Source organism: Meriones unguiculatus, chromosome X (genome assembly GCF_030254825.1).
Source record: "Meriones unguiculatus strain TT.TT164.6M chromosome X, Bangor_MerUng_6.1, whole genome shotgun sequence".
In the NCBI taxonomy this organism is placed as follows: Eukaryota; Metazoa; Chordata; class Mammalia; order Rodentia; family Muridae; genus Meriones; species Meriones unguiculatus.
The window spans coordinates 128,671,183-128,815,361 of NC_083369.1; the positions used below are offsets into that span (position 1 = coordinate 128,671,183).

The following is a 144,179-nucleotide window of genomic DNA, read 5'->3' on the forward strand; positions in this document are numbered from 1 at the left end:
AACTTTAACAATATCTACACATCATGGAGATAACCTAGAACCCCTGCACAGATGTAGCCCAGGGCAGTTCAGAGTCCAATTGGGTTACATAGTAATGTGAAGAGGGACTACCTCTGACATAATCTGATTGGCCTGCTTTTTGATCACCTCCCTCTGGGGGGGGGGGAGCAGCCTTACCAGGCCACAGTAGAGGACAATACAGCCACTTTTGATGTGAACTGTTCATGACAGAGAGCACTCACCATCGGGAAGGTGGAAGGCGGAAACCAGCTCCATCTTTAAGGCATAGCATTCCGCAGCTCTCTACAGTTCCCCCTTTTTGTTTTAGACGCATCAGGCAAGAGTAGAGGTCTGATCTCTGATATTAGAAATAAATTGGGACTTTCTACCGATGTTCATTTAGGTGTCATCCACCCAAAGAGCATCAGACCCGTCCGATACCTTTTTCTCAGAGGCGGGACCTGGGGCATCAACCCGCATGCAATCAGACATGCTCTTCTCTGGGTCCAAAGCGGCTGACCCTGAGTGCAGTGCTTAGCCTCGCATCCTGAGCGTATCATTTTAGCTTTTTATGGTATCCAACCATGCTTGGGGAGAATGTCCTGCTTCAATGGCTGTAAAGGCCTGAATGATCATGGCTGCATCACACTGTTGTGAGACTCTAATCTTGCATATATACCACAGGCAAACCAAGGAGACCAACACCAGAAGGCCTGCTAACGCTCCCATGCCCGCCCATTCCTTCAGATGATTCATGACTGCAGCAATCCATGTTGATAATCCTGTGGCTAGTCCTGCGTCCACTCTGGTAGAATTTACTGTGACAATGGCCACTCTCAGCTGCTCCATCGTAGTATCGAATTCTCCAGTCCAATTACCTAAAATATAGCTCGACAATTGTTTAGACAGATTTGCAGCACAGGAAAAATTCTCATGTTGTATGCTAGTGACTCAAAGTCCAGCATACTTTCATTGACAGCCAGGTTGAGCGATTTGCCATAGGGTATCAATTTGCTCCTGCAAGAGGTCAATCCTCTGATTGAACACCATCAAGCTTCCTTTTAGTTGAGCATTAATTCCTTTATGTACAACTAAGGCATGAGCTACATTGGCTAAATGATTATTCAGGGTCTGAGCAGTCTGCCCAGTATGACTCATGGCTAATGCCCTGGTGGTAGCTCCAACAGCCGCCAATGAGATGGTAGTAACAATGGTGGCTGTAGTTCCAAGATCCCTTTTCTGTCTGAAGAGAGTCATAGCGTGAGGGGCATCAATGGGCACAGGCACCCAGTGAGGCATGCGAGTAACCAGGGCATACCTAAATTCACTAGCATTCCAGCATTGGGCAAAAAAGCAAGTATCATTACCACAACTACTTGGCTCTATCTGGCTAATAATGAATAAAAATGGGGGATATAGACAAACAGGTGTGGGCTTATAGGAAATATTGTGAGAAGCCTTAACCCCTCGTTGGAACATCCTGCGTCAGTTCTAGAACTAGCAGTGGTGGTGTCCGAGGTCTGAGTAGGTTCAGGAGACCATTGTCCCCAGGGGCAAGACGTGCTCCATGCCAATTGACTAACTCCATGTTTTCCTCCACTTTTGAAAGTCATTTAAGGTGCTTAAATTATTTTTTCCCTTTTTTTTAAAAAATTTTCATCAATTACACTTTATTCATTCTGCATCCCCCCATAAGCCCCTCCCTCCTCCCCTCCCAATACCACCCTCCCTCCTCCCTCTGCTTGCATGCCACTCCCCAAGTCCACTAATAGGTGAGGTTCTCCTCTGCCTCTGACATAATCTGATTGGTCTGCTCTTTGATCACCTCCCTCTGGGGGGGAGCAGCCTTACCAGGCCATAGTAGAGGACAATACAGCCACTTTTGATGTGAACTCACAGTTAGGTCTTTTATGCATTTGAAATTGGGTTTTGGGCAAGGTGATAGATATGGAACTATGTTCATCCTTGTACATGTGGTCATTAAGTTTTCCCAGCACCAGTGGAGATACTTTCTGTTCTCCATCTTATGTTTCTGACAGATTTGTCAAATAAAATTATCAGGGTCACATATACTTATGTTTGAGTCTTTTATTTTGTTCCATTCATCTGCATATTTTTTGTGTCAGTAGCATATTCTTTTTATTACCATGGCTCTAAAAAGTAGTCTTAAAATCTGGACTGGTAACCTGCCTACACCATTATTTTTTTGCTCAGGATTGCTTGGCTATGTAGAATGTTTTGTGGTTCAATATGAGCGTTAATATAGTTTTTTAATGTAGTTCTTGCCTTTATTAACATGATTTTAACATTTCTTTTTCATTTTTTTAACTTATTACAATTTATTCACTTTGTATCACAGCTGTAGCCCTCCTCCCTAAATGTCTCCCAATTGTACCCTCTCTCCTTCATTTCTATCCGTGCCCTTTCCCCAGTCCACTGATCGGGGAATTCCTCCTCCCATCCTATGAGACCCTAACCTATCAGGTCTCATAAGAATTGGCTGCATTTTCTTCCTCTGTGGCCTGAGAAGACTGCTCCCACCACAGGGGGAGATCAAAGAGCCAGCCATTGAATTCATTTCAGAGACAGTCTCTGTTCCCCTTACTAAGTAACCTATGTGGATATCTAGCTGCCATGGGCTACATCTATGCATGAGTTTTAGGTTATCTTTCATCCATGGTCCTTGGTTGGAGTACCACTCTCAGAAAGGACCTGAGCCCAGATATTTTGGTTTTGTTGCTTTCTTTGTGAAACTCCTGTCTCCTCCAAGTCTTTCATTCTCATCTTTCTTTCATAAGATTTCCTGCACTGTGCCCAAAGTTTGGCTCTGAGTCTCATCACCTGCTTTGATACCCTGCTGGGTAGAGTCTTTCAGAGGCCCTCTGTGGTAGGCTCATATCCTGTTCCCTCTTTTCTCCCTCTTTCAGTGTCTGGAGTATTTGCCTTCCTGAATGAGAACTGATCATCTTACCCAAGGTCCTCCTCCTTGATTAGTTTCTTTAGGTGTACAGATTCTAGTATGTTTAACCTGTACTACATGTCTAATATACACTTATAAATGAGTACATACCATGTGTGTCTTTCTGCCTCTGGAATACCTCACTCAGGATGATCTTTTCTAGTTTCCACTATTTGCTTGCAAATTTCATGATTTCCTTGTTTATATTTATTTGCTGAGAGGTATTCCATTGTGTAAATGTACCACAATTTCTTTATCCATTAGTCCTTTCAGGGACATCTGGGTGTTTCCAGATTCTGGCTATTATGAATAAAGCTGCTAGGAACATGGTTGAGTACATGTCCTTGCTGTATACTTAAGCATACTTTGTATATATGCCTATTACTGGATTTTGAGGTATCACTATTCCTAATTGTCTAGGAAAACACCAGATGATTTCCAAAGTACTAGTTGACATCCCCACCAGAAATGGAGGAGGGTTCCCCTTTCTTCAAATTCTCTCCAGTATGCATCATCCCTTGAGTTTTTTATCATAGGCATTCTAATGGGTATGAGGTGAAATCTCAGGCTCGTATTGACTCGCATTTCATTGATGACTAAGGATTTTGAGCATCTTTTAGTGTTTCTCTTCCATTCAGTATTCCTCTATTGGGAATTCTCTGTTTAGTTCTTTACTCCATTTTTTTAATTGGATTACTTGATTTGTTACTATTTAACTTCTTGAGTTCTTTATATATTCTGGATATTAGCCCTCTGTCAGATATAGGTTTAGTAAAGATCCTTTCCCAATCTGTAGGCTCTCATTTGTTTTGATGACAGTGTCTTTTGCTTTACATAAGCTTTTCAGTTTTATGAGGTCCCATTTATTGATTGTTGATCTTAAAGCCTGTACTGTTGGTGTTCTGTTCAGGAAGTTGTTTCCTGTGCAAATGAGTTCTAGGCTCTTCCCCACTTTCACTTCTAAAAGATTTAGTGTGTCTGGTTTTATGTTGAGGTCTTTGATCCACTTGCAACTTTAGTTTGGTGCAGGGTGATAAATATGGATCTATTTGTATTTTTCCACATGTAGACATCCAGTTAGATGAGTACCATGTGTTGAAGATGCTGTCTTTTTTCCATTGTACACTTTTGGCTTCTTTGTCAAAAATCAAGTATTGGTAAGTGTGTGGGTTTATTTCTGAGTCTTCTATTCAGTTTCATTGATCCATCATTCTGGTTTTATGTCATTACCATGCATTTTTTACTACTATTGCTCTGTAGTACAGCTTGAGATTTGGGATTGAGATCCCTCCTGATGATCTGTTGTTGTACAGGATTGTTTTAGTAATTCTGAGGTTTTTGTTTTTCCATAAGAAATTGAGAATAGTTCTTTCATGGTCTATTAAAAAATGTGTTGTTATTTTGATGGGAATTTCATTAAATCTGTAGATTGCTCTTGTCAGGATAGCCATTTTCATTATATTAATCCTAACGATCTATCGGCATGGAGATCTTTCCATCTTCTGATATCATCCTCAATTTCTTTCTTCAGAGTCTTGAAGTTTTTTTCAAAAAAGTCTTTCACTGGCTTGGTTAGAATCATACCAAGGTACTTTATGTCATTAGTGGCTATTGTGAAGGGTATACTTTCACTAATTTCTTCCTCAGCCCTTTTATATTTTGTATACAGGATGGCTATTGATTTTTTTTTAGTTAATTTTGTATCCATCCAGTTTACTGAAGGTATTTATCAGCTTAAGGAGTTCTCTGGTTGAATTTCTGGGATCATTCATGTATACTATCATATCATCTGCACATAGTGATACTTTGACTGCTTCCTTTCCTATTTATATCTCCTTTAGTTGTCTTATTGCTCTAGTTAGGATTTCAAGAACTATGTTGAAGAGATATGGAGAGAGTGGGTAGCCTTGCCTTGTCCCTGATTTCAGTAGGATTGATTTAAGTTTCTCTCTGCTTAGGTTGATGTTGACTATAGGCTTGCTGTATATTGTCTTTATTATGTTCAGGTATGTGCCTTGTATCCCTGATTTCTCCAAGATTTAAAACATGAATGGTTGTTGGATTTTGTCAGGTGCTTTTGGGTATCTAAGAGATGATCATGGGGATTTTCTCCTTTTGTTTGTTTATATGGTGGAATACATTGTTGGAGTTCCTTATATTGAACCACCCCTGCATGCCTGGGATGAAGCCTACTTGGTCATGGTGGATGATATCTTTTATGTGTTCCTGGATCCAGTTTGTAAGTATTTTATTGAGTATGTTTGCATCAATGTTCATAAGATAGATATGTCTGAAGTTCTCTTTTTTGTTGGTCTTTGTGTGGTGTAGGTATCAATGTGACTGTGGCTTCCCAGAATGAGTTTGGTAAAGTTTCTTCTGTTTCTATTTTGTGGAATAGTTTGAAGAAAATTAGAGTTAGGTCTTCTTTGAAGGTCTGGTAGAATTCTGCACTGAAACCATCTGACCCTGGGCTTTTTTTTGAAAAGGACCCTGGATCTTGCGTGCACTCACTTGCTAGCCAGTCTAATTGGAAAGCACAAGGTTTCCCCCTGTTCTCTATTCTCAGATGTGGGTCCACAGAGCAAATGAGAGTACAGGTGATCAGTCAGCTCAGTGGTGTCCACTGTATGTCTACTGGGCACGGAGACACTTACTTGGAATATCCACTTCAGTTGTCTCAGTCCCAGGACATGGAGGTTCTTATTAGGGCTGCTTGCCACCCTGCCACCATGCTGCTGTCACCACAGACCTGGGAGGCTTGTACAGCCACCTGCTAGGAGGCCCTGGAGGTTGATGCAGGTGTCCACCACTGCTGCAGACCTGAGAAGCTAGTACAGTCGCATGCTCAGAAGCCCTGGGAAGTCTGTATAGCTGCCTACACACCTGGGAGGTCCTTATAGCCTCCCGCCATCGTGAACTGGGAGGCCTGCCTCTGCTGTCTTAGTTACTGAGGAGGGAGGTCTATGTTTGGAGCAGAGGTCACTGAGGGCCACCTCTGCCAAGGAAGGAGGCCCGTCAAGAGGAAGTGCAGGGGTGTTGAATATTTGCCACTCTCAGTCCCCAAAGACGTCCATGGGTGACCTGGATCGAAATGATGTCAGATTATAGGTTGTCCCCTTTCACCTGGGAAGCCTCAATGTCAATGTTCTGGCTTCAACTACTTCTACACACACCAATTTCAGAGTTTCAGATCCTGTGCCCCTCAGATATGGTGCTCATTGGTCTCTGCCATCTTGAACCCCTCTTTCTACCTTTAAAGACCCAGATTAAAAGTGGATCTGCCCATTTGACATTTATCAAAAATCTCTCACAGGTGTGACCCTTCTTTTTGGGGTTTTAGTTAATTCCAAGTGTAACCAATAATAGCTACCACAAAGGGTTATGTGGTAGGGTTTGGAAGGTAGAAAGGGAAGAGGAAATGATGTAATTATACTATAATCTCAAAAGTAAAATAATTAATTGTATTTAAATTGTGGGTTTTTTATAATGCCTAACAGCTTGCTCATTGGGGCTTGTTTCAAGATCTCAGCCTCACTGCCTACAGCAAAGTCATGAACTTTTCCAATTTCAACCAGCTTTTTGCCTTGCTAAATCTGACTTAAAAAACAATCTAGCTCCAGTTGCAAACCCTAAGTCCTTCCTTAGTTCTCCATCATAAGACACCACGCATAGTGGTGCACTTCTGTAGTCTTAGAATTTGGGAGATGGAGACAGGAGAACTGGAAATTCTAGGTCATTGTGAGCTACATATCATTTTGATGGCCAGACTTCATTGCAGTAGGCCGCATACCCTTTTAAACTCTGCAAACCCCCTGAGGAAAAAGAAAAAGAAAAAGAAAAAGAAAAAGAAAAAAAAAAAAAAAAAAGAAGACAATGAGGAGGAGTGGGAGGAGCAGGAAGGGGAGTAGGAAAAAAAAGCTACCACACACATTAAATCCTGTTGATTTAAGGCCCCACCCCACCCTCACAGCCTGTTGCTGTGTGTCTGGTGAACTTTGATTTAATGGCTGTGCCCCTTTTCTAACCTTTCTTGGCAGTGAACACCGAGAAGGGCCTAATATGTGCTCTTGTTTGGTGCTCTGCCACATAAAAAGAGGCCTACTAGGTCCATCTGAAAGCACAGTTTTCAGGCATGTGCTGATGAAAATAATTCAGTCACTGGCATTAGTGTATAAACATTTCTTTCTGCTAGCTTATTAAAGGTCCAAAATTAGAGGCCAGTTTTATACTTATGGAAGGTAGACTATGCTGTATCTCAGGGTGCCAGATTCCAGCCATATTTTTAAATGTAAAAGACAAACCTGGAAATTCTTAAAATCAGGTGTGTGTGTAGTGTGTGTGTGCAAGTCTGTGCATGTGACTGTGCGTATGTATGCATGAATGTAGAAGACAGTTGAGCTAGGTATGGATGATAGCAGTGCAGAACCCATAAAGTTTGAAATCATTACAGGTTTTAAGTGTTTTTCCATGTTACTATACCTGGAATAGCAAGAACTTGAGGCGAAGCCAATGCTGACATATGACGTTTTGTTTTCACTATCAAGGCCCATGTGGCAAGTTGAATAATGGTCCTACTAAAGATGTTCAGATTCTAGTACTAGCGCCGAAGAATCTGTCCTCTTTTACCACAAGCAGACTTTTCAGATGTGATTAAGGATCTTAAAATAGAGAGACTATCCTGGTAACACCAGTGTAATCACAAAGATTCTTCTAAGACAGAAACAGGAGGAACATTGGGATAAAGGAACCACAGACCAAGGAATGTGGGTAGCCTTGGCAAGAAGATTCTCCCCCTGGAGCTTCCAGAAGGAACTATTACTGCCAGGATCTCAATTTAACTCTGTAAGACTCATTTTGAATTTGTGAGATGGAGAACTGTAAGATAAAAACTTGTATCATGTTAAGCTACCAAGTGTGTGTCCATTTCTTACAGGGACAATAGACCACTTGATGAAGCACATAAAGTTAAGTGGATGTCACAACAAAGATGGTCAGACTTTTTGTAAGAAAAACTGTGCTGTTCTCTTTAACTCCCCATGGCCTGTGTGAATTTTCCTCATCTCTGGATGACCTTACCTTACATATATACAAACTCAGCATTTCTCAACATAGTCTAGATACTGAGCCCATCCACTGCTAGCTTCCTATTGAACCCACTAAGAAGCTGCACTTCTGCCTAGCCCATTGTTTGCAGGTTCATTTTGTTATAAAGGTATATGATAGACAGAAGAAAATCTACATTGGGCAAACTGAGCACCTCTACTCAGCTATAAATATAAACCAAGATCACTGATAGAAATATTTAGTTTCGGTCTGGAGAAGGATACAGTTTAACAGCCTGGATGTTGATCTTATTGAGGGTCCTTTCTGTTCAGTTCCATTTAGGTTCCTTAAGTGAAGCCTCTGGGGACATGCGTTCTACTTTAGATGCCAAATACTATTTACTTCATGTTTCCTGGATTTTCACAGCACAGAACAATCTAGTGTACCTTAAAGATATCTTAAATGGTCTCAGGATGATAAAGTGTAGAAAATAATAACAATTCTCTGTCTCTATCACATACCCCTCACCAAACTTCCATACCCAATTTTCAATAGCTCTAGACTAAGGCAGCTTTTGAAGAATTTTTCTCCCTTGCCCTTTCTGTTTATTTACTCTTATTTGCCCATGAATTTTCCTTCTTGTCTATTATTCAGACAGACATAACAGAGTCAGAGGAACAAGCAGTTCTAACAGAAAAAGAATTCCTTAAAGAATAGGGCAGAGAAAATACTGTGTATACTAGATATAAACACTGAAATTCATGCTGCCACTAAAAAGAAAAGCCATCTTGTTTTTTTTTTTTTTTTCAATGCAGTTTATTCAGGAACCTTGAACAATCCTCGGACCCTGGGGAAAGCCAGCCCACAGCTTAAATAGCCTCTGGGTAGCCAACCCAGCGTGCCACGTGGGCAATGCAGATAGGTCCACATACATGGAAGCAAGCCAGATCCTCAGCCTTAGCCAAATGTGGAGTTGTTCGTGACAGAGAGCACTCACCATCGGGAAGGTGGAAGGCAGAAACCAGCTCCATCTTTAAGGCATAGCATTCCGCAGCTCTCTACAGTTCCCCCTTTTTGTTTTAGACGCATCAGGCAAGAGTAGAGGTCTGATCTCTGATATTAGAAATAAATTGGGACTTTGTACCGATGTTCGTTGCATGCGGGTTGATGCCCCAGGTCCCGCCTCTGAGAAAAAGGTATTGGACGGGTCTGATGCTCTTTGGGTGGATGACACCTAAACGAACATCGGTACAAAGCCATCTTGTTTTTTGTCAAGAACAATGGTCTTAAACCCTTCAGAATTTGCTCAGAAATGAACAATATTTGGCCAGTAGATGGCGATCTCTTAAAACAAATTTACTCAGCTCCCTAGCACACTGCTGCTGATGAAGATGAGTTTTTTTTTTAAAGAATTTCTCTACCATTTCATATTTCTCTGTTGAGAATTCTCTGTTTATCTCTGTACCCCATTTTTAAATTGGATTACTTGCTTTGTTGGTGTTTAACTTCTTGAGTTCTCTATAATTCTGGATAGTAACTCTCTGTCAGATGTAAGACTGGATAAGATCTTTCCCTATTCTGTAGGCTGTCGTTTTGTTCTGTTGACAATGTCCTTGCTTTTCAGTTTCATGAAGTCCTATTTATTTATTGTTGATCTTAGAGCTGGTGCTATTAGTGTAATGTTCAGGAAGTTGTCTCCTGTGCCAATGAGATCAAGGCTAGCTCCCAATTTTCTTCTAACAGATTTAGCGTGTCTGATTTTATGTTGAGATCTTTGATCCGCTTGGAGTTTACTTTAGTCCAGGGTGCTAAATATGGGTCTATTTGCATTTTTTCTACATGTCGACATCCAGTTAAATCAGCACCATTTGTTAGTTATCTGGGAAAAGCAAATCAAATCGACCCTTAGATTCCACCTCACAGCCATCAGAATGACTAAGATCAAAACCTCAAGGAATTAATGACTCATTCTGGAGAGGTTGTGGAGAAAGAGGAACTCTCCTTCATTGCTGGTGGGAATGTAACCTTGTACAACCCCTTTGGAAATCAATCTGGTGCTTTATCAGAAAATTAGTAATATTATTAGCTTAAGATCCAGCTATACCATTCCTGGGCATATATCCAAAAGATGTTCAACCATACAACAAGGATATTTGCTCAACTATGTCCATAGCAATTTTATTCATAAGAGCCAAACTTTGGGAAAAAAAACTAGATGTCCTTCAACTGAAGAATGGGTACAGAAATTGTGGTACATTTACACGATGGAATACTACCCAGCAATAAAAAACAAAGAAATCATGAAATTTTCAGGTGTATGGTGGGAACTAGAAAAGATCACCCTGAGTGAAGTAACTAACCCAGAAGCAGAAAGACACATATAGTATATACTCACTTATAAGTGGATATTAGCCATATAATATAGGAAAACATACTAAAATCTACAATCCTAAAGAAGCTAAACCACAAGGAGAACCCTAAGGAAGAAACTGAAACCTCATTCAGAAGGGCAACCATGATAAAAATCAGAAGTACGAGAAGACAGGAAACAGGACAGGAGCCTTCCACAGGGAGCCTCTGAAAGATTCTACCCATCAGGGTGTTGAAGGAGTTGCTGAGACTCATAGCCAAACTTTGGGCAGAGTTCAGGGAACCTTATGGAAGAAGGCATAGAAAAACCTAGAGGGGACAGGAGCTCCACAAGGAGACCTACAACCAAAAAACATGGGCCCAGAGAAGCCTGCAGAGACAAATATTCCAACCATATTTGGAGAGGACCTAGACGCCCTGCTCTGATGAAGCCTATTGCTTGCTCAATTCCTTAGTAAGGGGATCAGGAGCTGTCTATGACAGAAACTCAGTGGCAGGCTGTTTTATCACTTCTCTGGGGGGTGCAGCATTGCCAGGCCACAAAGGAAGATAATGCAGCCAGCCTTGATGGGACCTGATAGCTTAAGGTCAGATAGCAGGGAAGGAAGTCCTCCCCTATTTGTGGACTAGGCAGGTGCATAAGGGAAGAAGAGGGAGTGTGGGACTGGAAGGAGATGGTGTTAGGCTATAGCTGTATACAAATTGAATAAATTATAATAAATAAATTAATTAATTTTAAAAAAGAAGTGGAGGAGGAGGAAAATAAGAATAAGGAGAAGAAAAGAAAAGAGAATATGAAGTTAGACAGTTTGCAAGGATCAAAATATCTTATATGAAATTCTCAAAGATATTCAAAGGCAGAAAGGGGTTGTGCAGAGATTGAATGTGGGTCAACAAGACAAATGGAATGTAGCATTTGACACTTCTTAATGATGCTTCTTGTGATGAGACATGTCATCTCTTTTTTATTCTCTTTCTGTTTTTTGCAGGCAGTTCACTGGCTTGTTGTGTATGATGATGCTTTAAGAGCCTTGAGACTACATCCTATTATCTCTCCTTAAAATCTCCCTTACCCTCCATGAGTAATACCCTGTTCCTTTCAATAATAACACTGAACAGAGCCCCAGTTAATGGATTACTTGGTATTTCTAATTACATGAGGCAGACCACATTTGCCTGACCCACTACTAAATCCCATGGTGGCCAACCTAGCAAACAGGTTGAGTGATTTTTTAAAAACCCAAGGTCATGAATTCTCACAACTTAAGAAGCACTGTCTGTTTCCATTCTAAAAGGTTGGTGGACAATTTCTCTGCTAATTCTTCGCCTGCATTATTTCACCTTTACAGCGAACCCTGCAAAGTAAGCTTTCTGAGTGTCTGTCTAGGAGAATTATATTAACAAATGAATCCAAATTGTTGTTATACACATGTTAGGGTTCTCACTAGTGTGCTGTATTGTGGACCTTTAAACATCCTTCCCGTTATCCTTTCATCCTCAAACACTCCCTTTCTCCAATGTACAACCATGCCATACCACTCAAGTTATTCATGGATTTCAGTGGTTCGTGGAAAATATATGAGTTTCATTACTAGGAAAAACTGGCTTACACAGAAAAGGTGTGACTATAAAGGAATTTAAGTCAGTGGACAGAATGATTACACATGAAAAAAGAGAGTTCGAGAAGTATTCTGTAGCCAAAGTTTTTACATGAGACCTCCAATGCTACCTTCGGAAACTTGACTCCAGTTTAAATCAATCACTTTGATTCAAGCCAAAAGACAACAGTTAACACTTTAAGGCCAACCTTATCTTTAGACTAGAAAGAGAATGGCCTTGTGAAAAAGGATAAAAGCCCCAAGCTAGAGGGAAGAAGCTGTCACACTTCCATTGTTTACATCCTCCTTTCAAGGTCTCACCAGGTTCTTCTTTTTAGAGACTGTTGATGGATTCTTCTGTCTACTGTGAACAGCATTAGTATTAAATTTAACCCATTTCACATTGTTGTTTTGTTTATTAGAATTGTATTAGCACAGATGAAAGGCTGACAAAAGATGGTAGTTTCTACAGAATAGTGAGAGTTCCGCTCCACCTCTGCCCACAGGGTATCTGGCACTTGGCACGGCTCTTGTCAATCATGACATGAATATATGGATATGCTTATGTGGACAGGACATATGAACAAGTGAGGTTGCTAGGGATGGCACTAAAGAGTGCTTTTGCAGTGTTTTCTGTCTTATTGCCCTTCTTTTACACATTACTAGCAATTTTACTCAATGATTGCTGGTATTGTGTGATCCCTTCTTTAGAGGATGAAAGGCATCCAAAAACAATTTGGCATTCAAGTGATATAAAACTGATTTTTTTTTTTAAATCAGGAACTTGATGACAATTCGGTCATGCAAACCAAACCTTTGGAAAAACTTTCAATTGGCCTGTAGTCATTGAAAGGAATTTGTACCTTTCAGAAGAATACACAACTCCTAGGTCATCTAGTCTTTACTTCTCTATAAGGTCTTGTGGGACCCTCCTATTAAGGTCCAAGTGTAGCATTTCTAGAGAGCCTCTGAGCTTAGTATAATATGACAGGCTCCCTTTCTCATCTGGGTCCCCTCTCCACCTGATCTGGGGAACCCTACATGTTCTAAGGAGCATCCTATAGCCCTCAGAGAGATTACAAGCCCAACCCTTTCTTCATGGGAAAACAACCAGTTCAGCAAGCACCTTAGGATTCCTGGAAACATTCACCTTATGTTACTGAGATGTCTTGGTGTCTTGGCTTGCAACCAATGACCTTTAACTGTAACTGGAGTTCTTCCACTACCCATAGATAATTAAGTACTTCTTACAATAGGAATGTACTCACTACATGTAAATAAAGTATTCCTGGCTCCCAGAGCCTCAGAAAATCAAACACATTTTCCTTCAAAACCCCACCCACTGCCCAAGGTGTCTAAGTCCCTGTTTCACACAAAATAAAGGGGCCAGCATCATATATTGCACCATGATCAGCTGAGTTTCGTCATTTACTCTTGGGAAGGTCAAGCTTCTCTTCTCCCCAAAGTTGCTGGACTCCAGGGGCTTGACTGTTGGTCAGGCAGCAATATGCTGCTGGTCACCTCAAGCTGCCACTCCGCACCCCTGGATTGTCATCATGGATCGCTGCAGTCATATAGTGACACTCTGCCCACCACAGCACCCATCTGTGGGAGTAACAGGCTGGCTGTTCCTAAAGCAGCCATTTTTGTCCTCCAAAACAAAACCGTGCTCCTGCCTCTGCCTCTTTTTGTTTTGGAGCTCAGAGCTCTGTTATCAGCTGATCTCTAAGCAGGCAAGTCAGGACAGGCCCTGTTGCCACCTGGCTCAGGTTTCAGATCTCTGAGTTCCTTTGACCCAGGTGCTTTACTCTTTCCACTGGAACATGCACTTCTAGTTTCATGCTCAACAGGGCTCTGACCTTCCCAGGAGAGTACTCACCTTACAGAGCCCAAGGGTGAAGAATTACAGCTCTCATGCTTGCTATTCATTTTTATGAAACTTTTGAAGACAACTATTTGTAAGCATATATTTTGCTCTTAGATTTTTGTTAGTAATGTGCAGGTAGGGTTTTCCTTTAATTCATTTTCAGAGTTCCTTCCAAACTCGTTTTTCCTTTATAAAGAATAATATAGAAATGAAGCCTTCTGTTCAATAAGGACAAGTTCAGAGAGAGAGAATGGTAGCAAAGTTCAAGTCCATAATGGTTTATACATGTCAAGGCAATCTTATATGTTCTGCAGAACTAGAAACTGTCCTGCTTTCTAGATTCCCCAGCTGCCAGGATGCAGGCTGATTCTCATTTATTATTAGGACTTGAGAATCACAGATAAGTTTCTTATTAAGAATTGTTCCTGGACTTGACTTATCTTTGATCATGCTTCATTCCAGAGAGTATCTGTTGGAAAGACAAAGAGCCTGCATCTTGCCTTAATGTGGCCAACTCTCAACAACCTTCCCAGCTTCCATCAGAATGTCTTGAGCCTTCAATTGCAATTTCTTTGCTAGCTGACTCTGTCCCCTGCACAAACTTGCCTTCCTCAACCTCTTGGAATGCTATCTTAGAAAGCTTTCTCTCCTGACCCAGCATCTCTGTCTGTTCCTACGAAACCCAAAAAGTGATGAGAAATAGTGCTAGCAATAGAATGCATTAATCACATAATATAATGAAGAGACTGCCAAGAAACCATCAAGCACAAAATCATCTTTCCACAGATGGGAAAATTGAGACAGAGAACCCAAGTCATCTGCTAAAGGCATCATAAGTTAATTAGGTGAGAAACCTTGCCATTGAATCCACACCTGTAGCACAGTCAGATCTCTAGTACCTATAGTAAAGCATTTGATCTACTCCCAGGCAACCTTCATTATATGAAGATCAAACCCACTATTAAGAATTTAGAGCCTCAATATCAAGTGCTTTTTAAAAGTCTGTCCTCTGTAGACTTCTGGCTATAAGAAACAATTTGGACCTTCTGATAAACTATTAGCCAAGCAGAGAAGTCTATCTGAATGAAGACTAGCATCACATTTTATTAATAACAACAACAAAACCCAGTACCATACAGACAGAATCTTAATTCAGTGGCAAATCTTGTACATATGGATACATGTAGCTCTGGGGCCAATTTTGAACGTGGAACATTAGGTATCATGTTCACAACCATCAAACAAAACATAATTCACAGTCCTTTGATAAAGCTTACATTTTTTTTCAGTGTAACACGAGATCATATTTAACATCTGTGACAAAAAGGTGTACTTTTAAATCTAATTCTCATCCTAACTATGGAGAAAGGCCACCTTCAGGACTAGGAAGGGGATTATGAACCTCTTAAAATGACTTTTACTTCTCTGTTTCAAAAAAGAGACCTATGTTGTATTTGTGGTACACAATCTCACATATGGTGTTTCTCAACTCCCATTACTGTCTAAGCACATCTGTACTGGAAATCACTTTAATACACAAACTGTAACTTAAAAGGGTTGATATCATCAGGATAGATTAACAGGTTTTTTTTTTTTTTTTTTCAGAAGTAGAAGGGGGTAAACTGCCAGCTCAGGAGGTTTTCAACATTCAATAGTTCAATGTTAACAATCTGAATATTGTTAGAACTCTTGCCAATTCTGCTATTTAAATAATTTTAGGGTATGTCAGGACTGAGTTAGTAAGTTAACACACACAAGTGTAGCATATCAGTGCTGAGAATCCTCACTATAGTTTTATTTGAATCAAGGCAACTCCTTATGTACTGGAGAATATCCAAGATATCCCTGAAACTTTTTAAGTTAAAAATGTTTCTGAATTACAAGATAAAGCAGGGCAGAAAAATCTAGATTGCAAGCTCTCACATCAGCACCCAGAGGTCTGCATTTAGGATACAGCCAGTATAATAAACTCGGGTTGGCTGGCATGTGCTGGCAATCTTTTAATTCTTCTTAAATAATAAAAAAAATTACATTTTTTAAAAAAGAAAGTGCTTTGTGGTTGAAACCTTCGGAATTTTTTTTCTTTTGAATATTGACAGTTTCTCAAATGGGAAAGAGAAGAGATAGGCACCATTCTGGACCAACAAAACACCTAAGATGGAAAACTGAGTCTGAATATATATAATCATTCAATTTAATATCTGTTATAAAACCTAATATTAAAACAAGTGATATTTTCACATAGAGCCCTAATTTCATTTTTGTATTTGACTGTATCAATAAATGACAATAGAGAAAATTTAATGTGTCCTTTGGTACTTGGAAGAAAATGGCATGCTAATATTTAAACACGTTGAAGACACAGGTAAGCTTGGAGACATAATTCTTTGATCAGACAGCCATAATCCACATTAAAAAAAAAAAGGGTACATTCCTCAAATCAGAACAGAATGTTACTGACAAGGATCTGTTCATGTCTAGATACAGTCCAGAAAATACAGTGTCTATTGTAGTTTGTCTCACATGGAACTAGTCAGTGAGGATATCTAGGATATATTTTAGCCACTATTTTACTCTACATGTCTGTGGAATGACAAAAAAAAGACACGATATCAAGTGGTTTATTTCTGAAACGATTAACCATTTTGCATTAAAAGCAAGAAAAACAGAACCCAGAGATTATTCCTCATAAACATTTCACCTTTTTAAAATAGGCACACACAAGGTTTATTCTATCAACTAACATGAATTAGTCTAACAAACAGGATGCAACTTGATCTCATTGAAATTAACTAGGTGATTCTTTGGATTGTTATCACTTTACAAAGACTGATATTAAACTGAGGAGGGTTAAATCAAGTGCACTTAAATGGCCTAAGACACAGGCTATCATTCATCCACATTTTCATTTTGATGGTGATGATGCTACGAATGATCAAGCAGGAAGCCTGAGGATGAAAATCTTCAAGATCGTGGCAGCAGTTTAAACTTGTGCAACACGAAGTAGAGAAGAGCCACAGAAGTGGAAAACCCAGTGATCTTTAGCAGACCAGGCACAGAAGGCAGGTTCCTCTCCAGAAAAGTGTGGGTAATTTCAAATGCTGGAACATCCTAGATGGATGAACATAGATCATTAATAGAAACTCTGGTTGTCGCTAGAAGAAACAAAATCTATTTGCAATAGTGTGCATTTCATCTCCTAAGACATTTCCATCTACAGTAAAAGCAGAGGCTGAATGAAGGACAGTGCAATTTTTATGTGCTATGTAGTTGGTTTATAAAAATGGAGTAGCCAAACTTACCGTGGACACAGGCTCTTGAACCCATATGTCTTTCTTAGCCACTTTTCCTAGAGCATTCAAGACCTGAAAGAAAAGTGACTGTCATATTACAACGTGACATTAAGTAATTTTGATAGATTCAAAGTCCTGTTAAAGGCAGATGAACCCATAGGTGGGTAGCAGAGAAATGAAAACATAGGCTAGCAGTGTCAAGAAATAGATGAATGGATAAAGAAAATCTGTTATTCCCGTACAATACAACACTATTCAGCTTTAAATGGAAATTAAATCCTGTCAATATGACAACATGGGTAAGCTTAGAGGACAATACAGATATAAATGAAATCTGCCATGCCTAGAAAGACAAATAGCATATGCCATAAAATAATATATGTTGTCCTTTATAGGCAGATGCCAAATAAGTGAATCCTGTAAGACTACAGAAAATAACAGAGGCTATCAGAAGCTAAGAAAGGTACCATAGAGTAAGGCTACTGAGACTGAATAATAGGTACTAAAATATAATTCAATGAGAGGCATAAATCCTAGCATTATATAGCAATATACATATTTAAAAATACATATTTAAAATCACAATTTACTATATACTTCCAAAGAACTGGAAGAAAAGATTCTGAATGTTTAAAAAAAAATAAGTACATGTCTGCTGTGAAGGAGATGCAAATTATCTTGATTTGATCATTGTATATTACACACAGGAAACAAAATGTCTGTGTACTCCATAAGTGTGCCTAGTTGTCTTAATAAAATAGTCCAAATATCTAGTTTCTTGCTGTATATTCATATAAAGATAAAACAAAGAACTGGAAAGATCAGATGACAGCAATATTGTCACTGGTATAGCCCATGTCCCTCACGCATGACACTTTCATTTCAATTCTCAGTACTGCTTCCCAGATGTAATTACAATGAAAAAGGAGTACACCTTAGATTTTTCCTTACTTCTCGAGCTGCTCGTTCTCCAGCTTGGACTGCTCCTTCCATGTAGCCACTCCACTCTGTTGCTGTCTCCGTGCCTGCAAAGTAAATCCTGCCTGCTGGCTGGCGAATTACCCTTCAAGGAAAAATAGGAGGTCACACAGATTTACAAGGGAAGGTGTTGAGGGGAAATGAGTCAATCACTCATTGCCTTCATCTAGTTCACAAAAGAAGAGCAACCAATCAAGGAAGAAACACTTGTGTGTTTCATCCCAAAGTAAAAAGCTGTTCTTTGTTTTCTGGGTCTGTGTGCAAAGATCTAAACCTGGGAAAAGCAGACTGTAAGATTATTAATCAATTAGAGGTGATGATGACCTTCTTCTGGCCAACTAGTCAGCTTGTGAGAACATGAATTTATTCCTTTAGTAACATTTTATACTCATGTTTCCTGATTGTTGGCCATTTATCTCATTATACTATCTTCTGTGGGGTACAGTTTTACTCAAGATTATACACCAGCCACAGAATGAACCCATGAAACAACTTTTAGGACATCAAGATACTGTGATAGCATGGGGGAAAGTACAAGCACCCTCATTTCTGGTAGAAGAGATGCCGCAAGTATTCTGAGTATTTCTCTTAAAATAACATCATCTGTAAGTTTGTCAAAACATTTATGGGGACTAGCTAAGGGTGAGGAAATAGATTCTTCCTAGAAGAAAGTTCTGATAAACAGGACCAAGGAAAGGATAGGTTCAATGGGGAACTATCTAACACAACCTTCTTTGTTTTATTTTTGCTTGAACATTTATATGAACTCCTCCAAACTGTATATCCCCCCCACTCAGCCAAAAGCCTCTTCTCAACCCTCTAATTGAGCCTCAAGCCTCAATTGGAGAAAGGCACTCCTTTCTCCAATTCAAGAAGCCTATGCCTCATTTCCTCTTGATTCTATTTCTGCTATTTATATCTCTTTTGAGACTCCATAACTAGATCTGTTTAACAGTCTTGCTTTAATAACAATAGTTTTTTGAATTTAAGAAAAAAAAAAGATAAAGAAAATGCTCTTGAAAGCAAAGGTAAATAAGGTCTGCTTTGTTGTCCATGGATAGATGTAACCTGTAACCCAATGCTAACATTCTACAATTGGTTCTCCAGAAACTCGATGAAAGTGTGATATGACTAGATAACAAATCATTTGCTGAAGAACCCCCAACACACACACACACACGCACACACACACACACACACACACAGAGAGAGAGAGAGAGAGAGAGAGAGAGAGAGAGAGAGAGAGAGAGAGAGAGAGAGACGGTGATAATCACAACCAGACAGGAAAAATTGTGAAGAAATTATGAATGCCTCATAGAAGGCTATCACTTTATGCTTCCTTCTGTGTGGTATGTCTTGAAACTGAACAAGTGATTCTGGATCATATGCCTATAAGGCAAATAATAATAATATATGTGAAACAAGGTGTTTCTAAATAAAGGTATACTCCCAGCCATGTAGATCTCATCTCCTCCCATCTCAGCTGTATACACTGAGCACTCTTTATTCTGGAGAGGAATATTTGAAACTTCTCTGTTAATAAGATAGATGTATTTGGCAAATGCAGCCATTGTCCTTCTGTGTACAACAGTGCCACGGAGTATATAGTAACCCTGTGAGAGTAAATGCTGAGGAGAGCTCAAAAGGCTTTCCCAAAGACAATGTGGCTGTCTTCATTTTACAAGTGCTGCATTTGCAGTCCTGCCTAGTACTCTGCAACAGCTCTATGTACTGATGTGCATTTCTCTAGGGACATCCACCGAGTTACAAGTTGACTATCTGGAATTTACAAAGAAGAAAATCCCCCGTTACATAATTCTTATTGAACAAGGCTTGCCTGAATGCATGCCAGCCTTATATGAGTTGATGTAGTGGTGGGATATTACCTTCCATATTGGGTCATGATGCCAGGAGGGAAGTAGGCTGTGTAGCAGCCCCCGGAGTACTGCTCCTCACACCAGTTCTTCTCTTCATAATGGACCGGCTATAGTTCAATGGGGAGAAAAATTCCAAAAGAAAAAATCAATTGAACTGTTACCTGTAAACAGTGAAGGCTTTTATATATTTTACATTAATGGAAAGTTTGTATTTAAAGCATAAACTGGGGAAGGAACTCACCAGTGTGTGCCAGACCCTGAGACTGAACCGCAGTGCTATGAAAATAAATAAGGGCTGGGGGGGAGGAGGGGGTCGTTCCAAGATGGTGGCGACCAGCACACACCATATCTGAGGGGCACAGGATCCAAAATTCTGAAATTGGTGAGTGGAGGGGCATATGAAGCCAGAACATTGACACTGAGGCTTCCCAGGAGAGAAGGGACAACCCATGAGCTGAGACCATTTGAATCCAGGTCACCTGTGGATGTCTCCAGGGACTGAGAGTGGTAAATATTCTCACCCCTGCACTTCCCCTTAATAGGCCTCCCTCCTTCGCAGAGGTGGCTTGAAGTGCCTGCTGTTCCAAGCATGGACCTCCCTGCTCGGTAACTAAGACAGCAGAGGTGGACCTTCCAGTTCTGTAGGTGCAGGCAGCTGTACAGGCTTCCGAAGGGCCTCCCAGAGAGCTTCTGTACTGGCCTCCCAGTTTTGCAGCTGTGGCTTGACTCCCAGCAGGCCACAGGATGGGCATCCCCGGTATGTGGAAGGTTATCCAGGTTTCTCAGCATCTCCCAGGTCTGTGGGCAGCTGTATAGGCTTCCAGGGCCTCCCAGTGGGTAGATGTATCAGCCTACCAGGTCTGCAGTGGTGGTAGCGGGGTGGCTGCTAGCCCTAACAGGAGCCTCCATGCTCCGTGACTGAAATAACAGAAGTGGCAATCTCAAGTAAGGGTCCCCGTGCCCAGCAGACAAACAGTGGACACAGCTGAGCTGACTGGACTCCTACATTCTCATTTGCCCCTGCAGGTCCAAATCTGAGAGTACAGAACAGGGGGAACATCTGTGCTTTCTGATTAGGCCTACTAATGCATGAGTGCACTTTCAAGTGAGTGCATGCAGAGCCCAAGATCCAGAGTCCTTCCCTCTATGCTAGCAGCCAGACAATGGATCCCTCTAACCCTCTCACCCACTGTGGGTAACATAGGGATTCTTGGGACAGCAGTATCAACATTGAAGCCCCTGTTCTGTGGGTCTACCAGTGGAGTCCAGACAATAATTTCCTGGAGCCTAGACAGATCTGCATACCAGGTGGACAGTACTACAGGCCTGTAGGCCACCGAAGTATTCAGGGAAACGTGCACATACACATTGCACCCATGAACAGAGCCAGCACCTGCATCCCCTCCTACACTTAAGCCCCACATTCCAGGTATCTACACTCTAGGACCCTGTCTTGCAAGGCATACATCTATGCATACTCCTGCACTTGCTCACCCGTACTTGTGCAACTGTGCCTGTGAACTTCATCCTTTAGTTACAGCTGAAACACCAACACACAATCTCAAATCATGAATCTCTCTCATATTCCCTGAAGAATACTCCAGACACCAGAGAAAGGCAGACCCAGGCTGAAGTACAGACTCCAGGAACAAACAACAAAGGTAATGGATAAGTAGATAGCTTGAGGTGGTTATAAGAACACATCAAACAAAAATCAGGACATCATAGCTTCAACAGCAACCCCCCAAATCAATGGATATTTCATTTCTTCAGAAACCCTGGAAAATTATTTTAAAGCTGTGTTTATCCAATTATTAGAGACACATAAAGAAGAGAGGAACGAATTTCTCAAAGGAATATCCAGACAAATGGAGGCAAATAAGGAAGAAATGAAAAAAAGCTCTCAAAGATATAGAAGCAACTACAGTCAAACAAATAGAGACACGAGAAGAAGCACAATTAGTGGCATATGGAGACGAAACAAACAAAAAATAGAGGCCATCATGGAAAGATAGGAATCCACATTCAAACAGAAGAGGGAAATGGTGCAAGACATGAAAACAGAGTTAGAATCAATAAAAAAAAAAATCACAAACAGAAAATCCTGGAGCTGGAGAACTTAGAGAAAAGATCAGGAAACACAAAGGTAAGCATCACTAACAGAAGACAAGAGATAGAAGAGAGAATCTCAGGTGCTAAAGATAAACTTGCAGAAACTGATACATCTCTCAGAGTAAAAGTAAAATGGTAAAAGAGCCAAACATAATGCATCCAAGAAATAAAAGACACCATGAAAAGATGAAATTTAAGAATAATTGGAATAGAAGAACAAGAAGATTCCAGGCTCCAAAGTCCAGAAAATATTTTGAAGAAAATCATAGAAGAAAATTTTCCCAATATAAAGAAAGAGATATCCATAAACATAGAAGAGGCCGATAGAACAGCAAATAGGCAGGACCAGAAAAGAAACTCCTCAAATCACATAATAGTCAAAACACTAAATGTACAGAACAAAGAAAAATATTAAAAGCAGCAAGGGAAAAAGGCCAAGTATAATATAAAAGTAGACCTATCAGAATCACACCAGACTTCTCAAAAGAATCTATGAAAGCCAGAAGGGTCTGGACAGATGTCATGCAGACTCTAAGGGACCACAGGTGCCAACACATACTACTATACCCAGCAAAGCTTTCAATCACCATAGATGGAGAAAACAAAATATTCTGTGAGAAAACTAAATTTAAACAGTATGTACACAGGAACACAGCCCTATAAACTATACTAGAAGGAAAATTCCAACCCAACGAAAACAACTACATCTAAGAAAACATAGGACATAGATACATACACAAAAAATCAAAAGAATACAAGCAACAAAACACGGTAACACCACCAACCCCACATCAAAGAAAGTAAAAAAAAAAAAAGAAGAAAAAGAAAAGCATTGGTCACTATTATCTCTCAACATCAATGGACTCAACTCTCCAATAAAAAGACACAGACTAACAGAATGGTTGCAGAAAAAACATTCTGCTGCATCCAAGAAACACACCTATGCAACAAAGATAAACATTACCTCAAAGTAAAGGGCTGGAAAAATTATTTTCAAGCAAAGGGACCCAGAAAACAAGCTGCAATAGCTGCCCTAATATCTAGTAAAATAGACTTTCAACCAAAATTAATCAAAAAAAAAAAAAAATGAGAAGGACCACTTCCTTCTCATCAAAAGAAAAATCCACCAGGAGAACATCAAAATTCTGAACATCTATGCCCCAAATACAAGAGCACCTAAAAAGCAGCAAATCAAGTAATCCAATTAAAAAATGAGGTACAGAGCTAAACAGAGAATTCTCTGTAGAGGGATATTGAATGGCAGAGGAACACTCAAAGAAATGGTCAACATCCTTAGTCATCGAGGAAATGCAAATCAAAATGACCCTGAGATTTCACCTTACAGCCATCAGAATGGCTAAGGTCACAAACTCAAGTTACAGTACAGGTTGGAGAGGATCTAGAGAAAGGAGAACCATTGCTGGTGGGAATGTAAACTTGTACAACCACTTTGGAAATCAATCTGGAGCTTTCTCAGACAATTAGGAATAGTGCTTCATCCATTGCCAGCTATACAACTGCTAGGCATATATCCAACATGTGCTCAAGTACACAAGGATGTTTGTTCAATTTTGTTCATAGTAGCTTTATTCGTAATAGCAAGAACCTGGAAACAACCCAGGTGTCTATCAACAGAGGAGTAGATACAGAAATTGTGGTACTTTTGCACAATGCAATACTACTCAGCAATTAAAAACAAGGAAAGCCTGAAATTTGCAGGCAAATGGTAGGATATAGAAAAGATCATCCTGAGTGAGGTATCCCAGAAGCAGAAAGACACACATGGTATATATTCACTTGTAAGTGAATATTAGACATATAATATAGGATAAACATACTAAAAATCTGTACACCTAAAGAAGCTAAGCAAGAAAGAAGGAGGACTTTGGGTAATATGAACAATCTTCACTCATAAAGGCAAACAGGATGGAAATAGGAAGAGGTAGAAAACAGGAAACAAGACAGGAGCTTACCACAGAGGGCCTCTGGAAGACTATTCCCAGAAGTGTATCAAAGCAGATACTGAGCCTCATTACAAAACTTTGGGCAGAGTGCAAGGAAACTTATGATAGGAGGAGATAGAAAGACCTGGAGGGGACAGGAATTCCACAAGGAAAGCAACGGAACCAAAAAATCTGGGCCCAGTGGTCTTTTCTGAGACTGATACTCCAATCTAGGACCATGCATGGAGATAACCCAGAACCCCTGCACAGATGTGACAGCTCAGTGTCCAAGTGGGTTCTCTAGTAAGGGAAACAGGGGCTGTCTCTGACATGAACTCACTGGCTAGCTCTTTGATCACCACCCCTTGATGGGGGAGCAGTCTTGCCAGGCCACAGCGGAAGACAATGTAGCCAGTCCTGATGAGACCAGATAGGCTAGCGTCAGATGGAAAGGGAGGCGGACCGCCCCTATCAGTGGACTTGAAGAGGAGCATGGGAGGAAATGAGGGAGGGAGGATGGGATTGGGAGAGAATGAGGGAGGGGGCTACAGGTGGGATACAAAGTGAATAAACTGTAAGTAATATAAAAACAAAAAAATTAAAAAAAAACTTTGAAAAGAAAATACTCACTCATATAGACATATAACATAGGACAAACCAAGTAAAATTTGTGCATCTAAAGAAACTAATCAAGAGAGAGGACCCTGACTAAAATGCTCAATCCCCATCCTGAAAGGCAAAGAGGATGGACATCAAAAGAAGGAAACAACCTAGGAACCTGCCACAAAGGGCCTCTGAAAGACTCTGCCCTGCAGACTATCAAAGCAGACGCTGAGACTTATGACCAACTGTTGGGCAGAGTGCATGGAATCTTATGTAAGAAATGGGAAATAGTAAGATCTGGAGAGGACAGGAACTCCACAAGGAGAGCAACAGAACCAGAAAATTTGAACACAGGGGTCTTTCCAGAGTCTCATACTTCAACCAAGTACCAGGCATGGAGATAATATAGAACCCCTGCACAGATGTAGCACTTGGCAGCTCAGTATCCAAGTGGATTCCATAGTAATGGGAAAAGGGACTGCTCTGACATAATCTGATTGGCCTGCTCTTTGATCACCTCCCCCTGAGGGGGGAGCAGCCTTACCAGGCCACAGAAGATGACAATGCAGCCACTCCTGATGAGAACTGATAGACTAAGATCAGAAAGAAGGAGAGGAGGACCTCCCCTATCAGTGGACTTGGGGAGGGGCATGTGTGAAAAGGAAGGAAGGAGGGTGGGATTGGGAGGGGAGGAGGGTGGGGCTTATGGGGGGATACAAAGTGAATAAAGTGTAATTAATAAAAAATAAAAATAAAAAAGTAAAAAAAAAGAAAATAAATAAGAAAGAAAAGGAAAATGGAGAGAAGTAAGATTAAGGGGGGGGGGGGAACAGCCTGGAGATGAAGCTGAGCATTATAGCTCTTTCTTAATATGCCAAGGTCCCATGTTTCATCCCCGGTATTGGAAGAAAATACGTTTGTATAATAAAGACATTGATCTTCTCAACCTCTTGCATAAGGGAGTCAAGAAGACACTCTCATTCACACAGATTCTAAATATTAGTGCTAAGTCTTTGGAAAATCTTACTAACAATCATTTTTTGGAAAGGTGTTCTCCAAACTCTGAAATATCCAAGACAAGGGATCTAGACAGGTGTTGCTAACAAGAGAAATGTGGGAGGGAGCAAGTAGGGACAAACACAAAGCATTTTTTTTTTCAGAATCCCTTCCCTAAGCTGGAAAAGTACATGATAAAAATAGTGCTCAAAGAAAACAATTAAGATTTAAGTGCTTCCTGGGGAACATGAGAGAGCCTTCCATAATTTCCTTGTCACAATCTAGATGTTTATTATTTGCATAGTTCAATCAATAATCCACAGGAAAAGTCTTCAGCTATTGGTGGGCTCTTCAGAAACTATTTTCTTCCCACTGCTTTCAGAAGCAGTATGAAAATCCTAGAGTGCCAATGAGGTATGAATTGAGTCTCCATGTGGCAAATGAATTAGTATGCCTTTGATCTGCCCAAAGATTAAGTCTGGTCTGTCAAATACACATCATGATGCCTTCAGCAACACTTAATGACATATCTAGGGTTTTTTTGTTTTTGTTTTCAGCAAGCACTTGACAATGACAGAAGCACAGGATCTGTGTTCTGCAGACCAATCTCAGTAATTGGTGATATAATGGTTATAGCTCCAAGTCTCCTACTACAATTGAAGGCCTGTTGTCCAGTGAGCATTGAAAAAGCCCAAAGTACCTGACACTAGTTTTAAATGTTTTTGGATTGCTGAAATTAGTCCTCTAAATTAAGCACACCTCTTTCTATTCTCTACTTAAGATTTCTAGGAAACCAGAATTTGCTTTAATTTACCACTTTGAGCCAACAGAGCAAAACCTGCTAAAGACTAGGGGTTCTTACATATAAAGCTTCTTGGCATCCCAGAACTTTGGCATACAGCTCACAGATTTTCTTCTTCCTATAGAGAAGAGTAAAAACATGTTAAATAAGTCAAAACTAATGAGCATAAAATAAAGACACTAAGTTCTAGGGTACTTAATAGTGACTTCCTTGAAGAAAAATGAATTTAATAGCCTTCTGTAGCTATAAAACAAATAGTAAATTAATCCCTGCACTCAGTTTATATGTCTCAATGGATTTCTGTATGCTGATTAACATCCTATGCCTCAACATGGTAATTTGAGGAATCAACAGAATTTTCCTTTTTTTTAAAAAAAAAAAAGACAAGGTCTCACTATGGGTAGACTGGAATTTCTTGTCCTTCCACTTGTCAACTGTATTTTTACAACAAGATTTGTAACATCTGCATTTTACTTCATAACAAAAATCAAGTTTTTTTAAAATTTGTTCCATTTGCATTAACATCAGGTGATAGTCAATTTCTGTGCCACAATTGGGCTGTCTTTTCTCTAGATCCAATGTCTCTTTGAAAGGGACATATTCACACACTTTCACTATTTGTTTCAAAATGAGCAAAGATGTTGTTTCAGAAGCAGAGAAACTAAGACCAAGAAAAAAGGATCTATGGAACTACACATCGGTAACTCCTAACAAATCTTAGGCTACGACAAATGACACGAGATGCATTAGGAGAAAGGAAGGTTAAATTTTTCAGGAACACAGGTTTACATCAAACTTGGGTTTTGAATTACTCTTTAAAAGTATTAGACTGTGAGCTAGACATTGAATAAAAGGCCCATTATATCAAGAATGTGATCTGAAAGCATGTATATCTTTCTCCTACAGGAGGATACAATGAAACTAGATCAAAACCAAACTACAGGAAAGCATACCCCAATGCTAAAAATGACAGCAGAATTTTGAACACATATGTACATTCTATCATGCCTGGCTAATCTCTCTTCGAAAGAAGATACAATTTAAACTCACAACTATGCCTGGTGAATTTTTTTGAAGATCCAATTTACTAAACTTGCCATTTTCTAAATTAATGGATCTATCTCAAGTACTGAATATATACTATTTATATTAATTCTTTCAAGTTTTTATATTGTTTAAACATGTGAAAATGTCTCTAAAATATTTGTTAAAGGCTAATGAGAAACAAAAATAATTTTTATGAAAATGAGAAAAAGATGTAATTCAAATCCACAAAACAAGCATTAAGACCAGATGAGATAAACAGTTAAAAATATGCACAGTGTCAGTGCATATGTAGATGCAAGAGTCAAGGTTGGTAGTAATAAAAAACAATATAAAAATATACAAATTATATTGCCAATTGCATTAGAAACTATCTTAAAAACATAAACCCAATTAATCTAAATAGTATGGAACAAAATGTAAGTTTATCACTCTTGATATCATTATTACACTACTAATATAACTCTTCGAACTCCTATCACATAAGTACAAAAAGTTAAGAATGGAAGAAAAGGTGGAATTATAAATATTAATTATTGCTATACCATTTCTATGCCAGGCTTTGGAGGAGACAACTGTCACTTATGAATGCTGTCACATAATATAAGGTGGATAATAATTCTAGGACAGTTAGGAAATGGTTGATTAAAAGTCCTAACACACAGGAAGAAATCTTAAGCTTTTTTTGCTTTCTCTGTCTAATATAAATTCTTCATTGAAAAGATGAAGTCAAAGCTCAGTGAGATGCAGGTTCATTCGGTTAAGTAATGAGAAAGAAAACTTTTACTGTTTGGGGCATTTTGCCCATAGTAGGTGCTCAACATTTGTTGAGTCAAATTTTATGCTCAGTCCAGTATGGCATCCTCTCTTCTATGTCTGAAAAAGATGGAAGCTTCTCATTTTATGAGTGATTATAAGCAGGAATTCAGATGTTCAGAGTCAATTAAGAATATTGCCAAGTCAAGTAAGAATATTGCTATATTGGCTAGTTTTGTGTGTCAACGTGGACCAACCTAGAGTCATCAGAGAGGAAGGACTATCAGTTGAGAAAATGTCTCCATGCAATGCAGCTATAAGTTATATTCTCAATTAGTAATTGATGGTGGAGGGTTTAGCCCCTGGTGGGTGGTGCCATCCCTGGGCTGGTGGTCCTGGGCAAGCTTAGTAAAGCAATGCAGTAAGCAGCTCCCATTCATGGCCTCTGCATCAGTTCCTGCCTCGCGGGTTTCTGCTTTGTTTGAGTTTTTATCATGACTTCCTTCAGTGATGAACAGAAATATGGAAGTATAAGCTGAATCAGTTTCTTTCCAACTTACTTTTTCATCATGGTATTTCATTGCAGCAATAGAAATTCCAACAAACACAATCGCCAACCAGTATTCAAAAGTGCTTAATGTTTTTACTTTATTTTCTGGACATATAATAAAATCTTTACTGAAGTAGAGCTAAACGTAAAAATCAACATTCATTGTAATTCCCTTTTAATCATAAATAATAAACTGTCATTTACTGCACTTCATATTATTAAATAAGCTAAAAACAAGTTTATACAATACACCAAAAATTACCTTTCCTTTCCCTTTTCCTCATTAAAATTAAAACTTTTTTAAAAAACTTATGGAAGGTAATTATTTGTTTTTGGATGTGTGACAGGGATTGAACACTGGGCTTCTCACACATAAAATATGAGTTTTAACTAAGCTACATTCTCTACCCAGAGAAAGACATTTCGATTAGTTTGGCTCAAAATATAATAGAATATATTATAATTATAATCAAAAGAGGTCACCATCCAAATCATCTTGTAGTTGTATGTATCACTAGCTTATTAATAAGTGTATTCATCATAATCATTTGAGAAGGTGATTAAAAAACACAAATTCTCAGTTTCTACTTCAGACCTACTGAATCACATTCTATAAGCCTTAAGAAAACAGACTTTCCAAATAACATTTGGGAGAGCTAGACAGTCAGTTTTGAAAACTACTGCTCTCATCACTGATAAATCACATCACAGTAAAGGTTTTGTCTTACAAGAACCTTAGAGTTCAGTCAATACATGAAATCATAATGAAATGCCTACCTCTAGTCTGGTATTTATCTTACTATTAATAGAAAGGAAATCCAGGAAATCCAAAAGAAAATGTCAAGCTTAGTGTGGTATAATGAAAAAAAAAAAAAAAAAGATGGATCTGCTACTCTTTACTTTGTCACATGTCAATGGCTATGATTTGAATGTATGTATCCTTCCAAAATTCCCATGTTAAGGTTAGGAGGATGGTTCAATAGGTAAAGGTGCTTGGTATATAGTCCTGATGACCTGAGTTCAATCCCTGGAACCCATTGCAACTTAGAAGAGAACTGATATCACAAAATGGTTCTCTGTTCTCCACCCATGTGTTATATTATGCATGAGCCTACACACACACACACACACACACTCACACACACACACACACACACACACAAACACACACACACACATCAAGTATTTCCCTGGTTAGAACTTTATCATCTTGGCAAACTCGTATTGGTGAAGTAAATATTCAGAGGCTGGAGATGGCACTTAAGAAAAGTGATTAAGCCATAAGGGCTCTATTCAGTTAAGTATTCTGGGAAAACTGTACCTCTTAAGCACATAAAATGATCACAAATGTGTAAAATTAAATTAATATATGTACGTAGAAATTAACTTGGACAAAGAAAACGTAGAAAAGTATTTTTTTTAAGTTTCTTTGTTCTGGTTGAGAATATTTGTAAAATATTGTCCTTTTCTTGCTGCTATTTGACTATTGTTGGTGCAACAAACAGACTATAAAGGCAACCATTATTGATTTTCAGGTATAAATTGTTTACCTCATTTCTTTTTGTAGCTTAGCAAGTCGATCTGCTTTCCGGGCAAGTATGAAGCTGGAAAAGAAAGCCACATTTGAATAGTCAGTTATACTTATGATAAATGTACATTATCACCTACTCAGCATTAATGAACTCTTGCATCTCTCCCCTTCTCCTAGAACAAATGCTATCCTGTCTTAAGGCTTCCTATGTATCCAGAACTCTGTAGCTTGTGAGTTTGTAAGTAACAGGCAACCTTGTGCTCAACATTTTACATCTAAAATTCAAACTATTTTTGATATTATAGCAAATTACAATGTTATTATACATATTAAGATTACATTAGATTATTATCCCGGCAATGACACTCAAGAAAAGCTGGAAAATTATTAATACAAGCCATAGATGCCATGGTTTACCCCTTATTCACTGCCTAAATGCTCTTTAAAACCAGTAATTGGTGCCCTTATCTCACAGATAAAACCTTTCCCAGTAATTATACTCAGCAGCAGATAAATACCTTGGTCAATATCCTTTCCCTCCTAAGAGACAACTGACACCCAGTGATTGAGTTGGCCCATTCCCTTGTCTCAGGTTAGAAAAACTGTGTAGGGCTATTCCAGCTTCTAGACTTTCATGGGCTGGCTGAGACCTTGCATTTGACAACACTAATATCCAGCTCTCCCCCTAGTTGGACCTGATTCCTTCCCTCCCACAAAAGCAGTAAGTCCTAAAGTTTGTCCCAATAAGCCTCCTGTACCCATGTCTCTATCTCTAAGTCAGCTTCTTTGGGAACTGATTAAATGCAGCTTCCCAATAAAATAACTCAGTGAAACCCAACAATAATCTATCTGTCTCCTTTACTAAAAAAATTTATTTATTACGTTAATAATACTAAATGCACATACATTTTAAAGATTTGAATTGTAAGACGAATCCTTACTTACACTATTAACAGAAACAAAAATCTTACAAAATTTCAAGGGAGGGGTGGTAACATAACCCAGTGGTAAAGTACTTGATTAGTATGCAGAAAGCTCTGGATTTATTCTCCAGTACCCACCCACAATCTAAATAAACTGAAGTATGAGAAACTACTTCTTTATTAAAATGGTTAAAATTGTATTTATTTTGTTTTAGAGATATCCAATAAGCAAATAGATCATGGCTGAAATTGGGTATTTCTTCCTTTCATCACCCCTGAATTAAAGTGTTCCTCAATTTGACTTGAAACTCCTTTAGGACTGCTAATAGAGAATGTTCTAAAAAGCAAAGACGCAAAGTGTGTTAACACAGGATGGAGTTTCACAGGTAGTTGCATATTATTTAAGTAAAGAGACTCACTGGAGGAGTGGTAGAGGATGAGAATGAACAGTGGAAGAGGAACACTGTTAAACACAAAGTATGGATGAAATGCCACAATGAAATCCATCATTAGAGTCTTAGGATTTAAAAACGAATGAGTTGAAAATTGATATTTGATCTAGTCAGCCTTATGGGATACAATCATAATTTTGCTTGAGGTAGCACTTTCAGTATTGACTCAAAATTAATAGTTTTTGCAACAATCAGTAAGTTTAGACTTGTATACTAAAATGACTAAGATCTGATGAAAAATTAAGTTATTAATCAGTTAATTTTATATGGCTTTGACCTCAAAGATACTGTTGTTTATATCTGTCAAATATCAAGTTAGCCATACAATACTCCCTTTAACTATGGACTTCTATTGTTCAATTTTCTTTAGCCATTTACTGAGGAAATAAAAAAAGCTGGGGTTGTGTTGGAGATATTTAATAGTTCTAAAGTACAGTTTCTAAAAGGTTATGGTTATTCCAAATACAGTGCTGCTTAAATATCACCTCTGTTTTTGAGGGTCTTAGAGCCAAATGCAAAGACCAACCTGGAGGTGATATATCTTTATGGTTCTCATTATCAAGACCAAAGTACAAAGTCACATACAGTGGTATATTCCTGCAATCCCAGCATTTAGGAGGTGGAGACCAGAGGATCAGGAGTTAAAGGCTAGCTCATCTATATAACAAGTAGGACTCCAGTCTGACTACATGAGAACCTGCCTCAAGAAAGAAAGGATAAAAGAAGGGAGGGAGAGAGAGAAGAAAGGGAGAAAGGGAAGGAGGGAGGGAAAGCAGCAGAGCTCGCCCTGGCAGTACAGTGCTACAAATACAGACTCAAGAGACTGAAGCAGGAATGTTTAAAAGCAGTTTTTCTACTGAGTAATTTAGTGAATCTTTATATCAAAATAAATTGTACAAAAAGGCAGAAGATATTTCCTTAGCATGTACCAGGCCCTAGGTTCAATACCTAGTATTGTACCCACAAAAAAGAGGATGGTAAAGACTGTTGCCCTAATAATACAAGACTAGCTGGTCACCAACTAGCTAGCAACTTGTGTCAGTAATAAAAGACAAAGTATTTCTACTTAACCCCAACCCTCAAAACTCATATAGTTGCAATAATAACAACAAAAGAGATTTTTTAAAAAAAGAAATTTGCAGTGCTTGTCCTTTGGGAGACACAATGGTAAAAAGTAACCCAGGCTTATTTCCATATCAAGAACAGCTGGTTTCCGCCTTCCACCTTCCCGATGGTGAGTGCTCTCTGTCACGAACAATTCCACATTTGGCTAAGGCTGTGGATCTGGCTTGCTTCCATGCATGTGGACCTATCTGCATTGCCCACGTGGCACCCTGGGGTTGGCTACCCAGAGGCTATTTAAGCTGTGGGCTGGCTTTCCCCAGGGTCAGATGTTTGTTCAAGGTTTCTGAATAAACTGAATTGAAAAAAAAAAAAAAAAAAGAAGAAGAAGATACTCACATGGCAAATAAACCAAAAAAAAAAAAAAAAAAAAGAACAGCACATTATAGAAAAAAAGGAAAGCAATTTTGTGCTTATGAAGATGGGAAACCATGAGAAGGCAAATGTGTAGGAAGTAACTTTTTGAGGTCAGCTCACAGATTCCTCTAGCTCTCAATCTAAGCTAATAAAATGATATTTCTAGCAAAGGAGAACTTACTTCCTAACATAAGAGAGATGCAAGACAGAACAGAAAGACCTCTGCCTTTTTAAATCTCTGCCCTGCTTTTAGATTAACAGAAGGCAGGAAGAGAGTTCTCTGGCATCACAACTGTTTTTAGTGATTCTTCATATTTGGAAGAGATATAGTCTGGCCTCCCATAAATATAAAGTAACAGTTAAACTTAAAAAATAAGTTCTGTTAATCTGCAGTAGAGTAGAATGACCATAGATAATATTAATTTATTGTATAGTTAAAAATAGATAAACAAGATTTTCAATGTTCTTATCACAAGAAAACACCATGTGAGGTAAAGGATATGCTAGTGAACTTGATTTGATCATTCCACAAGGTATAAATGTACTGAAACATTTTTCACCCTGATTTACATTTTTTACCAATAAAATAAAACTACTAAATATATCTTCTTCTAGGAACTTCCTAACGAAGTCCAACAATACCTGTCAAAGAGTGGCAACACATAGGTCCCTGTTATAAAGCTAAAACAACTTCAGTGGGTCATAAGGCAAGAGCATCAATGTTTTTTCATCTATAACTGACATTATTATTATTATTATTGTCACTGACATTATGAAACTTGCATTGTGATTTTTATTTTGCTGACCTATAGAATGTCAAGCTGGCTAAACTACCTGAATCTCGCCTTACTCAGTGGGACTTAAGATGAAGAGCATGTGTTGTTCTTATGGTCATTATATTGTTAACTCATATCCGCCTTGGAAATTTAGTGTTATTTCTTACTTTATAGCCAGAGAAGTGGTTCTAAAACATTTTACCAGCAACCCAAGGCAGAAGCAGCTTCATAACTTCCTTGGAACATGGCCCTGTCCCTTTACTCTGTAACTTTCAAAAAATGGCATGTTGTGATGTTTTATTGAGCTCACCTATCTCTTCAGGAAGGAGGCCCACATTTCACAGAAAACAAAAGCAGAAATCATTCATCCCTAAAAGTCACTTGACCGTTATGAACATGTGGGTTTTTTTTTAATTGTGCAGCACAATAAAAGACTTTTTATGGATTATAGGATTTTTTAAAAAAGGACAAAGGTAGGTGACTAGGAAGGTGAGTCCCTGCTTAACATTTCCTTTGTGAGGGCCCATTTTCTTCTCTGGAGCACTAGCTCTCAGTAGACTGTTGGTACTATCTGTGTACATCTAAAAATAAAAGAAGCAATGCTGGTTAATGATAACTACAGTCCATTCACTAGTAGTCTGCATCATCTTTAATTGATACTATTAGGTAGTATGCAACAAGAGTTTGGGAAGAAGATCAAGTCTAGATACATTGAATTTACAAGGTTTTACACAGTAAAGTGGCTCTCTTCCCAGAATGACTGTGGATAGTCTATCTCTAGGCAATATTGACTGTTATACTGTCTAGCTGCCTATTCCACTCTACCCTCAGCATATAACTTTTATGAAGAAAGAAATACATAGGTGGACACAAATGAAACATGGTGTCAGTTTAGTAGCTTTCCAGGATTTTTGTGTCACACACAAAAACACTGCTATATTTTAATACACTGATATTTTAATACATGTAAACATGATATCATTTATATTTTCCATAACTTGTGCCAATTAAAAGCAATATCCTTTGCCAGCACCTATACTAACACAAATTGGAAACTGCATCCAGTTTCAACCTACCCCATGATGGCAGGAAATGATCCATCTGGTTTGGTATCATCCAAAGTGATTGAAATTGGAGCTTCCTCATCTTCAATCATCATGCAGCCACAATAGTCTTAACCAGGAGAAAATCAATTAAGAGATTAAAACTACCATTAGAAATACACACATAAATAGAATGTATATAAACTATATTACTGAGGAGGAGGGAAAATCTTAAACTACAAGTCTTTGCTCCACGTCTCTAACCTTTTATTTTAAAGACACACATGACTATAGAAGGATGTCTATTCCTTATGTAGAAAATGGCCTGTCTCTATCATTTTTTCATAAAGGGCTACATTCAGCCTGGAAAAATAGTAAGATGGGGAAAAGTGGTAAAATGGTCCTGTGTGCAGGAACACACAGAGAAAGATATGGGATGTGCTAGAAGGAATCACTTCTATTAACCCTAGAAGTTGTAAAAAGGAATTCTGTTGAATATGAGCAGGAACCATATCTGTAAAGCTCCTTATATCAAAATCCTGTCTCATCCAATATTCATAGCATTTATCACAATTTTTCGTCATTTTATGCTTAGAGACCAGTACTAATAAGTAGGTAAAGTCCAGGAATAGCTTACTTCAGAGCAGCACTATTTCCACCAAATACTTACTCCTTGGTCTCATTCTGTTCATGAAGATTAAGCAGTAAGGTAAATGCCAAGAGTTTGACAGTGGTGGCTCCATTATTGATATTCCCATTGCATACCTAACTTTTTTCTCGCATTGTCGACAATCACTCTTGAGGTCATTTTGTAAAATTTAGAGACAAATTTATAATTTCTGTTCAAATTTGAAGACATTTATCTTTTTGCATTCAGCATATTTTATTCAATATTTCTAAAATGTAGTTTCTTTACTTAATAGTTTAAACACAGATAAAAGCAACCTACCCTTTTTCTTCCAGAAAGCTTCCTTGTAATACACCATGCACTTTATTACAGCACCCATTGGTAGACGCTGAATTAACTGGTTTCTCTCAGATGGAAGCTCTGGTTTAAAGTGGATCTTGGCAGTCAAAGCTGGTGGGATGGCACTAATTACGTATTTGCACTGAAATGCAATATATAAAATATCACCTAAAATATGAGATTCAGCCTTTGCAGAAGTTATGAAGCACCATTTAGGGGGAAAAAACATACCAAATCAAGCCACTGTGAAACAACAAAATAGAATAAGGTAGGTGGGGTAGTGAGTTTTATCAACGTGACACAAAATAGAGTTAGCTTGGAAAAGGAGGCCACAACTGAGGAACTGTTTCCATCAGACTTGACTGTGTTCATGTTTGTATGACATTTTCTTGATTAATGATTAATAAGGGATAGCTCAGCCCACTGTGGATGGTATCAACCTTGTGCAGGTGGTCCTGAGCAGTATAAGAAAGCAAGCCATTTAGCAGCACTCTTTTATGATTCTTGCCTCTTCTCCTGTTTGAATTTCTACAACGACTTCATTCCATGATGGACTGTGATAGGGAACTATAAGTCAAGTAAACCTATTTTTCCCAAAGTGGCTTTTGGTTATGGTGTTTATCACAGAAACAGAGAAACAAACTAGGACAGTAAGTAAACCATGCCTGTCAATATGGAAGACTTGAGGTATATATATGCTAGAGTTGATTATATGACTGATTAGATTATATATAAGACGTTGAAAAGGCATAAAACCTATCTACTATAAACTGCTTTGCTATAATGGATTACCTCATAGTGGTCATGATTCAGTGTCTCTACAATGATGTTGTCATCTGTTTGGTCTATATAAGTAACAGGAGAGTTCAATTTCACTTTATCCCCAAGGAGGTCCATTATCTGTTCACTTATTTGGCCAGATCCACCCAAAAATTTCCGTTCCTATGGAAAAAGGTAAACAAAAAAAAAAAAAAAAAAAAAGAAAGTTATAAGAGCAGAATGTTACAACACTTGCCACTAATTGGTAAATCTTTAAGAATGACAATGCCAGACCTCTGTCCTTGAAACAGTCAATTGTGGGAACAATCATTAGGACAGAAAAACAGTAAGCCAAGGTACCTCAGCTATCATCCTCAGCATAGCTTCTAGCAAGGAAAAGCCAATACTAGCATATAAAATCAGAGACCAGGAAAAAAAATGTTCTCTATGTCAATGGTGCTCTGATCGAATGCAAATAAAATGCATAGAAAATTTCAAATATTCATGAGTATGGTATTTGTAAGTAGTCCTGGGAAGGTAAGGTAACCTTGCTGATTGATCCTAGGGGCTTGGTTTCTATCTCCCCATGGAGTTACTTGACTGAGCAGGCAAGGACATAGAAAATATTATATTACACATAATGTGAATATAAGAAAACAGGTTCAGGTTGCTATTAGGGTTAGCACACCCTATCAGAAATAGCCAAATCAGGTCTTGGAAACCTGAATTTTGGCTTTTGAATATCATCTCAAAACTAAATGTAAGTTTCACTGTCAAGGAAGAATATTGATAGCTAAGCATCTGTTTATTCCTTTAAACATTAAGTTTTTCTCTTGAGCAACACTATAGGATCAGAAGTGTTCTGTTGTCTTTAACCAGCTATTCTCAGCATGGATATTGTTCATATATAATCCAAAAGGATAAGTTCTTTTTATGTGTGCATGATGAATCATTATTTGTTTAGGATTTAAATTCTTAGACATTTCATACATATATGAACATGGATATGAACCATGTTACTATTTTTCAATGTTTCTTTTATTTTTAATTATATGTTTGTTCTTGCATTTGTATCTGTGTGAGAGGAGGGAGGGTGGAACTGGGTGGAGTTGAGGGAGGAGCCTTCAATCAGGATATATAGTGAATAAATTGTGGAGAAAAAAATTAAAAATAAAAAACCAAACAAATAAATCATGGAATATCATTCAAAAATTGGATCTTTTTATAACATATGTATATATGTGTACACATGTACACATGTCCTCACAGATATAAATGCAAGGATAAGTTCTTCATATAGTACACTTGATTAAAATATAGGGAATATTCTTAGCCTGCTGCAAGATTCTTTGAGGGATTAGAAATGAACATCAGTAAATGAGGGACAGGCCACAATTGCCAATTATGATACCTCACTTATGAGTAGCCATGCAATAACTTTTGCAATTGTTCTTTAGTGAGATCAACAGTGTTCTCTATAAAAATAATCAAAGAGTAGTTTAGACTTAATTCATGATGTAGCCTTTCTGATGAATTCACAGCCATTTAATACTGTTTCCAGGTGTTCCAAATTCTAGTATAATAGAAAAATCATGAACTAATTCTGTCCACTCTTCTGTACTTAGAATTTTAAAAATTTAATTATCAAAGTTTAAATGTTAAGGTATTTTAAAAGATATTGTGATAATAGCTTGAGATTCAAAATCTGAACTCTACTTTCCAAAATGCCATATAGGTTTGTCTAGAAGTATTTTGTCCCCTACAAATGAAGGATATAGATAACCCTTGATTTTACCTCAGAAGGTAAAATATGAGTTAAAAAAGTAATATTGACTTTCTGTTTACAATCATACATTTTAAAAGTTCAAAAGTTCTATATTTGCCAAAACCAGGGTCTATCACAATAATAATCCAGGGACTTTGGAGATCTCTGGAGAAGAACAATAGTTTACTTTGAAGATAAAGTCTGCATTCATAATATGCACTCAAAATTCTGGGATTCAAGTAACACAGCATAAATTAGAATTAAACTGCAACTAATTAATTAACCTTATTCCACTTAGACATAACATTCATAGATAAGAGACATCCTCTTTGTATAAGAGAGATGTTTGCAATGAATGTCAGAGTCTAAGGAATTGGGGTTTTAGAATTCTGGATTTGCTGCTAGTTTATTATATATTGAATTCAATGTCTTTACTTACTAGTAATTGAAGTAAAGGAAGGCCAAAAACAAATGCAAGATGACTGCTAAATTCTAAAATCCAAACTACAGAACTTACTATTGAAAGAGTAGACACAAATCACTTGTGTAAATTAGAAGAGTAATTTTCATTCTACAGAAGTTAATATGAAAGAATACCTGTGAGAAACAGGTGGGATAAAGAAGCCTATGAAAAGAACAGAGACGGTTTTAAGTATACTAATTTTATAAGCACTAAAATTTTCTTGGAAATTGACTTATTTTTAGTAGTTTAGCTACTTCTATATAAATAGCTTCACTTCCCTTCATTTCAAGGAAAGGAACTTAATTCTTAAGGTGTAATTAATTCAAAAGAAAATATTCTTTACCAATGAACTATTTAGGACAAAATAAAAATTTCAGACATATTTTAGATCATTTTTATACTACAATAAATGAATATTAAAAATGAAGAACTTATCAAGAATTGTTCTGGGGAAGTTAGTTTTAGAATAGACAAGGTATACCTGGCCACCATTGGTGACTGAGAATATCCGAGTGGTGCCACCACACTGCCTCACATACCACAAGAACCACAGCGCAGATACCTCATAAGGCTCAGAAGTCACGTTAATGTTCACAAATGTATAAGCAAATTCCCGAGCAGTTCTGTTCACAGAATAAGAGTGAAAATCATATGTCAATCCATACAGGAGGAAAGAGATAATAAAGTCCTAAAAGTTATCTTCTGACAGCCACATATGTTATACATACATGCTGTGAAATGTATACAGCTGCCACACACACATACATAATTAAAAATACATACAGAAGCCAGAGGATTGTACCTTTACAAAATATAATGTAGCAGGAAGAGAAAGTGTTTCTACTATTTTGGAAAACAGACAGACACACACACACACACACACACACACACAATCAAAAGCCTCATGGTCTCAGCTTCCACAGGAAAGCATTTGTTAACTTTAGAGTAAAAAGAAAAAAAATTTCTCCTGTTATTAAGAAATATGGTTTAGCTACAAGTATGGTCTATCTAAAGACTCAATGACCCTGATCATTAGGCATACTTCTCACCTATTTTAAAGACTGTCCTCACATTTCCATCTCTTCTGAAAAACTCTGGTCCATCCTACTGTACATTCTCTTACATAGACAGAGAAAGTGGTAACCTTTCTATTTCTACCCTACATCACCTCTTATATTCCCTGCCATGCTAAACACAATGAGGATTTTAAAAACACTCCAGTAAGCTGAGTGTAGTGGCACATGCCTTTAATCCCAGCACTCAAGAGGCAGAGGCAGATGGATCTCTGTGAGTTCAAAGCCAGCCTGGTTTACAAAGTGAGTCCTGGACAGCCAGCAGTATTACACAGAGAAACCCTGTCTTGAATAACCAACCAACCAAACAAATAAACAAAAACCTCCAACACTTCAGTGATAAGTTGAGCATGGTAACAGGGCCTATAATCTCAGCATGAAGTAGGCAGATGAAAGAAGATAGCAAGTTAGAGACCATTCTGGCCTACATAATGAAACTATATTTCATAAAAACAAATGTAACAAAAGAAAGCAAAACTAAAGACAGAAAAGTTCAAAAACAAAGATATCTTCAATGGCATAAAATGGAGAAATGTCTTAAACCTTGAATGTAGACAATATGAAATGAACTACAGTCTGCTTAAACCATGACTTCAATTACCCTCCACACTGCTCTATGCTCCAGTTATACTAACCATTAACTTGTTAAAATGTGCCATTTTCCTTCCTTTCTTAGGCCATTTCCAAAAGCTACTTTTTCCTTTCTCTGTCTAGGAGATACTGTTCCCTTACATTACTCATAGGTCTGAATCTGTCCCCTTCCATCTTGATCATTCATGAAAGACACAATTCCTTAACATCAACTTCTCCATTCTTTTCTCTGTAGGATTCCCAACTATAACGGCTACTTTTTGCTCTCTCCTAACTTAACAATATGCTATTCCTGAAAGATTTTGTTCTAGAAAAATCCATCCATCCTGTTTCCCTATGCTTCTTTGATCATTCTTATAAGGTACCATATTTCTTAAGTCATAGAAAATTCCATATTGCTACTTTATCTATTTTTGTATCCCCAGTCTTGGCCCCATGAATTACTCTGGAAGTTAGCATCTAACCCTATGTGTGTGTGTGTGTGTGTGTGTGTGTGTGTGTGCGTGTGTGTGTGTGTGTGTGTTTACTCTCAACTGTTGCTATGGCTTATTCTTGGAAGATATTTCTATTACCATATTAGTGAACGACAAGCTTACCCTAACCTTAGCCTATGCCTAGAAGACCCCAACTCACCCCTTTTGGCCATCACATGTTTTCCCACCAAAATTATACTCCCTTCTTTCCCATTCACCACTATGGTGCATTGTTTGTTGTTGTTTTGGCATGTATGTGTGTGGTGTGCATGCATGTATATGTTTTTACATATGTTTTCACACAGGGGGTGGGGGACAGAGGTCAAACCCAAGTGTCTTCTTGAATTTCTCTGCACTTCATTTATTGAGACAGTATCTCTCAACTGAACTGGGAGCTTGCCAATTTGGCTAGTCTAGCTACTCATCTTAACATATGCTGTACCAAATAAATGATTTTTCTGTCCTTATAGAAACTAAGATTCCCTTTGTTAGGTACTATGCTAACACTGTATAATTATGTGTTCAACATGTATCTTGCCTGCTAAAAGAATATGCAATGCATGAGGGCAGGAGCTAAATACTAACAAATTTACCACTATCTGATAGTGTTTTCATATTTATTCAAAAGAATAAATATATGCTAACAAGTATGCAAGTTCTATATGTGCCAATTCAAATACAGGCAAAATAAACATGAGCATGTGCCAACATAACATTTTGAGCAGAGTGGTTCCACAAGATTATACAGCCTACTATTCATCTTAGTTCATATACACTCTGGAATATTTACCCATGAAATATTGACTAAGACCATATTTCTAAGAAAGTATACTTATCATTAAGATATGACTTTAGTCGTCAACTATAAGTTACTAAATTAATAATAAATCCAAATTAAAATAATTATGTGTTTATATTTTCATTCATCCAAGCTAATTTCACATCTACGTCTATAAGGAAATTATTTTTAAATCTGTTTTATTTCCATTTTTGAATATGGAGAGATTATATACCCTGTATGTCTTTCTGCTTCTGGGATACCTCACTCATGATGATCTTTACTAGTTCCCACCCTTTGCCTGAAGATTTCATGATTTCTTTGTTTTTAATTGCTGAGTAGTATTCTATTATGTAAATGCACCATAATTTCTATATCTATTACTCAACTAAGGGGCATCTGGGTTGTTTTCGGCTTCTGGCTATTACAAATAAAGCTGCTACAAACATGGTTAAGCAAATGTACTTTTTTTATACTTGAGTATCTTTTGGATATATGCCTAGGAATGGTATAGCTGGATCTTGGATATTAGATATATAATATAAGAAAAACATACTAAGATCCAAACACATAAAGAAGCTAAGCAAGGAGGAGGACTCTGGGTAAGATGATCAATTCTCATTCAGAAAGGCAAAGGGGATAGACATCATAAGAAGGAGAAAACAGGAAACAGGACAGGAGCCTACCACAGAGGGCATCTGAAAGACTCTACCCTGCAGGGTTTCAAAGCACATGCTGAGAATCATAGTCAAACTTTGGGCAGAGTACAGGCAATCTTATGAAAGAGGAGACAGAAATACATGGTGGGGACAGGAGCTCCACAAGAAGAGCAACAAAACCAAAATATCTGGCCACAAGGGCATTTCTTGATACTGATACTCCAATCAAGGACCATTCATGAAGATAACTTAGAACACTTGCACAGATGGATCCCATGGCAGCTCAGTGTCCAAGCGGGTTCTCTAGTAAAGGTAACAGGGACTATCTCTGACATGAACTCAGTGGCCTGCTCTTTGATCACCTCACCCAGAGGTGGGGCAGCCTTACCAGGCCACAGAGGAAAACAATGAAGCCAGTCCTGATGAGACCTGATAGGCTAGGATCAGAGGGAAGGGGAGGAGGACCTCCACTATCAGTGGGCTGGAGGAGGGACATGGGTGGAGAAGAGGGAAAGAGGGTGGGATTGGGAGGGGAAGAGGGAAGGAGCTACAGATGGGATACAAAGTAAATAAACCATAATTAATAAAAAAATATATCTTTAAAAAAGTATATGGGGAGAGAAGTGTGAATACCTGCCACATTTGTTGGGCGTCCTATGTAGAGCAAAATAGAGGGTCAAATTCCATAGTGCTGGAGTTATAGGCAATTGTTAGCCACCCAAAATGGGTGCTGGGATCTGAATTCAGAGCCTCTTGATAAGTAACACCTAGTACTCTTAAGCACTGAGCCATCTCTCTAGCCTCTGGGATTGATTTAAAAAAATTTTTTTCACAAACTCCTTTTGTAGGCAACCTCTATATAAAATAAAAACATAGTTACTATTATTTATTGAGGACATGGCCCTTTTGTCCAAAGATGTTCTACTCTGTGCATTAACTGTGTTAAGTTTTTTTATTTATTTTTTGCTCAAATCTATTATGACTAATAAGGTTATTATATTTCTTATCTTTCCCTATAAGTTGCTAAGAACAGCACTACTACTAAAGACAGGATACAGATCATAAGAGGGAAAATAAGATCCTAAGCAGTCAAATATACTTTGTCCAGCAGATTTTATCAATGAGATCTTTCATGGTCATCTTGTCCCATTCCTCAGCATGTCGTGCTTGCCATGGTGCATCAACAGGGATCTGCAATGAAACAGTCATGAGTGAAGTAAACTGCCACCACTGTGCTACCTAGTTCTCCTCAGAGAATCCATCATGTGAACCTCTAAAAATTTGTTTCTTGGTTTCTATAATTAGTTTGGAAGTCCATAGAGAAGTGAGATATATCTGGAATTCATGCCTTTAATGCTACTGTCAAATAATACTAATAACAGTGATCATAATTACAGTATGTATCAATGTAGTTGTAACTGAAATGGTGAAGATCATTATCAATATCAATTTATTATTAGAAGATCACACCCATTTTGGCCCCAAACTGATATTTGCGAGAGTAATTTTACGGAGCCTGAGAATAGATTTAATCTGAAGCACAAAGTCCTTCCTTCATTTACAACTTAAAGTGGCATTGTAGATACATAACTCTAAGTAGATATTTGGCAGAAATATGTCATATATATGCTTGGAGGCATAGAGATGGTGGCATACAGGCAGTACTATAGTCGAAGGTGCTTTTGAATTCTGTTTCCCTGACTTCGTGGTTGTGAATAAATTATACAATCATTTGGTATTCATTTTCTCCATCTGTCAAGTGGAAACCCTTCTAGATTTTGCACAGTTGCTGAGTACACTGGAAAGAGCGTGCATCAGTGCAAATCGGCAATGTAGATTGCAAAAAATATTAATCAGCTTCATTCTTCAGCAGTATGTTATGCATAAGTCTAACACACATTTTACCTCTTGTCCCATTTCATCCAATGTCCTCCACAGGTTGTTGTAATCCAAATATGCCAAGGGATTCCACACAGGTGGAAATGCACCACGAAATGGGTAAGTCTTCCCCTAAAACATAAAAATAAAAGGAATCAATTCCAAGTAGATAATACTTAAGTTACATCACATTCTAAAACCACAGGAACCAGCTGTGATGCAGGTCTATAATACCATGAGCTCAGGAAGTTGAGGAAGAAAAATTCCAAATGCAAGGACAGTCTGAGCAACTCAGTGAGCTTCTATGTTAAAAATAAAAAGGAAACTCATTAATTGTAGATCTTAGAGCCTGAGATGTTGGTGTTCTGTTGAGGAAGTTTATCTCCTGTGCCAATGAGTTGGAGGCTCTTCCCCACCTTTTCTTCCAACATAGTTAGTGTGTTTGGTTTTATGGTGAGATCTTTGATCCACTAGGACTTTAATTTTCTTCAGGGTGATAGATATGAGTCTATTTGCATTTTTCTACATGTGGACATCCAGTGAGACCAGATGATGCTCCAATCATTATAGAGAGTTTTGGGTGACTGTTTAGGTAACAAATTGTCTCTGTCAATTTTCTATGTTTTGGAAGCTGCTAACATGTACTTTTTATTTACTCAAATAACTAATTTTATTCTTTCTCAAATCTCTGGTGGGGTTGAAGAACAAATAATTATACTTCCACTATTAAACTTAAGTTTTTTAGAATTTAAGAAAATGTTTTTATACAGGTAGGACAAATAAGGATAAATATTAAATTAGGTATAGAACTTTAAACTTGTCAAGATAGGATAGATAATCAAATACTTTCTCCTAAGTTGCCAAATGCACATGGACTGGACATTGCACATGTAAATCCTAACTAATAGCTTTCATAACTGTTTTATAATTATTATTGGATTGAAAGAAAAGAAGCCATTGGACTTAAAGGGGGAAATGTTGGTATAATGTTCTTTTGGAATGTATACAATTTACCCTTGTTCATTCAAATGCTGATTTCTTTACCCCACTATCTGGTTTCAATCTGGACATTGTATTGTGATGTGCATTACCTGTCTCAAGTTTGTGTAAACATGCTACCATTTGTTCTCTGTATTGACAATAAAAACCACCAGCCAATGCTTAGCAATGGAGAGAAAAGGGTGGGACATTCTAGTCTGGAGGGACAGAGGAAGAAGAGAGTATGAGGAGAGATTCAAGAGGAAAGGTCTGGGAAACATCAGGAGAAGAAACATTAGGAGAAATGAACTATACCTCATATATGACTAAAAAGTAAGTACAATGTGGGAAATCTGGAAGAGAGGAAGCAAGGCGGGCTTGGAGTAATTATTGCCCAGCATTGTGTTCTGGATTAATAAAATTAAAAAAAAAAAAAAGAAAAAAGGGGGCTGGGGATGTTATTCAATGGTATAATGTTTATTTAACATATTCCAGGCTTTGTGTTCCACCTCCAAGACTACAAAAAATAAGTTAAAAAATTAAAATTTTAAAGCAGTTAATATGTCATTTTTGTGCATATGTGTGTGATAAGTCATTTTTGTGTGTATGTGTGTGTGAAAGAAAGACAGACAGAGACAGTGGGGAAAGGAAGGGAGGGAAGGAAAACACATAAATTATGGTTTGTGTACCTACAAGTGTGTTCAGGCAGGCTTGGCTGCACATACATACATGGAGGTCAGGTCAACTTTGGATATCGTCTGTAATTGCTCTCCACCTTATTTCCATGAGACAGGGTCTGTTCTTGAATGTGGAGATCACTGGTTTGCCCAGATTGTGTGGCCATCAGGCCTTTAGGATCTTTGCCCCTTGCCTGAAATCATATTCATATACTACTGTGTCTGGCTTTTTACAAGAGTGCTGTGGGTCTGATTTCAGGTCATCATGCCTGTACAGAAATCGCTATACCTGCCTAGCCATCTTCCACCCTAACCTAAGCCATTTTCAAAGCAACAGGGTCCTTTACTACATTAAAGACATTCCCTTTGAGAAAATTAAATATATTTTACCTAAACATCTCTAATTTTAATAAGATTACTAAAATTTCTCCTAATATTTTGTTATCTGTTTTTAATTTGTAAGAAATTATAGATTTTGACCTGTTTTTACTTACTTGGACAATTAAGTTTATAAAGATAAAACTCATTTTAGTGTAAATGATGAAGCCATAATTTCTTATTGAATGTCTCTGGAAAGGTGATCATATATGAGTGACAGCATGATTAAATGGAAGATCATCTTTAGATACATACAAGTCAGATCTCAAACCAAGTTTTCAAGGTTTTCACAGGCTAATTAAAGACTGGCTTGACTATTATATTTGGTGTAAAGAATAAGACTATTAGCAGGGTGGAACATGGGCATTTACCAGTTTGGTCTGTTCTACATCCATTTTTCTTTTCTAGAGGTACTCTGGTTTCCTTTGGGGAAATTGCCACCTCTCCTCTTTGTAGCTATTATGTAAGATGGTCCCAACTGCCATTAAAATAAGTATAGGTCAGATTCCTCCCAACTCCTGATCTAGCCCAGCTAGAAGCTTGTGATCTGAACTTAGTTAATCATATACTCTTAGAAGATTTGACCCAATAGTTCATTATAACCCAAGTACAGAAGAGAGTGGGTTCAAGAGAGTGGGATGAGAGTTCTCTTCCCTAAGGCAGTATGTCAACAGATGCTATGATTCTTGTCTTTAACTTGTCATATTTCTGATTTCTGTCAATTCTGAAGTGTGATGTCCCAGCCTCATAAGTTACCTTTATTAGCTCAAGTTGGTTTGTGTAGCTTATTACTAAGGTTTCTAATGTCAATGCAGGTTGATATTTTGAAACCATGTATTTTACTTTATTGTGTGACACAAATAAGCAAAATCAAGGGTAAATAGAAGGTGGGGTCTTAGAGAAAAGTGAAAGACTAGGATATTTACAAAGTACTATCTGCAAATTTAATTACTTTAGTGGTTCTTCAGTTTCTTCATCTTCAGATTCAACCAACTGCAGATAGAAAGCATTAAAAAAGTATCTATACTTAACATGTAGAGACCTCTTTGTTGCTATTATTCTTTCAATAAAAAATTATAGCTATTATTTTTATATCATTTACATATACTAGATATTATAAGTAATCTAGAGATGATTTAAAGTACACAGAATATGAATAAGGCATATGCAAATAACACTTCATTTAAGCACTTTGGCATCCCCAGATCTTCATTTTCACAGGAAGTCCTGAAACCAATCTTCTACAGATACCAAAGGACAATTATGGTTAAAAATAAATGATTTCTCAATATTCATAAAGCCCAAATATTTTCTGCTAGTACAATTTCTCATGAAAATTTTATGTTTTGATTAATAATTATCTGTAGAAAGTCAACTTTATGTACTGCAAAATATTAAAAGTTGTGCCAGACTTTTAAAAAGGTTCAAGAAAAAATCCTATCACAGTAGAGGCACAAGGTATGGCAGTATGTGCATAGTTTCCCCACCCTGACAATTGAGTAAGAATACATGGCATCCATTAAATGACAAAGAAGTAAATTTCCTTTCCACTAACAAATTCAAATAATCTTGGCTGATTATATAATCTGATTTCTTATCAGAAAATGCTATGGTGAAATGCTACAATACAACTTTCTGAGACTCCAATCCCTTTATTACTGTTATGAGCATCATCTATTGAGCTTTCTCTGTGCCTGCCACTGGCTGAAACTATTCATATGCATTGTCTCATGTAATGTTCCCATCAGCTCTGTGCAGACAAGGACTACTGATATTTCTATTTTATAAATAAGGAAACTAAAATCTTAGTGATAGTAGCTAGAAAATATTATCATATAATATATTTACCTCACTCCTATATGGTTGATGGAACTTTCCCAACAAAATAAAGAGAACTCTCACATGTGAAATTTACAAATCTTTTCCATGTATCTTTTTTGTTTCTAAAGATTTAAAATACAAAGAAAGAAGCACCAGGCATATGATTGCCAAGGAAACATGGCCTTCTTTGGGGAAGGCCAACACATTTTGTGAAAGAAATGGACAGAAACATTTTACAGAAGAAAAAAAACAGCTCTAGATAGGAGAGAGTGTGGGCTTAATAGCTTGGGAAGATTTCAAAACAACTAGTTCTTGTTACAATTCTTCCCTAGCTTGAAATCCCAAAAACAAAATCTATATTTCATCTATGAAATAATTTGTACTCAAAGATCAGTCATATATAAAACTCATCTCTGCTTTGAAAAAATGTTTTTGATATAGGCTTTTACTCTACAGCCTTGGCTATCCTGGAGCTTGATACATAGACCAGGTTGGTCTTGAACTAAGAGCTATCCACCTATCTTGGCTTCCCAAGTGCTGGAATTAAAGGTGTGGAATACCACATGTGGCAAGTATTTTTTAAATGCTTTAAAAAATATTCTTATTAAGCGTTAAGTAATGTATTGTATGTGTCATATTCCTAAGGAAATCCTCATCACAGAACAATATCAACTGGAACATCCTTACATAAAGTCTTAAGGCCCCTCAATCCAAGCCTTCGTAAACACACACAACACAGAAAGGGCAAATAACAGAATGAGAGGAGAATACAGCCTGGCAGTCTCCTAAATAACGGAAGACATAAATAGTCTGAAAGATGTAAACTTTTCTCCTGCTGACAAAGGCATCAAGCAGATAAGTAATTTATTAGTTTCATCTTTATCAGTTTCTGGCTAACATTTTCCAGAAAAAAAAAATGGCTACAAAAATGCACATATTCTGCAAGTAACTGACAACTTTTGGGCGATATCTTTCTCTTTTCTGACACCTATAAAAGGACTTATATCTCAATGGTTACTTCTAGATTCCACAACTGGAGACTATTTTGACATGGGTGGATCTTTAAAATAACACAATGTAAGAGGACCTGAGAATGTCTTTGGCTGAGAAAAACACGTCTGATAGCAAAGACCGTCTTGTTGTTCTAAAGAAGATTCCATAGTTTTTTCAGAATGGTGTCAAACAGTTTCTGAATACAAAATGAGTTCTCATCAAGAACTGCCTTCATGACTTGAGAACAAGGCAGGGATTTGAAAATGGCTCTTTGATCAACTCCCCCTGATGAGGAAGCAGCTTTACCAGGCCACAGAAGAAGACAATGCAGCCACTCTTCATGAGACCTGATAGATTAGGGTCAGAGGAAAGGAAAGGAGGACCTCCTTATCAGTGGACTTGTGGAGGGGTATGGGAGGAGAGGAGGGAGGAAGGGGGATTGGGAGTGGATGAGGGATGGGGCAACAACAGGGCTACAAAGTGAATAAACTGTAATTTATAAAAATATAAATAAAATTTAAAAAGTGGGGAAAAAAAGAAATACGTTCATGACCTGAGAGCTAGGCAGGGAATTTAAAATAGTACTTCCAAGTGACTATTACTTTTTAAAAATAAACGAAAACAGGTTTAGTATGTCTGATTTTATGTTGAGGTCTTTGATCCACTTGGACATTAGTTTGTGCAGGGTGATAGATAAGTATGGATCTATTTGCATTTTTCTACGTGTAGATATCCAGTTTGACCAGCACCATTTATTGAAGATGGTATCTTTTTCCATTGTATGGTTTTGGCATCTTTATAAAAAAATCAGGTATACAAGAGTGTGTGGGTTTATTTCTGGATCTTCTATTCGCTTCCATTCACCAGCCTGTTTCTATGCCATCAACAAGCAGCTTTTATTGTTCTACAGCATGCTACAGAAGATGTGGAGAAAGCAGAACCCACCTCTACTGCTGGTGGGAATGTAAACTTGTACAACCACTTTGGAAATCAATCTGGTGCTTTCTCAGACAACTAGGAATAGTGTTACCACAAGATCCAACAATACCACTCCTAAGCATATATCCAAAATATGCTCAAGTATACTACAAGGACATTTGCTCAACCATGTTCATAGCAGCTTCATTTGTAATAGCCAGAATCCAGAAACAACCCAGATGTTCCTCAATTGAGGAATATCTACAGAAATTGCAGTACATTCATACAATGGAATACTACTCTGTAATTAAAAAAAAAAAAAGAAAATCATGAAATTTCCAGGCAAATGTGGGAACTAGAAAAGATCATCGTGAGTGAGGTATCCCAGAAGCAGAAACACACACATTGTATATACTCATGTATAAGTGGATATTAGACATATAATATAGGATAATCATACTAAAATCTGTACACCTAAAGAAGCTAAGCAAGAATGAGTACCCTGGGTAAGATGCTCAATCCTCATTCAGAAAGGCAAACAGGATAGACATCAGAAGAAGGTGAAAACAAGGAACAAGACAGGAGACTACCACAGAGAGTCTCTGAAAGAGTCTACTCAGCAGGGTATTAAAGCAGATGCTGAGACTCATAGCCAAACTATGGGCACAGTGCAGGGAATCTCATGAAAGAAGGCGGGGGTATAGAAAGACCTGGAAGGGTCTGGAGCTCCACAAGGAAAACAAAAGAACCAAAAATCTGGGCCCAGGGGTCTTTTCTGAGAATGATACTCCAACCAAGGACCATTCATGGAGATAACCTAGAAACCCTACACAGAGGTATCCTGTGACAGCTCAGTCTCCAAATGGGCTCCCTAGTAAGGAGAACAGGAGTTGTCTCTGACATGAACTCAGTGGCTGGCTATTTGATCACCTCCCGTGAAGGGGAAAGGAGGGGAGCAGCCTTACCAGGCCACAGAGAAAGACTATGAAAGACAGTCTTCATGAGACCTGATAGGCTAGGGTCAGTTGGAAGGAGACCGAGACCTCCCCTATCAGTGGACTGGGAAAGGGGCATGAGAAGAGATGAGGGAGTGAGGGAGGGCAGGATTGGGAGGAGATGAAGGTGGGGGCTACAGCTGGGATACAAAGTGTATAAATTGTAATAAATAAAAAATTATATAAAAAAGAAAATATTTAAAACATAAAAATAAATGGAAGTAAAAAACCCTAGAGTAGCAATTGTGCATTTTGTGCCTATATTGTATAACCATACTTAGCATCTTTCCAACTTGTTAGCCTTACCTTTAATCTCTGAAAGACTGACAGAGCAGAAATTATTTATATTGAGTAGAACACAATGTTCCTGTAATCATACCTCCAAATAATTAAGGGCACTTAAGAAATTACATCTTTAATCTATCAGTGTTCATAATAGGAGGTAATAACAGGAAGTGATAGTTTATGGCTCCCATAAACCATAAGATGACCTAAAATTTATACTAAGCAAGTAGTGCTAACTGACTAGCACATGGAAAGATTTCTGTTATTTATACCTTCATATTTTAGTTAAGCAAAAGGAAGTGAGAACAATCATAGTATTTTAAGTAACTGGGGAGGCAGCCAAATAACTTTCTTTAATCATTTAGGAAATAAATAGCTTATGAGTTTGTTTGGGAACATGCTTTTCCAACCCATATGAGTTCCTTGGGACTTGCCTTTGTCACTGCTTTGTAACAATGCCTATTAGGGAAATCTTTCTTATAGTTCATAATGCAGTAAAAAAAAAAAAAATCATCTAAAAACCCACTAATTCAGATAACATCATCATGCTGTTTTAAAATTTAACAAAATAATTTCTTATCACTTCTGAATGCAAGTAGCCAAATTCCCCTCAAACATAAATAACTTCCATCCTATCTAGAAAAAGCCTCCACATTTTTAATCTTATTTATTTATTTATTTATTTATTTATTTATTTATTTATTTATTTAGGTTTTTTCCCTTTGTATCCCAGCTGTAGCCCCCTCCCTTGTCTTCTCCTAATCTCATTCACCATCCCTCTTCTCCCCCTACACCTCTTCCCTAGTCCACTGATGGGAGGAGGACCTCCTCCCCTTATATCTGACTCTAGCCTATCAGGTCTCATCAGGGCTGGCTACATCATCTTCCTCTGTGGCCTGGCAAGGCTGTACCCAGGGGGAGGTGTTCAAAGCACCAGCTGTCAGAGACAGCTCCTGCTTCCCATATTTTAAATGTAAACATCTCTCTTTAAATTGTCATTCTCTTTCCATTTTTTCATGATTTTCTTTTGTTTGGTGCTGGGCATCATGCCCAGGAAATCAGCATGTTTAGCTCACACCCTACCACTAAGCCATACCATCACAATTGCATCCTTCTTTTAATGTTAATCAAACTCAAATGATGCTTTTTTTTCATATCTTTCTATTTCCTAAAATGTGACTTGTATTCCTCATCCAAATTCATAGAGCTCCCTTTACCAGAGAGCTTCTTACAGCCATATCTGAAGGGATGAATTTATCCAACCTATTAGCGGTTGGCTGCATCTCATGACCCCAATAAATTCTATTGGTTTTCACAAATATCTACCTACTCGCCCAAGATTATCTCCACATTCATTGATCCACTGAGTCTTCCAGGGTCCCATCCTCAGCTTTTTCTTCTTTCTCAACCCAACACTTTCCTATTTCCCTAGGCAACTTATCTACCATCTAATTTCGTTGTTATATTTATGCAGTATTATAGTTTCCATTTTTATGTCTCTTTTCCCTCTGATCAGGAGTATGAAATTGTGGTCTACATCCTGCACAACTTCTGAGTGTTTGCTCATGAACTGGGACTTATCATATTTTCACTGCATCTCAAGATTTTCACAGCAACCAATTAATACAGTGGATACCTAAGATGAGTGGGTCAAACTCTGAAAAAAGAAGAATCATACTAAGGAATAAATGATACTTTTACATCAAGAATGAAGAGCCTTAAAATGAATGTTTAGGTGATCATTCCCAAGGGATTCTAATTATATAAAGAAATTTAAACTAAAGCAATAAAGTTAAAAACAATACAAGTTTTTCCTCTGAGATGTTGGGTAATTAAGATCACCAGTAGGGCAGCATTTAAAAAGTATTTTCCTTCTTTCACAAATGCCATTAACTTAGAAGAAAAGGGTAGTTAGGGAAATTATGAAAATACTGTTAGGATGTACAGCTGTTTAATAGCCATATTAATCTATCATTCTCATGCCTCATCATCTATCCATTTAAAGTTACAATACAATGAATAAAGCTTATCAAACTACTCGCTAAAAGTAAATGTTTAGTGAGAATTTCTGACTCTAGTTTTATTTAGAGAAGATATGAAAAGTCAGGAGAAAAATGCATAAATATATCAGTTTCTATATCAAAGTAGGTCTTGAAATTGCTCGTGTTAGCTCTTGCTGGGTTTTTCTTCACCACATTCTTCACTACATATTGCAAAAATCAGCAAAAGGTTTCCACAATTAAATGGAATTCATTCTTTAAACAAATGTAATGATGGATTATCTTATTTACAAATATAAAAAATAATCATTTTAATAAGCATTTAGTATCTAATGCTTCCCATACCATCTAAATCCTAGCACTAGTAGGGTCTTACTGGCCAGTCAGTTTAGCTGAATCAGTAAGTTCCAGATATCTATAAGATACCTTGTCTCACAAATAAGGTGAGAAATAGTTGATGAACTGGCCTTCACATATATTCCATATATGTGCACACACACACACACACACACACAAACACGAACACACGCACATATGAGAGGAACGGAAAGAGAGAGGAGAGAAAGAGAGAGAGAGAGAGAGAGAGAGAGAGAGAATAGGGCATTGAAATAGCATGTACCCCTATCAAAATCGTACAGTGGTCATAACTAGGAGACTGCAAAGTACTTATCGCAGTACATAATTGTAAATTTGCAATGTTTAAACTGTTCAAAAAGGAATGTGGAACTGGCAGAGTAATGAAATGAAAATTAAAGAAAAGCACGTGTTTTTTTTAACTAACTGTATCTATTGTTTATCAACCAGTCTTCACTAAAAATGATAGAAATCTCTCAAATATCAGAGACCCAGTGCTCTTCTATTCACTACCTCAGTTTCATTTCCTAGCATATATAGTGAAGTAATAAAGAGGATGCTTTCAGGGATTAGTAGACTGATACTAGTCTTTAGCTTTGTCAAGTCACTCCACCTCACTGAATCTTAGTTTTCTCTTCTATAGCATAGGAAAAATCATGAAAACCTAGTGGGGAAGATGTAAGAATATAATGAGTTCATACATTTAAAAAAGACCTTAGTTCTTTATTGTTAGCCTCTAGGAACAATAAACATCTTTCCTTACATGACTCATTGAAAGAAATAAAAAATGTGGATGAGACTGCTCAACAAGCTTCCAGGTTAATTATCACACTTCCCAGTTGAAGTGCAGAGTAGATTTCCATGACTGTTTAAATAGTTGAGCACAAAGTATTTGGGTTACTTCTTCATATTAAATGTGAAAATGTAAAAGGCTTTCATAAATAGTAGCTGCTATTCTTCTTACTGTTATTAGGCAAATGGCATGCTTTGCAGAAATGAGAAAATAGGAAAGTGTTTTAACTATGGCCTAATAAAATAAACATTTCAAAATACTTTGTATAATTTTTATGGTGTTGGTAATTGACTCTAGAGCCTCACTGTTCAATGCTCTGCCCTTGAGGTATACCTCCAGCTGTCACAACTTTGTAAAACCTATTTTTTTTTTATCTTCTCTTAACTCCTGAGTTCTCAGCATTTCTAAAGGCTATTTGTTTGGTTTCTCACATGTTTTACTGTCATGCACTCCTAGGCATCCCAAACCACTTGTTTATCAGTTTTGCTAAGATTCCTGACCTCCTGGTTGCATATTACTATGTACTGATCCAAAGTTTCCTTGGAAACGCCCAATGTTTTAGCCTCTACACCCAACATGATTGTTTCCAGTCAAAGGAAGATGTGTCTTTTGCAAAGAGGTGTGGTGACTGGTGTGGAAATCCTGACATTCTGTATGAGTAAATGACCCCTTCCCTTATAATTTCAGGAAGCAGCTCACAATAACAGATTGCAAAGTTAATTTCTCAAGCATTTTTCTAGTTTGGCTTCAATGAGAAACAATAACAGTAACAAAAGCTACTATTTGTTAGGTGGATCTGAGGATCTGAGTTTAAACAATCTCTTCTTTAATCACTAGGAAATGCACAACAAGGCTATACTTTCCAAGAGGAAAAGCCAGGCACAAGCAAACGAACAAAGTGTTCAAAGGCATTCTGGGTGAGAACGTGGAAGAAGAACTCATTCAAAAGCTAGAATGACCTCAAATTTTGTTCTTTGGAGCCCTTAGAAGTGGCTTTTAGGTGAGAGTTGCTTGGAACTATGGAATAATGCATAGGGGTGTGTTTGTGTGTGTGTGTGTGTGTGTGTGTGTGTGTGTGTGTGTGTGTGTGTGTACCTACATGCCTGAATGCCTGCCTGCCTTTGTTTTTCTGTCCAGGCAACTCCATCCACTGTAGCTTGTAAATACATTAGGAAAGGGAGTGGAGTACAGCCTGGGACAGCTATGGTAAGTACCATAGTTACTTTTCTGTTGCTATGACAAAACACCATGACCAAAGCAAAAAAAAAAAAGAAAGCAGTTAGTCAGTCTTATTATTTCAAAGCATTAGAATCCATGACGGCAGATCAATGCCTGGTGGCAAGAACATCTGAGATCTCAAATCTTGTAAGGTAGGAGGCAGAGAGAGTACTCACTGGGAATGGTACAAATTTTTAGAAATCCCAAGGTCAACACCCAGTGACACACTTTCTTTAGCAAGGCCGTACCTCCTAATACTACTCAAATAATTTCTCCAACTGAGAACCAAGTATTCAAACATAAGAGCCTATGGGGATCATGCTTACACTGTAAGTATGGCTTGATAGGTCACCCTAGTAGTAGCATGGCAAACAATGATGCTTAAAGTTATGTGAACTATGAAGGCCCAGCCTGAGAGACTTCAGAAGAGAATAATACAAGAGCTAGGCTATTAAACATTCTGGTGATATTTTGGCAATGAATGTAACAACTTTCTGCTCTTGTTCTAAGAATTTTCTTGAGGCTAAATTGAAATGTAATGGACTAATTTCTTTGGCAGACAAGATTTCAACACACTATAATACTGACTCTAATGCTTGGTTATTAGTAATCACAGTTTTTATTTTTTATTTATTATTTATTGCAATTTATTCACTTTGTATCCTAGCTGTGGCCCACTCCCTCATCTCCTCCACAATCCCAACCTCCCTTCCTCTTCTCCCACTATACTCCACCCCTAGTCCACTGATAGAGGAATCTTCCTCTGTGCCCTGGCAAAGCTGCACTCCCTCCGCACCCCCCCCCCCCAAAGGAAGAGGTGATCAGAGAGCCAGCCACTGAGTTTAGGTCAGAGAAAGCCCCTGCTCCTCTTACTAGGGAACCTGATACCCCAACCAAGGACATAAAACCTCTGCTCAGATGTAGCCCATACACTCAGTCTCCAAGTAACCACTCTTATGCAGTTCTACAATGAAAAAGAGCAAGTGGGGCAAAAAGATAGAATTAAAAAAATAAACAGAGTATCAGGAAATTTAATGTTGGAGTGAAGGTTTTTGATGAAAAAGAAGGGATCAAGGCAAATCCTGATATGCATTTAAGATAAAAGGAGGCATGCCCCTCAGAAGAAGACCCCATCCAGCTAAGCTTCCAAATGATGAAAAAAGGCCCAAGAAATTTTCTGCTCCTAAATATCAACAACAAATCAAAGCTGTTACAAATGTGATTCAAAGATGCTGGGCTTATCCCAAGTGGGTAGTCAAACTTGAAACTGTTGTCCACCTGGTTGTGGCTTTAGAATCATGAAATATACAAGAGTAAAAATTTGTAGAATATTTCTCCAGGGTTAAGGAGAACAGCTGAGGCAGACTAGGAGTGGAACAAGAGAATCTGAGAATTCATTTCATAAAGCTGTGAGAGTGAAACCTAGATTGTATTGGAAACTTCAAGATGTTAGAAGTGCCAGAACCATGAGATATGTACTAAGATAAGCTGTACACAGGGAGTGGAACCACCCAAGAGAGAGCTGTATCGTTGGAGGCCACAAACTAGAAAGTTGGAGCTACCTAAGCTTTTTGACATCAGACATGGAGCTACACAATTTGGAGTTTGTCCTTCTGGGTTTCAGTATGTATTTGGTCCAGTATTTCTTTGTATGTCCTGATTCATCCCATTTGGGATGGTAAAATATATTCTGTGGCACTGTATTTTGGAAATACGTAATTTGCTTTTTGGTTTTACAGGTGGTGACAATAAAAAGATTGCCTGGAGTCTCAGAATTTATTTTGGAGAATGGCCTCATAGGCTAATATGTTTGAATACTATTTCTCCAGTTGGTGGAACTGTTTGTGAAAGACTAGAAGGTGTGGCTTTGTTGGAGTATATGTTTCACTGGGGATGAGTTCTAAGATGTCAAGACTTGTGACATTCCCAGTATATCCTCTCTCTCTCTCTCTCTCTTTCTCTCTCTCTCTCTCTTTTCCTCCCTTCCTCTGTCTCTCCCTCCTGCCTGCTGATCCAGACATAAGCTCTCAGCTGTTCCTACCACCATATCATTTTTCCACTATCAAAGACTCTTATTCTCTGAAACCATAACCCCAATTAAATGTGTTCTTTCATAATTTACTTTGGTCATGGTGTTTGGTGACAACAATATAAAAGTAACTAAGATAGGATCTAAGACTTGAGACTTTGAAAACTGCTACATGAAAAATTGGAAAAACATTTCAAGGTTTAGTCTTATTTAGGAATTTTTCTAAATAGAATTCCAGTTATTTAGGAAATAATGCCAACAAACCAACAAATGGAAACTTCATGAAATTAAAAAGTTTCTGCTAGGCCTGCACAGATTCATGATAGACAGGCCCCACTGCTGAGAGATGAAGTTGACACAGTCCCCATACCAAGAAGGTATTTCCAATCAGCAATGGCTTACAAAAGAAAAATTCCTTTGCTATGACAGTCTCACTACTTCTATAAACCACACTTAAGGTTATGCTTCTATGTCCAGCAATGATATTTTTGTAGATTTTTTTTGTTTGTTTATTTTTTGTTGTTGTTGTTTTGTCTCCTGTTGGTTTGTTTGGGCATTTATCTTACTAATATTTTCCTTGTATATTACAGTTCCTGATTTTGTGTTTTTATGTTTTGGTGTTTGTGTGTGTGTGTATGTGTTTTTCTTTTTCTTTTTAAATTTTGTTTTGTTTATTTTTATTTATCTCCTAACGATAGAGAAAAAGCATGGAGTTAGATAGATGGAAAGGTGGAAAGGATCTGGGTGAAGAAACCATGATAAGAATAGATTGAACATGAAAACAATATTTTCAGTGAAAAAAAGCTTCCTTCTGATGAAGAATTAAAATCTGAAATGTATTAAAAATACAAAAATTTAAACAATGAGAAATCAACAAACTACAATTAATAAACTGACTAATGACAAGAAAACAGACGTTTTGAAAAGATGAAATACAATAGCCATTAGAGTAATTCAAATCAAAACTACATTGAAATTCCATCTTACTAAAATGAGAATGGCCATCATTTAAAACAAATAATATCAAGTCCTGGGAGAATATGGACAAAAAGAACTCCTTCTATACCACTTCTGGTAGGAATGTAAACTTGTCTATCAACTGCAGAAATCAGTATTTAGGCCTCTCAAAAAAAATGATATTAGATCTACTATATGGCCCACATCTGCCATTCCTGGGTATTTACCCAAAGGACTCCTTATCAAAGCATCACAGGCATACTTATAGCTAAATATTTATTGTAACATTATTTATAATACCTAAGTTATGGAACCAACATAGGTGTCATAGGAATTGGTAAAGAAAATATGCTCTATTTAGTTATACAGAACAAAATTATGCAGAAAATTGAATGCAATTAAAAATCTGAGAAAAAGAAATATTATGTTATTTTATATGTAGTTCCTAGATTTTATACAGGCATATAAAATTATGAAAGGAGAAACAAAACTGTATAGAGGAACAAAGAAGGCTAATGGGAGGGGTGAGAAAGAGTGTAAGAAAAAATATGCTTCATGTACAATATATGCTTGTATGACAATACACTTATGTAGCATACATCATACCATGTAATGTGAATGTATACATGAAAGAATTTTAAAATAAACGTTAAAAAGGAAAAAAATCACAAATATACCAAGTCTTTTTCAAATAAAATCTACATGCATTGGTCTTATAAATAAATCTACATGCATTGGTCTTATAAAGTGAGGCTTACCTTGACATATTGAACCAGACGCTCACTGACATTCACTTTATAGGTCTCTATGCCTAGCTCCTTAGACAAGCGTAAGATTCTGTTCTGGGTTGGTCCCACATAAGCTCCGCCAACATCTACCCATTTAACATGTTCATTCTGCAGAAAGGAAAAAAGTAAACTTTGTAATCAAGAAACCTTTTATCATAAAAAATCCTGTTTATTTTGTTAACTTACTTGTGTCTTATTTGTTCTTTAAAATGTACCCCTGAAATGCAAAACCTTTTTCTCTTCCACTCAAAACTGGGGAACACTGTCTGACAATTCAGTAGATATGTCCATTTGCAGAGCTCTTGGTGATGTTGATTCATTAGTACAACACAGAATGAACACTATAGTACATCCTGCTTATCTAGATCCTTTGAAAATCACTTATTTTTTAATTTTTCAATTAATTACAATTTATTCACTTTATATCCCAGCTGTAGCACCATCCCTCATTCCCTCCCAAATTCACCCTCATTCCCTCCCAATCCCACCTGCCCTCTCTCTTCTCCTCCCATACCCGTCCCCACGTCCACTTATAGAGGCAGTCCTCTTACCCTTCCATCTGACCCTAGCCTATCAGGTCTCTTCAGGACTGGTTGCATTATCTTTCTCTGTGACCTGGTAAGGCTGTTTCCCCCTCAGGGGGAGGTAATCAAAGAGCTAGCTAATGAGTTCATGTCAGAGACAGCTCCTGTTCAACTTACTAAAGAATTCACATGGACACTGAGCTGCCATGGGTTACACCTCTGCAGGGGTTCTACGTTATCTCCATGCATGGTTCTTGATTAGAGAATCACTCTCAGCACCTGGGCCCAGATTTTTTGGTTCTGTTGCTCTACTTGTGGAGCTCCTGTCCCCTCCTTCATCTCCCCTTTCTTTCATAAGATTCCCTGTACTCTGTCCAAAGTTTGGCTATGACTCTCAGCCTCTGCTTTAATACCCCATTGGGTAGATTCTTTCAGCGGTCCTCTGTGGTAGGCATTTGTCTTGTTCCCTGTTTTCTCCCTCTTCCAATGTCCATCCTGTTTGCCTTTCTGAATGAGAATTGATCATCTTACCCAGGGGCCTCCTTCTTGCTTAGCTTCTTTAGGTGTACAGATTTTAGTATGTTGATCCTATACTACATATCTACTATCCACTTATAAGTGAGTATATACCATGTGTGTCTTTCTACTTATGGGATAACTCACTCAAGATGATCTTTTCTAGTTCCCACCATTTGCCTGAAAATTTCATGATTTCCTTGTTTTTATTTACTGAGTAGTATTCCATTGTGTAAATGTCCCAAAATTTCTGTATTTATTCCTCCACCGAGGGACATCTGGGTTGTTTCCAGATTCTGGCTATAACAAATAAAGCTGCTACAAACATGGTTGAACAAATGTCCTTGTTGTATACTTGAGCATATTTTGTGTATCTGCCTAGGAATGGTATAGCTGGATCTTGAGGTAGCACTATTTCTAATTATCTGAGAAAGCGCCAGATTGATTTCCAAAGTGGTTGTACCATTTTACATTCCTAGCAGCAATGAAGGATGGTTCCCCTTTCTCTACATTATCTCCAGCATGCGTTGCAACTAGAGGTTTTGATCTTAGCTATTCTGATGGGTGTAAGGTGAAATCTCAGGGTAAATTTGATTTGCATTTCCCTGATGACTAAGGATGTTGAACATTTCTTTAAGTGTTTCTCTGCCATTCGATATTCCTCTGTTGAGAATTTTCTGTTATTATGTGTGTTTTTCTCTTGGGTTAATAATACTGTAAGTGTCATTCAGGAATTTATTAATCCTAACTCCCTGATTTTTTCCAGCTGAACTCTTAAATTAGCCACATTCATGGACTTCTTATGATATCCAAAACATTTCCAGGTAAAACTGCATCATGGCAAAAGAATATTTAAAGGCACAAAATATTCATATAACTATTTATATTTTTTTAGAAATAAGTAAATGCTCTCATAGCTAAAACTTTTATTTTCCTTCTTAATAGCAGCCCTCCACTCTATCCAGCTTTTATCTTAACACATTTTAGTTAATCAACAAATTGTATGGTGATAATTTACAACTCTTTTGTGTATTTGTAATAAGTTATTTCAAGTTTATTTCTATTCTACAGTTTCCATCAAATTTTGCATTTGCATATTGCCTTTACCCTTACTTGTCTGATTTGTTTTTATAGTGTAACAATCACTGTACTTGAAAATCATGCAGAAATCAGTGGAGTGGTAGGGGTTACTTTTCTCAGAAAAGATTTATGAGACACTAATAATAACAGATAACTATTTCTTTTCATCATTTAAGATTTAGAGCCAGAAGAAAATGTACATGTGGAGTAGTCTTCCTGCAGTCTACCCTTAGCTCTAAGATGCAGCCCAACCTAAGAAAAAGAGTGAAAATTTCTCTCATATACATATTTCACTGGGCTGGAACCAAATGAAAAAGAGAGAAAGTCAATCAGGGAGTTTGTGGGGTCAAAACCCCCAGAACAAGGAAAAGACATCAGCATTTTACTTAAGTGAAAGGTGATCCTTTGGAAGGCTTTGGGTATTGCTAAGATATGACTTAAATCTGAACAACTCACTTTCATTGCTATAATACTAAAAAAATTATTATAGGGAACAAGAATAGGAAAGGGACTTCAGATAGCAGTAACCTGGCCTAGAGGTGAAAGTGGCCCCACTATGGTATAGTAATGACAACAGTAGGAAGCAGTGAATTCCAAAAGTATTTTGAAAACAAAGGCAAAACAATTTCTGGACAGAATGAATGTTGGTCCGCAAGTGCTGAACAAGCCCCCAAGTATTTGCTGAGTTGCTGTGTGGGAGTCTTGTTTTTGCAGTTGCTGGCAAGGGAATCTAAAGGGTATTTAGGAGGGTAGGAGATCCAGTAAATCAGCAGCATCTCTCGAAAATAACCATTTTATGTTCCTCATCAAGAATGTACTCTAGGCATGAGGTTCTACCTCAGTGATTCATTTCTTGCCCACCGTGTTCTGGGTTATAGTTTGGATGATTGATTTTGAGCTGTCTGATCAACTTAGATACCTACTACTTTCTAACTTCCCTCTCAGATCAATATAGTGTATTTTTACTAGCATTTTACTTATTTCAATAAAAGAGTTAATTGGGGTTCCATTACTCTTTAGCACTAGTAATGAAGTGCTTTTACTTCTTTAATCTGAATATCATAATCTTCATGTTTTATTTCACTAACTGCCAATATTGACTCGTGAAGCATCTTTTTCTCCAAAACCTTTTAAAGAATAAAACATCAATAAATTTCTTTTATTAATTTATTTACTTTTAATTTATTGTGCATTGGTGTTTTGCCTGCATGTATGCTTCTATGAAGGTGTTGGAATGGGAACCTCCCGAAACTGAAATTTCAGACATTTGTCAAATGTGGGTGCTAGGAATTGAATCCAGGTCCTCTGGAAAAGCAGCCAGTACTCTTAACGAATGAGCCATCTCTCTAGCCCCAATTTCTATTACTTTAACACAGACAGCAAGAAAAGTCTTGGTAATTTTCAAACATTTCTTTAGAATATTGACTCTCTCTTTAAAGCAAATAATCCTAAATGAAGCAAGAAAAAGACTGAGGCATTCCTGCCTAGGTCTGACATAGGTCCTCTGCATACATGTTATGGCTATGTATTTTGCTCTACTTGTGAGACTCCTAATAGTGGGAAGAGGCTGTCACTGACTCTTTTGCCTGCTTTTTGGAACCTTTTCCTCCTACTCTGTTGTCTTGTCCAGCCTTCATACAAGGGGAAGTCTCTAGAGTTATTGTTATTTGATATGTCATGTATGATTGATATCCCTGGGAGGCCTGTCCTTTTCTAAATGGAAAGGAGGAGTGGATGGTGGGGATTATGAGGTAGGGAAAGAAAGGGGAAGGAGGAGAAACTGGAGTTGGGATGTAATATATGAGATAAGAATTAAAAAAAAAAGAGTGAGGCATTAAAATATTTCAAGCAGAAATACTCCAGTGAAATACCTTGGGTTCTGCTGGAAGACACTAGGAAGTGTAATATGGTATTCTGTCATATAGTACTTGCCCTTTCTTTATTGAGATCATATTACTCAGCCTAAAAGGTCACATACATGGAAATCTATTAAGAAACAAATATGTTGACCTTGTAGAAGCCTTGCAAGCATTTTAACATTATTCATTTGATTCTGTAGCATTATAGATGGTTTAATTATTTAAAAAATGCTAAGTTCTGAATTTGTAGAAAATCAACCAGAAGAAGACAGGTGATAACATCAAATTTGAAATTTTGAGTATTTAAGATCCAAAATAGTTGTATAACTTCTTGTTCAAAAATTATCCTAATTGATTATGTTATTTGAATCAATTCTAAAAATATTTGATTTAGCTTTGTACTAAATAACATTCTGACCCTTCTTATAGCCTTCCTTTTTTTTCTCTCTAGGCACTTGAACTATAAATGCTAAGTGTTCATTTCTAAGTATTTCTAAGATTCCTTTCTCATATACAAAAGAGGTATATAGTACCTTACTGAATAGACACCAGTTCCTGTCTGCTGCTGGCATATATAAATGAGCAATATGGCCAAGTAGCTAAAGCCAATATCATAGATTTGGATATGCACGCTGGAATTTCATTTCCTTGCTCTTAACTGAAAATCTGCAACATGACTGATGTCCCCATTTAATAAGCAAAAGTTAAAAGGATAGGGAATGTAGGACTAAAGCAAAATGTAATAACTCTCTTTAAAATGAAAGAATATTTTTTCAGAAAATGACAGAAAAACCACATCTACTATGTGAATATAGGCAGAATATTCAACTTGTCTTTGTACTACCATACAATGCCTTCAATTTCAATTTGAAGATGGGCTGGTTGTAGAAATGTGTACCTATAATGTTATCATTCCCAAGGCTGGAGAAGTAGGATCTCAAGTTGAAGGCTAGCTTGGGTTACACGATAAGGTCCCGTCTCAAAACATTAAAATAACAATTTTAATTTTAAATTAAAGGTGGTTCACACCTTTAATCCCAGGATCAAGGAAGCAGAGGCAGGCAGGTCTAGGTGAATTATGACCCTCTTGGCCTACATATGAGTTCCAGGACAGCAAGGGCTACACAGTGAGACCCTGTCTCAAAAACAAGCAAAACATTAAAATAAAGGTATACAGGAGCTTCTTGGAAGACATATGAGTATATATGATCTTTTAGCTGAGAAAACTTGCATGTGAAATTCTAATTAGGACATATCCAAGTTAGTGTCAGGTACTAACAGTGAACAGATTCCAGTCTCCTCGCTCCTTTTGTAGATTTTTAATGTGTATAAATGTTTTGTCTACATGTATGTATGTGTACAGTGTGCATGCTTGTTACCAACAGAAGGCATACAAGGACCTCAGACCCTGCAAGTGAACTTATAAATGGTTGTACGCCAACGCATGGATGATTGGAAACAAACCTAAATCCTCTGCAAGAGCAACAAGTGCTCTTAACCACAACCCATAACAGACTATATCTAAGGGAATTCTCGGAAATACTCCAAATAAATTTAATGTGGATTTCCTTTAAAGTAAAGGAAGTGAGCAGGATTATCCACAGAGCAGCATATTTGCAACCTCCCTCAAAAGATAATTTTTAAAAAATGTAGATTCAACAGCCCTGAGAATTTTCTCTTAAGTTTCCAGGTAATCCAAGGCTCCAGGTCTATACAGAACACTTGGAGTAGCAAGGTTGTGGGGCACATTGTTAGAGATGAGCAAAATAGAAAAAGACCTCATGGGTTTAGTGAAGTAGATGGAAAAAAGAAAAATCTGTAGAATGGTATGACTGAAAGAGCTACAGCACTATCCTAGTTCAGACATCATCACACAGCTATTGCAATAGCCATTCCACTTCCCTTCCTTATGCCTTTTTCTCCTCTGCTACCTGGAAATGTTAACTACTTGCTTTCCCAGGTTCCTCTTATAGTTGAGATAGCCATGTGAGCGAACTCTGCCTAATAAGACAAATGTCAGCATGGAGTTTACTGGTAAAGTAAAAGTTGTTTGTCTCAGTCAAGGATAGTGCTGTCGTACCACAGGATGGTCTTGCATTCATCACCCTCTTGCCTCAGTGCCCAGAATGCAGTGCTTACTGCTATGAGTCACAAAGGCTCAGTAATTCTTGTTCCTCAAGAGGAGTCTTACTTAGAGCCATAGCACTTGTTACCAGAGGGCAACGATCCAATAGGCAAAGAATGGTAGAACAAAGGGTAAGAAAAATCTGATGCCTTTATGACAAAACTAAACTCCTGTACTATCTTGGAATCTCTACAATTAAACTTCTGTAAAATAATTTAATGTTTTCATTGCCTAAACCATTGTTACTATTATTGCCTAGGCCATTCTGACATTAGTCTAACTGAAATGTCTACCAATCACTTTTAGTCAAGTCAAAGTACTGTACTACCTCTGGTACTATAGATTTAATTTGACTCTTTAATATAGAAACTATAACACTGTAATGAAGTTATTTGTTGTGTTTCTAGAATGTGAGTGATTGAAGTTGAGGCCATCACTATACAGTGAGCACTTATTGAAAATAACAATCATGTTGGGAATAGTAGTGTATGCCTATAATCTCAGCATGTGGAAGACTGAGGTAAGAGGATGAACTTGAGGTCTTCCAGTACTGTAGACTGAGTTTAAGGCTAACCTGGGATACTGAGAAAGATGCTGTCTAAAAAATAAACAAATGAAGAAAGAAAAGACTACTTACTTGATAAAACAGTTTAGACTTGTTGGCCTAATGGCTTAACTATGTGGTCTCATGAGGTCTCCTCCAGTGCTATGGCCCCATTTAGAGTTTAAGTGAGATGCCATAAACTACTGAAATCACTTACCCTCACGGTATGTGTTCTTCCTCCAACTCTATCCCGGGCTTCTAAAACTAAGACATTGATTTTGTATTCAGACAAAAGTTTGGCAGCAGCCAATCCTAAAGGCAAAATAAAAGAGAAGAAATGTTAACATCTAAATACCAGACATCCCAGATTTGACCAGATATACCCAGGAAATGAGAAAACGACAGTATATCCAATCTGTTTATTTTGCTATTATTATAGAAAATTTTAAGCAATATTATTAGCTATCACAAAGGACCCTCAAATGACTAGCTTATAGTCTTGTGTTAGAGATTAACTATCAGAAAAAAAAAGTATCTTGTTTTCCGGAGTAGTCAAATGATATTTAGAGAATCTTCTAAGTCCTCTTCCAGAAATTCTGACTGTATAAACAAGGATAGGACTCAGTAGTAGAGCATTTACCTATCATGCTCTACGCCCTGAGTTCTACCTCTAACACTAAAAGAATGCTAATTAAATAAGCAGAAGAGCATGTTTTTCTGTAAAACTTCCATGCCTCCAGCAGCACTCCGATATCTAGGTTTTTTTCCCAACTTCAAATTTATGACCACCTACTGATTTATATCTGTATTACATGGTTCCTATATCTTGTTTACCTCCGTAGATTCTAAGATTCTTAGAGTTAGAAGCTATGCTTAACTTCATTCATTAGCTCAAAGCTAAGAACAGTTTCTCATTTGTAAACAAAATTTTTTTAAAGATACATTTCAAATCCAACATTGTAGCAGTAGAAAAGTTAAGACAATGCTGTATATTACCATTTTATCATAGATACATGCTATCAGTATTATGATCATTTATGATAATCTTAATTTAATCACCTATTTCAGTAAGAGTTTCCCAGAATTCTCCACTATAAAATTACACAGTCACTCCCGTTTATATAGTGTACTCTTTGGAAGGAATGCTATACACACTCCACACTTAAAAAACTGGAAGTTATGGCTTACCATTTTGAAGACAGTTTATATAAATTGTTGGGAACTCTTCAGCAGTACAGACTTGGTTCTTTTCTTCATTTATTTATTCAGTCATTAGTATGGGCTCAAAAATATTTTTTAAACTTTGGAATATAATCCAATACTATATTATTTATTGCCAAAATTATTCAAATTGTTCCCTGAGAGCTCTTGTGTGAACTTTGTTATTCCTCGATCAGTTTGTGTTTGTACATGTACATGAACTTCCTTACTTTCTTGTTCTACAGAATACCCCAGGTTCACCATATCTTTCCTGCCTGTCCTAGCCTTACCGTCACCCATTTCTATAGTGAGCCTTGGTCCCTTTAGTTGGGGCATAAAATTAAAAACCAAAGTATGATGATTCTTGTGTTCATGATTACTGTAGTGCCACTGTGTACATGAACTCTCAACTCTCAGAGTAAAAAATATAGTTTATATATACTTATTTTTCAGCTTGCATTCATTATATTTTTTAACATTTTTATCATTTATTACAATTTATTCAATTTGTATCACAGCTGTAGCACCCTTTTTCATCTCCTCCCAATCCCACTCTCCCTCCTTCTTCTCCCTCTATATCCCTCCCCTAACCCACTGATAGGAGAGGTCTTCCTCCCCTTCTATTTGACCCTTGCCTATCAGGTTTCATCAAGGCTGCATTGTCTTCCTCCATGGCCTGGCAAGGCTGCACCCCTCTGGGGGTAAGTTATTAATGAGCCTGTCACTGAGTTCATGCCAGAGAAACCCCTGCTCCTCTTACTTGTGTACTGAGTCCTCATTATATTTAAAATGATATCTTAATACTTGTTTATTTTTTAACTAACTGTTACAAAAGAAATAAACCAGCCAGGCATGGAGGCACACACCTGTAATCACAGCACTCTGGGAGACAGATGTAGGAGGATCTCTGAGTTTGAGGCCATCCTACTCTACAAAGTGAGTCCAGGACAGCCAAGTCTACACAGAGAAACCTTGTCTTGATAAAAAAACAAAAACAAAAACAAACAAACAAAAAAAAAACAAAACAGAAAACAAACAAAAAATAAAGCATATATAGAGTTCAATATAAGGAGGGTTGTAAATTTTGAGACTAGACTGGCTGTAAGGCAAGACTATGTATGTCAAAGAATGAAAGAAGTAATGGGAAGAAGAGAAAGAAAAGGGAAGGGGGAAAGTAAGGGTTAAAATTTAACTTTTTTTTTAAAAGTAATCAGTGGAAATGAGTTACAAGGAAATAACAAGGATCCTGTTTTCAAAGAATGCTGTGAAATGTCTGAAGGCTATAAACAGTGTTCACTATAAACAGTGAGGCTATTGTGGCAAGATAGCAATGAATGAGGAAAAAAATCATAACAGCATCAAAATATGAGGACCAGGCCCACCACCATGCCCTGCAACAAGGTAGCTTTTACTGGTCCTTAGGATTCAACCCACAGGTTTTGTTTTGTTTTGTTTTGTTTCAGGTAAGGCCTCCCTATATAGCCTTGGCTGACATGGCATTCAAATAGACCTGTCAGCTTCTGCTGGGATTAAAAACACACAATGCTATTCCCTGAAACAAGTTAGATTTTACTGAGCATAGGGTATCAGATCACTATTTCACTGTATATATATATATATATTCTAAGTACTAACAGTTTATTTTTCTCATTTTTAAACTAGTATTATACTTGCTGAGAGAAGAGAACAAATATCAGTATGCATACAAGCTGGTTACTGATATATACAACCATTCCTTTCTGTCTGTATATCTGGCTTTTATGCTTATTGTCAGCTAAATCATTCTGTGTTTTAAAAATGGCCAATCTTACAATCCTTTCAATTTCAATAAGCTGAAAACAAGGCGCACTCTCAAGTGATAAATAGAATTAAGCTAACAATTAACTTCATTCTGCCCTTAACTCAAGAGACTGGTTGTCTAGACAGTCTCAATTTATTTGATTATTGCCCAGCATTTATCTTCACTTTAGTTAAACAAATCTCACCTAAGTTGGGGGATGTAATTACCTCCTAATTATTTGTCCAATTCTTTTATTGAAATTTCAGATGCATTCCAAGTGTTCCACAAAGGCATTCTAAAATTCTGCACACTAGGAAAGGCCGAGTTTAAAGTCATAATTCCCCACAAAAGTTTATGGAACACTAATCCTTAGATCAGACACTCCAAGGAAAAGTATTAATGGTCATAAAAGTTGGGACATTTATACTTCTTTTTTGGGAATAAATTCCAGGAGTACACTGTTTCTATTAAAGGCCCTGAGCAGTCCTGCAGCAAAATAATACTAATATGACTCATTAAATTCAGCATTTCTCCACACTCTGCTATTCTATTTTAATAAACTTTCAAAATACAGTTTAGAAAAACTGGTTTTATTACCTTCAAGATTATTCAAATAGTTAGAGTAATAAACTCCCATGGGCAGGGCCTAAGTTAAATAACATAACATTTATAACATAAGCTAAATATGGGAACAAAGCTTTGATATAGTCATGGCATATCCTCTAACACCTAAAAATATCATGTTCTTTATTCTTAGAAGTAAGATTTCTAACTTTTAATACTGACTATCACTCCAGAATGTGTATAGTAAATACCTACACTTTTGTGATGTGGTTCTTGAACTGAACACTCTAAGGATAATAAAAAGTATAATGAAACATCAGCTTATACTGAAATTTCCAGGATATATTCACCAAGGCAGAAAACAGAAAACCTCACAAATTTTACTGAAGGCACATCAGGAGCACTCCATCAACAAATATTGAATGAATGGATGGATGAATAAATAGATGAATGAAGGAACAAATGAATGAATATGGATGCACAATAAAAAGGGTTTGTTTTAATATAAGCTACAGGTCACAGTTAACTCATTTACCTTGGAAATGATCAATTTAAATGTCATCTTCATTACAGTTCATAATTTATCTAAAGTCCACAACACTTTTGTCAAGTATTACTTTTTCTGTAAACCCTTGCAATTCCTGCAGGCAGAACTAGCTGTTCCTTCCCTGTGCCCCTGTCTCTCTGAATGAACATTAAGCATATGTTGAATATCCCTCATTTTGCAATAAGTTTATATTTTATTTGTGTGTGTGTGTATGTGTGTGTGTGTATAAAATTGAGGAGAGACCCAAGTCTAAGCACTAAATTCACTTATGTTTCATTATACACTGATATGTATAGGTTCAAAGTAGCTTTATGCAATATTTCTCATGTACTTTCTGACTGTAACCCATAACATGATGTTAGATGTAGAATTTTCCATGTGTGGCAATCATGTCAACACTCAAAAGCTTTCAGACTTTTTGTCTTCAAGTTAGGGGTGCTCAGCCAGTACCAGCAGCATTTCAGATTCATAGCTGAAACCCCTGCCACATATTCTATGTCTTACACAAGTTACTGTATAAGCAAATGAGCTAACAGATAAACTAGAGAATAACCTACGATCAAACGAGTCTCTTTCATGTAGGTCATAATTTTATCTAATGCCTTCAAAGGGCAGTGACTTTTATAATCTATAATGCATAATAAATAATAATACATATTTAGTATCAACAGCTTCATTTCAAGATGTATGATCTTTAAATACTAATCCTGCAAAATGACTAAAAGTAATCTTATTGGCTGGGGACATAACTCAGTTGATAGAGTGCTTATATAAGATGCATAAAGCCAAGGGTTTGATCTTCAGCACCATAAAAACTGGATTGGAACCTGTAATCCTCACATTTAAGATATGGATCCAGGAAAATCAGAAGTTCAAGGTCATCTTCAGCTACATAATGAGTTTCAAGCCAGTTTAAGTACATAAGGCACCGTCTCAAAAAAAAATGAACAAAACAAAAGAGAACTTACTATCCTTAGTCTTCAATTTAAATGTTTTGATTATTTCATAACAGTTCATTTACTACTAACTTTCTTATGTTGTAAATAACCTTTCTGTTTGTTAGTTCACTTATTTGTCAGAAACAAATTCTCATATAGCTCAAGCTGGCTTTGAACTTGTTATGTAGCCAAACATGATCTGATCCTACTGTCTCTACCTAAATGCTGAGATTATAAACATGCATCTCAATATCCACTTGGATTTTTTTACAATTCATATGTTTTACCACTTCTGTGAGATCTCATAATCAGTTTAAATTACACCTTTACACCGTAGGCCCCATGACGCTGAATAGCTTTCAAGAACATATAATGTTAACACAGTAGAAAATGGAGGAAAACACTCTTATGTATAAAAAGATAACCCTTTTTAAAGTGAAAAAGTCAAATAGCTTTCACAAGATTTTCAAGGAGACATTTGTGTGGTGGTTTCTTCTCCTTCCACCCTCCCCACCATTATATGTGTTGGGCTAGGTGACCTATGTTCACTCATGTGATCATCTGTGGAGGTCAGAAGTTTACTTACATCTTCCTCTATTGTTTCACCAACCTATTTTTTTGAAGCAGTGCCTGTCACTACATCTGAAACTTGCCTTTTGTCATGACTATCTAGCCAGTAAGTCCCCAGGATATGTCTGTTTCCACAGCCACAGCCCCAACCAGCTTACTTGACTGTGAGTGTTAGATTGTGCATCACTATGCCTGAATTTTTCAAAGTTTCTAGGATCCAACCAGGTCCTTATGCTGGTAGAGAAAAAAATTTTACCAATAAGCCATTTCCCTAGCATCTTTTGGTTTATGAATCAGGGTCTCACTGTTTCATAAACTATAGCTAAGGTTGACCTGAAACTCACTATTTAGTCCAAGCTAATTTCCAACTTGAGATAATTATCTCAACTGTGAGTTAGAATTAAAAATGTAAGCTACCATAACTGGATTTCAGGGATATATATTTGGTCCAAAAAGTTTAGAATCACTGATCACAACTGTATAATCTAGACATGGTGTCCTAAATTTACTATATTATAAGGGCTGAGTGAGCTAGAGAGATGGCTCAGAGATTAAGAAACTTTGTTGCTTTTACAGAAGAACTGGGTTCAGTTTCCCAACACCCACATGGTAATTATTTTTTGTTTGTGTGTTTTTATTTTTAATTTTTTTATTAATTATAGTTTATTCACTTTGTATCTCAGCTGTAGCCACCTCCCTCATCCCCTCCCAATCCCACTCTCCATCCTTCATCTCCTCCCATACCCCTCCCCAAATCCACTGATAAGGGAAGACCTCCTCCCCTTCCCTCTGACCCTAGTCTATCAAGTCTCATCAGGACTGGCTGCATTGTTTCCCTCTGTGGCCTGGTAAGGCAGCTCCCCCATGAGGGGGAGGTTATCAAAGAGCCAGCCACTGAGTTCAAGTCAAAGACAACTCACTGTTCCCATTACTAGGGAACTCACTTAGAGACTGAACTGCCATGGGCTACATCTGTACAGGGGTACAGATGTTCTAGGTTATCTTCATGAATGGTCCTTGGTTGGAGTATCAGTCTCAAAAAAGACCCCTGTGCCAATTTTTTTTGGATCTGTTGCTCTCCTTCTGGAGTTCATTTCCCCTCCAAGTCTTGCTACATCCCCCTTCTTTCATAAGATTCCCTGCACTCTTCCCAAGGTTTGGCTATGAGTCTCAGAATCTGCTTTGATACCTTGCTGGGTAGAGTCTTTCAATGACCCTCTATGGTAAGCTCCTGTTCTGTTGCCTATTTTCTCCCTCTTCCGGTGTCCATCCCTTTTGCCTTTCTGAGTGAGGATTGACAATCTTACCCAGGACCTTCCTTCTTGCTTAGCTTCTTTAGTTGTACAGATTTTAGTATGTTTATTCTATATTATATGTCTAATATCCACTTATAAGTGAGTATATACCATGTGTGTCTTTCTGCTTCTGGGATACCTCACTCAGTTCCCACCATTTCTAGTTCCCACCATTTGCCTGCAAATTTCATGATTTCCTACAGATTAGGAAAGCATCTTCACCAACCCTATATCTGACAGAGGGCTAATATCCCGAATATATACAGAGGCCAAAAAGTTAAACAATAACAAATCAAGTAATCAAATTAAAAAGTGGGGTACAGAGCTAAACAGATAGTTCTCAATAGAGGAATATCTAATGGCAGAGAAACACTTAAAGAAATGCTCAACATCCTTAGTCATCAGGGAAATGCAAATCAAAATGACCCTGAGATTTCACCTTACACCCATCAGAATGGCTAAGATCAAAAACTCAAGTGACAACACATGCTGGAGAGATGTGGAGAAAAGGGAACCCTCTTCCATTGCTGCTGGGAATGTAAACTTATACAACCACTTTCGAAATCAATCTGGCTCTTTCTCAGACAATTAGGAATAGTGCTTCCTCGGGATCCAGCTATTCCACTCCTAGGCATATATCCAAAACATGTTCAAGTATACAACAAGGACATTTGTTCAGTCATATTTGTAATAGTTTGATTCATATTAGTCAGAATCTGGAAACAACCCAGATGTCCCTCAACTGAGGAATGAATATAGAAATTGTAGTACATTTACACAGTGGAATACAACACATGGTGATTCAAAACCACCCATAACTCCAATTTCAGGAGATTTTCATGCTGTCTTCTGGCCTCTTCAGGCACCAGGTACACACCTTGTATGTGAGGCAAAAACACTCATACACATAAAATAAAAACATCTAAAAATTTACAAAACTAAATAGAAGTATATATGGGCTGGCTAGATGGCTCAGTCAGTAAAGAAACTTGCTGCACAGGCCTGGTCATCTCTGTGCTCAATCTCCAGAAACCACATAATAGTGGAAGGCAGGAATAGCACTTGCACACACACACACACACACACACATTATATACACAACAAAAATAAACATTTTAAAGCCAATATGTTTGTGAAAGTTACAAAACCTAAGATAGCTCCCTCACTTTTTTTCAATGGAACTGTTCATTGAGCAACAGCGGTATGAAATAGTACATGTGTAAATTAGGTAACAGCTACTAGGTTTTAGTGCACCAAGCCTCAAAGTAACAAAGGTTACTGCAGGTCCATGGATAAGCCTTAAAAAAAAAAAATAGTAAGATAAGGAACAGAAAAGGACTGTCCTGGAAGTGAAATTTTAAGCACCAAAGTTCTTGTTACATCACCAAGACTTCTGCAACATTTGATAATTCATTTACCTTTCTAATCTTCCATTTCGATCCTTTTGAAATCTTATGAGCAGTTATTAAGAACCTCAAACATAGTTAATATGTACTAAATTCTCAATGTTAATCACTTTGTTTAACCTCGCATTGACACTCTTGCCCTGCTCAATAAAATACTGTTAATAAGTAGAGCTATGTTTACTTTGGCCAACCAACTGTAAAAGTGCTTTTAAACAGTGATTCAGAGAAGCCATGAGGATATGTGAATGCACAACTGTGAAGATATCTGGTGCTGATTTAAGCTCCTATAGGATGTCAATATAAAAGATAAAGCAAAACCATTTCAAAATAAAGCATGGAAGAAAACAGTGCTGAGGAATGGTGTAAAAGTACAGCCAAAGATGAAACATTTATGAAGCTGATTAATTACAAAAAAAATAGAAAACACTGAAATATTTATAGAAAACATATCACATGTAATAAGATCCAACCTCTTTTTTTTATTTTAAAGATAGGATCTCATGTATCCCAGGATAGCCTCAAACATTATGTGGCTGTACAGGACCCTGACTTTCTGATCCTCCTGTTTCTCCCTTCTGAGTGGAATTACAGGTATATGACACCATGTGAGGTTTATGCAGTGCCAAACCCAGGCTTCATTCATTCATTCATTCATTCATTCATTCATTCATGTTGTCAAGCACTCTATCAACTAAGCTACATCGCATGGCTCCTGCTTTTTTTTTTTTTCAGTACTGAATTCAGAATTGAATCCACAGTTTTGCCTATAGCAGGCATGTGTGTACTCTACCATGAGCTACATTCCCATTTAATTCTATCACTAAATAATAAAACCACTGGAAAGGGAGGAGGTCCTACACTATCAGTGGACTGGAGAAAGGACATAGGAAGAGATGAGGGATGGACGGAGGGCAAGATTGGGAGGGGATGAGTGTAGGGCTACAGCTGGGATACAAAGTGAATAAATTGTAATAAAGAAAAAAATATATTTAAGAAAGAATGAGAAAAAATAATAAGACCACAATTAAAAGACTTTAAATTTCCCCAATGCACAATGCTAGGTGACAATGTAATAAGGACAGTGTAACCCACAGGAAAACACAAATTGCTGTATAAAATTATACATTTGTCACAATAAAGAGAGAAAAGGTCCTAAGCAATCAGCTTGAATCAAATGTTCACAATATTTAAAAAATGTAATGCACTTTTATAAAGTTCTAATCCCCCAATCTTAAAAACATTCTTATGAAATCTATGCATCTCAAACATGCATGTGTGTTTATTATGTAAATACTTATGAAGTGTATATACTTCTAACAGAGTTGAACATTTTTGCAAGTTCCAGTATGTGAGAGAAAGCTACAATAAATCCTCACTATTTCTGGCTACTGCTAAATCAACATACTGCAAGATTTTTCATGTTAAAACATCTCTCCCCAACAACTACAAGGGTTATGGGGTGCAATATTCATCAATAATGCATTGCGACATTCTTTTTCTCCATACTCGGTCTCTATGGTCCATGTAATTATATAATACATAGATCTATTATTAAAAGAAATTATCACATTAGTTGAGAGTTATGTACAAACTGAAATCAATTAGCACTGATTAAATGTTAAAATTGACCAATGTCAAATCCATCTAAAAGTTCATTTGAACATTTAAAAATTTTAATCAGAACTCAAATAACTGTAACACTTTCTATAATTTATTTATTTTTTATTAATTACACATTATTCACTTTGTATCCCAGCTGTATCACCCTCCTCCAACCCCTCCCAATCCTACCCTCCCTCCCTAATCTCCCATGCCCCTCCCCAAATTCACTGATAGGGGAGGTCTTCCTTCCCTTCCCTCTGACCCTAGCCTATCAGAACTTGCTGCATGGTCTTCTTCTGTGGCCTGGTAAGGCTGTTCCCCCCTCCCCCCACTCAGGGGGAGGTGATCAGAGAGCAGACCAATCAGTTCATGTCAGAGACAGTCCCTGTTCCCATTACTATGTAACCCACTTGGACACTGAACTGCCATGGGCAACCTCTATGCAGGGGTTCTAGGTTATCTCCATGAATGGTCCTTGGTTGGAGTATCAGTCTTAGAAAAGACCCCTGTGGTCAGATTGTTTGGTTCTGTTGCTTTCTTCATGAAACCCCTGTTTCCTCCAGGTCTTTCTATCTCCCCTTCTTTCATAAGATTCCCTGCACTTTGCCCAAAGTTTGGCTATGAGTCTCAGGATATGCTTTGATACCCTGCTGGGTAGAGTCTTTCAGAGACCCTCAGTGGTAGACTCCTGTTCTATTCCCTATTTTCTCCCTCTTCCTTTGTCCATCCTGTTTGCCTTTCTGAGCAAAGATTGATCATCTTACCCCGGGTCCTCCTTCTTGCTTAGCTTCTTCAGGTGTACAGATTTTATTATGATTATCCTATATTATATGTCTAATATCCACTTATAAGTGAGCATATACCATGTGTGTCTTTCTACTTCTGGAATACCTCACTCAGGATAATCTTTTCTAGTTCCCACCATTTGCCTGAAAATTTCATGATTTCCTTGTTTTTAATTGTTTGTATCATTATTCAAAAACAATAAAAATAGTTTACACAATAGAATGAAAATATACTGATGTGTTTTTAATGCAAAAAGTCAAATACAAAAAGTATTGTAAATACACAAAATTCTCACTGAACCCCAGTATCTAATAACTATCCTATCAAAAACCAGTACTGTCTTTAAAAATGAGGTCTGTTTTTTTTTAAGTCTTTCACAGTGTTTTTTTTTAAATTTTTTTTACACTTTATTCACTTTGTATCCCCACATAAGCCCCTCCCTCCTCCCCTCCCGATACCACCCTCCCTCCCTCTTCTTCAGGCATGCCCCTCCCCAAGTCCACTGATGAGGTCTGTATTTTAATCCCTGGAAAACTACATAGTATGTGCTGGTTTAAAATGTTTAAAATGTTCCCCATAGAAATGATACCTAGAGATAATATTTTTCAAAAGGGGAAACTGCAGTATGTAGAACTCAATATATTAGTCATTCTTCTTGGAAAATGAATTTTTTGTCTTGGATCATGAGAAAATTCAATCTCTGCTAGTTTAATACAGAGTGATACATTGTCCTTAACAATAAAATGAGAAATGAGTCAGAAAATAAATATATCTTGTTAAACACATATTAAAAATCTCTTTAAGAAAGGAGAAAAATTGGCAGGAGCGAGAGTCATCAACCAGGTATTGAAAGACAGATAGGAAGAACTCACTTCTCTGCTAAAATGAAAACGGAGAAGTTATAAAGGGACAAAGTAAACAGTCTAGCACTAGGACAAAAGGCACTAGGACTAAAGCTCACATTCACATTGCAGAAAAGTGGTTAATAATAGTACTTGTCCAACAAAGTAAAACCAGGTAATTGACAGTATGGACTTAGTGTTGAGAGGCTGGCAATATGACACCACTCAGTAGAAAGGTGAGAAAGAAGTGATTTAAGGAAATGAAGCAAACCTGGGAGAATACTACATGCAGAATGGATGTGAAGAGAGAATTATTATTGTAAAGCATAATCACTGGGAAGGTATTGTAGTCAAATAGCTTCAGGAGTCAAAGGTCTTCCCTGGAGGTGGGAGTATGAACATGGTAGAGTAACTGAGGACTCAGAAGAGGAATCAGTCCAGCTCAGAGGACCTGAAAAAGGAGTATAGAAAGCCTGGGGATGTAATTTGGTTTTAGAAGCATGTGGTTCTTTGTAGTGTTCACTTTACATGTATGAAGCCTTGGATTCCATTACTAGTAAGGCATGAGAAAAAAAAAAAGCTGGGTGTGGTGGCACACTTGTAATCTTAGCACTCAGGAAGCAGAGGTAAGAGCAACAAAAAAATCAAGATCTTTCTTGGTAGTATGGTGACTTCAAATTAAGACAAAAATGTATCAAAAATGATGGAAAAGGTGGTATCCAAGAAAAGAATAAAAAAAAACTGCAGAAGATATGTTGAATCTGTGAAAAACACCCATGAAAAGATAAGCTATTACATATGAACTTAGAGGAAAAGAAGAATTCAAGTTAAAGATTTAAGAGCTTTCTATAATTAAGGGAACAATAGTGTAATGTAATGAGAAAGAAGAGTATTAGAGCCCAAGAGTGACTTACAGCAGAGCCTTGAGGTGATTTCAAAAGAAAATAGAAAAGGTGTGATCAACATATGATAAAAACATCAAACTTCAGTAGTGTCACAGAAAACCTGAAGAGTTTCCAAAGGAATAGGTTATAAATTTTGGATTATATGCAGGGCTGTTTCCCTTCACATGTACTAATATAGAATTAAAAAAATTAATTAGGTGAGTGGAAAGAAAACAGGGTGTTATGATTGTCAGCAATGTTTTATCTTCTGTTTTAAATGACAAAATAAAAAATATCATTATTGTTTGTATAAAGGTAAAGCTTTTGTAATGTGAATAAATTTCGATTAATATCATTTAAAATATGTATTCTTCTGGGAGCTATGTTATGAGAATAACATTGCAAATGCTAATTATTGCCTATAGGTTATACTTACATATATAATATGCCAAGAATATGCAAATCCTAACAAGAAAGTTTTAAGGAATATTCCAAAGCACTTAAAACTGACACAAAGCTCCTCTTCTTTGAGAAACCTATACCCATGCTTTGGAGTGTGTCTTAACTTCCTTCCAGACTGCCACCATCCCTAACCTTTGTGCTTAAAATCTGTTAATAATAATAATATATATATATTTTAAAAAATCCTCCAACTCTGCTTCAGTGAAGACATAAATTTGATTCACAAGCTGGAAAGTGTGGCAATTCCTTTAACTAGCACTTGAGAGATGGAAGCATGAGGATAATGTGTTCATGGCAGTCTCAACTACGTGGCAAATGTGAAATGTGAGGCCAGCCTGAGTTACATCAGACCTCTGTCAAAACAAACAAATGAAGAGACTGTATTATGGGATATAGCCAAAGCATACACAAAGGGACGTGTTGTGAAGTTCACAAGAACATTCTTGCCTATTTATGAAACGTAAAGCCTGTGCCTAATACCTCAGTCAGATAAGCATCTACATCTATGTTTAGTAATAAATCATTTTAGATGACAACACAGACAAAAGGAAATGTTTGTGGTCAGTTTGGCTGCTAAAATCTCTCAGATATGATTGGTAGAAATGATACTAATGGAAACCAACTCCTGTTTTCCACTGTTATTGGTGGACTGAAAGTTGGTGTCTAGAGTAAGGAAGCATGTAAAATATTAAGCAAAAAATGTTCTCTATGTGCCCCATCCCAGCAATGTCTAATAGGTAGATTCCATTTGTGTGTGTGTGTGTGTGTGTGTGTGTGTGTGTGTGTAGCTTCAGATAATTTGGATGATCTCTCTAAAAAATAAGAAATCAGTAGGCCAGGTATTGTAGTACACAAATGTAACTAACCCTAGCACTTTGCTTGGAAAGCAGGAGGATTAGAAGCCCAAAGCCATTGTAGCTACACAAGCAGTTCCAGTCCAGCCTTTGCTACATAAGGCCCTGTTTCAATCCACCACCACCTCCACCAAACAAAAGAAGAATGAAAAATTGTAACATGACTCAGTATAAAGCTGGTTATATATTTAGAATAAGAATCAGAAGGGACCTCAAGTTTTAAGGTTTGTTAGCTCCATGCTTAATACACTTCTGTTGATGACTAAATATTAGCAGTCAAGTATGAAAAAGCAAAGAGACCAAGTAATTAGACAAAAAGAAAACAAAACACATAGCTGGAGATATAGCTCACTTGATAAGAGTGCCTGCCTAGCATGCATAAACCCCTGGTGTTGATCCCCAGAACTACACAAAGCAGGCATGCCATCCCATATCTGCAATCTGAGCCCTGGGCAGTCGGATGTTAGAGAATCAGAAATCAAAGTTCATCCTTGGCTATGTATTAAGTTGGTTTCATAGATTTTTTAAAAAGTCAGGCTGGAGAAATAGTTCAGCCTTTAAAGGCAAGACTTACAACCAAGTGTCAAAAAAAATTTTTTTAAGACAAAGCTTTCTTTAAGGAACATGGGTGACAAACCAAGGACAAAAACAAAACCCCAGCAAAATGTCAAATTGTGTCATGGTGTTAATCAATTTATACTACCTATTATCTTCATATTTCTATCCCAGTGACCAACAATCACATTGCTTCTAAAGGACTTGCCTAGAAGGTCGAGGTTTTTGTGAACGCCAGTCTTTTAAACTGTAGGTATTCAACAAGTGTTCATGGAAGGAAGGAACGAAGGAAAGAAGGTACGAAGAACGAAAGAAGAAAAGAAGGAAGGAAAAAAGAAGGAAGGAAGGAAAAAAAGGAAAAAAAGAATGATAAATGCTCCTTTCTCTTATTCTGAACCAGGATCTGATTTCCTCTGACACTGCAGCACACATGCGTATCGCTGCTGTCACTGGCTAGGGCTGCGAAAGCAACAGTTCACACCAGTCTGGTGATTAAGACAGCTTACTCTGAACAGGATGAGTCCAAAGTTACCTATATCTAAAATTAATATATATATGCACGTTTTGGTCTACTCAAAGGGAGCATACATTAAAATGGATACTGTGGAGCCACTGTACTTACTCCCTCCTACTGTCTTTCTCCCTCTAAGTTAGATCTTGCACATGTATCTCTGAAATTATTAGCACCTGGGGGAAAGGGGACATGCCAGCATGGGCTTCTACCTACAGCCAAAACATAATTCCTAAATGTTTGCAGTATGACAATTTAAGTGTCAATTTAAAATACAAACATTTATGAGGTCTCCAGAAAAAAAAAAAGTAGAAAAAGTTCATGTACCCCTTACTTGATGAGCCAGTCAAGCCAGGAGCACAGGAAAAGATGCAGGCTGTGCAGCTCTCAGCAAGAGCTTACAAGGCACTCTCTGACCTGCCCTTGGCTCCTGCTCTGTGAAGAGACTCCTTTTGGGCAACAAATATCCTACACTTTAATTTAAGTTCTGAAAAAAGAGCAGGAGTAGGTTGAAACTTACAGTTCCTTTTAAAAAATGACCCTTTCCTAAAAGATTCTGCCTCCGTGTATTTTTACTTGCACAGTTTTCTAAGGAATGGTGCTTTAGAGGGGAGCATAACTGAGCTAATCCATCCTGCCACTACTTCAATAGTACAGACTGAGGTTCTGTTCACAGGAAAGGATGTGAAATCAGCAAGACCAAGCAAAGACTTTAAGAATTGGGAGTGAATGGAGAAAACAGGTCTGTGGCTTCCTAGGGAGTCTATTAGACCTCAGGAGAGTTACTGAAACTCTCAAACCACAGTTGCTTGGTTTTGTAAAATACCAAATATTTTGCCCACCCACAAGACTGTTGAGGACAGAGGAAACTCACATAATGTGCTAAATGTAACTTTATAGCAAGAGCTAATTAATCATTAGTATTTAGGAGTAGGAGTTCAAATTATTTTGCCTCCCTCCACCAGTGCATAGCACCAGCCCTCTTCTGGCAAATCTGGGGCCCTCCCATAGTAACAGGGAGGAGAATGACCCTCCCAAACACAACAAGGACATTGCAAGATCCCTACCCCTCCTCAGTAAAAGGCCCCTTAGCCACTGTTAAATATCCAAACTGACCTGAGATGCCGCCTCCAATCACGACTACATCGAACATGTGGCCTGTGATATTTGGCTTCTCCAGATCCGTCATGGTTTGGGTGAAATTCTCCCAAGACTTAGGCTTAAAAGGGGGGACCGCCCAGGGTGGAACAGACCCTTGTACCGCCCCTTGCCTGGTGTCCGGGGGCGGAGCTGATCTTCTTACCCATACCCGGGGGGGAGCCCGGCACTGAGGGCGGAGCAGGCCCTTGTGCAATGACAAGGGGAGCGCTCATGGGCGGAGCTGATCCTTGCTGAGATACCCAGGGAGGGCCCGCACGCAGGGCAGGGATGGCCCTAGTATAGGGGCCGGAGGGGCATGGAAAAAAGGAGGTTCTTGAATCAAAATTCGGGGGGTATACCCTGGAAAAGTTAGGGACCTCCTAGGCACTGAGCTTTCGAGTACTAGAGGTCTTTGTAACAGCTGGCGGGAACGGAAACTAGGAGCAGAAGGAGATGATGCAGATAACCAAGCAGAGACTGACAGTGCCTGGGGGAGCCTTCGGGCGACACTCTTGGGCTGCTGTCTGGAGGTTCAGGCAGATTTAAGGAAGGCAGAGAGAGACCTGTTACGGTGCACAGGACGTTCTAGTGACAATCCCCAGGGGGAGCTAGACAATGTGAATGAAGTGAGCTCCTCTATCGACCCTCGGAGAGTGCTGATCACTGAGGCAGGGATAGACCCTAGTTCTGACTCTAGAGAAATACTAAGTACAGAAGACAAGGGGGACACTTGCGCAGAAGTCACCAAGGACCTTTGCCCAACATATCTGGATGAGTCCGGGAGTGGGATGGATCCTATTGTAGAAGAGCGCTGCGAGACAGAGCTAAGTAAGGATGGTGGAATCTGAGGCAGGTGCGGAGACCTGATCGCTCTGGCTGTGGATAATTATGAAGTCCCAGGGATAAGACTCTAAGCTGGGGTCATTCCTCTGGCCAGAATTATCACTGAGGCTCTGAAAGAGGTTAGTGGAGTTCGAGGGACCACCCAGCTCCTGAATGGACCCGCTCATCTGAGATGAGGAAAAGAGTTGGGAGGAGGTCGGCCAGTGAGAGTCTGAGGACTCACAGGTGCTGCTAGAGGTACTGCCTAAGCGGGACACCCTCGTGGTGGCCTGAAAAGTGGCACTCAGGGTTTCCGGGGCCCATTCCACCTCACGCCCCCATCTACTGGGGGCTCGAGTTGCACCGTCAGAGGAGGCCTTGTTTTCGGGGGAGAAGGCTTTGTTTTCAGACATAATTCTCACAGTGGCAGGACGCTGCTAACGGTTGCCGTGAACCCTCCCCTCAAAGGCGCTTAAAACTTTCAGGGCCCAGCTCTTCACTACCACTCAGAAGCCCAAGCCAAGCGCTGGGCCCACTAGGAAGCGAGAGAAGAGGCGTCAGAGCGGCGCAGCTCCGCCTTTCCCTCCGGATGGAATGACTCTTCTCTGCAGCTGCAGAGGTAAGCAGATACCACCACGAAGAGGAGGGGGAGAGCCTCTGTGGGCGAAGTCTGCGCGAGAGGTGGTGAGGATTATTAACCTGCCGCTTTCACAGTACTTTTTTATCTGAAAGAGGTTTGAGCTGAGGTGGGCTCAAAAAAGCCTATATTTAAGAAAGACGAACAAGAAGAACGAAATGACCAGACCCTGCCTAGCTCGGTTTGGTATAGCTCACCGATGACGTCACTAGGCGGGGCTGCCTGCACAGCCTCGCACCGGCCTTGGACTCGGTGGGGGAAAAAGAGGAGAGGCAAACAACGTGTCCAAGGGAAAGCTTATTGGTTTTCTGTGGTGTGTTTTCAATCGAACATATCTTACCACAATCTACGCAAGTAAGCAAGAAAAATAACTCAGCTACCACAAATTAAGTGGCACCGAGGTTTAAAAACGAAAACTAAAGGATGCCTAAGGTTCAAATAAAATAAAAGAAAATGTGTGGCACAGGGTAGAGCATAATGGTACATACTTGTAATCCAAGCGTTTCTGGAGGTCAAAACAGAGAGATTGCAAGTTCGGGGCTGGCCTATTCTACAGTGTGCAATGCCCTAGCAAGTAGGGTAATGGCTAGGGAGTGAGGAGAGAGGGAGGGAGGGAGGGAGAGGAGAATTCATACTAATAGTATCCTCCTACAAACACAGGATTAGTTATATTTAAAAAAAAATCATTTTTATTGTTAAAATTTTTCACACATGCATATTAATGTATCTTGATCATCTTTACCCGTTCCACTACCTGAGACATGTCTTTTATTTTTTATTTTACTTAAAGTTTTCTTTTTTATTTTATGTATGTATTTATTTATATTTTGTATTTTGGAGACAGAGGTTTCTTTGTTTAATCTTGGCTGTCCTAGACTCCTTTTGTAGATCCGGCTGACTGTCCTAGACTCCTTTTGTAGATCCAGCTGACCTCAAATTCACAGAGATCCACCTGTCTCTGTCTTTTACTGGGATTACAGGCCTGCACTACCACGCCCGACTAGGGGTTTGTGTATTATTTGTTTGTTTATTTGTTTTTTAAGATGGACTGTCATAGGGGTTCTTGCTGGTCTGAGAAGCAAACATTTGGGGACCCAATAACTTCCCAGAGTGAGGAAGGAGTCAGGATCCAGTGAGGGAGGCAGAAGAAATACCTCTCCCTGAAAACAGGAGCCAGAGATACACAAAGAAACCTCAAGCATCTGAAACCGTAAGGTCTAGAAAGGAAGCTGGCTCTCAGAAAGTAGTCCTTAGGGAAAGGTTTTGAGATTTAAAAAGATAATTTTCTATGTTGAAAATGGAGGAAGACACAATGACATAGTGCTTCTGGATACTATTTGAGTTTGTTTCTGTTTGCATACAAATAGTTTTTTCACTGATGATTTCATTTTTATATATCCTCTTTGGGAAGATCAGGATAAGACTTGTAATTCCAGCTCCAGTAGATCTGACACCCTCCTCCTGGTTTCTGCACATACTTGAACCCACATGAACTTACCTTCATATATTTAAAAACAAGGGAGGGTTTTGGGCACAGTAGTGCTAACCTTTAATCCCTAAGCTCTTGAAGAATCAGAGGCAGGAGAGTCTCTTGAATTCCAGACCAACCAAGGCTACACAGTAACACACTGTATCAAACAAACAGACAAAAAAAGCCTCCCCCAAAACCAAACAAATAAAAACAAACAAAAAGAAAACTTCACTGAAAATATCAAAAAATATTTACAAAGTGCCTCAAATCTCACACAATTTACAAAATATCTATTTTGAAGGATTCTTTACCTCTATTCATGGACTCTGTAAATTAAGATTGCCATTTTTTAATATAAGTCATTTAGAAAGGACTACACTTCTCACTCCTGTTCTTGGGAAAAAAAAAAACATGGTGAAGTTTTCTCCTGCATGTTAAGAAAGTGCAGAATATACTACAGCCATTTATTTAAAAAAATAGAGAAAAAAAAGCAAGTTAGAATAACAGTTTTCCTGTAAAAATAGCATTTTTTGCCTTTTCTTTTTTTAAATTTTATTTTATTTTATTAATTACACTTTATTCACTTTGTATCCCCCCCATAAGCTCCTCCCTCCTCCCCTCCCAGTCCTACCCTCCCTCCCCCTTCTTCACGCGTGCCCATCCCCAAGTCCACTGATAAGGGAGGTCCTCCTCTCCTTCCTTCTGATCTTAGTCTATCAGATCACATCAGGAATGGCTGTATTGTCATCTTCTGTGGCCTGGTAAGGCTCCCCCTCAGGGGAGGTGATCAAAGAGAGCAGGCCAATCAGAGTATGTCAGAGGCAGTTCCTCTTCCCATTACTATGTAACCCACTTAGACACTAAACTGCCATGGGCTACATCTGAGCAGAGGTTCTAGGTTATCTCTATTCCTGGTACTTGGTTGGAGTATGAGTCTCTGGGAAGTCCCCTGTGTTCAAATTTTCTGGTTCTGTTGCTCTTCTTGTGGGCTTCCTGTCCTCTCCAGCTCTTACTATTTCCCACTTCTTACATAAGATTCCATGCACTCTGCCCAACAGTTGGCCATAAGTCTCAGCGTCAACTTTGATAGTCTGCAGGGCAGAGGCTTTTAGAGGCCCTCTGTGGCAGGTTTCTAGATTGTTTCCTGTTTTCTTCTTCTTCTGATGTCCATCCTCTTTGCCTTTCAGGATGGGGATTGAGCATTTTAGTCAGGGTCTTCTCTTAATTAGTTTCTCAAGATGTACAGATTTTAGTAGGTTTATCTTATGTTCTATGTCTATATGAGTGAGTATATACCATGGGTGTCTTTATGCTTCTGGGACAGCTTGCTCAGGATGATCCTTTCCAGGTCCCACCATTTACCTGCAAATTTCATGATTTCCTTATTTTTCATTGCAGAGTAATACTCCATTGTGTAGATGTACCACAGTTTCTGCATCCATTCTTCAGTTGAGGGGCATCTGGGTTGTTTCCAGCTTCTGGCTATTACAAATAAAGCTGCTACAAACATGATTGAGCAAATGTCCTTATTGTGTACTTGAGACTCTTTTGGATATATGCCTAGGAGTGGTATGGCTGGATCTTGAGGAAGCGCTATTCCTAGTTGTCTGAGAAAGGGTCAGATTTATTTCCAGAGTGGTCGTACAAGTTTACATTCCCACTAGTAGTGGAGGAGTGTTCTACAGATTGGGAAAGAATCTTCACCAACCCTTTATCTGACAAAGGGCTAATATCCAGTACATATAAAGAACTAAAGAAGCTGAAAAGCAGCAAAACAAGTAATCCAATTAAGAAATGGGGAACAGAGCTAAACAGAGAACTTTCAGTAGAGGAATATCGAATGGCAGAGAAACACTTAAAGAAATGCTCCACATCATTAGCCATTAGGGAAATGCAAATCAAAACGACCCTGAGATTTCACCTTATACCCATCAGAATGGCCAAGATGAAAAACTCAAGTGACAACACATGCTGGAGAGGTTGTGGAGAAAAATAACATTCTTTTGGAAAAAAAAAAAACTACTTTCCTTATTTGTGGATCCTATTTATCTGGCTGAATGTGTACTTACAAATGCAGGTGGTATGTGCTTGCCCTGTGGGTGCTGAGGACAGAACCCAGGGTCTTTCAAATATTAGGCAAGTGCTCTCTACTACTGAGCCATACTCTCAGCTGAAAATACAATTTTTCATCCACCCTTACTTTGAAATTCTCAATGCAAGGCACCATTAATTTTGCTCTTTCATGAATCTTAGGTAGCAAGAAAGGTCAATGAAAGAAGATATTGAAATACAGTGAGTAGTTTTGCAAAATCTAATTAAAGGAATACCCACCCACAGAGTATGGCTTAGGTAGCATTTCCAAGTTGGTATTTCTGGAGAGTTTGTGCTTCAGTTGTACATCATATTAATCTCTAAAAAATAAGAACTGTCTCTTCTTGGGCATTTATGATAATACATCAAAGGACACATGAACCTTAAAATTTAAAACAAATGAAGAGACAACATAGAACTTTATACAATTTATTATTTTCCTAAAATGTGTGTTCATAAAACCCTGTATTGTATAGTCTTCTAAAATGTCAGGCCCCCATACATTGTACAATACTTTAATCAATATTTAGTTTATTCCTTAAATCATAAATATATATACATAAATATATATATATACATATATATATATATATATATATATATATACAATTCCAAAACAGACTTTTAAAGCTTCTGTCTTGAAAACAAAATAAAATTGAGCTGTTTACATTCTACTAACTTCTTTGATTCTGTTAAAATATGGTTTATTTTCACAAACTTTTTCGTCAAAAGACTGGATTCTCAAAGGGGAAATCTATGATACTATTATTTATACAAAGAATGGCATGCTAGTTTTCTGTTAGGGCTTGACAAACTTTCTATTTGGCACCTAAAAGCAGAGTGCATATTATGCCATTATTATTATTATTATTATTATTATTATTGCCTTAGCTTTTAAATCGGAGACAGCCATAATAGCTTATTCTCTATCACTTTCTTAGAATCACCTACCATTCCACATATTGTAATTAACTTCCCAAAATGCTAATGAAGTTATTAATTCATATATCAAGAAGTCTTTGTTTATTCCCTAAGCATACTCTAAGAGTGAGGATTAGAAAAACTCATAACACAGTAAAGATAACTGATAAGCACAGAAATATATTTAAAACAGGCTAAATAAGTACAATGATTCAAATAAACAAAAGGATTATGTATCCCACTAGATTGATAGTCAGAGAGAACACCTCAAGGAAAGTGACTTTTGAGTTAGATGGAGATGAGCCAACTTTTCTGAAATAATTTCCAATATCTGGGAGCACTGCCTTTACTAAGTGAGCAGCTGAAGTTCTTGGATTTCTAGCATGTTGATGATGAAATCTTCTGAAGAAATTTGCAATGTGAATGAGCAGCTGCTATGCTGTGATGATGTACTGGTGTCAGAAGAGCTTCACAATTACATTCCAAGTTCAGACTCAAGACTCTCAGTGGCTCACATTCAACCCTACTTTGTCCTTAGCACTACTTTGTCCTTAGCACCTTCAGAGTCTCACCTCCCATCTCACTGTAGTCCACCATACCAATCAGAAGTCGATGCTTTAGGGAGAGATTCCTGGGAAGAGATCTTGCCCAGATTTCTTCAAATCAAGAAAGCATTCTTGATTTGAGATAATGGTGATGTTCAAAACCCTTTGGTTTTGTCAGGCTGTTGATCTCCTGACACTGTGTTTTCAGAAATCTTGACTGTGTCCTTTCATTTTTAAATATTGTAGAGGCGATAGGTATTCTCCTGCAAAGTGGCCAAGATATGAGACAGTGGCTCATTTCTATTCTTACTATTTCTTGCACAGTAAGCCCATGCCTGGGTGAGCATACTGGCAAAGGCTTTTGGAAACCTGGTGAGGTAAAAAGTAAGGAGCATTGGTTTCAATAAGAATTCTCTCCAGTGGAATTTTTTTTTTTTTTTTTTTTTTTTTTTTTTTTTTTTTTTTTTGAGCCTCAAGTGCCTGCCAGGCAGTAGAGTAGGCCAGAACTGCTGTGAAGCTTAGGGACATATTGGGAAAGTACTTAGCATGGGCTCCCCTTTCTTTTTGTGTTGATTTTTTCCAGGATTCCCTGGATAGCTTTCTGGTAAATCACAGAAGAACCTTATTCTTGAACTTTGCTTGACTTTCTCTGGGACTTTTTTGGTTCCTGCGTGTTATTTCGACCTTCCATTTCAGCTATAAATACAGAGTTGTGGGAGCCATGTTGGCTATGACCGTAGGTGTCCTCTAGAGAAGTCATCTTTAAGAAACTGGATGGCACTTTTAAAAGAAAATCCCACAAACTGCAGAAAACTGCCCACTGTAGCCAATGTGGAGGGAGCTCTATTCTTACACCTGGAGTTAAGGGGAGAAATTGAACTGCAGGATGAGTCACAGGAGAAACTTCGGAGTCCACAAAATGTTCTTTCTGGGCTCTTTGGCCCTGGACTCTCTGAGAACCTAGAGGCCCTCACTGAATTACTTCACCAAGTCCTTGGGGCAACCTAATTTGCTATGGGAGAGGTTCATACCTCATCACCACTTACGCGGTACTGCAACTCACACTACACCTTTTGTGATGCCTCAGGAACCGTTCTTCATATTTCAAGATTGCTCAGGAGTTGCCAAAGAGCTTCCATTGCACTTTCAAGGTGCTTTGGAAAACTTCGTGACCAGGATTCTCCAAATGCTTGACAGAACACCTGAACATCACTATGGGCTTCCCAGAATGATGATGATTTCCAGGTTTTAGACCCTCTTTCCTGTTTGTTGACATTCTTCTGGTTCTTCAAAAATGCAACAATTAGCTTGGGTTCAGGGTTCCTCCAGTCCCAACTAAGGAGGTTTTACTGCCTAAGAGCTAGGAGGGAATTAGCCCAGCCTCTATCATTCCTTTTATTCATAGTGCTTAGACCAGAAACCTGGAGCACTTTCCTCAACAGCACCTCTTCTCCCCATTATGCATTTGTTACTTCTGTTAACCTTCTTTGTTGTGGGTGGCTCCATAGTACTAGCCCCAGTGGTGAGTTGCTGCCATTTTCTATGCATCTTCACTCTGCTCTCTCACTCCTTGTGGATTGTTGCCCTGCCCTCCTTATTAATAGTACAATTGAGGTTTTGAAAGCATAATTTAAACCTATGTACTACCCCCTTTCTCCTCCTCTGCCTCTTAGACCTACATAACCCCTTTCCCAGCTCCCCTACTCTTAACACCACCGTCCTCACCCACTCTGTCTATACCTGCATTTCTTTTATAAAATCCTCAAATGCCCTTTGGTGTCCTGTCCTCCTGTCCCTTTGTGATCCCAACCAGTATCTTTATATATACCATACATGGTCACTCCACCCCATTTTGCGGGAAAGAGAATGAAAGAGGTTGATTGTTAACAAAAAGCTGATAATCCATCAAGTATTTAGTCCCCCTTCCCACATGCCCTCCTCAAATTTACTATGGTATCCCCTCTTCCTGTTGTGTGGTGACCTCCCAACCCATCTCTTCTTCCTCCCATGTGCTATTATCTTTACCTCTCTATTTTTCCATGTGTGAGGTGTAGGAACAGGTTGATTTGTTAGCATAAATCTGATACTTCATCTGGTATGTATTGAGGGTTTATAGTTTATTTAGGTGGGGATATACAACCAGCTTTAATGTTAGTAATTTTGTTGATTTGTGACTTTTTTATTATGTATTAAATAGAATATTCTTTTTCACTAACTAGTATGTGTGTCATCAACATGGTTTTGTAGTGTTTTAGTAATCAAGGCATTCAGGTATAAAATCTGAGTGAGCTAGATTTCTATTGCTTTTTAATTTTAATAGGTTTCCTGGCTTATATTCTCAGGTTTACTTGGAATTATTATGCTTTAATTCATAATACCAATAAATAGCCATTTCAAATATTTTAGCCTACAGATCCAGAATATAACTCATTTGTAGTCAAGTTCTTTTGTACATTCTAAGGAACGTTTTGAGTTTTACATGGATCAGAGTTTTAATTAAAACTGCCTTAGTTAGTTACAATTTTATTGTATTTATTTATTTATTTAGTGTATATGCAAGTGTGTATGCAAGCAGGTGTGCATATGCTTGTGTTGCCACTGTTTGCATGTGAATGTCAGAGGACAATTTGCAGAAATGGGTATTCTCTTTCTACCATGTGGCTTTTAGGTATTGAATTTTGACCATCAGACTTCCTAATCTGGTCCTGTGTAGAATTATTTTTCTACTTTATTGTGAACATATTTCCTCCTGTTATATTTCCTAACTAAAATATTTTTAATTTAGTTGTGCTTATAATGAAATTTTAAGGTTGTTTCTTTTTTTTTAACTTATTTAGCTTTTGCCTATCTGCCCATAGTAATATTTTATTTCTTCCTAATATTTTTATTTCATCTCTTTTTGGTTTCTAGAACTTCTAAAAACAGTACTAAGTAATTATGTTTTTGTATGTATTGTCCTGTTCTTTATAGTGGTATCTACGTAGCTTATTAAATATAATGCTGCCTGTTGGGTTGTTTTAAAGCAGGTACTTTATAATTTTGTTAAGGAATTGCCCTGGCATTTTAAATCATATGTGTTAGGAAATGGTTGCGAGATCATTACATATTTGCACGTTTCCAATCTGAAACTATTTTTATGTCTGTGAGGAAAATGCTGTTTTTTCAATTGGAGACTTATGTCTGTTAACAGAGTGTTCTAAATTGTTTACAGTTAATTAGGATCTTCTGTAAAACATTAAGTAGTGAAATTTTTATGTGACAGTATTTCTTGTTGGTGGCTTGCACGTGGCAATCACCTAGGGAGATAACTTTGTTGTTAGGGGGATTGTAGGGTTGGGTGTGTACGGGTGGGGTTGTAGAGGTGTTGGGGTGTAAAGTCGCCCAAGCATCCGGAATGTAAAAGGTTCTCAAGTGATTCTAATGTGTAGCTAGTTCAAAACTGTTGCTTTTGTGTTTATTGGGTTTTTTACTGGTATATTTATCAGACGTTGGAATTCACTTTCTAAGCTGTCCATCTCTTTGGTATCCTGGGGGAACTACATTATATAGTCTTTTTCTTTCACAGTTTGAAATAACTCACTAGTAAATCCTCCTTGTTGGAACATTTGTTGGGACCACTTGGGGGATTTTTTTACATCACAGCTTTTACCTTATTCACTTGTTTTTTGTAACTAATTTTAATTATAGAAATTAGTTTTAACGTAAACTGAATTTAAACTTTATTTTTACGTCTAATTATAAGATGATTTATCTTACAAGTTTTAGATCACATGATGTCTCATTTCTGATTTTATATATAGTCTATCTTGATGGGTTTTTCTGAACCCTATTTTTTGTTCTTTCAAGACAGGGTTTCTCTGCGTAGCCTTGGCTGTCCAGCTAGACTTGCTTTGTAGACTAGGCTGGCCTTGAACTCAGAGATCCACCTGCCTCTGCTTCCCCAAGTTCTGGGATTACAGGGGTGTGCCACTGCACCCAGCTGCTTTTCTGAGCTCTTAACTATTTTACTTACTTAAGACATTTTAAGATTGATTTGTTGTAGTTTTATTTATTTAGTTAGTTTCATCCCCTTATACTATTGGATTTTTTGCAGTCTACCGATTTTCTTTGTGATACATCATTATTTCATATTATCTTTAGTATTTCATAATTTAAGTCAGAGCCTTTTTATATAAAATAGAGCCTAAATATTTTAATCAATTTTATTTTGTGGTGGTAGGATCAAACCCAGGCCTTTGCGTATGCTCAGGTATGTTATACCCTCTGTCTTATCTCATCTCTTCTGTGTTCCATTCCTGTTTTTCTACTTATCCCCATCCTCATCCTCAGTCTTTTTTTGCAGACAGTATCTTACCATGTTGTCTCCATGTTGGCTTCGAACTCCTGTACACAAGGGCTTGTTAGTACCTCAGCCTCTTGAGTGGCTGGGACTCCAAGTGCATGCCCAGCTTCTCCTAAACATTTTCAGCCGTGACTAACCCATGTCACTGATCTCTCTTTTTTTTATAATGTCAAGATGTATTGGCCATCAATGGTATTTCATCTTTCCTTACATCTTCTCTTGAAATTTATGTGTAAGCTTTGGACACTTGGATTTTGTTTTCTTTGAAACAGGGTCTCACTGTGTTGTACAAATTCCTATGCACGTGCCAGATACTATACCTGTCTTACATTTAGATGTTTAGTTCCTGAGTAAATAATTCATATGATTTATGTATTGGTCACTCCAACTTCCCTGTATTTAAAATGTTTTTAAAACGTGATGTGATTTATTTGAGAGATTAGGCTTTTGCTTTAGCCTTATGATTGTATCTCCTATGCTTTTATGGGTGATATACAGACTTCTGCAATACTATTTTGTGTCAGTGCTGTACTAGACAATAATCTTTGATAACACCTTAAATGTAACATGAGAACCTTAATAATGTTAAAATCCAGCTTGGACTATGCAGTGAAAAGGAAATAACTCAGTTGGCATGAAAGTAAGTTTAACTTTCTCATTGAAAGCTAAATTGTAGTATGTTAAGGTAAAACAAGTTACCAATAAAAATGGTCTTTTCACTCTTTTGAATTTCTTGACTTTATAATATGATAGTGAATTGACAAATATAAACATTAAACTTTTTCCTTCCAAAGCAATTTTTCCTGACGTACTTGTTTCCTCTTAGAGATGATTTTATATTCTGTAATCTCTATGATCAAAACTCTCCAGATGCTTTGGATATCAGGCAGATAACCAAGTATAGTAAATACTGTAGAGTCTTTGGAGGCATTTAAGAAACTGCAGACCACACACTGTGCCAAATGACATCCACATTCTGTTTTTAAGAAAATTGCATTTTACTAACAGAAGCAATGGCAAAATTGCTCAGTGGGTAGAGGTGCTTGCTGCCAAGCCTACAGATCTAACTTTGATCCTCAGAACCTACATGGTGTAAGGAGAGAATTAGTTCTCACAAGTTGAATTTTGTGTATATGTGCACACGTGTACATGCACACTCACACTTTAAAAGAAAAATTTGAACAGTTATATCCTTTAAGCTTAATTTAGTCTATGTAACTTAAAAATTATGATAAAACCTTATAGCATCTTCACTATTTTTTTTTCTTGAGGCAGACTCACTTTGTAGTATTGGTTGAAATGTAACCCTCAATTGTTACGAATTGGTAGCAATCCTTTTGATGTAACCTCAGAAGTGCCAAGATTATAGGCATTAGTCAACAGACTGAACTCATACTTATGTTTCTATAAATCTTTGTTTCTAATGGGTTTTAAATTCCCTTTTCTCTGATAGATGGAATTCATTTCACTTATTTTTTTTTATTTTTACTTAGTGTGGATGGAGTGTGAGGGTAGGTGTACATGTGCCTTGGCACATATTTAGAGATTAGAGGATAACTTTTTGAACTGTGTTCTCTGCTTCCACTTTGTTTCTGAGGCAAGGACTCTTGTTTTAGTCACTACTTGCTACCGGATCGCCAGGTGATTTTCATGTCTCTGCTTCCTATATGGCTATGAGTGCTACAATTACAGACCTGAGCCACTGTATCTAGCTTTTCTAGATGGGTTCCAGGAATTGAACCTAGATCATCAGGCTTGTGTGCAAGTACTTTTACCTGCTGAACTATCTCATTGGCTTTGAGATCACTTTTAATCTTTTGGGTGTCTCTTCACTTACCTCATACCTGCACAATTGACCACTAAGGCTACAGTTCAGCTCCTTGTTTAGTTTTTATAATTGAAGTTGGAAAAGTCAGTTGTGTATATGTTATAATGCTGTGGTTATTTAAAATGGACAAAATGCACATCAATCTTTACTTTAGGTGTATTCAGTTACCCTTATTAATATACACATGTGTAAACTGGTCAGATGGCCCAGTTGTTAAAAGCATTTACTACTCCTGCAAAAGATTTGGATTTATTTTCCACTACTGACATGGTTGTTCACAACCACCTGAAACCCAAGTTCCAGCGATCTATGACCTTTTCTGACTTTAGTGGGCTCATGCATGCAAGTGGTGCATGCCCATGATAGCTATTCTCCCACTGATGAAATGAGCCAATTCAAGCCAAATTAGAGTATAAATGCACGTTTATTGGGGGCAGCTCTCTGGTGGGTTTACAGACCTCACAGGAGGAGGTCAGTGGAGTCACCATGCTGAGGAAGACAGAAAGGGAAAGCCTCTTGAAAAGAGAGATGATAGAAGAAATGGAGAGAGGGAGAGTGTGGGAGTGAGGAGAGGAGGAAGGGAGGCAGAGGTGAGGACAGAGGGAGGGAAGGAGAGAGAAGAGGGAGGGAGGGAGGGAGGGAGGGAGGGAGGGAGGGAGGGAGGGAGGGAGGGAAGGGAGAGAGGGGAAAGAGGGCAGGACAGAAGGTTGGAGAGAGAGGGGAGAGACAGAACTGTGGGAAGAAGGGAGGAAGAGAGGGAGGGAGGGAGGGAGGAAGGGAGGGAGGAAGAGAGAGAGAGAGAGAGAGAGAATGAGATCGAAACGAAATATCTGGATTATATAGTGAAGAGCCTTTGAGGGAGAGGAAGCCCCAACCCTGGGCTAGAAAGATCCAGAGATAGGGCAGGTTACCCAGTGAAATCCTATAACAAGGTAGGGACTGAGGGATGTTGGGAGAATCTGGAAGCCAGGTCCACTTTGGTTAAATGGGCACTTCAGATGCTTGTCCCACATCTGAATCCCAACAGTAGCTAAAATATTTATGACCACACTTTAATACTTTTTAGTCCTCCTTAGAACTATTTAAAACAAAAATGACTTACCTAATTCAATTCTGACTACTAAGCAAAACCCATACCCATAATGTAAATACAAAAAAATTAATACATTATTTAATGCCAGACAGGTTAACTCCCAGCTCCACCAACACTAAAAAGTCACTAATGAGAAATATTGGTGACTTTTCAATTCAAAACCAAACCACACCTCGCCAGAAGCTACAGAGCATTGGGGAGGGGAAGAACCGGGGAGAAGGGGAGAATGTGATAATGCTAGTGCTGTTTTTTTTTTTTTTTTACAGACTCCACCAGCAATTATATGAGTCAGAAAATGAAGCCACCAGATGCTTTCCAACTAATAAGGACCAAGTGGGATGGTTCTAACGTGTCCTCACAGATTTCAAAACAGGGGGAGGTACACTAAGATAATTATATCACATAGCTTACAAGATCAGACCTCAATAGCAGACTGCTAGGTTCAGACCTCTGCCTTCCAGGACAAGGTGTTATGCCTGAGAAATTGGGGTGGGGGAGGGCACATTGTATGGTGGCCCTGAAGTGACCAGAAGATGCAGACAGAGCCTGGTCCTCAAATTATAAATGGAGAAATGAGAGCATACAAATGGGTCACCTGCTGAACAGGAAGTACCTGTGAGTTATGGGACTGACCTCGGCAAAGGACAAGCCGTATTCCCAGCACTGACTCAGGTGAGGGGAATAAGACCTAAACCCTGGGAGTTTAGGAAAGGATTCAGGCCGATCCTGCTTGGAAACAATCTGGAAGAGGGGGAACAGGCCAAGCTGGAGGAAACAGTCTGGTAGGTCAAGAGGTGGGCATCCAGCTGTGGCACTTGCCAATGAAGCTCAGCAGTCAGCTTTTCATCTTGGCTCATCCTTCTGGGAGCTAATGTGCAGACTCTTCCAGGCCCAACCATCCTGTCCAACAATGCCGCCACTGCCATCTTACACTGGCCAGCAGCAGCCACTACTGAGTTGACTTATTTCCTCAGCAGAGAATATCTAGCAGCACATACATACCCATAGGCGCTCTCTCTCTCTCTCTCTCTCTCTCTCTCTCTCTCTCTCTCTCTCACACACACACACACACACACACACACACACACACACACACACACACATTTCCTTCTTAGTCTTCTTCCTGGAAAGATGGCTCAGTGGGCAAGAATACTTTCCACATAAGCCTGAGGACCAGAGTTCGATCCCTGGAATTCACATTAAGGTAGAAGATAAACTAATTGCACAGGTATCTTCTATCTTCCACTTGTGTTCCATAGAGCATGCAAGTCTCCACCAACTCCAGCCCATCATATTTTCACGATAACAATAAAAGAGCACATAAAGTCAAACCATTCCAAGAGTACTTAGATCACCTCTATCAGAAGCACAAACTTCACAAGTAGCATTGGGGGTACAGACACAAATGTGGGCACAGTCAATTTTTGAATCCCCAGCACTCACATCAAAAATAGAGTGTGGCAATATTTGTGTTTGTAACCCCAGTGCTTTGTGAGGCAGAGACAGGAGAATTCCTGGGGCTTGCTGGTGCCAGCCTAGCTCCCAGTCCAGTGACAGACCTTGTCTCAAGGGAGTATGGCAGAGAATGATAAGGCAGGATATACAATGTGATGCCATTCTCTGTCCTCTGAGAATACGCAGTCATGAGCAGCTGCACACACGTGTGTACATATATTGCATACACAATAAAATAAAAACCAATTCAATTTGAGAGACCAAGAGAATATTTAAATGGAACATTCTATGAGTGTGGCCCATGGAATCACAGAAGCTTGGAATCACAGAAATATTGTTCCACTAATTGTCTTCAATTTTTGTGCCCTTCTATATGAGCAAGTCATCCTGTTGAGAATGATTTCAAAGTTTAAAGACACATGCTATTCATACCACATGGCACAAAAGCATAACTATTAAAACAAGTTTTTCAGATAAAGCACTTATATGGGAGAAAAGGATTTATTTTTCTTATTGTGAAATGATTTTCCAAAGTGATTAAAGAATTTTTATAGGATATTTATGTCATGTCCCAAAGAAACTCAAGACAGATGGCTAACTGTGGTGCCTAATAGCATATGAAGTGCATGCTGACCTCAGGCTCTTTCACCATGACAAGGACCTGTTATCATGTCCTGGCTCTTCTCACTTTAACCTCTTCAAGCCCTGAGCTTTGCTTTCCTTCCCCCAGCTTCTGATTCTTATATAATCCTGCCATTTTTAGCCACATGCTCTTTTTTACCTCTTGTTTCCCTTGTCACTTTCTCCTCTCTGTTCTCTTACTCTCTTGTTCTCCTCCTTTCTCTCTTCATGGCCTGGTTCAGTCTACTGACCATGTCTAGTCTATTACTTTCTTTCCATGCTCTGGATTCTCCCAGATGAGTCTGGCTGTACTTTTTCATACTTATATTAAAAACATTCTCTTGAACCATACTTCTGAGTAGTCCTGTCCTCATTTTTGTTCAATTTTTTTCTGTCTCTGATTTTTACTAACCATTTTAAAATCTACTCCAATCCCCATCCACATTGCCATGTCCAAGCTAGATTAGTTAGCTTCCTGGAGAAAGAGTAGGTGGACTATATATGCTTCTAGAAGGTTTTCAGATCCGCTGTTTTGAGCTATGTTAAGGCAAACAATCAGAAAGACTTGGAGTCAGGATAATTTTATCCCATAACCAAGGTAGCTTTGAACTATTTTTAATGGGAAAAATAAACAACGTTTTGTTCATCATGAAAGAAAAAGTATCTTCTGCTTCTGACATACATTTTGAATCCTATTTTGAGATTCCAAAGAGAGGCAAAAGTTCACTTTATTGTAGAGCTGAAAGATAGGATTATTACTTTAATATAGTTTTATTATTGTTGTAACCAGAGGGTGGCTATATTAACATACTATTACTATTACCTATATTATATATCTGTTCTCTTTAGGTGATACATAAAATATCTTGAGAAAAAAATCACCTTTTAATTAACAAATACTGTACAGGGCAAAGATTTATTAATTTTAAGTTTGCTGATTTTTTTTCACAGTTTCTAATTATGATACCAACCGGTATTATCTTTTGATGTGTATTTTGAAGATGAAGTGCCTGATAAAAGGCAAGAAAGCCATAGAATAAGATACTATAAAATCTATTTCTACCCTGAAGATAACTCCAGTCAAGTAAATGAACCAGAATTAATAAATAGTGGAAGGACTCAAGGTATCTATTTAAAAGAACAATGTGATTCTTTTGCTTCTAATTTCTTTCTTATATATTGTCTATCTTTAGCTTTTTTGAAAGGCCCCATGCTAATACTTTGACATCTCAGTTATGGGCAATAATGAATGTAAACATGAAGTTAGCCTTTAGTTCACAATATTGACTTAGCATATTTCTGCCACTTATAACTCAACATTGGTCATTTCTTTCCTCTCTCTGCAATATTAAATATTACTATATCTAGTACACCAAAGTCTTCAAAGCTGTTGGGTTTTTTTGGTATCACTGCATCACCTCGCTGCATCATCCAGGATGCTATTTCTTCTTCTTTCTTGGACTGCCATTTGTGTCATTCTGGCTCTCCTCACCTACTACTGACACTATGGAAATTATCATGACCTTGTTGTTTGTTTGACTGTGCCAGTTAGCTTTAACATTGCTATGAGCAGTTTCTGATAGAAACATTTTAAGGGAGATGATATCTGTTTTGCTCATTGTTTCAGCTCAGCAGGGAGCATAGTAGGGCAGCTAACATGATGATGATCACAAAGCCTACTAGAACAGTAGAGGGGCCAGGACAAGTTCAGCCACCAATAATATGTTAAAGACCTACTTCCTCCAATTAGACCCTACTGGCAATAGTTCTCCATCCTCCAAAGTAATCCCTTCAAGTTTTAAATCCATTAATAGATTAATTCCCTCATTTGAGTCTCAGTTATCCTATTTATTAGGTCAGCACCATTCTATTCTAATCAGTGTAGAAATGCCCTCACAGATAGAACCATGAGATGTTTTTTTCTAGTTTCCTGAAGTTTCTGAGTCCGATGAAATCAACAAGATTAACCACCATAGCATCTCAACAGAGCCCCGTTCCTTCACTATGTATAATATAGGATAAACATAATAAAATCTATAGTCGTAAAGAAGCTAAGCCACAAGGAAGACCCTAGGGAAGAAGCCGAAATCTCACTCAGAAAGGCAAACAGGACAGAGATTGGAGTAGGAGAAGACAAAAACAGGACAGGAACCTCCCACAGCAGGCCTCTAAAAGACTTTACTCATCAGGGTATTGAAGGAGATACTGATACTCATAGCCAAACTTTGGGCAGAATGCAGGAAACCTTATGGAAGGAGAGGGAGACAGAAAGACCTGGAGGGGACAGGAACTCCATCTTTATCTGTGCTCCACTTCTGCTATAGATGAGAGTTAACCTCATGGTCACAGAGAAGCTTATACTAGGCATCAAAAGAGGTGACATTTCTTTTTGTGCTGTGGTTCGTCCTCTGGAATGAAACTGAATTCTGAATTCTGGATGTCAATCATGATGGTGACAGGATTGACAATTTGTCGTGTGTAAAGCAGAGCAGTACAAAAAGATGTTTGCAAAGGAAGACTCAAGTGTCTTTGATAGCTAAGTGAATGTCTTATTTCAATACTATTTTCAATAACAACATAGGAGGAATATGGTATTATTGAGTGTTTGTTTAGTGTTTGTGGAAATGACTTTCCAGGGTCTCTTATTGTGGAGCCATAATTTTTTTGGTGCAGGTTTTGTGTGTGTGTGTGTGTGTGTGTGTGTGTGTGTGTTTGGTCTTTTGGAGTATTGCCAACTGTAATATTTCAGACTTTGAAGCTTTTCTCTCTTACTACAATATCTACCACTTTTCCTTTCCTCATTTCCCCATAGGGAACCTACCATTCTGTTTTTGATTCTCAGCAAAACATATATACATGTCTTTTTGTTCTCTTTGCTGTTGTTCAAATTTATACTACTTTCATTGCTTGATTATAGGAATGGGACAGCTGTCTATTATGGAATTTGTGTCTAAAATTTCCATTCCACTCATTATCTGTTCTATATGTGGCATCTTAGATTGATAATACCTTGAAATATTGATGGCCTCCAAGAAGCATGTAGACAGACTCTCCCATAGAGCACCAAAAAGAAGACTCATTTGACAAATTAAAATGAATGAATCACATAATACTTTAAAAGAATTTAAAATGTTTATTGAGAATTGACAATATAGCTTAGTTATAAAGCCCTTGCCCATAACATTAAAGGTGCTGGCTTCCATCATGCACACTACAAAATCAAACCAACTAACTAAACAAACAGACGGTTTGTTTAGTTAAATGCAGTGAATATCAGGGGAAAAGAGACACTTTGAATCAAGTTTAAATGGAAGAAAAGTAAACTGCCTGAGTCCTGGGGGTAGACATTAGCTCTCCCACCCTGCTTTGTAAACTTTGATAGCAAGTGGTGTGATCTGGAGACCAATATTGATGGTTAAACAAGGAGAATCACAGGCAGGAGGAGCTTTGAGCCAAAGGTCCTCACTTACTCAGATGGATCAATACTGACGAGTGTGCTTGGCCACAGATGTAGCTCATCAGTAGTCCTACTGAATAGTAATAGGTTTTGTTTATGTTTCTTGGGCACAGTGCCCTTGTGGCTGGAATGGATGTCACCAAAGAATGAGTGGCTGAATTAAGTTCTCGTGAATATTGAGTGCTCATGAAATTTTTAATGATACATATTTAGTGTACATGAATATTTAGAGCCCAGGTGCCTCATATATATTTAATATTGACTGAAAATTATGTTTTAGTCCTTAAATCCTTCCTTTCTATATTTGACACATATATTTCATACTACTTTCTTATTGTTATGATTTCTCTCCATCTTGAATAAAATTTGTGCTTACTAATTACTTATTTAGGCTTAACATCCCTATAATGATTGACCATGATGAATTTAAAGAGGAAATTGGGGTGGGTACAGTGGCTTTTGAAAAAAAATCAAGTCATTTTTTACTTGATAGGGTAGCTTTATTGTATCTGGTATATGGGATGATGAATTTGGAGCCAGATAGTATTGACTAGAAGTAATTGTTGAATACCTATCATTGTAAAGTCCAAGAGTGGAGGATAGAACAAGATGAAGTTTATTGCTGTGTTGTTTTGGGAGGCATGGCATCTTTAAAGGAATGTTTAGATATCTGTATGGTGATACCACCAGGCAGTGAGAACCTTTTAAGGAAAACTAAAATCAAAATTAGAAACATGGAGTGGGATTCAGGCACCGAGATTGTAACCAGAACCAGCCTGTTTCTTTTTTCTGAAGGTAAGCAGGCCCATTACTCTGTATTTCAGCTCTTGCACTATCTCTTCCCTGGCCAGTACCAATGACTGCATGCTTAATCCTTTAAGAAATAAAGATACCTTAACATTAAAGAAAAAAAAAAGGTTTTCACAGACATTAAGGTTAAAATGAGACATGTTTTATTGTGAAGGGACAAGATGTTTAAGGCTCTTAGGGATTTTTTTTTTAAACGTAAGAATGTTTTTAAAAATCAGCAAAGCCAGCTGTGGTGGCACACACATTTTAATCCTAGCACTCAGGAGACTAAGACAGAGGATCTTTGTGAGTTCAAGGCCAACCTGGACTATGTAGTCTGCTTTACGACAACCAGGACTCTGTAAAGAGACCTTCTTTCAAGTAAACAAATGTACTATCTGGTTTTGTGTGTCAACCTAACACAAGCTAGAATCATTAGAGTGGAGGCAAGCCAGTAAGCAACACCTCTCCATGGCCTCTATATAAGCTCCTGTCTCCAGGGGTCTGCCCTTGTTTGAGTTCTTGATTTGGTGATGACCAGCAATATAGAAGTGTAAGCTGAATAACCTCTTTCCTCCCTAATTACCTCTTTGATCATTGTGATTTATCACAGCAATAGAAACCTTAATTAAGAATTAAGATAACAACAACAACAAAAACACTAAGCTGCTACAAACATGGTTGAGCAAATGTACTTGTGTACTTGACCATCTTTTGGATATATGCCTAGAAGTGGTATAGCTGGATCTTGAGGAAGCACTATTCCTAATTGTCTGAGAAAGCACCAGATTGATTTCCAAAGCGGTTGTACAAGTTTACATTCCCACTAGCAATGGAGGAGGGTTTCCCTTTCTCCACATTTTCTCCAGCATGTGTTGTCACTTAGAGTTTTTGATCTTAGCCATTCTGATGGGTATAAGGTGAAGTCTCAGGGTTGTTTTATTTGCATTTCCCTGATGACTAAGGATGTTGAGCATTTTCTTAAGTGTTTCTTCGCCATTCTATACTCCTCTATTGAGAATTCTCTGTTTAGTTCTGTACTCCATTTTTTAATTAGATTAATTGATTTGTTGCTGTTTAACTTCTTGAGTTCTTTATACATTTTGGATATTAGCCCTCTGTCAGATATAGGACTGCTGAAGATCCTTTCCAAATATGTAATAGCCAGAAGCTGGAAACAACCCAGATGCCCCTCAGTTGAGGAATGGATACAAAAATTGTGGTACATCTACACACTGGAATATTACTCACTGATTAAAAAACAAGGAAATCATGAAATTTGCAGGCAAATGGTGGGAACTGGAAAAGATCATCCTGAGCGAGATATCCCAGAAGCAGGAAGACACAGGGTATATACTCACTCATAAGTGGATATTAGATATATAATGTAGGAAAAACATACTAAAATCTGTACACCTAAAGAAACTAATTAGGAAGGAGATCTTTGGCTAAGATGCTCAATCCCCATTCAGAAAAGCAAAGAGGATGGACATCAGAAGATAGAGAAAGCAGGGAACAGGACAGAGCCTACTACAGAGGGACTCTGTAGTAGGCTGCAAAGTATCAAGGCAGATTCTGAGACTTATAGCCAAACTTTGGGCAGAGTGCAAGGAATCTTATGAAAGAAATGGGAGATAGTAAGACCTGGAGAGGACAGAAGCTCCACAAAGAGAGCAACAAAATAAAAAATTCTGGGCACAGGGGTATTTTCTGAGACTGATACTCCAACCAAGGACCATTCATGGAGAAAACCTAGAACCCCTGCACAGAGGTAGCCTATGGCGGTTCAGTGTTCATGTGGGTTCCATAGTAGTGAGAACAGGGACTGTCTCTGACATGAACTGATTGGCCTGCTCTTTGATCACTTCCCCCTAAAGGGGGAGCAGCCTTACCAGTCCACAGAGGAAGACAATGCAGCCACTCCTGATGAGACCTGATAGACTAGGATCAGAAGGAAGGAGAGGAAGACCTCCCTTTATCAGTGGACTTAGTGAGAGGCATGGGTGGAGAAGAGGGAAGGAGGGTGGGATTGGGCGAGGAAGAGGAAGGGGGCTACAGGAGGGAAACAAAGTGAATAAGCTGTAATTAATAAAAATAAAAATAAAATATGCAAAAAAGATAACAAAAAGAATCAACAAGTATGTATTAGAAAGTATTTAACATAAAGAGAAAATTACAACTTTTCATTTTTGTGACGCTATACTTTAGTATATTAGGTTAGATATGTGGGCAGTATTGCTTTAACAAAAAATATATTGTAAAGACTGATTTTTATTTTGTGTATGTGAGTGTTTGCCTTCATGCATATATGTGCATTACATGCATGTTTGGTGCCTGTGTAGGTCTACAGGTGTTGAATCTCATGGAACTGCAGTACCAGTTGTGAGCTGCCATGTGGAAGTTGGGAAGTGAATTTTCATCCTCTGCAACAGCATAAAGTACTCTTAACCACTGAGCTGTCTTTCCAGCTCCTAAAGTACTCTCTCTTCTAGTATTTCCCTCATATATTTTGCTATGATGTTCTCTAACCAAGTTTTGTTTACTTTTGGATTATCTTTCCTACCTTGACACCCAGCTTGCACAAATGGGGGCATGGAGGTCACAAGACAACCCAAACCTGTATTATATTTTTGGATTGTTTGTAATTTTAGTATTACTTGTGCATGTGTGCAAGCATGTTTGCATGCTTTGGATGGAAGCCACAGATCAGCTTCAGCATCAAGTATCTTCTTTCAGTGATCTCTGCATTTTTTATTAGTATCTTGTTTGAAATAGAGTCTAACTGTGTAGCAGTGGGTGGCCTGGAAGTTTGTATGCAGGACAGGTGGCTGGTCTTAAACCCATGGAGATTCCCTTGCCTCTGCCTCTTGAGTCCTGAGATTACAGATGTATAACACCATTCCTGGCCACCTTACTTTTTTTAATACAGGGTCACTCACTGAATTGGGAGCTTATTGATTCACCTAGGCTAGATGGCCAGCAAGCCCAAGGATAGTGCTGTTTATCCCCTCTACAGCTCTGGGATCTACACATGTGCTACAATGCCCAGTTTGCTTTTCTTTTGTTTTTAATGTGGTTGTTAGGGATTAGAACTTGGATCCTCATGCCTGCATGACAAAACTTTTACCTATTGAGCTATCTCTCCACCTATTCTTATTAGTTTTAAGTGAAAACTAATATTTTTGAAGCTCAGTGGTCCTTGTTTTTATTTCATAAACTGTCTCAGAACTGTTAAATGCAGCCTCCACAAGGACTTTAGAAGGTACATTTTTCTTAAATTCAAAGCTCACAAAAGCAGATTTCCATGGCAATTTCATAATGATTTGCTTTAAAATTCTTTTTATGTAAGGAGGAAGGAATCTTATGCACAAAGTCTTAGGGGAAAGAACCCCAAGAAAAAGAGTGTTTTAGTGTATCTGAAAAAAGTCAGAATTTCTTTTTTAATTAAGTTTCTGATTTTTCACATTAATTACATTTTATTTGCTTTGTATCCCAGCTGTAGCCCCTCCCTCATTCCCTCCCAATCCCACTCTCCCTCCCTCATCTCCTCCCATGCCCCTCTCTATGTCCACTGATAGGGGAGGTCCTCCTCCCCTTCCATCCAAAAGTCAGAATTCCTGAATGGCTTACTGTGGTTAGGATATTTTGCTGGTGAAGCTGCAGCTCAGAGGCTGTGTGGACAGAGCACACAGTAATCACCCTGGGTAAAGGCACTGAGGAGAAACCTGGAGGGCTGTAACAAATCCTGACGAAAGCAAGCATGTATAACAACTCTGCCATCAGGTTCTTTTTACAGAGAGCTCCCTGTCTCTTGAAATATTTAAAATGATTGTCATTAAGGAAGGTCTGCTTAGGCAGTGAATAATTTGAAAACTCATTTAAATCTCTTCTTCAGGCTTTTAACAAAGTTTTAAGGCTTTTAAAAAAGTCAACCTCAAACATATCCCAGAAATAGAGTTCAGTATGTTAAAATAATGTTTAAAAGAATATGAAAAGCTTCCTAATGTTTACCTGTATTCTTTTTGTTTTGTTATGTTTTGTTTTTTTAATTTAATTTTATTTTTCTTATTAGTTACATTTTGTTAACTCTGTATCCCAGCTGTATGTTTACCTGTATTCTTAAGGTTAAAACTGACTGTGAATTTGTACATCTGTGTGTCTGGATCTGTATCCATACATCTGTATGTCATAGTATTTACTTGAAAATTTTTAAAAGGTATGACAGAATAGTCTACAGAATGAAATATTTATATTAATTGATTGTTTGCCGCTCAGAAAAGACTACATAAAGCCTGTGATATTTCTGACATTTTCTATATTTGTAGACATTATATTTTGTGGAACCCTTTCATCCGTACCAGTCTTTCAACACCCTGAAACAGGCCCTCCAGTATCATGGGAAGGTTTTACATTTCTTCTGCCTGTGGGATGACTCATCCTCAATGTTTGGGGACTGTAGAGAATTAGTCCTGCATTACTTCCTGTGTGATGGTACTATTAAAATAATAGAATTAATCCCAATTAATTCAGGCCAGTATTCTAAGCCATTGTTCCTCTGGAGGAGTAAGCTTCCAAAGGTAAGTAGGTTTGTGTATGTTAGTGGGCCAAGAGGCTTGAGTCATTGTTTGGAATGTTGTGTAATGGTGCTGCGATGACAGTTACCATATGCTACTTGGTTTAGTTAAGGACAGGAGCCTACCACAGAGCGCCTCTGAGAGACTTCACTCAGCAGGGTATCAAAGCAGATGCTGAGACTCATAGCCAAACTTTGTGCAGACTACAAAGAATCTTATGAAAGAAGGGAGAGATAGAAAGACCTGGAGGGGACAGAAGCTTCACAAGGAGAGCAACAGAACCAAAAAAAAAAAAATCTGAGCACAGGGGTCTTTTCTAAGACTGATACTCCAACCAAGGGTCATGCATGTAGATAACCTAGAACCCCTGCACAGATGTAGCCCATGGCAGCTTAGTCTCCAAGTATTTTCCCTAGTAAGGGGAACAAAGACTATCTCTGACATGAACTCAATGGCTGGCTCTTTGATCATCTCCCCCTGATTGGGGAGCAGCCTTACCAGGCCACAGAGGAAGACAATGCAACCAGTCTGATGAGACCTGATAGGCTAGAGTCAGAAGGAATAGGAGGAGAACCTCTGCTATCAGTGGACTTGGGGAGTGACATGGGAGAAGAGGGAGGGTGTGGGATGGGGAGGGGATGAGGAATGGTGCTACAGCTGGGATATAAAGTGAATAAAATGTAATAAAATAATATATATATAAAATATATATAAAAAACAAAAAGATAATTATTTCAAGATAACATTATAGGGTACTAAAAATGAACAACTCAAAACTATGATCAAACTGAATAAACCTTCATTTCTTACAAAATTTGTGGGAAACATATCCTGATTTAGAAAATTGCATGTTAATTTTAAAAATGCCATGAACTGCTAACATGGTAGATTTCAAATCCTAGGAGCTCAAAGTACAAAACCAGATAAAAGTCATGAAAGAATGTATAGAGATGTTTCGCAGTTCTGCATCTAACAATTGCATACTTTATTAATTGTACTCAGTAGATGAAAGGTTCCTAAATCAGGAATCCAGCATGATTTGATAGAAAATCTTTCATATGTTTAAAATATATAGAAAATGCATAATATGCTCTTTCTTTAAAGAAAGGCAGACTGCCACATGAAGCACCTCATTTGCATATGTCTGGAGTCTTGGAAGCTTGACTACCTTATGTGTTCTCCTGCAAATGGACCTTGAACTTGTTTGGAAGCTCTAGCAGGGAGTGAGGATGCTGCTACTCCTGTACCCTGTACCTCTGCGCAGGAAAGGTCATCCTCTTCTACTCAGTATGGGCATAGTTTCCAGCAGATGCACACAAACTGGTGAGGGAGGAAGGAGCACTTGCTTAGCCAGACAGAGAAGCCAAATCAACCCTGGCGATGACAGCTATCTCAGCCACATCCAAAAATGCATAACATTTTTAAAGGCTTGACTTCATTGTACTTCCATATCAGTGCAGTTTTTAAAATAATATGAGAAAGGGTAAAGTTTTTCTGAAAAAGCTTAGATTGAAAGTAGAAAGAAGAAAGGCTCAGTGGCTGGCTCTATGACCACCACCCCCCTAGGGGGGAGCAACCTTGACAGGCCACAGAGGAGGACAATGCAGCCAGTCCTGATGAGACCTGATAAGCTAGGGTCAGATGGAAGGGGAGGAGGACCTCTCCTATCAGTGGTCTTAGAGAGGGGTATGGGCAGAGATGAGGGAGGAAGGGAAGGTGGGCTTGGGAGGAAATGAGGGAGGAGGCTACAGCTGGGATACAAAGCAAATACACAGTAATTAATAAAAAAATAAATTTTGAAAAGAAAGGAGAAAGGCTTAAACCAGATAGAATAGTTTGAGATGTCATAATTGGTTTATGTTGAATTTATTGCCAAATGGATCATCCTTCGCTCTCACCCTCATTTTCTGTGAACAGGTAATATTTAATAATATTTTCATTAATTTGTTGAGAATTTAATAAAATGTATTTTGATCAAAATAAATAAATAAAGATGGAGTGTCATAGTGTCACTGTGTTGAAAGAAACTGGCCTCAAGCTGCTGAGTTCAAGTGACCTTCCTTACCATAGCTTCTCTATTTCTGTGTAAGAATTAGCATGCAAAACTTCCGAAACTATTGAAAGACCATTCAGGGACGTTAATTCACTATGTCTACAGGGTGAAACACTAAATAAAAATTGTATCTCATTTATTTATTTTGTGTGTGGGTACACATATACCTGGGCCCTTTTGGGGAGATCACAAGAAGCTTTCTGGTTCTGTTCCCTTTTACCACATGTGGTTCCCAGGGATCTAACTTAGGTTATCAAGTTTGGCAGCAAGTGCCTTTACCCACTGAGACATCTCACTAATCCCAAAACACCCAAAATGAGGGCCACTTGTCAGGTAGTGGTAGCACAAACCTTTAATCCCAGCACTCAAGAGGCAGAGGTTCTGAGTTCCAGACCAACATGGCTTATAGAGAGAGTTCCAGGATGGCTAGGGCTATACAGAAAAAACCTGTCTCAAATAATAATAATAATAATAATAATAATAATAATAATAATAATAATAATAAAAGCAAAAATTGAAGGACTCCGGCTAGTTGGGGTAATTTTCTGGATATTACCAAATGAAAAAATCAAGTTATTAACAGCATACCTTTATGCAAGTGCATTTGTATCCTCATGTAAAAAAATTATTTACTTTTCAAGAAGAACTATAGAAAGGATAAATCAGACAAATGAGTGAGCATGAGAGAAAAGAGTAGAGATGATGAATATTATATTGCTCTCAGTATTTTTTTTAAATATAGTTCAGCTTTCATTAAGAGCATCTTCATGGAATTAATGAAATCCTCCAATTCATAAATTTACATTCACTGGTCATGTCAGCTGAAAGGGATATAGAGTAGAAACTACCTCTTTTCATCAAGCATTTTCTGCTTTCTTTCAGTAAGAATTCTGATAGCAAATCACAGAACAGTCCAAAGAGGGGGATTGCAACTATTCTCTGTAGTCTTCCAAGTGATTGTTTCAGTCTAAGATAATAGGATTTGCACCAAACATGGAACATAGCCTAGGATTGCAGCCTTTTACCTCAGAGAAGCAAAAATGTTTTATTACAATTCCATAGCCTTAGTATCCAGTGCCTCTCAAATGAGAAACCAGATTAGCAGTCATCACACTGAAATAAACCAGAAGTTATGATTGCATCTATAATTTATCGTTTTTTAGAATGTCTATCAGTCCAGATGCCCCATCTGCTATAAGTAATGTCATTTAATAAAATTGAAACAATTTTATTATTAAAACGAATTGTGGTGGGATCAGTGATATAGCTCAGTGGATAAAAGAATTTAGTACCAAACTTGGCAACCTGAGTTCAGTCCCCAGGACATAGAGATAGTTGGAGAGAATGAACTACTACAAGGTGTGCTCTGACCTTCCCATGTTCACGTTAGCAATGGTGTGCCCCACAGTACATACAATAAGTACGCAAATGTAGTTTAAAAAAGACAATTGTGATGCTTGCTATGACTGAATATATCTTCAGTCCCACCACTCAAGAAGCAGAAGCATGAGAATTGTGAGTTTGAGGCTAGCCTAAGTTACATAATGAGTTTTAGTCTAACATGGACTATAAGGGTAAGACCTATCTCATAGCAAAAAGAACAACCGTGATAATTCTTAATAAAATCCCCAACCCTGTGTTACACCAATGTGTTTCTTCTCTGTACCCCTGTTACAAATATAGATCATGGAATTAAAAATGGAAATCTCTGAGCCAGTGAGATGGCTCAAAAAGTTAAAGCTCTTGCGACACAAGCCTAAAATCCAGAATTCAATCCCTGAAATCCATGGTGAAAGGTGAGAATTGACCCAAAATGTGTCTTCTGGCCTCCATAAAATGCCATGCAGTCACCTGCACAGGCATGCACACACACACACACACACACACACACACACACACACACACACAGAGATAGAGAGGGGGGAGGGAGGGAGGGAAGGAATAAATAAAATGAAAATCTCTTTTAAAAATGTGTTGACTAGTCAATATAGAATTAAATGGTGATGCTGGAAATCTTAGGCAAAAATATCATATAATACCAGAGAAATTAGAGTTGCCTCTTGAGGTTCTTAGTCTCAATAATAAAAGAATTTAAGGATAGATACAAATGGAAGCTAGAGGACAATGTAGGTATAGCTGGACTAGAACTCACTATGCAGATTACGTTGACTTCAAACTTGAGGTGATCCTTTGAAGTTCTAGTGTAAACAATAAATCGACCTCTAGATGGAGATGCCTTTGTCTTCTTATGGCTGTGTCTTCACCTCTAAAGGTTATTTCAGTGGGAGAGGTCAGGAACCTGGTTGGAAGGACCTACCTCTAAGAAAGTGCATTCACCTTTAGATGATATAATTTCCCTTCCCCAAATTCCTTCCTGCTATTGTGGTCCTTTCAAGCCAACAGCAACATGGATCTCAGATACAGTTAGGTTGGCCTGCTTTTTTGAGTTCTTAGTATTCAAAATTCCTTTGTTTTTCTCTCTCTCCCTTTGTGTGTGTGAGTCTGTCTGTCTCTGTCTGTCTCTCTGTCTCTGTCTCTGTCTCTGTCTCTCTCTCTCTCTTTTCTTTCAGATTCTGGCCAATATGATTTTAAACTTCCTAACACTTTGGGCGTCCTTACTTCTTTTTTTTTTTTCTAAGCTCCCTTTCCCTACTCTACAGCTGCCTGTCGCTATTGGCTGACCTCCATGTCAGCTTATCTCCTCCAGGCAGCTGAAAGATTTATGGCTTGTGTATCTTGAAGTTTGCCTTTTAAACTCTAACAAATTATCCTCAATTGTTTATTTGATTCTACCCTTTGTCCTCTAGCTTCCATTTGTATCTATCCTTAAATTCTTTTATTATTGAGACTAAGAACCTCAAGAGGCAACTCTAATTTCTCTGGTATTATATGATATCTTTGCCTAAGATTTCCAGTATCACTTCTTTACTTCATTTAAATTTTTAATCAGTAGAGAAAACGAGCCTCTTCCTGAACCAGGAGCTACTCTCCCTACTATGCATGGAGTGTTCCATCACACCAGGCATTAGAAGGAAATACTCAAAACCATTGTTTGCAACTTTGGTAATTATTTCAAACAAGGATCTCAGCAACTGCTAAACAATTTGAGTGAAAGATTATTTTTTATTTTATTTTACTAACTATGAAGGGAAAAATATTATTTCATAGATAAGAGGTCTGGCAGTCCAGTCACCACTTAGTGGAAACTATTGAACTTTCAATCATTAATCATCATTAGTCTTATTTAGCATGTCCTTTGGTGTGGTGCAGTTAAGTACATACTCTTACTTATGTATTATTTTTCATAAAAATTAACATAGGTTCAGTCACCAGAAAGCAACAGACAAAAATATTAATATTTTATATAACAACTGGTCTGGTTTGTTCTAATGGTTCACTACAGTAATCCCAGGATCGGGGATACTAAGATAGGAGGATCTTCAGTTCAAGGCCAACCTGGGCTGTATAGTAAGTTCCAGGTGAGTCTACACTCTATACTGACAGGCTGTCTCCAAAAACATCTAATGGAGTATAGTGTTCCATTAAAACAAAGATAGATAGATAGATAGATAGATAGATAGATAGATAGAAAGAAAGATAGATAGATAGATGATAGATAGATAGATAGAAAGATAGATAGATAGATAGATGATAGATAGATAGATAGATAGATAGATAGATAGATAGATAGATAGATAGACAGATGCATGGATTCATAAATAATTTGGATTCTGGGCTGGAATTAAAAAAAAATCTATAGATATTATGAAACTCAAAGAAATTTAAAGACGAGCTGTATATTCGCAGCCACTATTGATTATTCTTAAGCTTCCTAGCTGGAAGAATGGTTCTACAGTTAGAACAGGGGTGTGCGTGCATATTCTTTGGAAATGAAGGTTGAAGTTCTTTGATGTGGAGAATGTTCTTTTAGCTGTTCTATATGTTAAAAAAATATAGGTCTATGTATTTTTTAGCTTCAAGTATGAAACAGTAAAGGAGAAAAAGTATTTTGAACCAAAAATATTTACCAACATAAGCTACTAATTATGATGGTAAAAAAAAATGATTCATAAAGACAGAAAGTACACTTCACTTTACCTCTCTTTCTGAACAGAACCTGAGGATATATTCAACTTTAAAAATGGTCTTGCAGGGTTTTTTAACACTTTCCCATGGAAGTACTGCCTTGCTAGACCACAGGGCAAGAGGATGTGCTCAGTCCTGATACAACTTGATGAGCTGGGGTGGATGGGAAAGGGAGTTCCCCTTTTCAGAGGAAAAGGGTAGGCAGAGGGAAGGTGAGACTTGGAGGGGAGGAGGGATGAGGCTACAAAAAGGATGTAGAGTGAACAAAAAAATGGGACTGCAAGGGTTGGAGAGATGGCTCAGTGGTTAAGAACACCGGCTATTCTTTAAGAGCACCTGGTTTCAATTCTCAGAAACCACATGGCAGCTCACAACCATTTGTAACTCCAATTCCAAAGGATCCAACATCCTCACACAGAAAAAAATTAAAACGGCCCTGCCAACTAATGGAATATGAAAATTGTCACCAGTTAGCAATCTTGAAAAGTAAATGGAACAAATACCGTTGAGTATAATTTTAAATTTATTCTACTTCAAATTAAAAGTAAAATAAAGAAATTAAAAGAAATTAATAATATAATATAGAAAATGACCCTGATCTGAGCCAGGAAAGCATCTATTATTTTTACAATCCCAGAACTTTCTTTGAATGTTTTTGTGTGTGTATATATATATGTGTCTGTACCCTTATTTGATCTTCTTGGTAGCCAGCAGCTTCAAATTGGTCCTTAGTCTAAAATGAGTACTGGGCTGGGAAAAATTGAAATCAATAGGAAAAACACTTCGAAGTATATCCATTGGTATGAAGGAGTCCCACTGAGATATGATTCACAAGGATCAAATTAAACAACTCAGAAATATCTCCCAGAAACATCAAGTACAATGTGATTTACTTAACAAGTGACAAGTAACGAGTATAGAGTGAAGAACTGAATGTGTAGTGATAAGACAGGAAATTCCTCATCCTGGTTATATCATAGTTCAAGACCAACTTTTTAGTCTCAGACTCTAAGAACTCCTACCTTTTTAAAATAAGTTCCTGTGTGCAGTGCAGAGTATTAAGGGAGGTTTAAAGCTTTCTAAGCACATCAACATCAGTTCTTTTCCAGACTCCAGGTCAGTGATGATATTGAATCAAGCCCTTTGGATAATATTTTAAATGCTGGCTCTGGCTAGCTACATCAATAGTCCCTAGAGGGGTCATGTCTGACATTTATAAACATGTTTACTCTTTGCATTACCTAAACAGACAAAAGTCAGAGTATTCTCTGAATCATGTGGCCCTAGGCAACTTTAAGTCCAGGCTCCTCTTTAACTAATGCCCTGAACTTTTAATATTTCAAGATGCAATTTGAAAAGCAAGAATTGCTTTTAAAGCCAGGCAGTGGCCTCCTTAAGTAGATTAACAATTAAGTTCAAATCAGCTTCATTTTAGAGATTGCAGCTCCAGGCATCCCACTGGCTGGGATCAGAAAGGCAAAATAGAATGGCATGATAAACAAACAGTTATCTACACAGCTTGATCAATATGGAATGTAAGGCAAACAGGACCTTCCTTAAAAGCATCCATTTAAAAGACTTGAATTATAAACCACTTAAATAGCTTCAATTTTCTTAACCTGTTTTTGTGTAAATACCATTCAGAGGGGCTGAGGGTAAGCGCAGTCCTCCATTTCTCCCTTCTCTACATCCATTTTCCATCCTTCTCTGCCCTGCCGTGATACCCCTCCCCTCACCTTACACGATGCATCACTTGGGTGACCTTGCCTTTACAGGTCTGGTTGATTAGGGCTATGAAAATGAAAGTCAACAAGGGACTAAAGGACTGGAGTCAAAGTTCAGTTGTTTATTCTATTTCAGGTAACATCTTTTTGTTTCTAGCTCCAGCTAACACAAATCTGAAACTGTTGTCTGGGTCACCTCTATGGAACCACATCTGCCATCTTCCATAGCTTCCGCTCTCAGCTGGTATCCCTTAACACTATATATTTCTCAATACCCAGTCAGGTCAAGCAATTGCTAATCTGTGGATGTTTCTTTCACCTCTGGTTAACCCAGCCCATACTATTGTAATTATTCCAGTCTTTGAATGTCTACTCAGAAATCCTAGGTAGTAAAGAAGGTGTGGTGCCTGTATCGAAGTACATAGGAAGCTGATGAGTTTTGAGCTACCCTAGGCTATAGAGTGAGGCCTTGTCTTAAAACAAACAAACAAGCAAGCAAACAAACAACAAATGCCAGGTGACTTTTTCTTATGCTTCTTATCACATTTTACCCTGAAATGTGGTCAACTATGTAACTAAGACCTACTATGGCAACTGATAAGCAAAACCAAGACTATTCTACTTTGTATGCTATACTTTTGAGACCCTGAACGTTCTTCCAAAAATAAGGTATTCCTGGTGGTAATCCCCAGCACCTGAGAAGATTGGATAAGTATCAAAAGTTCAAGGCCAGCCTGAGCCAAATTACTAGAATCTGTCTCAAAAAGTTCTTTCAGAAAAAAAAAAAAGATTGTAATATAGTATATCAGTTTACTCAATATACCATTCTAAATTTTCTGATCTGAAAGTAGTATGGGATTCTTTTCTTCAACTTCTTTAGGTGTTTGTATAATGTTCTTGTGGAATGTATTCAATTTACCATTGCTCATTCAAATGCTGATTTCTCTCCCCCATTATCTGGTTACAATCCGAACATTGCATTGTGATACTTATTCTAAGCATCACCTGTCTCAAGTTTGTGTAAACATGCCACCATTTGTTCTCTAAATTGTCAATTAAAACAACCAGCCACAACTTTGAGCAATGGAGAGAAATACAACAAATAGTGCCCAACTAATGTAAGTATCCACACCCTTTAAACATACTTTATCATGATTTCATGGGGGGAATAAGCTCCCAGTGATAAAACCCGAACTTAAAACCTAAAAACTCCCAGGTCAATTACTGTCTTTTTTTATTTATTTATTTATTTTTATCAGTTACATTTTATTAACTCTGTATCCCAGCCGTGTCCTGATACCTCATTCCCTCCCAGTCCCTCCCTCCCTCCCTCCCTCATCTCCACCGTGCCCCTTTACAAGTCCACTGATGGGGGGGACCTCCTCCCCATTCATCTGATCCTGTTTTATCAATTACTGTCTTTTTAAGAGAGACTGTTAAACAGGCCCAGAGCAAAAGACAGCTTACTGTAGGCAGACCTGAGACTTAACATAACAAAACTGGCTGCTGCTACAGTCTAACAGGAGGTATTCAAGAGCATGTTTTCTTAATACTATGGCTGGCTCAGATAAACTCAGCTCAGCAGCTATGGAGGGAAAGAGAAGAAATGGAAGCAGACAAACTTCTAGACAGAGTTTTGCCTAAAACTGAATCTAAAATAAAAAATGCCATGGCAAAGGGTATTTTATTCCCTTTTGACTTTGTTTTGGTTGTCATAGTCATGGATCTGGTTACAATATGTTTAATGGTAATGGCTCAATCTGTGCCTTCTCCAAGAAAGGTCAAGGAGAAAATGGTGAAAAAGCCAATGGTTGGAATACTAAGTTACAGACAATAGAAAGAGTACTCTTCCTAATAATTAAGTTAATAACGGCTAAAATTCAAAGCTCTCTGGCTGCAAGATACTTGTCAGCTCTTTCTGGTATGGGTCTGCCAACTCACTAAAACATCAACTAAATTTCAAAAAATAACCAACTGGGCTTTGCTTGCTACAGAATAAATTGGCCCAACTGACCCAAAACTTAAAATTTTCTTGTCTCTTTGTTTGATTTTTATTTAAAGGCTTTGATTAACAATGATAATAATTTGAGAAAAAAAATTTGAACAAGTTGGTGAAGGCACATCTTTATTTCAACACAAAGTAAAAAGAAACAGGCCAATCTCTGAGTTCCAATTCAGCCTAATTTACATAATATAAGATAGGCTGGCAACTCCTGCTGTTCAGCCACTTGCAGAGATAGTCTAAGATTCAAAGCGACAAATTTTTCCTTAAGGTTACCATGTAAATTCTTTTTTTCTTAATAATAGATGTTATGTCCTTACTGCTCTAAAGGTTGGAGTCACATCAATTTTAGGTTTATGTAAAGAGAGATAATGTCACACTGCTCTGGAAACTGCCTTATCCTTTTGAATATGACACATTTTCACGGGGCACAAATGTTGGTCATGCCTGATGCAAAAAAGACACAAAAGGCTTACAGATGGAAAAGTACATGCCAGCCTATTTAAGTCCTAAAAACTCAAAAATTATATTTCATATGTTTAAAAAACAAAACTGTCCATCCCATTTCAAAAAGAGGGCAAGCCAAAGATAGCCAAAACCGATGTAAAAACCCAGGTACAAGATGCTTAGGATATACTTAAATGCTAAAGGTAAAAGAGAGTTTATATAAAGTTTGGTTACAAAAGCATAACTATCCATTCTATATAAAAAAAGGGTCAAGCCAAAAAATAGCCACATCCAATGTAAAAATACAGGTACAAGATGCCTAGGGTATGCTTAAATGCTAAAGGTTTCTCAGACAACGAGGAATAGCGCTTCCTCAAGATCCAGCTATACCACTCCTAGGCATATACCCAAAAGATTCTCAAGTACACAATAAGGACATTTGCTCAACCATGTTTGTAGCAGCCTTATTTGTAATAGCCAGAAGCTGGAAACAGCCCAGATGCCCCTCAGTGGAGGAATGGATGCACAAATTGTGGTATATCTACACAATGGAATATTACTCAGCAATAAAAAACAGGGAATTCATGAAATTTGCAGGTAAATGGTGGGATCTGGAAAAGATCATCCTGAGTGAGGTATTCCAGAAGCAAAAAGATGCACACGGTATATACTCACTCATATAGACATATAATATAGGATAAACCTACTAAAATCTGTACACCTGAAGAAATTAATCAAGAGGGAGGACTCTTGCTAAAATGCTCAATTCCTACCCAGAAAGGCAAAGAGGATGGACATCAGAAGAAGGAGAAAAGAGGGAACAAGTCAGGAGCCTGATACAAAGGACCTCTGAAAAGCTCTGCCCTGCAGACTATCAATGTAGATGCTGAGACTTATGGGCAACCTTTGGGTAGACTGCAGGGAATCTTAGGAAAGAAGTGGGAAACAGTAAGATTTGGAGAGGACAGGAATTCCACAAGGAAAGCAACAGAATCAAAAAATCTGAGCACAGGGGTCTTTCCTGAGACTGATATTCCAACCAAGGACTATGCATGGAGATAACCTAAGACCCCTGCACAGATGTAGCCCATGGCAGTTCAGTATCCAAGTGGGTTCCACTGTAATAGGAACAGGGACTGTCTCTGACATGAACTGATTGTCCTGCTCTTTAATTGCCTCCCCCTGAGGGGGAAGCAGCATTACCAGGCCACAGAAGAGGACAAGGCATCCACTCCTGATGGGACCTAATTGACTGGGTTCAGAAGGAAGGAAAAGAAGTCCTCCCCTATCAGTGGACTTGGGGAGGGGCATGCATGCAAAGGGTGGAGGAAGGGAGGGATTGGAATGGGAGGAGGGAGAGAACCACGGGGGTGATACAAAGTGAATAAAGTGTAATTAATAAAGAAAAAAAGGGAGTTTAAATAGAGTTTGGCTATAAAGGCATAACTGCTCATTCTATATAAAAAAGGGGACAGGAAAATAGCTACAAGATATATAAAGCCTAGGCCTAAACCTCTAAACAGGTACAAGATGCCAAGGGTATGCTTAAATTCTAAATTAAAAAAGAGTTTATATAAACATGCTTAAAACATGCCTTTTCTATTGCTCAAGGCAACCAGCTTGTCTCTCTAATTGGAAGCCTTCTTTTGGGAGATAGGTAACAGCTTGGCCTAATACAACAGGTGCCCAAGCACTCCCAAAAAGATATTTTGATCTATCCAACCTTGTTTTGATTTCAACATGATAATGATTGTATGTTCAATAATAATGGTAACTTATATTGCTGATTCCTTTACATGGGAACAACTCTGAAACTGACTGAGACATAAAAATATGTCTCCAGCCAAAACTTCACAATATATGGCCAATAAATAGTTGGCTATAATATCCTCAAAAATTTTATTATGCCATTCTTTTAATTGGCATAGATAAAATTGGCTTACAATTTAATTTCATCCTGCACATCTCATACATTTATAATTTTATAACTCTATAATTCTTGTGAGAAATTATGTTTGCAGAACAAATGGACCAGACACTGGAAATGCTGGATCAAAGCTGACAGAATCCTCCTTCCATCATGCTGAGATATTGACACATCTGTTCCAACATGTTGGATGTTCCAGCATTCTGCTTGTTCCTGCCTCAACTGCTTCAATTGCTGTTTCTCATCTAAGCCTGCTCCCAAGGGAGCTTTGAAGAAAGCTACTAATCTTTTTTTGTGTGTGTGTGTGTGTGTGTTTGAACAGAAAAATAATTGTTTTTATTGAACTTAAAAGTTTTTTTTATGTTTGAGGTAATTTAAAAGGGTAAAATATTTATACTTCATTTTTTTTAAATAAATCTATAGCTGTAACCACAAAATCTACCATGGAAAGAGTGGTAGTTTCCTAGTTTGCATTCCATTATATATTTTTTTTCTTTTTTTTTTTCAATGCAGTTTATTCAGAAACCTTGAACAATCCTCGGACCCTGGGGAAAGCCAGCCCACAGCTTAAGTAGCCTCTGGGTAGCCAACCCAGGCATGCCATGTGGGCAATGCAGATAGGTCCACATACATGGAAGCAAGCCAGATCCTCAGCCTTAGCCAAATGTGGAATTGTTCGTGACAGAGAGCACTCACCATCGGGAAGGTGGAAGGCAGAAACCAGCTCCATCTTTAAGGCATAGCATTCTGCAGCTCTCTACAGTTCCCCCTTTTTGTTTTAGACGCATCAGGCAAGAGTAGAGGTCTGATCTCTGATATTAGAAATAAATTGGGACTTTGTACCGATGCTCGTTTGGGTGTCATCCACCCAAAGAGCATCAGACCCGTCTGATACCTTTTTCTCAGAAGCGGGACCTGGGGCATCAACCCGCATGCAACCAGACATGCTCTTCTCTGGGTCCAAAGCGGCTGACCCTGAGTGCAGTGCTTAGCCTCGCATCCTGAGCGTATCATTTTAGCTTTTTATGGTATCCAACCATGCTTGGGGAGAATGTCCTGCTTCAATGGCTGTAAAGGCCTGAATGATCATGGCTGCATCACACTGTTGTGAGACTCTAATCTTGCATATATACCACAGGCAAACCAAGGAGACCAACACCAGAAGGCCTGCTAACGCTCCCATGCCCGCCCATTCCTTCAGATGATTCATGGCTGCAGCAATCCATGATGATAATCCTGTGGCTAGTCCTGCGTCCACTCCGGTAGAATTTACTGTGACAATGGCCACTCTCAGCTGCTCCATCGTAGTATCGAATTCTCCAGTCCAATTACCTAAAATATAGCTCGACAATTGTTTAGACAGATTTGCAGCACAGGAAAAATTCTCATGTTATATGCTAGTGACTCAAAGTCCAGCATATTTTCATTGACAGCCAAGTTGAGCGATTTGCCATAGGGTATCAATTTGCTCCTGCACGAGGCCAATCCTCTGACTGAACACCATCAAGCTTCCTTTTAGTTGAGCATTAATTCCTTTATGTGCAACTAAGGCATGAGCTACATTGGCTAAATGATTGTTCAGGGTCTGAGCAGTCTGCCCTGCCCAGAGAGGGCCTCTGAAAGCCTCTGCCCTTCAGACTATCAAAGCAGATGCTGAGCCTGATGGGCAACTGTTGGGCAGAGTGAATGGAATTTTAGGTAAGAACTGGGAAATAGTAAGAGCTGGAGAGGACAGGGTCTCCACAAGGAGAGCAACAGAACAGGAAAATTTGAACACAGGGAACTTCCCAGAGACTCATACTCCAACCAAGGACTATTCATGGAGATAACCCAGAACCCCTGCACAGATGTAGCCCAGGGCAGTTCAGAGTCCAATTGGGTTACATAGTAATGTGAAGAGGGACTGCCTCTGACATAATCTGATTGGTCTGCTCTTTGATCACCTCCCTCTGGGGGGGAGCAGCCTTACCAGGCCACAGTAGAGGACAATACAGCCACTTTTGATGTGAACTGACAGACTAAGATCAGAAAGGAGAGGAGAACCTCCCCTATTAGTGGACTTGGGGAGTGGCATGCAAGCAGAGGGAGGAGGGAGGGTGGGATTGGGAGGGGAGGAGGGAGGGGCTTATGGGGGGATGCAGAATGAATAAAGTGTAATTGATGAAAAATTTAGAAAAAAAGGGAAAAAAATAATTTAAGAACCCTAAATGACTTTCAAAAGTGGAGGAAAACATGGAGTTAGTCAATTGGCATGGAGCACGTCTTGCCCCTGGGGGCAATGGTCTCCTGAACCTACTCAGACCTCGGACACCACCATTGCTAGTTCTAGAACTAATGCAGGAAGTTCCAACGAGGGGGTTAAGGCTTCTCATAATATTTCCTATAAGCCCACACCTGTTTGTCTATATCCCCCATTTTTATTCATTATTAGCCAGATAGAGCCAAGTAATTGTGGTGATGATACTTGCTTTTTTGCCCAATGCTGGAATGCTAGTAAATTTAGGTATGCCCTGGTTACTCGCATGCCTCACTGCGTGCCTGTGCCCGTTGATGCCCCTCACGCTATGACTCTCTTCAGACAGAAAAGGAAAGCTACTAATCTTAATTGGTCCAGCATTTTAAACTGTTCTAAACAGGACTTTTATTAAGCCTCAAATTTCTCAACATTCAAAGACTGGACCACAAATGTTATTGCTTGCCTAATTTACCAAGTTTTTCCAATTTTCTTTGGCCCCCTAACAGGATTTCTGAGTGTCCAAAATGTCAGCTAGAAGAAATCCATGAGAACGATTTCCAATTTTCCTTAAAGGGGGTTGAGTATGTTTTTGGTTGTTTTCTACGGCTATGAATTTTTATTATCACTGGAAGATGTTTCTAAATTATTAATGGTTGTTTTTCAGAGTGAAACAAGGTTATACTCAGGGATTTCTCACTTTTCCTTTTTCTTTTTTCTATCTTTCTTTCTTAGATAAAGAGAAAAGGGATTAAAAATAAAGGAGTGCACAGGGATATCCTATAGGAATAAGACAGAAGGTAGATTATTGAATCTACTCAACTTAGGGTTTTATTTGTTATTTTCAAATAAGGTTAATTTTAACTCTGGTATAGGATTTTGCATATTGATGCAAAAATAAGTATTTTTGATACATTTGAATAAGCTCTAGTATATTGATACAATTTCAAGGTTACTTCCAGTACTTTTGAACTGCTATTAAAAACTGGTTAGGGCATTAGGTAATGCAAATTAATTGCTAATCAACACATAGTCATGTCAGACACTAGTCTAATTTATCAAAGAAGTATACATCCTAGGTTTAACAGATAGATATGATTTTGTAGACAGAACATATAAAGTTAGGTAGTCTTCAAAAACTTCAGAGACCTACAGAATGGACATTTAAAAATGTTGTTACTATTTTAAAGATTCTTTGACAATGAGACAAGTCATCTCCTGGCAGCACCACGCCTACCTCAAAGAAGATGAGCATCGAAGAAACTACATATGGAGACGACTTCAAATGCAGCAAACAAGCCACTCGGGTAAAGAAAATACCCTCGCTTCACAACAGACAAATTCTGCCAAAACTGGGCAAGCTTAAATGCAGGACAAGTAGACTGCCGAACTCTGCCAAGACAGGATAAGCAAGTCCTAAATATTTCCTGCTTCACATATATGTCTGTCAAATATTCTGAGCCAGAAGGCTGCATATGATGCTCCCATGTTATAGAGAGTTTTGGGTGACTGTTCAGGCAGCAAACTGTCTCTGTCAAATTTTTATTTTTTAGAAGCTGCTAACATCCACTTCCTATTTACTCTAATAACTAGTTTTATTCCTTCTCAAGTCTCTGATGGGGTTGAAAACCAAAAAGTTATAGTGCCACAATTAAGCTTAAGTTATTTAGAAGTTAAGAAATGCTTTCATATATGTAATACCAATAAGGATAAAAGTTAATTTAGGTATAGAACTCTAAACTTTTCAAGATAGATAGGATAATCAGATACTTTCTCCTAAGTTGCTAAATATACATGGACTGGACATTGCACATGTAGATTTTACCTAACAGTTTTCATAATTTTATAGTTACTGTTGTATTGAAAGAAAAGAAGCCTTTTATTGGACTTAAAGGGAGAAATGTTGGTGTAATGTTCTTGAGGAATGTATACAATTTACCCTTCTTTATTCAAGTGCTGATTTCTCTCCCCTACTATCTGGTTGCAATCCAGACATTGCATTGTGATACTTATTCTAAGCGTCACCTGTCTCAAGTTTGTGTAAACATGCCACCATTTGTTCTCTAAATTGTCAATTAAAACAATCAGCCACAATGTTGTGTAATGGAGAGGATAGGGTGGGACATCCTGGTTCAAAGTGGAAGGAGAGGAAGGAGTAGGAGGGAGAAGAAGGAAGAGGGGAAAAGGAGAAACTGGAGGAGAGGTCTTGGAATGATGTGGAGAAATGAACTGGACCGAAGATATCACTTAAAAGCAAGTATTATGGGTGAATCTGAATGGTAGGAACTATGCGGGCTTGGAGGTTTAGGATGGAGTAACTATTGCCCAGCATTGTGTTCTAGGTTAACTAAATAAATCCTAGTCTCTGTGTGGTGATTTGGTTATACAGCTGTTTAGGATTAACCACTGCTTTACTAAAAGATATAGCAATAGTAAATATCAATAACTGAATACAACATTTCGGTCACTTTAGGTAACTAAATATGACCATTAGCCAAAATTATTTTCATGAGTTTTTACATGTGTGTGTATATGTATGTATGTATTTAGTGTACTGTGTGTGTTCAAATGCCTGTGAAAGTTGATTCTCTCTTTCTACTGTGTGGGTCCTGGATATCAAACTTAGGCTGTCAAGTCTGGTGACAAATGCCTTCACCTGCTCAGCCATCTTTCCAGCCTTTTTTGTTGTTTTGTTTGTTTTTACATTTATTTCTTAAAATAATTTCAATTGTTTCCATGTTTAAAATTCAATTTTGAAGCTATGAGCTCTACCATCAGTGCAGAGAATCTGAGCTTTTGGAAATTCCTCATTTATGTCTAATATATATGAAGATACTTTATTTTTAATTTGTATGTGAACGTTTGCATATGGCATGCCTTTGGAGGTCAAAAGATGGTGTCAGCTCTTCTGGAGCAGGAATTACAGAGGGTTGTCTGCAAGAGTAGAAAGTTCTCTTAGTCACTGAATAATTTCTCTAGCCCCAGGAGCTGTGTTCTTAAAAAGAAAAAAAAGTTAGCTGGGTATGGGGATACCACATGCTTCTAAAAGCAGCACTCAGGATGCTGAGGAAGGAGGATCTCCTTGAGTCTGAGGACAGGTTTAACTACATAAGAAGCTCCTGTCTTTAAAAAAAAAAAAGCTATTGATTTCATTAACTTCAGAGTAAAATTGACATGTTTTTTTATTGTAAGTATAGAAAATAAACTACTGTATCATACTTGTAACCTTGTCACTATGTCTCAGGCTTTAATTATTATATAGCCAACTTTTGAAACACTTTTATAATTAACATGATGTTTAAAAAATATTGAGAGTCCCCACTTCTGGACTTTGCCACTTAAATTACTAATTAAAATTACCTATATTATTTTACTATGGAATTTTAATGTTTTACTGTTTTTCAGTGTAATTGGATTCCTATGTAATCATGGATATATTTGTTCCCTTAGACACATTGGTGTCCAGACCGTGGCACAGACATCATTATGATCACCTGCTTTAAATAACCAGCCATGATTCACCAGTTGTTGAATTTTTAAAGACTAGTGATTTCTAGCAGTAATGACTACTTTAGTCATTATTTGAATGTTCACAATAGTGATTTGGCTTCTATTGAATCAGAGAGGGAAAAAAATTCCATTGAAAGTGTTTTGTAGAAACAGGAGTCCCTAGGGACAGACATATCAATACTCTATTGCTTTTAATACTGTCATTTTGCAGATTTCATTTGCCCACAATTAAAGAACAAAGGACAAAACTTCCAAGTTGAATACAGCAATTGTTTGCTTATAAATACTTTTAGGTTTTACAAAAAGCAGCAAGCAGCCTTTTCAACATTTTGATCTAATTTTTTTTTTCCCATGAATTATATTTGGGTTACATATTTACCACTCCAAGAGAGTATACAGTATCCACTTCAAGAAAGTGTTCCTGTAGAAACACTTTCACTTCAGATTTTTATTAACAACTTAGACTTACATTTCAGTGTAGGAAACCAGAATATTCCAACCCTTAATGACTGCAAAAGATTAATATGGCATCCCAAATTATGGTCTTTGACATAATGATTATTATGAGCTCAATTTCTGGGAATAGGATCTGTTTTCAGATAGTGTTTCTCTGTAAGCTAAGACCAGTCAGCTAAGACTGACTGTGCAACCAAGGCTTGCTTTGAACTTATTATATTCCTGCTGCAACCTCTCACCTACTATGAATCACAGACTGTGCCATTGTGCATAGCTTTTAGAATGATTAATTTCAGAAGAGACTATTACAGGAGAAACTCAGAAAATAGTTTACCATTTGTAGGAGAAATCACAAATACATGGAATGGTAATACTTGTAATCTTTCTCTGTGTGTGGCTCTCTCTGTCTCCATTTCCCAGTCTCTTTCTTTCTCTCATAAAGAAGACAACCAAATTGGTGGATACTGTGATCAATAATGAAGACAACAACTTAAATTTATATAACAAAACTTACTCTTGTTTACCATGCTTGTCCTTAGCATCTCTTCATAATTGGTCTCCCTGACTTCTCTTTCTATTTCAGAGAATAATGTAAACTTGAATAAAAAGGTTTGAGAATTGCTCATTTTAATTGGATATGTATCTTCTATATGTGAATTGAAGTTTCCATTAAAAAGCCAAACCTGTGTAAAGGTTCTACAAAACTTGTTGATTGACTAGAACTTCCATGATTGTTGAGCAGCACAATATTGCAGGTCTAGAGCCAAAATATGGGTTCTTTAGCCTGTTTAGTAGACAACTATTCATTTTCCACTTCTGTGCACAACACAATGTCCATCCTTGTGACTGATACTATTAGGTAAATGCTTTTGGAATGTGCTAATAGATCACTAACTCCTACCAGCCTAAAGGATAAGAACCCTCTAAGATAGAAGCTGAGGTCTATAGGATAGATAGCTCAATATTGCTATAACATTTTACCTGATATTCTCACCCGTGTATTTAAAATATGCATTGATTTATTATTTTCTTTTGTTCAAAGCCTGTGAAACTTCAATAACTATTATTATTTTAGAATAAACTATTTGAAGTCACATAAATCTGTGTTTCCTGGGCATAGACCCTCATATGTGGCTTTAGAATAAACTCCTTTATTATTTTTTGAGGTGAGAGTTGGGCTGATACATGAACAGTTGTATACATGAGGTATTATTTGCTTATCTTTTCCTGTTAATCTCTCTGGGATTTTTTTAAAAATGTCCTAGTAGTATCTGTATCTAAATTAATTTTTTTATGACAATGTTTATCTCCTGGTTAGATTCTTTACCTTCAGCATATGTTCTATGGTCCAACAATAGAAGCACGATACTTTATAATGCTCTTTCTATTTTTGCTGTTCCCTGGTCTTCTTTCTCTCTACATATAAAATTTTACTTGGGTAATTCCTATTCAGTTTTCTATACTCAATTAATAATAATATTTTTATGAATCTGGTTTTATTAGAAAATACTGTAAATTCCACTTACTGCAAGTGTCTGCTTTTCTAAGCAATACATTTTCTTTTTTTCTTCTATCCTCAAAAAATATTTAAGGTTTTCCACCACTTCACATTTTTTTTGTATTCTCTGTTTTTCTTGTTACTTTCTTGCCTGTTTCAAGCTGTGTTTCTGTTAATGCTTGCCATTGGCCATGTTAGGACATTTTGATGGAATCCTGTCATGTTGTTTACATAAAGGTCCCTAAAACACAACCCTTGTGTTCATCAAATCATCTCAAGATTGTTTGCGAGGAGTATCTAGAGAAGATTTAGCTTGAATCAGCAGTTCCAAAACTGCCTCAGAGAAGAAGATATATTCAATAACATTATTCCCTTGCTTCAAGGAGAACAGCAGATGCAATAATCCTAATTCATTTAAGATATCAGCTTCCTGGCACATCAAGTCAGAGATAGCAAATCCCCAGGCTTCTAATTTTTCTTAACTTGCTTTCTATCTCTCTTACACTTCTGTTCTCTCTCCTTTCTTCTGTGGGACAAATAACTAAGTGAACTGTAAAATGTCACTGTGGACTTTAAAATTTTAAACATTAACAGATACTTAGGCAAATTGGTCACAAAAAGAATTTACTTCAGAGATTTTCTAGGTATGTGTATATTTACTTGCATTCACAACTATCTCTTCTGGCTTATATAAAAACATGTGGTTTGCCAAGTGAGTGCCCTTTTTAAATTTTAAGAGATCTTCTTGTATTCTTCCTTTCCTTCTCTTTCTCCTCCTTCCTTCCCCTTCTCCATTTCATTCTCCTCCTTTTTATTCTCCTTCTCCTCCTCTCCTCCTTTTTCTTCTCCTCTTTCCTCATTTTTTCTTCTTCTCCTCTTTCCTCCTCTGTTGTTGAATATTAATATTTATTGTTGAATTATCTTTCAGTTAAGTAGTGGTTATTCCTAAACCAGCTGTATACCCAAATCACCACACAGAGACTGGGATTTATTTAATTAACCTAGAGCACAATGATGGGCAATAGTTATTCCATCCTAAGTCTCCAAGCCTGCATAATCTTCTACCATTCAGATTTCACCTTTTATACTTGCTTTTAGTCATATCTTAGGTCTGGTTAATCTCTCCTAGTCATTCGAAGTCCTCTCCTACTGATCCCTCTCTCCTACTCCTTCCACTCTCTTCCTTCTTCTCCTCTCCAGACAAAGATGTCCCACCTTATTCTCTCCACTGTACAGCACTAGCTGGTTGTTTAATTGACAATTACAGAGAATGAACGGTGGCATGTTCACACAAACCTGAGACAGGTGATGCTTAGAATAAGTATCACAATGCAATATTCTGATTGAAATCAGGTAATGGGGTAGAGAAATCAGCATTTGAATGAACAAGGGTAAATTGTATACATTCTAAAAGGACATTATTCCAACACTCCTCCTCCTCTTTTTTCATTGATTAAGAATTTTGATACATACTGAATCTTGATATATTACCCAGGTTGTCTTTGAACTTATAATAGTTGTGCCTCAGTCCCTTCTGTGAAATCACAGGTGAATAGCACCATATTAGGTTCATCTTCATATTCCTGCTCTGCAATAGAAGAACTTTATATTGCATTTAGGGAAAGATTTTATTTCCTCAATCCTTCACTTTTTTTTTTCACCAAATTTGTGATTACTGTATTGTTGATATTTTGATAAGGCCCTTTCCAAATAGTGACTTTTTGTTTCAGAAGACCCTTCTACTTTTTTGACCACTCCTTTCATGTCTCCCTAAGCAATTATTTAAAAAAAACAATTTGCATAAGTTTTATACCTCTTTACATAAAAATAAGTAATATCACACACACACAAACACACACACACACACACACACACACACACACACACATTTCAGTGCTTAGTATGCAAGCCTGGATCTTAGGCAAGTGCTTTAACACTGAAACACTCACATTTCTCTATTTCTTAAAGATCAATTTTTTGACAACTTCCCTTTTGTTGCATATTTTTTTCTATCTCATTTTTGTATAAGGGCTTTACTTGAGTATAATTGACACAGAGCAGACTGCATTTTCAAACTTCAATATAATTTGATATGTTAAAGCATATGTATGTGTAGCTGGAACCTCAATCATATTTAAGAAACCGAGGTTATTTGTTCTGAATGTGGTGTTATGTGCCTACAATACCAGAACTGGGAAAGCAGAGCTGGAGGATTATGAGTTCAAGGCCAGCCCAGGTTAACTAGTTAGAGTCTGTCTCACAACACAGCAAAATAAATCAAAGGCACAAGAAAAATAACAGGAAAAAAGAAAGAGAACATACTAACCCCTTAAGTTTCTTTGAGCTCCTTTCTTATTCCCTTCTCCCATCAAATCTGTACATTTAACTGGAAAATATCCACTGAACTTTCTGTTGTATTTGTTTGAATTTTATAAAATTTTCTACACAAAATAATCAAATGGAACTTTTTGTTATCTGATTTTTCCTTCGGCATAATTATTTTGAAGCAAAATAATTGTTATGTATTAATAATTAACCTTTTATTCCTAATAGTACATATTTGTAAATACTGACAACTTTGGATATCCTGTAATTTGTTTATCCATTTGCCTCCTTATGTACATTTGTCCAACTTGAGTTTCTATTATTACAAGTGGAGTTACTGTGAATATCTGTATAAAGTCTTTGTATTTGTATAGGTATATGATTTCATTTTACTTGGGAAAATACCTACAAATGGAGTAGTTACTTCATACAGCAGATACTTGTTTAGAAGGAAAGAATTTCTCCTCAACTCTCATAACATTCAATTGGAGGAAATGCCATAATAAAAGGAAGATTTACAACAAAAAATTTAAGTGTTATATGTACAGTGCACATCACATGGGAGAACTTCAATGCAAAGTAATTATATATATTGCATGTGTGTATGTTTGCAAGAGGGGCTGGGTATTTGTGAAGAAATGATAGAGTTTTGGGCTTCTAAAGATGAAGAACTATTGGGAGGAAAATACATGGGAAGATCTTAATAAGACATGATTTTGTTCTTGGGGTTTTGCTTCGTTGGTTGGTTGGTTGGTTTTGTGGGGGGTGGGGGTGCACTTGTGTTTTCTTGTTGTTTTGTTGGTGGTGGTGGTGATTTGTTTGGTTTTGAATCAGGATCTTACTTTGTAGCACTGGATGGCCAGTATGCATCCCAGGCTAGACTCAAACTTATTGTTGTTCCTCTGGTCCTACATGACTAAGATTGTAGGTTATAAATCACCGTATCTGGTGTGGAGTCCTGAGGATAAATCTTATTTTTAAGATTCCTTCAATATTGTGTGTGCTGACAAGAACAGTTACCAGTAAAACCTCTGTTCTTAACCAAAAAAAAGAGGGAAGCTAGGGAGAGATCTTGCTCATTTTTGGTTCTTAATTGCCTTTAGTTCAAGGATACATTTTATCAAAGAGACTGTCTTTGTTTGCTTTCTGTTTTGGTGATTAAAAGCAACTTGGAGAGCCAAGTGTTTAGTTCAGCTTATAATTCTCAAGTTCACTTTCATCATTGAGGGAAGTTAGGACAGGAACTCAAACAGGACAGGAATCTTGAGGCAGGAAGTGAAGAAGTGGTCATGGGGGAATGCTGCTTACTGACTTGCTCCTCATGGTTTGCTCAGCCTTAGTAATAACACCCAGGACCACCAGCCCAAGACTGGCACAGTTTACAGTGAGGTGGGCCTACCCACATCAATGCTACAGAAAATGCACCACAAGTTTGACCAGAGGCCAATCTGGTAGGGACACTTTCTCAGTTCAGGTTCCTTTTCCAACAGATAACTGTACTTTGTGTCATGTTGACAAGAAGTCAAATACCATAAAGATATATTTCCTGTTTAGTTTAATGCTATAATAAACTGTCAAACTGTTTTCCGAAACTGCAGTACTATTTCACTTCCCACCAGCTGTCTATGAGAGTTCTAGTTTCTCCACATGTGCTTATTCTATTTTATTGAATATCAACAATGTTAAGTATACTGGTTTATGCTTATAATCCCACAATTTGGTAGATACAGGCAGGAGGTTGAAGAGTGTAAGGTCATTCGTAGATACAGAGAAAATTAAAGACCATCCTGGGCTACATGAGACATTACTTGCAAAAACTGTATGTTTAACTTGAATTGTCTTTAGAGATCAGGAACCCAGAAAAGGCTCTTGAGAAGGGATGTTAGTAGAAAGAGGATATAATAGAACCCATGTCATATTAAATAAATTGGAGAATACTGGATGTTAATAGTATAAGCCTGGATGGACAGGGAAATGTGGAATTGGAGGGGATAAAGTGGGCTAACCAAAACTAAAGATATATGAAAAAGCCTGTGGAAACACAGTGCTTTGAAAGCTAATTTAAAATACATTTAAAAAAAAGGAATTTGTGGGGAAAAAAAGAAAGTGACCAAAAAGGAATTTGTGTACAGGTAACTTGCATAGATGTTCAATACTCTCAGAAACCATGGACTTTTAAAAGAAAACCACAGTGGCAGAAACAGGATACATCCCTATGGTTATGTAGGCCCACAGGCCTCTAAACGTCACAGGATATTGCCATTGTTCTTACTGTAACTACATAGCAAAACCTTATTGCTGAAGACACTGCATATTTGAATTGCAGAACATAGGTAAATCAATCCCAAATAGACAGGGAAACTTCCTCCATACTGATTAGCTTCCATAGTGATGAAAATTGCAATATAACATACTGGGGAAGACAGCTATCATTGGACAATATCCGATACAGTGTGATCCATTATTGAATGCTTCGTGCTATAATACCAACCTGCCAAACAAGATGTACAACAGTAACATGGTGGTAACCAGCCATTTTCTGATTGGATTCAAGGTCTTCTCCTTAGGAGAAATTTCATGGTATTGTAAATATGGTCAAAATTCCCAAAGCTTATTTTGCAATTGTCAGTGGTTAATGCACAGAAGAATAACTGGTCAAAGGGATAAGAAGATGTAACTTTGAGTGCAACAGAACCAAAAAAATCTGAGCACAAGGGTCTTTCCTGAGACTGCTATTCCAAGCAAGGACTATGTATGGAGATAATCTAAGACCCCTGCACAGATGTAGCCCATGGCATTTCAGTATCCAAGTGGGTCCCATTGTGATAGGAAAAGGGACTGTCTCTGACATGAACTGATTGGCCTGAATTTTGTGTGTATCAAACTCAACTCAATGGAGGCAATCAAACTGGAGAAGTATGTAATAGATGGAGTTACCTTTCAGTTATTTACTTCAGTTTTGTTTGTGTGTGTGTGCATATGTGAGAGTCATTTTATTTTATGTTTGAATTCATGTTTAAAAATTTATTAATATTTTTTATTAATGATACTTTATTACCTTTCTTTCAAAGCTGTACTCCCCTCCCTCACCCCCTCTCAATCCCATTCTCCCTCCCTCACCTCCTCCAATGCCCTGACCCAAATCCTGATAGGAGAGATGCTCCTCCCATTTGCTCTGAACCTATCCTATCAGGTCTCATCAGGACTGGCTGCATTGTCCTCCTCTGTGGCCTGGTAAGATTGCCCACCTTTCAGGGGAAAATGCTCAAAGAGCCAACTACTGAGTTCATTTCAGAGACAGGCCTTGTTCCCATTACTAGGGTACCCACTTGGAGACTCAGCTGCCATGGGCTACATCAGTGCAGGGGTTCTATGTTATCTCCATGCATTGTCCTTGGTTGGAGTATCAGTCTCAGAAAAAGAACCCTGTAGCCAGATTTTTTGGTTCTATTGGTCTCCTTGGGAAGATCCTATCCCCTCCTAGTCTTTCTATCTCCTCAGTCTTTCATAAGGTTCCCTGCACTCTGCCCAAAGTTTGGCTCTGAGTCTCATCACCTGCATTGATAACTTGCTGGGTAGAGTCTTTCAGACACCCTCTGTTGTAGGCTCCTGTCCTGTTCCCTGTTTTCTCTCTCTTCTGATGTCTGTCCCATTTACCTCTCTGAATGAAGAATGATCATCTTACCTAGTGCACTCCTTCTTGATTAGTTTCTTTAGGTGTACAGATTTTAGTATGCTTATATTATATGTATAATATCCACTTAAAGTGAGTATATGCTATGTGTGTCTTTCTGCTTCTGGGATACCTCACTCAGGATGATCTTTTCTAAATCCCACCATTTGCCCACAAATTTCATAATTTCCTTGTTTTTAATTGCTGAGTAGTATTCCCTTGCATAAATGTATAAATTTCTGTACCGAGTCCTCTGTTGAGGGACATCTGGGTTGTCTCTAGATTTCGCTATTAAGAATAAAGCTCAGGGATCCAAGATGGCAGCGCCAAGAGGACACCTTTTCTCACCAGCTATAGCAACAGTGACCAACAGATAGAACTCTGAGTACTAAAACACCAGCAATTGTGTTTCCCAGGTGAGAGGAAAGCCCAATGGTGTGGAATTCAATCAGCTTCAGATCACCCAGCTAAACTATGGAACAGTTCCCAGGTACTGCCAGGCACTTAGGTGCCAGCCCAGATCCACATGCCACTGGCTTGCTCTGATCACTGTCCCAGACTGAACTGTGGGGCCCACAACACCAGAGACTGGGATTTCCAGTCGAGAGAAAACCTCAACGTGAAGGAAGTGATGGGGACCGACCTTAGGTCACCCAGACAATCCCTGGAAAAAGACCGGGTCAGGTGGGTTCCCAGGCACCAGCCTAAACTTGGGTGCTTAGCTACCAGCACAGAGTCCTGCCTCTGTGCCAGACTCACCATTCCAGACAGAACTGAGGGTCTTAGGGCACCAGAGACTGAGTTTCTCTGTCAGGTGTAAGCCCACAATGAGGGGAAGAGCAGGTCTGACATTGGAGTACTGAGCCCACAACCCCCACCCCATCCCCCAATCCCACAAAAAAAAAGTTCTCAGGAAAAGTCTCCAGGTTGCTGCAAGCACCCAGGTGCCCAGGCACCTAGTTGCCCAGTCTCCAGCAAGACAGAGCCACACACTTCTGCCTGCTTGCTCTACTCACCATCCCAGATCGACTTGCTGACCCCCAAACCCTTAGGACACCCAGCTCCAGAAAAGTTTCTGAGTTCCCACTGGCCCTAAGCTCTGGCCTTCTACTGCACACATGAGTGGGGGTGCTCACCTGCCACTGAGTACAGCTAGGGTACTGGGGCACACCATTCCAACCTCACACCTACAAAAACCCGAGAACCATTGGAGCATCCCTCAGATACTGCACCAAGGTGCAACCACTTGTCTCTAGATAAACTGATAAAACCATGGGACTCCTTGGTTTTTCAGGAAGGCTGGGCCCAGCAAGTACAGCTTAACAGCAACAGCAGTAGCTCACTAAATTCAGAGCAAGAAACCCAGTAGCAGGACAGCCGTCTCCAGGAATTCTCTTGATGAGAGGGGAGCCTTCCTGAACACCACAGTAACAACACATGTCCAAATGCCTGAGGTGAACTGTGACAATTCCTGAGAAGCACCACCATTGAGTCGACCATACTCAAAGAGCTGAAGAGATCTCCTTCAGAACTGTGCCAAGGGATTCTCTGACCCCAGGACTCCAGCAGGCAACAGAAAGTAACAGACAACACCTGAGATGGACAGATGGGTAGAGGACAGTGTAAAAGGACAACCAACAAAAGGCAAAGTAGGATGGCATCCCCAGGACCCAGGTATCCCGGGGCAAATAGCCCTGGACACAATAACATAAGTGAAAATCAAGAAGATGGCCTTACATCTATGCTTATGAAAAGGATAATAGAGGAAACAAGTAAAATGAGTAAAGAATTAGAGGAAGATAAAATCAAAGAGAATATGGCCGTCCATAAAGAAATACAAGAAGATGCAGCCAAACAGTTTGTGGCATTCAGAGAGGAAATTATTAAATCACTGAAAGAAGTTAAAAGAAACAGAGGAATGTTCAAACAAACAGCTGAAGGAATTGAAGGAAAATATAGTCAGACAGGTGAAGGAAATCAACAAAAAAAGTTAAAGATCTGAAGACAGAACTGGAAAAATAAAGAAAACAAAAGGAAGAAATCATGGAGAAGGAGAACTTAGGAAAGAAAATAGGAACTACAGAGGTAAGCATAATCAGCAGACTACAAGAGATGGAAGGAAGAATCTCAGGTGTGGAAGAGACTAATAGAATGGATGCACAAACAAGACCCAACAATCTGTTGCATACAAGAAACATATCTAAGTCACAAAGATAGACATTATCTGAGAGTAAAGGGCTGGAAGATGGTTTTCCAAGCAAATGGAAACAGAATGCAAGCAGGAGTAGCCATTCTAACATCTAATAAAATAGACTGTCAATCAAAATTATTAAAAAGAGACGGGTGAGGACACTTCATAACCATCAAGGGAAAATTTCACCAGAAAGACATCACAATCCTGAGCATCTTTGCCACAAATACAAGGATACCAACATTTGTAAAAGAAACATTAATAAAATTTAAACCACACATAGATCCACACCCATTAATAGTGGGAGGCTTCAACACTTCACTCCAAACAAAGGACAGGTCAACAAAACAGAAATTAAAAAAAGAAAAAATAACTTTAAGAGAGGCCATTAGTAAAATAGACCTAACAGACCTCTACAGAACCTTGCACCCAAACACAAAAGAATTTACCTTCTCAGCACCTCATGGAACCTTCTATAAAAGAGAGCATATAGACGGTCACAAAGCAAACCTCAACAGATACAAGAAGATTGAAATAATCCCTTGAATCCTATCTGATTACCATCAAATAAGACACAACATTAAAGCTGGACATCAACAATAGAAATAGCAAAAAGCCTACACACACATGGAAACTGAACAACTCATTACTCAATGACAGATGGGCCAGGGAAGAAATAAAGAAAGAAATTAAAGTCTTCCTAGAATTCAATAAAAATGAAGGAACAACATACCCAAATTTGTAAGACACAATAAAGCATTGCTAAGAGGAAAGTTAATATCACTAAGTGCCTTCAAAAAGACACTTGAACATTTCATTCAAGCAAATTAGTGGCTGAACTAAAAGCTCTAGAGAAAAGCAGACACACCAAAGATGAGTAGGTAGCTGGAGATAATCAAATTCAGGGCTGAAATCAATAAATTAGAAATAAATAAAACAATTAAAAGAATCAATGAAGCCAAGAGCAAGTTTTTGAGACAAATCAACAAGATAGACAAACCTGTAGCCAAACTACATAAACGGCAGAGAGACACTATCAAAATTAACAAAATCAGAAATGAAAAGGGGGACAACAGACACTGAGGAAATCCAAACAATCATTAGGACTTACTTCAAATGTCTATATGCCACAAAATTTGAAAACCTAAATGAAATGGACAGTATTCTTGATAGATTCCACTTACCAAACCTGAATCAAGACTACATAAACCAATTAAATAGTCCTATATCTCCTAAGGAAATACAAGTGATCATCAAAAGTCTCCCATCCAAAAAAAGCCCAGGGCCAGATGGTTTCAGCACAGAATTCTACCAGAACTTGAAAAAAAGAGCTAACACCAATTCTCTTCAAAGTATTCCACAAAATAGAAACAAAAGGAACACTACCAAACTCATTCAATGAAGCCACAGACACCTTGGTACATAAACCTCACAAAGACCCAATAAAGAAAGAGAATTTCAGGCCAATCTCCCTTATGAACATTGAAGCAAAAATACTCAACAAAATACTTGCAAACTGAATACAAGAAAACATCAAAGATATCATCCACTATGACAAAGGAAGCTTCATGTCAAATAAGCAGGAATGGTTCAATATACAGAAATCCATCAATATAAACAAACTGAAAGAAAGAAAAAAAAAAAAAAAACATGTGATAATCTCCTTAGATGCTTAAAACAGCATTTGACAAAATCCAACATGCATTCATGTTTAAAGTCTTGGAGAGATCAGGGATAAAATGCATATACCTAAACATAGTAAAGGCAATATACAGCAAGCCTATAGACAACATCAAACTAAACGGAGAAAAACTTAAATCAAGCCCACTGAAATCAGAGAAAAGGCAAGGCTTCCTAATCTCTCCATATCTCTTCAACATTGTTCTTCAAGTCCTTTTGAGAGCTATAAGACAATTAAAGGAGATCAAGGGGATACAAATTGGAAAGAAAGAAGTCAAAGTATCACTGTTTGCAGATGATATGATAGTATACCTGAGTGACTCCAAAAACTCTACCACGGCACTCCTACAGCTTATAAACACCTTCAGTAAAGTGGCTGGATAGAAAATCAGTAGCCCTCCTGTACAGAAAAGACAAAAGTACTGAGAAAGAAATTAGGGAATCAACACCCTTCACAATAGCCACAAAGGACATAAAGTACCTTGGTGTGATCCTAACCAACCAAGTCAAAGCCTTGTATAAAAAAAAAAAAAAATTTCCAGTCTCTGAAGAAAGAATTAGAAGGAGATATGAGAAGATGGAAAGATCTCCCATGCTCATGGCTTGTCAGGATTAACATAATAAAAATGGCCATCTTACTAAAAGAAATCTATAGATTCAATACAATTCTCATCAAACTACCAACACCATTCTTTACAGAGCTTGAAAGAAAAATTCTCAACTTCATGTGAAATAACAAGATACTCATAATTGTTAAAACAATCCTCTACAATAAAAGATTTCTGGAAGTATCTCCATCCCTGAACTCTAGCTGTACTATAGAGCAACAGTAATAAAAACATCATGATACTGGCATAGACAAAGAATTGTGGTTCAGTGGAATCAAATAGAATATGCAGAAATAAACCCACACACTTATGGAAACCTGATTTTTGACAAAATCATGCAATGGAAAAAAGATGGCATCTTCAACAAAAGGTGCTGGTCTAACTGGATGTTTACATGTAGAAAAACACATAGAACCATATTTATCACCCTGCATAAAACTAAATCCCAAGTGGATCAAAAACCTCAATATAAAACCAGACAGACTAAACCTGATAGATGAAAAATTGAGGAAGAGCCTAGAACTCATTGGCACAGGAGACAACTTCCTGAACAGAACACCAACAGCACAGGCTCTAAGAGCAACAAACAATAAATGTGAACTCATGAAAATGAAAAGCTTCTATAAAGCAAAGGACACTGTCATCAGAACAAAACAACAGCCTACAGACTGGGAAAGGATCTTCATGAACCCTCTATCTGACAGAGGGCTAACATCAGGAATATATAAAGAACACACGTAGTTAAACAGCATCAAATCAAGTAATCCAATTAAAAAATGGGGTACAGAGCTAAACAGAAAATTCTCAATAGAGGAATATAGAATAGCAGAGAAACACTTAAAGAAATGTTCGGTGTCTTTAGTCATCAGAGAAATGCAAATCAAAACCACCCTGAGATTTCACCTTACAACCATCAGAATGGCTAAGATGGATAACTTAAGTGACAACACATGCTGGAGAGGATGTGGAGAAAGGGGAACCCTCCTCCACTGCTGGGGGGGAATGTAAACTTTTACAACCCCTTTGGAAATCAGTCTGGTGCTGGCTCAATTAGGAATAACACTTCCTCAAGATCCACCTATATCACTCCTAGGCATATTTCCAAAAGATCCTCAAGTATATAACAAGGACATTTGTTCACCCATGTTTTTAGCAGCTTTAATTGTAATAGCCAGAAACTGGAAATAAGCCAGATGCCCCTAAGTTGAGGAATGGATACAGAAACTGTGGTACATCTACACAATGAAATATTACTCAGAAATAAAAAAACAAAAACAAAAACAAGGAAATCATGAAATTGGCAGGTAAATGGTGGGAAATGGAAAAGATCATCCTGAGTGAGGTATCCCAGAAGCTGAAAGACACACAGGGTATATACTCACTTATAAGTGGATACTAGACATATAATATAGGATAAACGTACTAAAATCTGTACACCTAAAGAAACTAATCAAGAGGGAGGACTCTGGCTAAGATGCTCAATCCCCATTCAGAAAGGCAAAGAGGATGGAAATCAAAGGGGGGAGAAAAAATGGAACAGGACAGGAGCCTACCACACAGGGCCTCTGAAAGGTTCTATCCTGCAGGGTATCAAGGCAGATGCTGAGACTCACAGCCAAACTTTGGGCAGAATGCAGGAAATCTCATGAAAGAAGTGGGAAAGAGTAAGACCTAGAAAGGATAAGAGCTCCACAAGGAGAGCAACAGATCCAAAAATTCTGGTCCCCGGGGCCTTTTCTGAAACTGATACTCCTGCCAAGGACACTCATAGAGATGGCCTGGAACCCCTGCACAGAGGTAGACTATGGCAGTTCAGTATCCAAGTGGGCTCTACAGTAATGGGGACAGGGACTGTCTTTGACAGGAACTGATTGGCCTGCTCTTTGATCACCTTCCACTGAGGGGGGAACAGCCTTACCAAGTCACAGAGTAAGACAATGCAACCATTCCTGATGATAACTGATAGACTAAGATAAGAGGGAAGGGGAAGAAGGCCTCCCTTATCAGTGGACTGGGGGAGGGTTATGGGTGGGGAAGTGGGAGGGAGAGTAGGATTGAGCGGGAAGGGAAGAGGGAGGAACATGGGGGTGGTACAAAGTGAATACCTGTAATTAATAAAAATAAAAATAATTAAAAAGAAGAATAAAGCTACTAGGAACATGGTTGAGCAAATGTACACTTGAGCATATTTTGGATATAAGCTTAAGAGTAGTATAGTTGGATATTGAGGAAATGCTCTTCCAAATTATCTGAGAAAGCACCAGATTGATTTCAAAAGTGGATGTACGTGTTTACATTCACACCAGCATTGGAGGAGGGTTCCCCTTTCTCCACATCCTCTCCAGCATGTGTTGTCACTTGAAATTTTGATATTAGCCATTCTGTTTGTTGTAAAGTGAAATCTCAGGGTAGTTTGGATTTTCATTGCCCTGATGACTAAGGCCATTGAGCATTTCTTTATGTGTTTCTCTGCCATTCAATATTTCTCTGTTGAGAATTCTCTACTTAGTGCTCACTCCATTTTTTAATTGGACTACTTGGTTGTTTGATGTTTAACTTATTTGGGTCTTTATATATTCTGGATATTAACATTCTGTCACCTGTAGGGTTGGTGAAGATTCTTTACCTTTCTGTAGGATGTTGTTTTGCTCTGATGACAGTTTCCTTCGTTTTAGAGAAGCTTTTCAGTTTCATGAGTTCCCATTTACTGATTGTTTGTCTTAGAACCTGTGCTGAGGGTATTGTGTTCAAGAAATTGTCTCCTGTGCAAATGAGTTCATAGCTCTTCCCCACTTTTTCTTCTAACAGTTTTATTGTGTCTGGTTTTATGTTGAGGTCTTTGATCCACTTGGGATTTAGTTTTGTGCAGGGTGATAAATATGATTCTATCTGCTTTTGTCTACATATAGACATCCAGTTAAACCAGCATCATTTGTTGGATATGCTCTCTTTTCCCATTGTATGGTTTTGGGTTCTTTGTCAAAAATCAAGTATCCTTAGGTGTATAGTTTTATTTCCAGGTATTCTATTTCATTCCTTTGAATCAGCATTCTGTGTCTGTTCCAGTACCATGATGTTTTTATTACTAATGCTCTATAGTACAGCATGAGTTCAGGGATGGAGATACCTCCCGAAGATCTGATGTTGTACAGGATTGTTTAGGCAATTCTGGGTTTTTGTTTTCCCAATATGAAGTTCAGAATTACTGTTGCAAGGTCTGTAAAGAATTTTGTTCGTATTTTGATTGGAATTGGATTGAATTTGTGTAGATTACTCTTGGCAGAATGTTCATTTTCACTATGTTAATCCTACTGATTGATCCATGAACATGGGAGATATATCCATCTTCTGATATCTTCTTCCATTTCTTTCTTCAGAGACTTATGTTTTATTTTCAAAGACGTCTTTCACTTGCTTGGTTAGAGTCACATCTAGGTACTTTGTTTTATTAGTGACTATTGTGAAGGGTTTAGTTTCCCTAATTTCATTCTCAACCCTTTTGTCTTTCAAATACAGGAGGGCTACTGATTTTTTTGAGTTAACTTTGTATTCAGCCACTTTGATTCAGGTGTTTATCAGCTGAAGGAATTATCTGGTTGAGTTTTGGGAGTCACTCATGTATACTATCATATCATCTGCAAATAGTGATACTCTGACTTCTTCCTTTTTAATTTGTAACCACTTTAGTTATTTGTAATCTCCTTTAGTTGTCTTTTTTTTCAATATTTTTAAATTTTTATTGATTACAGTTCAGATGCTGAGACATATTACCAAAATTTGGGCACAGTACAGAGAGTCTCATGAAAGAAGTGGGAAATAGTAAGACTTGAAGAGGACAGTAGCTCCACAAGGAGAGCAACAGAAGTGAAAAATCAGGGCACAGTGGTCTATTTTGAGGCAGGTACTGCTTTAGTTTTCTTATTGTTCTAGCTAGGACTACAAGTACTATGTTGAAGAGCTATGGAGAGAGAGGGCAGCCTTGTCTTGCACCTATCTTCAGTGGTATTAATTTATCTTTCTCTCCATGTAGTTTGATGTTGGCTATAGGCTTGCTATAGATTGTCTTTACTATGCTTAGGTAAGTGTCTTGTATCCTTGATCTCTCCAACACTTTAAACATGAATGGGAGTTGGAGTGATTTTCAGCATCCAAAGAAATGATCATGTGTTTTGTATTGTTTTGTTTTCTTTAAATTTGTTTATATGGTGATTTACACTGATGGATTTCCATATATTTTACCAAGTCTGCTTGCCTGTGATGATGCTTACTTGGTCATTGTCGATGATATCTTTTAGGTGTTCTTAGATTCAGTTTGCAAGTATTTTTTTGTTGAGTATTTTTGCATCAATGGTCATAAGAGAGATAGTTGTAAAGTTCTCTCATTGTGTTTGGTCTTTGAGCTTTATAGGTATGACTGTGCTTTCTAAGAAGGAGTGTGGTAATATTCTTTCTGTTTCAATTTTGTGGAATAGTTTGAAGAGAATTGGAGTTAGCTCATCATTGAAGGTCTGATAAAATTCTGCACTGAAACTTTTTGGCCCTTGTCCTTTTTTGGAAGGGAAGCATTTGATGATTGCTGCTATTTCCTTGGGGATATAGGACTATTTAATCTATTTACCTGATCTTGATTTAGTTTTGGAAAATGGAATCTATTCGGCTAATTGTCCATTTCATGTAGATTTTCAAATTTTGTGACATATAGGCTTTTATAGTAAGACATAATGATTGTTTGGATATCCACTATGTCAGTCATTATATTCCCTTTTCCTTTCTGATTTTGCTGATTTGGATAGTTTCTCTTTTTCTTTCAGTTAGTTTGGCTAAGGGTTTGTCTATCTTGTTGATTTTTTCAAATAACTGGCTCTTTGTCTCATTTATTCTTTGAATTGTTTTCTTTGTTTTTAATTCATTGATATCAACTCTGAGTTTGGTTTTTTCCAGTCATCTACTCCTCTTTGGTGTGTCTGCTTCTTTTTTTTTTTCTTGGCCTTTTAGATGTGAAATTAAGTTTCTTATATGATATGTCTCCACCTTCTTTCTAGAGGTACATTGATTGATGAACTTTCCTCTTAGCACTGCTTTCATTATGTTCCATAAGTTTGAGGAAGTTGAGCTTTCGTTTTCATTGAATTTCAGGAAGTCTCTAATTTCTTTTTCATTTCCTCCTTTATCAAGCTGTCATTGAGTAGTGTTGTTTAGTTTCTAAGTGTATATTGTCTTTTTGTTGTTTCTGTTGTTGTTAAGGTCTAGTTTTAGGACATAGTTTTCAGATAGGATAAAAGGGATTTTTTTGATCTTCTTGCTTTGTGCCCAACTATATGATCAGTTTTTGTAAAGGTTCCATGAGGTGCTGAAAAGTAGGTATACTCTTTGTGTTTGGGTTTAAAGTTCTGTAGACGTCTATGAAGTCCATTTGATATAAGACCTCTGTAAGTGTTATTATTTCCCTATTTATCTTCTGTCTAGATGATCTGTCCCTTGGTGAGAGCGGAGTGTTGAAGTATCCCACTATTAACATGTTGGGATCAATGTGTGATTTAAGCTTTAATAAAGTTTCATTTAGGAATACATGCGCTGAAGCCAAGATGGCGGCACCAGGAGAACACTGCATCTAAGAAGCAGGACAACATTTTCCATGCAGCGACCAAGAAACTGAACTTTGGGCCCTAAAACAACAGGGATCGTGTTTCCCAGGTAAAAGGAAACCCCCTTGGCGTGGGAATCAGGTGGGGCCAAGCTCAGGCCACCCAGCCAGATCCTGGAAGAGATCCTGGGTCATGCAGGCACTAGGTCCCCAGACCAGTGCCACACACCTGCGTGTCCTGATCACCTTCCCAGCCTGATCGGTGGGCATAAAAACACCAGAGGCAGGGAGTCCAAGTCTCGAGAAAAACCCACAGGGAAGGAAAGTAGCGGGACTGGCCACGGGTCACCCAGTCTTTCCCTGGAAAATGTCTCGCAGACCGCGGGTACCCGCCGCCATCACTGAACTGGCCTCCTGCTGCCAGCATGGAGTGGCTGCGCCCAGCTCTCTAGTACAGATGGAGCTGCGCACCCTAGTGCAACAGAGACTGGGAGTTCCTGTCGGGAGAGGGCCCCACAGGGAAGGAAGGAAACAGTACGGACTTTGGGATACCCATGCTTTACCTGGGGAAAGTCTCTCACAGACCTGCAGATATGAGCCCCATCACTGAACTGGGCTCCCACCGCCAGTGCCAGCACCAGCGCCAGCACAGAGAGGAACTGCACACCCAGCTCTCTTACACAGACAGAGCTGCACGCCCTAGTGCAACACAGTCTGGGAGTTCCTGTCGGGAGAGGCCCCCACAGGGAAGGAAGGAAACAGTACTGACTTGGGCGACCCAGGCTTTACCTGGGGAATGTCTCTCACAGACCGGAGGGTACAAGCCCCATCACTGAACTGGCCCCAGGCCAGAAGCACAAAGAGTAGTTGGGCACTTAGCTCCTGCAGACTAGCAGGCAGGCATGCGTGCCGACAGCCCAGAGACCTGCTTTGTACCAACTATTCCTCACAGACAGAACTGTGTGCCCCAGGACACCAGAGACTTGGTGTCACTGTCTGGAGAAATCCTCACAGGGAACTAAGCAAAGGGGACAGACTTAGGCCACCCAGTATATCCCTGGAAAAGATCCCACAGACTGGCCAAACCCAGGGACCTGCTGTGCACCAGATAGCCTGCTGTTACCAGGAGAGCAGAACTCACACGCCACAGATTACTGCTTGGGTACTGGGGCACAGAGCCCCAACCTCAGACCTTCAAAAGCCCAGGATCCCCGGGATCCCCAAGATCAACCCCCAGATATTGCTCTATGGGGCAACCACTTATCCCTAACAAAACTGACCAAACCATGGGACAAACAGGTTACAGCAGCTGATCACTAAATTCACAGCAAGAAACTGGGCAGCTGTCTTCAGGACTTCTCCTGGTG

At 38.1% G+C, this 144,179-nt stretch overlaps 1 protein-coding gene and 1 long non-coding RNA gene across 2 annotated transcripts; one reads left to right on the top strand and one right to left on the bottom strand.

Annotated features, from left to right (window-relative positions):
* Positions 1-14,917: 14,917 nt before the first annotated feature.
* Positions 14,918-82,342, bottom strand: Maoa (monoamine oxidase A). The gene is made up of 15 exons (XM_060375512.1): positions 82,146-82,342; positions 66,451-66,545; positions 59,556-59,693; positions 44,429-44,533; positions 43,623-43,714; positions 39,431-39,572; positions 36,755-36,904; positions 35,945-36,104; positions 35,029-35,125; positions 30,342-30,395; positions 26,502-26,559; positions 19,995-20,092; positions 18,082-18,193; positions 17,140-17,202; positions 14,918-16,948 (listed from the first exon to the last, which is right to left on the bottom strand). Exons 1-15 carry the CDS (start codon positions 82,216-82,218, stop codon positions 16,802-16,804), a joined length of 1,584 nt encoding a protein of 527 aa, XP_060231495.1. The 5' UTR covers positions 82,219-82,342; the 3' UTR covers positions 14,918-16,801.
* A 93-nt stretch (positions 82,343-82,435) lies between these two features.
* Positions 82,436-86,601, top strand: LOC132650129 (uncharacterized). The gene is made up of 3 exons (XR_009588495.1): positions 82,436-83,131; positions 83,477-83,610; positions 86,498-86,601. It is a non-coding gene; the product is annotated as an uncharacterized LOC132650129 (long non-coding RNA).
* Positions 86,602-144,179: the final 57,578 nt, after the last annotated feature.

What these genes read in the sequence shown, in the direction of transcription:
- Maoa (XM_060375512.1), bottom strand. Translation starts at nt 82,218, where the DNA reads ATGACGGATCTGGAGAAGCCAAATATCACAGGCCACATGTTCGATGTA. An exon ending in TGGATGAAATGGGACAAGAG is followed by an intron (nt 43,715 to 44,428) that starts GTAAAATGTGTG and finishes GTTTCATTGCAG; the next exon opens with ATCCCTGTTGATGCACCATG. An exon ending in GATAAAATCTGCTGGACAAA is followed by an intron (nt 39,573 to 43,622) that starts GTATATTTGACT and finishes TTCTGTGAACAG; the next exon opens with AACTGCTCGGGAATTTGCTT.